At 47.5% G+C, this 125,953-nt stretch overlaps 2 protein-coding genes across 3 annotated transcripts; one reads left to right on the top strand and one right to left on the bottom strand.

Annotated features, from left to right (window-relative positions):
- Nucleotides 1-47,035: 47,035 nt before the first annotated feature.
- GAL (galanin and GMAP prepropeptide) lies at nt 47,036-52,195 on the top strand. The gene is made up of 5 exons (XM_037838060.1): nt 47,036-47,116; nt 47,827-47,881; nt 50,425-50,511; nt 50,849-50,926; nt 52,134-52,195. The coding sequence occupies exons 1-5, from the start codon at nt 47,036-47,038 to the stop codon at nt 52,193-52,195; spliced, it is 363 nt and encodes a 120-aa protein (XP_037693988.1).
- An 18,191-nt stretch (nt 52,196-70,386) lies between these two features.
- Nucleotides 70,387-121,851, bottom strand: TESMIN (testis expressed metallothionein like protein). 2 transcript variants are annotated; one of them, XM_037841362.1, is made up of 8 exons: nt 121,730-121,851; nt 119,737-120,289; nt 116,917-117,075; nt 109,699-109,790; nt 80,853-80,955; nt 74,891-75,028; nt 72,937-73,112; nt 70,387-71,390 (listed from the first exon to the last, which is right to left on the bottom strand). In XM_037841362.1, the coding sequence occupies exons 2-8, from the start codon at nt 120,211-120,213 to the stop codon at nt 71,198-71,200; spliced, it is 1,338 nt and encodes a 445-aa protein (XP_037697290.1). In that variant the 5' UTR covers nt 120,214-120,289; nt 121,730-121,851; the 3' UTR covers nt 70,387-71,197. The 2 variants fall into 2 exon arrangements, with proteins under 2 accessions (XP_037697290.1, XP_037697289.1); XM_037841361.1 differs by lacking the exon at nt 121,730-121,851 and adding an exon at nt 121,266-121,533.
- Between the last annotated feature and the right edge of the window lie 4,102 nt (nt 121,852-125,953).

Raw genomic sequence — 125,953 nt, 5'->3', positions numbered from 1 at the left:
AAATCAGAAAGATACTCAATCCATTAAAAAAAGTATACTCTAAATGGCCAATAAGTATACGAAAACATGCTCAACTAGGTAATCATTAAGGAAATGTAAATTAAAACCACAATTTTTCCTAAATTAATCTATGGATTCAATGTAACACCAATCAGAATCCCAGCAAGCCTCTCCTCCTCCTCCTCCTCCTCCTCCTCCTCCTTCTCCTTCTCCTCCTTCTCCTTTCTCTTCTAGAAGTTGACAAACTGATCCTAAAGGTATGTGGAAATGAAAAGGTCCAGAATGAATGGCCAAACAATCTTGAAACAGCACAAAACTGGAGGAGTATACTATCTGGTTTTAAGACTAACTAAGCAAGCCACTGTGGTATTGGGGTAATATTAGATAAAAAGATCAATGGGACCCAGAAATGGACCCAATGAGCAATTAGTTTTCAACAAAGCAGCGGTCTTAATTTGCTGGGCCTCTGTGACAAATACCACGGAATGGTTTGGCTCAAATGATGGGAGTTGACTGGCTCACGGTTTGGGGGCTGGCGCCAAATCAACATATCAGGAAGGTGCTCTCCGCAGGGGCCTGCAGCATTCTGGGGCTCTCTTGCAGCATTCCTTGGTCATCCTCGGCTTGCATCTCTGCTCCCCCACCCCAGCCCCACGAAGGCCTCGCTCCCTTTGACTCTGCTTTCCAGTTTCTGGCTCCTCCCTGCTGTTTTCTCTCCATTAGACTTCCAGTAATGGGGCCATATATAACCAGGATCTTAGAAGACCCTGTTCACAAATGAGTCTACACCCCAAGTCACCTTAACAAATTCAAAGACAGTATTTACAATGGGTTCACACCCACAGGACAATGGATTAGGATTATGTCCTCACTGTGATACATAATTCAATCTAATGGGGAAAGAATAGTTCTCTCGATAAATGATGCTGGAATGATGGGATATATACAGGGAAAAAATGAACCTCAACTCGTACCTCATGCCATATGCAAAAATTAACTAAAAAGGGACCAGAGATCTAAACATAAAATCTAAAACTATCAAACTGCTAAGCAAAAACGCAGGAGAAAAGTCTCCCAGTCTGTAAACATGGGATATCGCTCCATTTATTTAGGTCTTCTTTAATTTCTCTGAGCAGGGCTTTATTGTTTTCAGTGTACATGTCTTGCACATATTTTGTTATGTTAAGCCAGAAACATGAAAGTATTTTATTTTTCATATAAACAGAGTCAAACAGTTTGGACTCTTTCCTGTCTGACTTCTTTCACTCAGCATAATGTTTTTGAGGTTCATCCATGTTGTCGTACGTATCAGAACTTTATTCCTCTTCATGGCTGAGTAGTATTCCATTGCATAATTATACCACAATCTGTTTATGCATTCACCTGTTGATGTTCATTTAGGTTTTCTGTCTAGCCTGCATGTGTGGACATTTGCTGTCGTTTCTCTCTTATAATTCCCTAGGTATGGAGTAGCCAGATCTTAGGGAAGTGTATGTTTACCTTTTGAAGAAACTTTTAACTATTTTCCAAAGTGGTGCTGTCATTTTACAGTCCCACCAGCAGTGTGTGTGGGTTCCAGTTGCTTCATATCCTTGCCAAGTTGTGGATATTGCCTGTCTTTTAAACGATAGCTATTCTAGCGTCTGTGTACTCGGATCTCATTGTGGTTTTAATTTGTATTGCCCCTGACACTAAACTTGTTGAACATCTGTTCATGTGCTTAGTTGCCATTAAATATATTTTTTTAATAAAGGACTGTTTGAAATTGTCATCCACTTTTTACATTGGGTTGTTACATTGCCTTATTGAGTTGTACAAGCTCTCTATAGGTTATGCATATATGGTCTTTGTCAGTCTGTGGTTTCCCCTTTTAATTTCTCAACAGTGTCTTTGGAGAGGAGAAGTTTTCCCATTTTGATGAAGCCCAGTATATCAACTTTTCTTTTATTGTCCGTGTTTCTTGTCTCCTAAGACATTTCTGCCTTCACCAAGGTCTCAAGGATTCATCGAAACTATTGAACTGTGTACACTAAACTGTGTTAGTTTCCTGCTTCTGCTGGCATCCTTAGTGACTGAAAACAACACAAATTTATTATCGTACCACTCGGAAGGTGAGATGTTTGACCCTCGGCCTCCGGGGCTGAGATGACTCTGCTTCGGCCGCTGTGTCCCCTCCTCCCACTGACTCGCCTGCCTCCTTTGCTCATCAAAGTGATTACGTCAGGCTCACCCAGATCACCCAGGGTAACTGCCCTGTCTTGGGATTAACTCAGCCATGTCTGCACGGTCCCTTTGGCCCTGTGGGGTCACGTATCCATGGTCCTGGGGGCGAGGATGTGGGCATCTCGGGAGAGGCTGTCATTCTGCCTACCACATATGGCTTATTGTATTACATGTAAATTGCATCACAATAAATTTGATATTCTTTTTGACCAAAAATATTCATGGAAATTAAAAACCATCCCTCAATAATCCTTGCAACCAAATTGAAGCAACAGCTGTCTCAGAAGCATTAAAAAGAAACACGCTGCTTCAGGGGTGTAGCACACCCCAGAGACGGTGCCCACAGGGAACGTCTGACCTCAGAGTCCAACTTATCCAAGATTTTTTTTTTTTTATGTTCAGGTCTTCGTTTTAAGAAATTAGAAAGAGAAAACAGAATATACCAAAAGAAACTCCGAAGAAAGAAGACGAAAAGCAGAAGGCAATGAAAGATGAATGAAGAAACTGTGGGAAGGATTTTAAAGGTCACGGAGACACTGGGGCCCCGGGCGTGGCAGCCGGGGTGCGCGAGCTGTGCGGTGTTCACGGTGACGAAGGGCCCAGAGGAAGAGGCCCATCAGCTGGGGAGCATCCGGCACCGAGGAATTGTACGTAGCTTTTAGAAAGGGTGATTCGGGCTTGTAATCAAGATGACCTCAACCCATCCTCTCAAGGTCAAGGTTGACTCAGAGCGTTGGACCCAATCTGGCACGTGACACATGAGACTGAAAAAGAGAAAACCGAGAAGATGTTGCTAGACTCAAAGAAGGCGCCATCCCCAAGGACCAGAATCAGAACAGGTGCGAAGGATGGAGGGGCTGGAGCTCTGGTCTGGACACAAGGGGTGGCATTGGGAATTCGGGGGCTGTAGGGACAATAGCTGTTAACAGAACTCGGGAAGCCAGGGCTGGGCTGGGCTCACTCGCTTCTGTCTGGGGCTGCGGGTTTTACAGAGCAGCCGGCCTCTGGGGGCAGGACGTCACAGCCTCTGTGGGGACCAGAAACTGGGCCAGCCTGCCCCCCAGGATTGATAACTGAACCCAGAATATCCTCACTGTGTCCACAGAGCAGCCTCTAAGCTCCATTACAGTGTGGTTCAGAAGGGAACCACCGAGCCTGGCGGGCGAGCATAAAACCATCAGGCAGAAAGGGTGAATGGAGGAGAAAGCAAGAGGAAAATCACGCCACTCCAAAAGAGCCTGCAAATCCAAAACACCAAAGTGCATTCAGAATTCTAACATTAACAAAAAGTTACCAAGCTTGGTAGTTAGAATGCACTTCAGAAGAAATTAATTTTATAGAATAGTCTGATAAAAACCCAAGAAGTATGATTAGGATGCTAAAAAAAATAAATAAATAAATGAAGACACAAACCTCCTTCTTGCCCAAAGAAACGGAATTGTGAACAAAATAGGCAGAACTCGAACAGAACAGGGGGCTAAAAAGAAGCCATTTGAAATCTTGGAAATGAAAAATATGGTCACTGAAATTTTCAAAAAACTCGGCAAATTCTATAGACAGGATAAACCCTAGACTAGATGTGGGTCCGAAATTGATGAATTAGAGGATAGTGCTGAGAAATCCCTTGGAGCCTGACAAAAGGGGAAAAATTTCTGAGAGCTGTGGAGGGGCTGGAGGATGGGTTGAGAGACCCCCGTGTGGTCCAAGCGGAGTTTCAGAAGGTTGTGAGAGCAACATTTGAAGAAATAACGTGACTACTTGGGTGTCAGATCTCTCCCCTTCAGCAGCCCTCTTGCTTCTAGGATTTCTCCCCTAAATTTCCAGCTACTCTGCCAGCCCTGAACTCTGGACTCTGCCACCCTGAGCTGGGAAGACCGTGGTGGGATCGGGGTGGGCCACCGCAGGGCAGTGTGGGGAAAAGGGTAACTTCCCGGGGAGGCAATGTCTCCTCGGCTGGGGCACTTCTCCAGGGAGGGCACAAGGGTGAGTGGTCAACAGGGCCCCAGCAGCTGGGGGCTGGGGGCACCAATAGGAGCACCATGGTGGTGAGAAGAGGGTCCATTCCAGCTCAGCCTTGGACATGAGTCAGGACCGGACAACCTGGGTGTTAGGTTCCTCCAAAGGACCCCTGCCTTTCACCCCTCATCACCCTCCTTTCTGCTTATCTCCTGACATACTCTTTTTTAAAAATTCAGTTTTGTTGAGATATATTCATGTATCAATGGTGTACAATCAACTGTTCACAATACCATCATATAGTTGTGCATTCATCATCCCAATCTATTTTTGAGCATTTTCCTTACACCAGAAAGAATCAGAATAAGAATAAAAAATGAAAGTAAAAAAGAAAACTCAGATCATCCCCCCCATCCCACACTATTTTTTCTTTAGTTTTTGTTCCTATTTATCTACTCATCCATCCATACACTAGATAAAGAGAGTGGGATCCACAAAAGGTTTTCACAATCACACTGTCACCCCTTGTAAGCTACATTGTTATACAATCGTCTTCAAGAGTCCAGGCTACTGGGTTGGAGTTTGGTAGTTTCGGGTATTTACTTCTAGCTATTCCAATACATTAAAACCTAGAAAGGGTTATCTATATAGTGTGTAAGAATGTCCACCAGAGTGACCTCTGGATACCATTTGAAATCTCTCAGCCACTGAAGCTTTATTTTGTTTCATTTCTCATCCCCCTTTTGGTCAAGAAGATGTTCTCAATCTCATGATGCCAGGTCCAGATTCATCCTGTGTTGCCAGGGAGATTTACACCCCTGGGAGTCGGGTCCCATGTAGGGGGGAGGGCAGTGAGTTCACCTGTCGAGATGGCTCAGTTAGAGAGAGAGAGAGGGCCACATCTGAGCAACAAAGAGGCACTCGGGGAGACTCTCAGGCACGATTATAAGCAGGTCTAGCCTCTCCTTTTCTCCTGATACTCTTTTTAAACTCGCAGGGAAGCCTGTGCTTTTCCTCCTGAGAACCGTCACCCACAAATCTGGGTCTCCGGGTCTTCAGGGGCCACCGTGGAAAGTTTTATTTTAGGGAATCCTACTTGTCAGCCTCCTCAGTCCCATGAACTTGTACCGATTTCCTTTCTCAGGGGTGAAATCAAGCCCCAAGCTTTTGTTTCCCTGAATCCAGCCAGACCCTTGGCCCTGCCCCAAGGGCTGCCTCCACTCCGGAGCAGAGAATCAAGGTGCGCAGAGAGAAAACAGCTCAGCGACACATGCTGGGGGAGATCGCCTGGCTGGGGGGTTTTAAATATTTTATTTTAATAGAATTTCTGGTGGTTTTTAAAAATGTGGTTGGCTGTTTTGCTTTTTCCGTTTCTTCCGAGCACACTGGATGTTAAGGCCTCACCTTCCCTTTCATGGTATTTCCCAGGTGAACCTGCCTCTGCTCCCGGGCATCTGGTCCACCCCACATCAGCGCTGGTCCTCGCGGGTGGCTGCCCAACCCCACAATGTGTTGATGACACCGAAGCCCATTTTCTTTGTTTTAAAAACCAGCCAGTGTCGAACGTTCTCTAGCAGCACTCTCTTCACCTTTGAAGAGAGAACCTGGCTGTTGAACGCCAGGCAAAAAGTGGATCCTTTTGCATGAAACACAAGGGTCCAAATCCTGAAAGCAGACAATGGCTGAAAACAGATGTAAAATTCCCTCCATGTAGAAAATTACAGGCCCCGGTGATGCTATTAGGCACGCATGACTAATCACGGTTAATGCTCGCTGTTGACAATTAGCCTTATTAGCGCGAGCAATTGGAGCACAGGATGGCATTACTTTAATTTCCACAAGCAGCGTGTTCATTTGTTGAGAGGGGTGCATTTCCAAAAAGGTTACACTATCCGGAAATTAATCATAACCTCCTGCATTGTCAGAAATTCAGGAAAACAGGGGATGAAGACTGTAAGCGAACAGATAGAAAAAAAAAATGAAGGTAATGAAAGCTGCCCAGCCATTTTTACCATTATTTTCCTACTATTTTATTTTCTCTGCTAAAGTGGACTGAGGCCATTGTAAGCTTTTTTCCTGAAATCTGTGAGTGGGAGGCAAAATTACTCGCATTAGAGTTCAACCAAGACATTAAGCCCATTAGGGGAGGTGATGCAAAAGAGCCTCCAGAAGCTGCGCTTTTGTTCAGCTCACCTCTGGATCTCATGGGGGGATGGGGAGGGGATGGGTTGTAGCTCCTTTGATGGTCTCCAGACGAGGGGGAGGCAGGGCAGCCAAGCCCCCCTCCAAGCCTCGTACCACCACAGTCTTTCCCGAGGTGCCCATCCTTCCTGCCAGGCCCATGGCTGGTCCACAGGCTCCCACCCTACTCACACTGTTGGCTTGGGGTCCGCTTTGGCCCCAGGATCTGCAATCCTTGAGGGGAGAGAAGAGAAAGCCAGGTTCTCTCCCACCATGCCCTCAGCTCAGGGCAGAGGGGCGCTGACCCAGGCCACACAGCTGGCCGTCCCCTGGGGATGGGGCTCAGGGCAGTGCCTGGTGCCCACTGATGGACTGGCAGCAGCCTGCGTTCTGAGCCGGGAGCTGACACAGGGAGCATCACTCCACGCCTCCACTTTCCCCTCTCATCTCAGCTGGACGCCGGGCCGCTGCTGCTTCTCAGTTTAAGTTTAGAGTCCTTCAGGTGCTCAATTTTGCTCCATTTTCCCATTTCACTCCAGGGCCTATTATGGGCCATTCCAGGGCCCTGGGCCACCACCGGGCACCTGCCAACTGGGCTCACATCTGTCATCCACAGCAGACTCCAAGCAGCTGAATTCTTTACCTTCTGCCAGCCCCTTCTCTCTTGGGGGTGGCCTTGCCCAGAGCCATAGGCATCCCCTGGCCCCCCATTATCTCATCCACTCATGGTTCCATTTGGATCCTCATGGCTTCATGGCCCCCAGCCCCAGTGCTGGGACCGCCATACAAAGTACCCCAGGCTGGGGGCCTAAAACCTCAGGACCGCATCCTGTCTCAGTTCCGGAAGCCCGATGTCCTGAGTCAGGCGCCGGCAGGGCCACGCTCCCGCCTTGCCCAGCTTCTGGTGTTCCCGGCTGTCCTCAGCAGTCCTTGGCTTGTAGACGCATCACCCCAGTCTCCATCCCTCCACCATCACACGGCCGCCTTCTCCCTGTCCGCGTCTGTGGCCAAATTTCCTTCCTCTTCAAGGACACCAGTCATGTTGGCCTGGGGCCCCCCGTCAGGTATGGCCTCGTCTTAACTAATTCCATTGCAAAGTCCTGTTTCCCCGTGGGGTCACACTCACGACCGGATGGGTGTTAGGACCCAAACGTGTCTTTTGGGGGACACAGTGCAGCCCGTGACACCCCTGGCCCTTGCCTCTTCCGGTCCGCACCCCCCGAGGTGAACCGATTACGACAGATGCGTGTGCAGGGGCTGTTCCTGGGCCTCTCACGAGAGGGAGCTACGCAGGGAGCTCTTTGGGGTCCAGCGCCCCTGCATGCACTAGGGCCACCCTGACTTCCGCTCCTTGTGGAGCCCTGACATTGGTTTCCCTTCTCTGTGTAATTCTGCGGAGCCAACAACTGCCGTTCACTTTTCCCTTTGGGTGTGGATGGACGTTTGACCTGCAGAACCCCAGACGGCTGCATTTTCATCCAAACAATGAACCTCCTGGGCGCCCTGGCCTAGGCGTGGGGGAACAACAAGGACGTTGGTGGGCTGATGGCCCCGCGAAGCCCATCCTAATTTGCGAGCCCCCCGCATCACGGTCCGCGGCCCCCCTGGCCCCAGCCCGGGCTCTGTGGTCCTTTGCTCCTGGCCTCCCCAGCACCGTCTCCTCTGCTGCCGTCTGTGCTGGGCTCCCCCAGCCGGCCTCGGGCCCCTCCATGCATCTTACTGCCGGGAAGGCGGAGGGCCGGGCAGGCGTCGCTTCTGGCTTCCAGGGCCGCCCTAGGGAGGGGCGCAGAGGCTGTGGCATCTGCCCCCAGAGCCTCCGAAGGCCTGGCCTTCCCTGGCTGTCTGCCCCGCTGTGGCCGGCACATCTCCCCCACCTCCGCCCGGGCACCCCAACTCGGGAACAGCTGCTGCTGGCAGCTCCGTGGCCTGGAGGGGAGAGGACAGTGTCCCAGGCTTTCCTGAGACGGACGGAGACACGCAAAGGAAGACCCCTGCTTCCCCAAGGACACCTCTGCCCTGTGCCCGCCCCCTGCCCTGAGCCCACCGCCTGCCTGTGCCCACCGCCTGCCTGTGCCCACCCCCTGCTCTGTGCCCACCCCCTGCCCTGTGTCCACCGCCTGCCTGTGCCCACCCCCTGCCCTGTGTCCACCGCCTGCCTGTGCCCACCCCCTGCCTTGTGCCCACCCCCTGCCTGTGCCCACCCCCTGCTCTGTGCCCACCGCCTGCCTGTGCCCACCGCCTGCCTGTGCCCGCCCCCTGCTCTGTGCCCACCGCCTGCCTGTGCCCACCGCCTGCCTGTGCCCGCCCCCTGCCCTGTGTCCACCGCCTGCCTGTGCCCACCCCCTGCCCTGTGCCCACCGCCTGCCTGTGCCCGCCCCCTGCCCTGTGTCCACCGCCTGCCTGTGCCCACCCCCTGCCCTGTGCCCACCGCCTGCCTGTGCCCGCCCCCTGCCCTGTGTCCACCGCCTGCCCTGGTGGGGTCCTGGCAGAAGAGCCACCTCCCCTGGCCCAGGGCCCACAGCCGAGCCAGGGTCCCAGGAGTCTGTGAGTACCCAGCCTTGAGGACCCCACGTGCTCTGCAGCGGGTCCGTGCAGGGCCCCAGAGGAAGCCGACACCATCAGCTGCCAGGAGCCCGTTCCCAGGGGACAGCCTGACTCCTCCCTCCTCACGCATGTTTATCCTGCAGGATGACAACTGGAGACCCAGACGGGATTTTTATGGAGTGAGTGCCGGCGTGCCTGACAGGTGTTTACAGCCTCCTGCCTCCGTCCCTTCCCAGGGACACCAAGTCCCAGAACAACTTGCTTTGTCCTCTCTGCCTCCCACATTGTGGACGTCTCCTGGGGGAAGTTGGCCCTGAAAGCAGTTTGCACGCTGGCAGAAGGACTTCTGATGGCCCTCGGTGTTTCTGCTTCCCTGGAGCAGCCCAGCACCCCATCAGGGGCCAGGTCACCGAGCAGCCTCTGCTCACACCCCACTGCACCCTCGGACGTGGCCTATGGCGCGCTCCCCAAAGCAGGGGCAGGAGAAGCTGCCCCTCCAGGCAGAAGGTCCCAGGCCCGGCCCCAGGCAGCCCCAGGCTCACCGGTCACTGTCGACGGTGGGAAGCTTGGGGAGATGTGTCTGCACCCCTCCAGTCTCCATGGATGTGAGGGATCCCCAGACTTCCTCTCCATCAGAAACCCTAAACCTCATGGGGTGCAGGTGCTCGGGGCGAGGCAGGGGCTGGGGGGGCACCTCCTAGACTCACGTGAGCTGCTGAAGCCCCTCCTCGCAGCGCTGAGCACAGGGGCTCCCACTCCCCGGGCACTCCTGCCCCCAGGGGCAGGGGCAATGTCTGGGAAACATTTGGGGTTGTGACAGCCAGAGGGGTGCTACTGGTGCCCGGAGGGGACAAGCCAGGGATGGTTCCCAACGTCCAGCGTGCTCAGGGCGGCACCCCTCCCCGCCCCTAAACAACGGCTCAGCCCACATGTCAGCGGTGCTGAGGCTGAGAAGACATGTTTCTGGGCCTTGAGGCAAAGGAAAGGAAAAGGGGACAAGAGTGAGAGAGGGGATGGAGAAGGCAGCCCGGCTGGAGCCCTGGGGGCCACCCCGAAAGGCAGCCAGAGCGGGGGGCAGCAGAGATGGAGGCCGGCTTCTCCAGCAGGCAGGGGCTCCCCTCGTTCAGTCCCGGGGTCCCTGGTGGCTGGGCTAGGGGGGCTGGAGGCAGAGACTATGGGCGAGCCTGGTGGGGAGAGGCTCGGGGTGGGGCCTGGTGCCAGGGAAAGCCCTTCGGAAGGGGCCTGTGTGAGCCCTCAGAGACTCAGATTGGGGGACAGATGGGGGGTGCGAGACCCCAAGTGCCATCCAAGGCCCCAGGGGACTGATCTCAGCTCCCTGGCCAGCAGTGGTAAGGGGGATGGAGGCAGGGGGCTTCCTGGAGGTGGCATGGTGGCCTACCCCAGATAAGGACAGCACCGTGTGCAGTGGCCCGGGCTGGGGGGTCGTGCTGCTGAGCAGGAGGCAGCGAGAGCCCTTCCTCCTGGGTCCCCCGGATACGGCGGCCCCCAGGGCTCCAACCTCACTCTGACCCATGCTCCCTCCTCTTCCAGAACTCTCCGGGGTGCACTGTGGGCTGTGGCTTCCCCTTCCACGCACTCCCACCCACTGTCTGCCTTCGGACGAGTCCTTCCCTGCTTGTCACCTGCATAAAACCTTGCACGGTGGACCTGGCCCCTGTGAGGCGGCCGCCCTGTCCTCACCCTCCAGGATCCTGCTGTGGAGGCAGCTTCAGTTTCCCACTGTGGCTGTCACTCGCCTCTGGGCCTCACCCGTGCTGTTCCCCCACCTCGGACTTTCACAGTCTGTCCCCACCCCTCGTCCTCTCCTGACCCGCTGCCTGGCTGACTCTCGCTCGTCCTTGGGATCCCAGGGCAGAGGTCTGGGAAACTTTCTCTGCTTGTTCCCACTCACGCCCCGACCCCTGATCCTCCCCCCTGGGCCTAGTTAAATGCCCCTGCTGACCGTGCCTGCCACCCCCTCAGGGCCCCATCAAAGCACTTGTCACCAGGCAGCAAGATCTTGCCCAGTGCCTGTACTCCTTGCTAGTCTGTGAGCTTCTCCATCAAAGACCCCCACCCCAGGTCTCTGTCCCCTCTTGCATGCATCATTAATCTTTCCCATCAGCAAAAAAGAACTTCTAGCATTACCCATTCTAGTGTCTCAGAAGCATTGCCAGTGGATCACCATAAGTGCCTTCAGCTGCAGGTGACAAAACATCCGACCAGCAATGGCTTTGCAAGATGGCAGAAGGGGGTCTCGGGCTGACTCAGTGTCCCCTCCATGACCCAGGGTCTTTCTCTCTTTTTGCTGTCATTCTCAGGAAGTTGGCTTTTCATCCTCAGGAGTGTGGCCTCGTGGTGTTAAGATGGCTGCCCCAGCTCCAGGCATCACACCAGTGTCCCAAGCAGGGAAGAAGCAGCAGATGGAAAAGTTCTCCTCGCATGACTTTGTGGGCCAAAGGTGTGACCTAAGCCATCATTGGGTGCGGCACGTGGAGTTGGCTCCCAGTAAAACTTTGTTGAATAATGAAGGAGAAAGTAGAGTGAGGGCAAAGGCTTGTAAAGGCCTGTGAGGATTCCCATGGTTTGTCCTGAGAAGTCTGGAGCAGGTGACGGCAGACACAGCCCTGGCTCTCTGCCCCCAAAACCTGGTGGGGGAAGAGCTGCAGGCAGGAGCAGGGCCCAGGTTGGCGGGGGGCATCCAACCTCAGGGGTCGGGGCCCCCGCTGCACAGCAGGCTCCTGTGTGCTGGAAAGGGTGGAGAAGGGGGCGTCCAAATGCCACGTGGCACCTGCCAGCCCTGGGCAGCCCCCGAGGCCCTGCCTCACATCTTTGGTGGCGTGGCTGAGGGGAGGGGTGGGTGGGGACACACAAATATGGACACAGGACCATCAAGCCATGCCTCTCCTCAGAAACCCCCAGTGGCTCCCTATTGCAGCCACAGGGAATGTCCGGGACCCTCGCTGTCCCCTCCCACCCCACCCCAGCGGGCCTGACACCCACCTGTCTCTGCCTGTGTTCCCTGAGCCTGTTGCTGCTGAAAGTCCAGCTTATTATTCAGGCAAAATCAGGCCCATAGGGCCTGACGCTTATACAAAGACAAAAGTAGGTATAGAAGGAAATATTACTTAGAATGAGAAAAGAAACCACAACAAATCACAAATTTTTTAAAAACTTGATATTACCAATGCTACAAAATCTAGAAAAACAGCAGTTTTTATGAATTAACTGCCCGACTCGCCTCTGTAATACTTTATTTCTAATACATTCTCATTGTTTGCCTCTCAGGTAACGAGGATTTTGTATTATTATTTTCCATAGAGAGAATAGAAAGAGGCAGTTTTTCCTCTGGCATGGCTGATAAGGATTAATTTTTCCTTTTCCATGGGGTAGAGAAATTTCTCTAGGCCTCGACACTTGTGGTGGGTGATGCTTTGTACATTTTTAGGATTGATGTCATTTGGGAAAGTCTCAAGTTTCTTTCACAGTTTATGGATGTGTTCAAGCTCATTGCAGCGTTGCAGACTTGTACTCTACAAACGCAGGGATTCTGACAAATATGGTTTCACCCAGTCCCTATCAGAAAAGGAAAGAAGGCTCAGTGGGTTTATGATCGTTCACGCTGCATCAATGAGCATTTCCCTACGGGAAAGAACTTGTGTCCGGCTTGGCCTGTTCGAGAACTAAAGCCATGTCTATGATTCTACATGTCCACTGATGGAAGAGTGTTCCGTAGACCACTCCTGCCCACCTCCCACCTCCCTGCGTGGGGGTGGCTGCAAATCATGTGACTATACCCCATGGAAATCACACGGAACACATCCAGCTTGACTTCCCCTTAGCCAGACCCCAAAGCTGCCTCTGCTCCCCAACACTGGCAAGGTAGGGGGCCGTTGCGGTGGAGCAAGGCAGCGGTCTTACCCGATTGCAGCTAAAATAGTTTACTTTTGCAGATTTTGAAACACACGTGGCCACGGGCACACATTGCTGGGACCTCCCGGAAGTGGGGTGTACAAGGGAGGAGCTGCTCCTCCTTTCCTTGGCTCTGGGGCTTCGCTTGATTCAGGGCTTGGCTTCGGGGCGCCTCCTCCCCATGGCCGTCCTGGAGGGCCCACGGCCTCCCTGGCCCGAGCCCGTCTCCTGGGCTGTGACCTGAGCCTCCCGGAGCCTGGGACTGTCCCTTCCCACCGGGGGTCCCCAGCGAGCCAGTGCCACGATGGGCCGGGGGTGGCCGGGCAGCGAGTCTGTTACGGGGCAGGCTGCAGGGGTGGCGGCTCCCAGCTGGACACACACGGCCCTTGGGGACAGAGACCTTTCCCTTCCCCGTGTCTCCTGGAAAGGGGGCTGTCAACAGGGCTTGTCACCAGCATTTCCTGGGGAATTGTCAACGAGCCAGACCCCAGCCCCACCAGGTCTGGGGCAGGGAGAGGGGCAGGGCCCTGACCTAGGGGACCCCTTGGGCAAGGCTGGGGCAGCTCCAGGACTATTTCTGCCTGGCTGGTGGTGGTGGTGGTGGGGTTGTGAACCCCCTCCCCATATTCTGGCTGCTAGAGGATCAGCTGGGGGGGATCCCTTGGGTTCCCAGGGGAACATCACCTCTGAGTGATGGCCAGAGACTGGCTCTGGAGACCCTTGGCCTGGCCAGATTTCAGGAAGGGGGGGCGGTGGGGGCCATCCTTCCCAGTGGGCGGCTCCTGGCAAAGCCCCTCACTCAGGGGCCACTGCAAGGCTCAAAGCAAGGGGGGTGAAGAGAGGGAGCCCAGAAGATCTGCACAAGAGGGATGGATGGGGTGATGGAAGGGAGCGAGGCGGGGAGGGGGAGGGAAATGCTGGGAGGGGGAGAGGGGGGGAGGTAGTCCATCACGGCGGAACACCGAGTCAGCAGGGGGCTGCAAACTGGGACCCACTGCCTGTGTTTATCAATAAAGTTTTATTGGGATGCAGCCACTTGCGTCCGATTGTGTGCTGTCTGTGGCAGGTTTTGCACTTCACAGGCAGAGCTGAGTGGTTGTGACAGTGCCCACAAGGCGGGCAAAGCCTAGAATATTTACTGTCAGGCCCTTTACAGGAAAAAATTACTGACTTTTGATTTAGATGCAGATGATTTGATTGTAGATTTAGAGGATTTGAATTGTAGGGTTACTTATCCTTTAAGCCTTCTCGGGAGTGGAAGATTTTGTCCTTAACTAGATTTAGGTGAGGGACGGGGTGGGGGGCACCTGGCCCCAGGCAGCCCCCAGGCCCCCTAGTGCCCCGGGCACCTGACGTAGGAAATCACACCACACGTTCCGCGATGACTCTTCTGCAGCTGATCCTCACTCGGAAGGGTCATTTCTCGCCAATGTTCTCAGCTCAAGTTCTTAATTCTGGCAAACGGTCTTGAAATGTGCTTTCGATAGCTTCAAATGAAACTCAAATCTTGTTAGATGACGCCAAAGCAAATTCAAATAGATCTCTCCATTTGGTGCATTAATGGTTCCAAATATTAAAGTTTTTTGAAGATCAAAGTTTCCCTAAATATCGCATTCATTATTAACGGAGGGGCGGTAAAGTGATAACCATGCAAATGAGAAGGGAGCCAACGGCCCCCCGTGCAGAGCCACGGTCCCCTGCGGGCCTCGGGCACCCCCTGCCCTCACCCAGGCCCCCCCAGCCCCTATTACAAGTCTGGGTTGAGGAGTCGGGGATCTCAAAAGGCAGGGCCCATAGCTCAGCTAGAGACACATAAAGGGGGAAAAAAGCACCGAATTATGACCACAGAAACAGCTACTCCAAAGAGTTCGTTTTATTCTGTGTGCAGAAAAAGCAGTCATTAGCCCATGAGCTTCAATGGCCCAAATTACCAATAATTTCAGCATAAATTAGGCTATTATGTGCCCGCTGCTATGGTTCTTTCTCCTCGTTGATGAAAAGCAAGCGCTGGGGCTTCTTGCCCTCTCCGGGCTGTGCGGATCCCGCGTGTCTCCTCTGGGCTTTGCAGGGGCTGGGCCGTCGCTCTGCCCGCGGTGACCCTGGGCAGGGTCCGGGGACTCTGTCTTGCATCCCCTGCGTGGGGGGACCACGGGAGGGGGCTGCGGTGGGTAAAGCCCCCGCCACCCACGAGGCTCCTTGTGGGCCCCAGGCCGTGGATCTAGGGAGATTCCAGGGGGTCCTACCACAGCCCAGAGGAGCTCTGATCTGCCCTGACCCTTTGGCTCCAGGGGCCTCTGGTGACGGGGACACAAGGACAGGGGCAGGGAGAGAGGGAAGGCTTGTTGCTGGGGGTGCAGAGCCTGGGGCTTCCAGGACAATTGCCGGCAGCTGGAAGGGCCTTGCAGAGAGGAAACAGAATGAGCAAAGGCCTGGGGCAGGCCCGAAGAAGGAGAGGCTGGAAAGAGCACCCAAGTGGGGCTCTGGAAGGCCTTGGGTGCTGGGATAAGGGACTCTGCTTGCTTTTGTTCAGCAGGCAGTGGGGGGCCCCTGAAGGTCATACATGCTTTAGAAGAGAAATGCAAGGCTGACCCTGTGCTAACAGAGCACAGATTTGTTCTTGTCACCCCACCTTTCTGAAAGCCCGTTTCCTTTTCTGCAAAACCTGATCATGTCCGTGTTCAGACTCTACAGGGCTCTCAGGAGCAGACCTTTTCAGTGCCGCACAGTTGACATTTGGGACCCATCTTTGGGGGCCTGGGGGAGCTGTCCTCTGCATTGCAGGGTGTTTAGCAGCATCCCTGCCCAGACTTGCCCCCAAGGGGCAGATTCTCTAGACTGAGGCCTACTACTTTAGGGGGTGAAACGAGACTGGGCCTTTGGGGGCAGAGCCTTGGGGGGTTTAGAGGGTGAGTTGCGGGCCGTGGCCCCCACTCCACCAGACTCACTGGGGGCACTCACCTTTTAACCTTGGGGCAAGCTCACCATCCGATTTTCCTCCTGGTCTGGGGTTTGGGGTGTTAAAAGAAATAAAACAAAATAGAGTCACTATGGCTAAGAGATTTAAAACGGGAGTCAGGTGGCCCTTCTGGAGGTGACTGATCCGGGGCTCAGCCAGGAATCACAAACTGCCCAAGAATGCAAAGCCTCAAGCACCAACATCCCTCAAAACCCCGAGGACGGCCGGACCACAAACCAACCACAGGACAACTGGAGCCCCCCTAGTGTCCACCAACCTCAACCAACTCGTCTAATCTTTTTTTTAAGAAGCCCTTGCCTGGAAATGCTGAGACAGGACACGATTTGGATCACTGCCTGAATCTGTGCTCCCCGAATTGCAATTCTAAGACCCCCAAATAAATGCCTTTATTACTTTGCAGTGTTGTTTGTGATTTCCTGGCTGACGGGTGCCTCTTTTACTGGGAGCGAGCCCTGTCTGCTGCGTGAGCTAGTGGGGCTGGAAACACCCTTGCTGGCAGGTGAGCCTGTCACCTTCCCTGCTGGAGGCAGAGAGCACTCACAGAGGATCAGGTGAGGCCCATCTCGGCCAGCAGGGGACAGAGCCTTGAGGACCGAGACACTCACTGATGGGGACAGCTGTCCTGGAGGGTCCCACCTGGCTCCTGACACTGACAGGTCCAGGTCAGGCCCAGCATCCCGTTTCTGCACAGCCTCCAGGGCCCGGCTGCAAGAGCCAGTGGTGGGCAGCTCTGGGGACAGTGGCACCCCAGCTTTGGGGATCAGGAGTGAGCAGCATCCCTGCCTCCTGTGCTGGGTGTGGCTGGGGGGCCTTCCTGGCAGGAAACAAGCTCGTCTAAGGCGCATCACGCCCGTAGCAGGAAGCGTTTCTTGCTCTAAATTGCCCAAGTCCACAACGAGAGAAGCGGCCATCCCCCGGTGGCCAGGCTGGCTTCTGATGTGCTGGACGGTCATCCTCTCTGCTAAGGAAGGGACTTACCGGGGAAGACGCAGAAGGCAGCCAGAATTATCGCCCACTTCATAATGTTCCTAGGGGATGGTTTTTAAAGAAAAGTTCATTTGCTCTCTGTTATTCAATTAGAAGACCTGCCAGGCATGCTTTTTTTAAAGGGCAGAAACAACCTAATAAGTCAAATTGAATTTGGGAAACTGGAGTCTGTACGTTTTCAAGAGTAATTGAAATGCCGACGGGTCTCAGATCAGGGGAGAAGGAACCAAAGGGCCCGAGAAGTGAGTGGTGTGTGGGGGGCCGGGCAGAGACGGCCCAGGACCTGAGCTGGGGCTGGGGGCAGCAAGGCAGTGTGTGGGGCTTGGGGTGGGAGACATAGGACATGGGGCAGGGTGAGGTTGGAGACAGGGGGCAGAGTGGCCACCCACTGGGAGAAGGACAGAGCCGCTCAGATCCCAGGTCCCCACAGGGGCTCGGCCCCTTCCCCCCGAGTCCTGCTCCCCACCCCTCAAGTAGCTCCCTGCTCAGGAGCCCCTGGGGCTCAGGGAGCAGAGACCCCTGGCTGGAGAGACCTGATTCCTTAATGGTGACACTTTGCAGGGGCCTGTCACACCCAGAGGAAGCTGAGGGGATTCCAGGCGGGGGGAGGTGGCCGTGACCCAGGGCAAGTCACACCCAGAACCCCCCCCAGGCAGACACTCCCACGCTGCACGCACACCGCAGCACACACGCTCACACTCACACCCACACACACTACACACAAGTACACTCAGCACACACGTGCACACCAGCACGCTCATCCGCACACACCTCTGCACGTTCATGCCACCACCACACACTCTCACACACACATGTATGTTCACACACATACGCACACTCACACCATCACACACTTATACGTAGGGTTGCACACTCACAAATACACACACACAGGGCTGCACACTCACACACTCATACATATGTAAGCACACACACTCTCGCACACATACCCTGGCGCAGTGGACAGCAGGTGTGGGAGAAGTGGTGGGTGCCTCGGGGGAGCTGGGGAGCTGGGGTGCAGGCCCAGAAAGTGGGCGTCTGGGGGGTCCCTGGGAGGATTTGGGAGCAGAGGGCACAGGCTAGACCCTGGGAGGCCCTAAGTGGGTGCTGGGTGTCAGGTGCATAAGTCAGGATTTCCGAGGCCTCTGCTCCATTCGGGGATCCTTGGTCTCCCGATGGGGGCCTGGGGTGGGTTGTGGGAAACTCGCACATCCGCCCATACACGGAGGCACCCGCAGCCCAGACGCGCTGCACCACCTGCTGCTCCAGGACTGCAGGCCGGGGGTGCTTAGGGGATCCCAGCTGGCACCCAGGCGGGCGGTTCCGGAAGCCCTCCTCAGTCGCCCCAGACCCCTCCTGCCAGGCCGTCTCTCCTTCCCTGGGGGCCTGGGGCTGGTGAAAACGGGGTGGACACCAGGGTGGGGCAGGGCCTCCCAGGAACCCCCTGCTCTAACTCCCAGCCATGCCCTGTGCCCACCTGCTGCCACCCCCGGTGTTGGGCAGATGTACCTTACGATTTGGGGGCACCGTGCAGAAATGAATGAAGATGGCCCAGGTGAGGACAGGCACAGGCTGCTTATCTAGAGCTCACGCTTGGCAGAGACTCCAAGGCCAGCAGGGATGGGATGGCTTCAGCAGGGAAAAGGGTGGCTGTGGTTGTGCCTCGACGAGGCTGTTGGCTGGGAGTGGCGAGGGGAGCATGTGTGGGTCTCTCCGGGGTGGGGTGGCTGCAGAGCTCACACTGCGTGGCCGGGTCCAAAACGACCCACGAGCTGAGCCGCTGTCCCGGCCTGCCTCTGTCGGTCAGTGTGCAGTGACGCTGTGACTCCAAGCCCTCCACGTCTGTCACGGCAGTGGAGACCACCTTCCACGTTGCCCGCCTGATGGTTTCACAGGCAGGGTTGGAAGACCCCAGCCAGGGCTGGATCTAAACCCCGACTCACTCTGTATCCCAGGCCAGTATCAGGCCCAGGCCTCAGCTTCCCCATTGGCAACGCATCGTACAAGAGGCCTTGCTGGGCCCCTTCAGCAAGGAACAGTCTGAAGCTGGAGAGGAGGGGGCTCCAATGCGCAGCGTCTGCAGAACACTGGAATCAGGAGCTGGGTGTCAGGTCCGAGGAGCACGGCCTCCCCAGGCACAGGGGTGTCCATCTGGGTTGCTCGGCCCTGAGTCTCATGTTCTCTGCCCACTTGCTCCATCTCCCCTCTCTCCTCCGGGCCACCTGGAGAGCAGAAGGGGATGCCTCTAGCAGTTGATTTTCATTGTTCAGACTTAGTCCCAATCCCGGCCTGATCCTGTCACTTCTATTGGGGATGGCAGGGGTGGTGCTTCATGGCACAAAAAGGCTGCCAGGCACTGGCCCACCCTGGTGAGGAGGGAAGATGAAGGGTCACGGTGAGCTGGTGGACAGCTCAGCAACCCTCCATCTTGTCTCCTCAGGTGATGTGAGGGCAAAAGGAGCAGGTGTGAGTCAAGCATGGTCATTACCATCAGCTCCCATCAGCAGGACGCCAGGCAAGGCAGAGTAGTGGACTGGCTACGTCCTTCTCAGGGACAGCATGTCCCCTCTGGGGCCCTGGGCCCACTCCAGCTTAGTGCGGGAGTCTAAGGCCGGCAAGAGAACCCAGCTCAGCCCCTGTTAGGAAAGGCCCTGAGTGTGGGCTGACCTCCAGGCTGCAGCCAAACAAAACATTCACCCCATATAGCACCAAGGGGTGGCCTCGGTCCCCTAATCTCCACCAGCCCCCTTCAAATGAGCATTCAGTTTGCAAATACAGCTCCAGTCAGACTGTCCTCAGCCTCCAGGATATTCCAGAGCTGCTCAGCCCTGTGCCCCATGCCCCCCGGCCCAGGGACACTGCAGAATGGCTGGCTCACGGCCTTCTTGGGGTCTCAGGTGCCTTGAGGACTCAGTGAAAGGGACAGACCCTGTCCCCATAATACCATGCAGACCCTTGGTCCAGGCTAGGCCCAATTCCTCGCTCCCATCAACCATGTGACCTTGGGGAGTTACTTGACCTCCCTCAGAAACCCAGGGTGCAGTCTGTGTACTGGGGGACAGTGACACCCATGTCCTGGTGTGGTGTGAGGAGTGACAGGATGCAGGCTGCAGAGCTCCTTGCTGCATCCAGCACTCAGCAAGTCCCCAGTAAGCCGGCGCGCTGTGTGCAGTCACAGTTTCGGGGTCTGTCTGGGGCCCCCAGCCCAGCACCCCTGCTCTACAGGAAGCACGGCTGGTGGATGTTCTGGCCCCATCTCAGCTGAGCCCTCTCAATGTTGGGTCGCTGCCCTTGAGAATCAACCATTCCACTTGTGGTTCAAAGCAAGGGCAGAAGAGGTGAGCCAGCCCCCAGCTTCCTCCCCAGAGAGACTTGGGGACCCCAAAGAGCTCTTTCAGAATTGACAAAGGATAGGAAGGACTTTCATGTGATGCTTGCTCCTAGCCCTGCTGCCTTCTGCTTGTAACATGAAGGGCATTCTGGAGCATTCCCGAGACAGCAGGATTGGAGAGGGGACAGAACGAGGGGCTCAGTTTCTGGAATGGCCCCACCCTGCCCTCCCCTCCTGCCCCCACCTCGGACTCTGAGCCTGTGGGGTCTCCCGGAGAGCCGGAGCGGAAACGAAGACCCTCCTCTCTTAGAAGGGAAATGTGGAAGGCAGGTTTCCCGAGCTGACCCTGCTGCTTCCGGCTGGTCCCCACAGCTGCCCCTCGCTGGGAGCCCCAGGAGCCGGCCGGCCAGCCAGGAGCTCTGTGCCCTGCATCCTCGCACGTTCTCCTCATGGCCACACCGGACGTGGGCGTCACTGCCCCCCCATTCCCAGGGAGGTCGAGGAACCACACTGAGGCCACGTGGCTTGTAAGAGTCGGGACTTGAGCCTGAGTCTGAAGAACCCGAAAGCCTGGGCCCCTAACTCCCACCGTATTGGGTCGGGTGGGGACCGTTGGAGCGAAACCGGTAAGGAGGTGAGGGGAGAGGACGGGAGAGAGGGAGAAGCCGGGCGAGCCCCGGCGGGCCCACGGGCTGCCCTGGAGCAGAGGTGGCATCTCAGGGCCGGTGCACTTTGAGTTTTTTGGTCAGTCGTTTGGGGCTGTGCAGGGAGAGCTGCAGGGAGAGATGCAGGCCCCCAGGTCCCGAGAAAGCTCTAGAAATGGGCGCAGCCGTGAGCCGTCAGATCTGCTGCAGCTGGGGGTGGGCACCCAGGCCACAAAGGGGGTCTCGTACGACACCCTGCTCTCCCGACGTGGGGGCAGCAGATGAGTTACTGGTCGATGGACGAGCCCCCACGTACTTGCTCGGCTTAGGCCGGACGACACGACGTGTCCATCTCCACCTGGAAAGGGCCCGGGCTTCGGGCACACAACTGCCCATGTCGATGTCTGCTGCCTCTTGCTTCCTTGAGGCCCCCAACTCGACGTGGCCCCAAAACCCAGAAGGAGGGAGATGCCAGGGAACATGGCACCTCACCAACCCGATGACCCACCACCTCAAGAAAACCAACACCCAAACACCCATGATCCCCGAGCAAGCCCAAGTTCAGATCCACCTCTGACACGATGCCAAGGAGGATCCCAAAGCCGGGACGTGCGAATCTCAACTACAAAATTCATTTAGAACCTTCCATCGCAGTGACCCAGACACGAGCCTGAAGGAGCTGGGGTGATGCCTGGAAAAGGTCGCGATGCCCCGATGAGCCTCTTGACAGGCAAGAATTGATATAATAATCAGAAAGCATTTTCGACTCTAAGTGGCCGCCGATGACTGCGGCGTGATTCACGCTACCCCGTGGCCCGTGGCTTTTCGCCAATGTTTCCAATTTCACTGGTAACGCAATAGAATTGGGAAGTGAGGTTTTGAATTTTATAAAAAAGATTTTTCCAAATGACTACTTCTGGCATTCGCAAGCAATTGCTTTACTTTGAGGGCTCTTTCTCCCTGCCACCGGTCATTTTTGGCAGCGCAACTGCTGGAATGAAACGCTGGGGCGCTCCCTGCCCCTGCCCTGGTTTGGTTTCCTGCTGAGGGTGAGGGTCCCCCCAAAGATTTGCACCTCCAGGTGGGAGCTACTGCTAACAGGAAGAGGAGGGCATCTTCAAGGAGCCGTGGAACAGGTTGACTCGGGAATTTAGTCGTCTATTTTGGGAATCTTAAAGATGTTCATTGTCTCTGACCAAAAATCCCACCATTAGAAATTTACAGAGACAGAATCGGAGACCCCCCCCAAGGCTGTGGTCAAGGGTGTTTATCACAAGCGGGGTGAAGCTGGGGACCCTAGAAAATGACAAAAGAACGAAAAAAATTTGCTCTGAACCAGGCTGGGGGAGCTCGCTTTTCTACCTGCTGTACTTTTCATCACACATCCGTGTGCGATTATGAACATACAGATACAACTTGCTTCTGGCCATTGCTAAGAGAAAGGCTTTAACCAAAAATGAGAAGCCGGGAGGAGAGGGTGAAATTCATACTCCTAGGCAGGGGTTCAGAGGAGGGCAGGGAGCCCCCAGGCAGCCGGGCTGAAGGTCCCCTCCTCCCCGGGGGTCTCCCTCCACCCCCACATGGCCCAGGGGTCTGGTCTGGACTTCCTACAGCAGGCTCCACCAAGCAGCTCAAGGAAAGTTCCCTAAAAGGCCCAGCTCCACGGAGCAGCACTCCACTGCCCAGCTGCCCCCCGAAAAGTCATCCGTGATGAGGCTGAGCAAGGTGGCAAGAGGCTGGAGGTCCTACATCCACTGCCACTGGGACACACTTGGTTGACTGAGCAGTTTCTCCAAAAACTACAAATTGGCAACGCACTTTTGCAACGGGACGAGACATTTTCCATCTTTGAAGTCTGAATCAATACACATGCTTCCTCTGGGACTAGGAAAGCAGCCCCCCACTCCTGCAAGGGATCCCCAATCCCAGCGAGCTCCTGCCTCACCTGTGTGCCACGCCCCGGACCCCACATGGGACTTCTCACGTGTGTTTCTTCCGTGGCCGCTCCCTGAGGGCCTCGCCTTGTCCAGCTTCTGCTCGCAGCTTCCGCGGCCACCCGGGCCCAGCCTTGGCGGAAAGGAAGCATCGGATGAAAGCCCCTAGGACCCCCTCGTGCCCCCCAGGGAGCTCTGGAAAGGAAAACCAGGCTGAGAAAGCCACCCCAAGAAGCCAGACCTTTAGACTTCAGAGAACTGCCGGTAGCTTTCAGCTTTCTCCAAGCTTAACCACCTGTGTTTGGTCCTGCTGTCGGGGTCGGCCAAGGACGGGGGTCTGGTCCCCCAAAGAGCCACCCCCGGCCCCTCCAGGCCCCACTGGGCCTCCTTGGAGGTGACACAGTCTGTATTGAACTTTTTTTTCTGGACGTTTTATTCTTGGGGAGAATACATCTTTATGACTGTAAGCCGCTTCTTGGGAAAGGGACATTTCAAAAGAATTTTGAAGTATCCTCTTGGGTAGCACCCTATCAGGCAAACCATCATTTTCACAGCTGAAGTATTTTCAAAGGGAGGAATAAATGCTATTTTCTTTCTTCCCTTGCGACAGTTATGGCTTTTTCAGTAAGACTAAATTATGTTGGGGTTACTGCGAGACTGCCTTAGTTACAAAATCTCATCACACCGCCTTACGCGATGTCCTTTCATTTCTCAAAACTGAAGAAGCAAAATGGCACAAATATCCCAAATTACATTAATCTAGCGGCGTTCTGATGACAATGAGCCAAAAGACACAAAATAGACCATTCTGAAGGTGGCCGTGTGTGGGACCTCCAGGGCAGGCGCGGGCTGCTGCATCCTCCCCGGCTTAGCCCCCCGCCTTCGGGGTCCCTCCCCGAGAGTCCCTGGGCCCTGAGATGCCGCACCCCGGAAACCCTCACAGATGCATGAGGTTTGCGTACACTTCCCTCCTGAGCTGGCCACACGCCGAGATTGTGTCCCCTCCTGAGACTCGCAGACAGGAGACACCCCCACTCCTTCCCTTCTGAAAGTTCACTTCGGAACTAATTTTATGTTTTCTTTGGCTTCACTTTGATCCGCACATAAAGGCCATGTGGGGCTGAGGACGGACAGGGTGAGGGACCAGCCAGCAGGGAGGGCCACCCCTCACCCCCGGGCCTTCTCCCCTCTTCTGACATGGACCCCCTTCCTGCCTCCCGGATCTGAGGTGTCCGTGGCCCTGGCCCTGCCCAGCCCACGTCCTTAGGAAGCTCTCACCTCCCTGGGCCTCGGGGTCCACATCGGGACCCAGGGCGAGGAGAGAGGCTGGAGTGGGCGAGCTCCGTGGCGTGATCAGTCTCTCTCTTTCTCTGCAAGTGGGAGCAAAGGGGCGCCCTAGAGGTGGCGGCCTGGCCTGGCCTCCACGAGCTTCCCCTCTGGAGGCTCCTGGGAACCGGGAAGGGGAAGAGGCTACCCTCTGAGGAAGGCCTTCAGGTGTGCGGTACACCTTCAGGTGCAAGTTAGCAGGTGTGGGTTAAAGGGCCCCCCAAGAGTGAGAAAGAAGCACCTGGGGGCCCCTCCTGGGAATGGGGCTCAGGAGGAGGTCTGGGGTGGAAGGGTTGGCATCAGGCAGACCCTGTCACAGTTGGTGAAATGAGGCCAGACTCTCCACCAGACACGCCTCGGCCGTGCCCATCGCAGTTCTCGACTCTTCCCCCAGATGAAAGGAGAGGCGGCCGGAATTAGGCCCCAGCCCGCTGGGGAGAGAACATTAAAGCGGCTCTCCTGCGAGTCGTGCCAGGCCAGGCCGGGCCTCGGTGTTCCTTTCATCTTCGCAGATCAGCTCCTCGGGGCAGCACTGACTCACGCTGCCCTGCCTCCGCGGTGCAGGGCCCTCGAAAGATCCGCCCTGTCCGTGTGCTCTGAGTCTCGCAGGGCACGGTGGCTCCTTGGACACATCCACTGCCCAAGCTGCTGCCAGGCTTTCCCCTGGGGCAGGAGGACCCAGCTGACAGGTCCCTTCACACCCCAGCTTGCAGGGCTGCAGAACATTCTAGAACCCACGTGCTGCTCTCGTTCCTTTGCAGGCCAGTGTATCTGTGGATGGAAGGGAGGAAAAACAGACACCTCCAGGAGCAGCTGGAAGGAGGAGAAGTCCCTGGTTCTCTTGCCCAGTCCCTCTGCCCATCTCCATTCCCCTCACAAGGGGCCTCCAGCTGCACTCACCACCTGGCAACCGTCCCAGTGGTCATCTTGCCCTTTCTTCTAGAAACAGCATCCACAGATCCAGGTGTGGGCACCGGCCCAGGCCTGGCCAGTCAGCTTCCTCCAACCCTCTGGCCACAGTGATTGGCTTAGTGATGGGCATGAGGCTCAATTCAACCCAATGACATTGATTCCGGGACTGGGGCAGCCTCTGTTGGGACAGAGCAGCTCTAACCTGGCTGGGCCTGGAGCTGTGGGCCTGGAGCTCAGGGAATTCCACCTGCTGATGAAGCCCCCACAGGAGGAAGCAGAGTTGGGAGAGGGAAGGAGGGAGTTTGGAACTTGAGCCCCTGGATCCAGCCTTGCCTGAACTCCTACCATCCCTGGGCTTTTCAGTTACTTGCACCAATACCTTTCTGATGGTGCTCACACTGGTGGGTTTCTGTTACAATTGGGAGAGGCTGAATTCGACCCTCTCTCCAAGTCATATCCTTGTTCATGGCACAGTTCCATTGCTCATTACTCGGCCTGGATGACGCATGGCCCATTTGAACCTCAAGTCTGTGCCCAGTTGCCCTTTAACAGACAAGCTGACAGTATCAAATACCTTTCCATGTGAGTTACTTAGTGTCTCCTCTCCAGCTGGATGGCAAGCACCCTGAGGGTGGGGCCACAGCACCCGGCCTTGGGATTGCTTACAGCATGTAACACAAAGTCTGTCGGGGTGAGTCTACTGAATGAACACCCATGGTCAGCTCTAGCCTCAGGAGCACAAGCAGGTCTCTAACTTACGTGCCCTTGGGCATCTGTGGCTCTTTTAGTGATTGGCAGGAAAACCCCACACTCCAGCTGAAGTGCACCCTGGTCATTTCCCCAGTGCTCCCCCAGCCCCTTTCGCCCACTCTCTAAGTGCCCCAAACCATGGCAAGTGTCCCCGGGGGCTTCTGTCATCTTCCAGCAGGCATGCCTTTGTGTGGAACTAGACGCTGTCACACGTGTTCACCTGCCCATGGGGAGGGCTGTTGGCCCTTGAGGGGCTTGTGGTTGACACAAGGAAATGAAGCACAGGGGAGGTGACCAGAAGGGCCGGTCGGACCTCAGCAGAGTCCTCTGTGGCTAGTGGACACATAGGGCCACGCCCACCCCTGTGATACTGACTTAAGCTCTGAAATGGGGAGGCAAAGTGAGACCCAAACTGCTGGCGTTCAAAGCTGAGCAGGCTGTCAACAGTTACAGGGCTGGATGATAACGGCTCATTTCTGCCAGGAGATCAAGTTACCAAAACGAAGAGGTCATGTTCGGTAGCAGGGGCAGCCTCACCACACCAGGGGCTCAGTGAGGCCTGCAATGGAGAGTCCAGTGCCACCAGCCTGAGGGGTGAGGAGTTAGGAATAAGCTCGGGTCTCCTTCCCCTCCACCCACACTGTCTGTCTGACCTGCTCTGGACTTAGGGACATGTCCCTCCTGCCTTGTCTGTATGGTCTCTCAGCACCACCCAAGACCTCAGAGCCGCAGGAGGGAGGGGACTTCATTGAATGTTTGTGACACGGCAGCCCTGACCACCAAGTCTTCTGCACTCACCTGTGGATCTTGGCAGCTTGGGAGCTGGCACACAGATGGATGGACACACAGACAGCTTTGTGTGCAAGACTGAGCCACAGGAAGATGCCCAGGATGCTTCTGGGGAGTGACACATAAGACATGTGGGCCCCGGGGCAGCAGGCTGCAATAATGCTGCCTTCCCCATCCTCTTCCAACTCTGCGCGCTCTAACCTTGGTTAGGGAATGGATTTGGGGTGATGGGAATAAGGTAACTTTACAACAAAGATTTAGCTTGTTGATACATGAAACTTGTTCGCTCTATTTCTACTTTCTATTACCGAAGAACCGACCAACAAAATCAAAAGCAAGGTGGGTTGTGCTTGAGACGGCGAGCAGTTGGCCATCTCAGGACTCTATTCTCTCAGGAAGGAAAAGTGATCAAGTCCCACACAACAGTAACATTTAAGGATGTGGCTAATGAGTTTGCTGAGGAGAAATGGCAACAATTGAAACCTGCTCAGAGGATGTACAGGGATGTGGTGCTGGAGAACCATAACAACTTATTAACAGTGGGCCGTCAACCCATCAAGCCAGATGTCATTTTCAAGTCAGAGCAGGAAGAACAGACATGTGTTGTTAAAGAAGAAAGATTCAGATGAAAAAGCCTGGGAGGCTGGTGAAGAGATGGAGATAGAACAGCAAGGAATTGTCTAAAGGGTTGCAACCACACTTGAGAAAACCTTACCTAAGGAAAAAGGCAGTGAACTTTTAAAAGTTGAAATAAAAGTCTTCTCTGAACTCAGACATTAATTGTACAGGGAAGTGCCTCTATAAGTGTGACTCTTTTGGAAAGAGTAGGAAACATAATTTAGACCTATTTAATTATGATGCGGGTCAAAAGAAGAGACATCATGAATACAATAAGTCTGGGAAGTGTTGCCCTAAGTCATCCTCTATTGTAGCAACCTCCCTTAAGTGTAGTCAGTGCAAAAAAGGCTTCATTCTGGAGCTGGACCTCAGCAGACATTTGAGAATCCATACTGTAGAGAAACTTTATGAGTGCTACTACTGTGGAAAAGCCTTTATCTGAAACACATGCCTTAACTCACATGAGAAAATTCATTTGGGAAAGAGGCCTTATGAATGCAACAAATGTGGGAAAGCTTTCATTCAAATGCATAATCTCATTTGACACCATAGAACTCACACAGGAGAAAAACCCTATGTATGTAAGGAGTGTGAGAAAGCCTTCTGCCACAAATATAATCTCATTGAGCACGAGATTATTCATACTGGACAGAAACCTTATGAGTGCCCTAATTGTGAAAAAGCATACAGATACGAGAAAAACCTCATTGTGCATCTGAAAATTCATACTGGAGAGAAACCATATGAATATAAAGTATGTGGGAAAGCCTTCTCTCGTATTTCATCTGTTACAGCACACATGAGAAGTCACATAGGGGAGAAACCATACAAATGTGGTTTATGTGGAAAAGCTTTCTCTCAGTACTCAACATTTACTTCACATAGGAGAAATCAAACAGGTGAAAAACTTTATGAATGTAATGTACGTGGGAAGGCTTTTTCTCAAAAAGGGTCTCTTATTGTACATGAGAGCTATCATACAGATGAAACCCTTATGAATTTAATGATTGTGGAAAAGCTTTTATTCAGGTGTTGAGCCTTATCATACACCAAAGAGTTCATACCAGAGAAAAACCTTATACATGTAAGCATTGTGGGAAAGCCTTTAATAATAAATCGGGTCTCACAGAGTACAAAAAAAAAAAATGCATTCTGTGGAGAAAACTTATGAGTGTCCTAATTGTGAAAAAGCATTCAGATATAAGAAAACCCTGACTGAGCATCCGAAAATTCATGCTGGAGGAAAAAAACTTATGAATGTGGGAAAACCTTTTCTCAAATTTCATCACTTTCTATACATATAAGGAGACACACAGGGTAAAAACCCTATGAATGTAATGAACGTGGGAAAACCTTTCGTCAAAGCTCAGCACTTATGACACATAAAAGAAGTCTCAGAGGTGAAAAACCATTTAAGTGTAATGAATGTGAGAAGGCTTTTACCCAAAAAGCCTCTCTTACTGCACATTTGAACTGTCATGCAGATGAGAAATCATAAGTGTAATGGATGTGGAAAGTCCTCTCAAATTTCAGCCTTTACTCTACACATGAGGACATATACATATGAGGACATATACACAGGTCTCATATACAGGTGAGAAACCTGTGTAATGAATGTAGAAATTCACATCTCATACCTCATAAAAAAATTCATGACACACCAAAACACTACAGAGGTGGGAAAGCCTTAAGCAAATACTCAGAATGTGTGAAGCACAAAGAGATTCATACCAAGGGGAAACATCATTGGTACAATGAAAAGCCTGCACCACATTGTACTTAATGATGAAACTGAGAAGCATGAGTATTAATGTCAGGCACAAATGAGGCATGCCTGTTATCGCTACTATTTATTAGCAATAGTATTGGATGATCTAGTCAATGAAACAATATGAAGTAAAGAAACACATGATACATAGATCGGAAATAAAATATAAAGTTAAGATCATGAACGGGACAGGCCAACTGAAAATACAGTATTTCAACTCATAGAAAAGTAATGTAAATGGTTTTTAAGCATATAAAAATATACTTAACTCTGCTCATAAGAAAAATGGAAATAAAAACTACAGATGGCAAAAGATATGGAAAAATTGGAAACCTCATACAATCTGACAAGTATGTAAAATAGTGAGGCTACTTTGGAAAATAGTTTTGCAATCCCCCAGTTAAACACAGAGCTCAATAAGTCTGCTAAAACAAAAATGAAAGCACAGAAAGATGTGATTTCTCACCTCATGTTAGCAGATTCCTAAAACTGTGACTTCAAGTTCTGTTAGCAAGGTAGTAAGGAAATTGGTACTCCTGTATGTCGCTAGCATGAATACAAAATGATACAACCCCTATGAAAGGGAGGGTGTCAGAATTCACACATTACATATAACTTTGGGTTTGATCCAGCAATCCCACTTCTGTGCATTTATCCCCCAAATACATAGGCATAAATACCAAAAAGGTTATGCACAAGGTGTTATCAAATACAATTTTTTACATAAGAGATTAAAAACAACCAAATTTTCCATCAGTACGTGCCTGGTTGAAGTAATTTATGGTGTAGTCACATCATAGGGTACCGTGCAGTTTTAAAAAATAATGTCTACACTGAATGGAGTGCTATTAAGACTACATTGCTAAGTGTAAAATAAAGGTGGACAAAGGTATAGTTATGGTCTATTTATGTTAGGAAGGAGAGGAGATATGTATGTATAACTATTTGTTTTCATTTTTAAAAGGGCAAGAGAAAATACGTAGTTACAGGGTGGGGAAGAAATAGGTGGTGGTGGTGGTGGGGACAGCATAGAAGTCAGATTTCTTTGAAAATCATGTTTTGTAGTTTTAACTTTGGATGAATATAAATATTTTATTTAAATATTTTAGTTGTAAAAAATTAAATTATCAAAAACAGCTTTGCTTTAAAATTGAAAACAAATTTAAAGAATAAAAAAGAACCAGTATTTACAATTGGTGGCATAATCATGCAAGAGAACTATCCCAAATAATTCTCGAACACTGTACTTCAACTGTGGAATAAAGCCTACCAAAAAAAAAAAAAAAAAAAAATGCCAAAACAGCTATTTCAAACTGTTTTAAGTAATTAAGTAATTATATACATATTGATGATCTCATTTTAGAGTGTTGTTTGTATAATGTGGGATAAATTAATATGTGATAGTCTGTCATTCCCAGAGTCAATGATAATTGAGACTTTTGGCATAAGAGAAAATGGATGCATATGTAAGATTTTAAAAAAGGTTAAATAAAAGCATATAGATAAAAAAAAAAAAAAAGCAAACAACAACCAAACACAGGACAAACATAACCTGAACAATAAGAAAATTCAGCAAAGTCATGAGGTATATGTGAATGTGCAGAAAAAAACAATCCCACTTAGAACAACAAACGTAAAAGAATTAGAATAAATACAGCAAAAAATGTGTAGAAACTGCGTGAAGAACACCGAAACAGCCCCGATGCACCCATGTGGGAAGTCATGCCATGATCCGGGGAAGGAAGACCCCAGGATGTCAGCTGTCCCCAAGAGAATTTCTTCATTTAGCTTTGTCTTAACGAAAACACCAAGAAGGCTTTTCCTGGACTAGACAAGCTAATTTGAAATTTGGGGTGGAAAAATAAACCATCCAAGTCAAGGGCAGCCGTGACCACTTCAAGAAGAGACGAGCAGGGGGAAAGCCAATTATATAATTGCTAAAGCTCCAAACTGCCATTGCCCACTGGATACGATGATATTAGACATGGAAAAAAAAAACAGTCCTTGTCTTTTAGTGATATATGGAGCAGTGTTTGTGAATACAATGGCATGATATCTGGACTTTTCTTCAAGATAATCCAGTGTGGGTTGCAGGAGCAGGAGGGGGCTGTAAGTGAAACAAGATGGCCAGGAGTTGGCAATTATTTAAACTGGGTGACAGGAGCCAGGGGTCCATTGAACATGCTCTCTCCTTGTGGTTGGCTCCCGTGTATATGGGATGTGGTAAGGCAGAAGGGGCTTTGCTGGTGAAGGGAAGGGTCCTGAGACAGGGAGAGCTCCTGGATTATGTCCTAAGTGTCACCACGCCAGGCCTCAAGAGCGGAAGGCAGGAGGACCAGACCCTATAGCGGGAGACATGGTGACAGAAGAAGCTTGAGCAGAGCGAGGAGGAGCCGGGGAAGGCGGGGGGTCTCCAGGAGCAGAAAAAGGACGGAAGCCTCTGGAAAGAGCAGAGCTGCTGACACCCTGATTATAGATGGGGGCTCCAGAACTGAGAGAATAAATCTGTGTTGTTTGAAGCTGCTACATTTGTGATAATTTGTTACAGCAGCAGAAGGAAACACATACACCACTTTTTGTAATTTTTGAAACTTCCCACAATAACAAAGCTTAAAGAACATGTTACAAAGCCTCAATAATTAAAACAGTGTGGTTGCTGGTAGGCGAATAGTCAGGGAGAACAATGGGATAGGAAAGCCCAGAAATAGAGCCAAATGCCCTCCAGAAGTTAGCATGATGTAGGTGACTGGCAGTTCAGTGGGGGTAAAACTGACTCTGATAAATGGCAAGTACATGGGGTTAAACTGCAAAGACAAAACTGCAAAAGTTGTTTAGAAGAAAATGTGGAAAGATTCCTTCATAGCTTAGAGTGGGATAGCCCTTTCTAACAGATTCAAAATCCATAAGCTATAAAAAAAAAAAAAAAAAAAAAGATTGAGATATTCCATCTCACTAAAAAAAAAAGACAGACCTCTGCCTAACAAAAGAAACAGGAGGGACTCCGAGGGACAACTAAGAACAAAATATTTCAACTCATAACACAGATAGATCAAAGGCAAATCTTCCTAATATCTAAGGAATTCCTTGAAAATTGAGGGGATAATAGACCAACAGTACAATAGGGGAAAAAAAACCAGCCAAGGACGGGAGTAGAGGCTCCACACAGGCAAATACAAATAGGCTTTGAAAGTAGGAGAATATGCCCATTCTCACTTGTGATAAAGAAATGCACAAAAAACTTCCCTGAGCCGCCAGTTCTCCTCTATCAGAAAGTACCTGATGACACCTGATTGCAGGGAAACTGGCGCCCCAAGATGTGGCTGGGAAGCAAGCAAATGGTGCAACCTGACAGCAGGCAATTTGCTCAGATCTCTAAAAATGCCCAGTGCAGTTTCCCTTTGAGCCATTCCACTTCCGGGAATTTCTCCTAAAATATGTGCCCAAGTACATGGTTGTCTGGGCAGTGTCATCTTTGTAGGAAAAGAACAGGGACAAGATATATGCCAAGAACAGGGACAGGGCAGGTGAACCACTCTCCTTCAGCTGGGCCTCACCTTCACCAAAAATAGCATCTTCGAAAGGTCCTATTTGCCATGGTGCACACCTGTGGGAACGGATTAAGGTTGCAAACGTGTTTTCTTCCAGGTGCAGCATCCCACCTGCATGGTCCCCCAGCCCTGGCCGAGCCACCCCAGCTGATGCCACAGGGAACAGAAAAGAGCTATTCCTGCCAAACCCTGTCCGTATTGCAAAACTGCAAGCGAAGGATTGCTGTTGTTTTAAACCACTACGTTTCGGGGCGATTCGTTATCTGGCAGTCAATACCCAAAATGCTGGGCCTGGGGAGGCCGGGAAGGAGACGTTTGCTGGACTCTGCAGACAAGTGCTTGATGGGGCTGGAGCTGGGGCCAAGGGGAAGCTTGGGGGGGGTTGACGGCCGTTCCCACGTGCTGCTTCCTGCTAAAATCGCAGCACCCTCCTCCCCACCTCCACCCCTGCAGCCAACAGTCTGCAGGTGTCCCGGCTGTGCAGCCAGACTCGGGGGGACAGCTGTCGGGCCGGGCAGCTGGCAGGATGGACAGCTGTGCCCACGGAAAAAGATGGCCCTGGTGATGGTAATTGGTAATGTCCTTCCTTTGGAAAGTCAGCCTGACTCTTCAAATACAATAACACAGTTTGAGAATTTAATTTTTTTCCCAGTGTCATGATTTATTCCATTCTTAATTCATCACAGGGGGAAGAAAGCTCTCACCACTGGGGCTCTGTCAGCCCAATTTCCTCTTAATTAGTGTCCATGGCCATTTTTCTATCAGATCTATGCCTTCTTTTTTAAAAAAAAAAAAAAAAAAAATTGAGAGTGCACACAGTCTTTTCATTTTTTGACCCCCAAAAACTGTGCTGAGGGTATAAGGGAGCAGGTCTTCTGCATGATGGAGAGGCAGGGGTTCCGGCACCTTCCACGTAACCCCCACACAGAAGTTGGGTTACGGTACAGTCAAATTTGAATTTCGGATAAACAAGGAATATATTTTTAGTGTATGTCCCAAATGCTGCAGGGGACATACTTATACTAAAAAATTATTCATTGTTTATCTGAAATTCCCATTTAACAGTGCGTCTTGCACTTCTATTTGCTAAGGTGTGTGCCAGGCTCAGCGAGGGGCTGTCTGGGTGAAGGAGCCCCCCACAAGGTGGCAGGGACTCAGAGAAGGGGGTGGGTGGGGGCAGGAAGGACCCAGGAGGGCCCTGCAGGTAGTGTGGGTTCAGGCAGAGTCCAGGCCAGCAGAACCGGTTTCTCAGACGGGGAGAAGCAGCTACAGAAGACGTGGCAGGCAGTGGGCAACCAGCCACCCCAGTTTCAGTGCTGGAAATCCCACGTCCCTGGGAAAACCCTCAGTCTCAGCAAACCGGGATGTTTTCCGACGTGGGGAGGAGGTTCCAGACACAGGAAACGGCGAGTGTAAACGTACCGAGGTGAGAGTGCTCCTGGAAAGGGCCTGAATTCCTCAGCCCAGGGAGAGCCCAAACTCTCAGCCATCAAGATGAAATCAGAGTTTAAAGCCAGATTTAAAAATCAAAATGAATGAAAAAGGTCCATAATGAACAAAGTATTAACATTTAAAATCAAGCGATTTAAAGTCAGTAACAGCCCTCCCCCCTATGTGGGATCAGACACCCAGGGGAGTGAATCTCCCTGGCAACGTGGAATATGACTCCCGGGGAGGAATGTAGACCCGGCATCGTGGGATGGAGAACATCTTCTTGACCAAAAGGGGGATGTGAAAGGAAATGAAATAAGCTTCAGTAGCAGAGAGATTCCAAAAGGAGCCGAGAGGTCACTCTGGTGGGCACTCTTACGCACACTTTAGACAACCCTTTTTAGGTTCTAAAGAATTGGGGTAGCTGGTGGTGGATACCTGAAACTATCAAACTACAACCCAGAACCCATGAATCTCAAAGACAGTTGTATAAAAATGTAGCTTATGAGGGGTGACAATGGGATTGGGAAAGCCATAAGGACCACACTCCACTTTGTCTAGTTTATGGATGGATGTGTAGAAAAGTAGGGGAAGGAAACAAACAGACAAAGGTACCCAGTGTTCTTTTTTACTTCAATTGCTCTTTTTCACTCTAATTATTATTCTTGTTATTTTTGTGTGTGTGCTAATGAAGGTGTCAGGGATTGATTTAGGTGATGAATGTACAACTATGTAATGGTACTGTAAACAATCAAAAGTACAATTTGTTTTGTATGACTGCGTGGTATGTGAATATATCTCAATAAAATGATGATTAAAAAAAAAAAAAAAAGAAAAATAGGGGAAGGAAACAAACAGACAAAGATACCCAGTGTTCTTTTTTACTTCAATTGCTCTTTTTCACTCTAATTATTATTCTTGTTATTTTTGTGTGTGTGCTAATGAAGGTGTCAGGGATTGATTTAGGTGATGAATGTACAACTATGTAATGGTACTGTGAACAATCGAAAGTACGATTTGTTTTGTATGACTGCGTGGTATGTGAATATATCTCAATAAAATGAAGATAAAAAATAAATAAATAAATAAATAAATAAATAAATGACATTAGAAATTTAAAAAAATAAAAAATAAAGTCAGTAACAGAACCCTACTAGTGCTACAGGAACCTGAGGCAAAAGAAAAAGTCAGTACAACTGCCTCTGCTGCTAGGCGCTGTGTGAACTCACAGTGTGCTTATTGTTTAATCCTCACAACAACCAGCTGAGGCAGGTACTGTTATCATTCATATTTTACGGATGAGAAAATGGGGTACAGCACAGTGAAGTGGCCCTCCCCAGGTCACAAGCTGCTGAGTGCAACTGGGATTCAGACCCGAGTCTCTGATTCCAGAAACTGTGCTCTTACCCTCCACGTGTGCCTGGACTCACTGCCAGTGCACACCTGTATGCACCTGTGTGCACCTGTACACACCTGTATGCACCTGTACACACCTGTGTGCACCTGTACGTACCTATACATACCTGTATGCATTTTGGGATCTGCCTGGCCTCCAGGCCCTCCTTAGGGAGGGTGGAGACCCCTGACCTGCTGGGTTGAAGCTTAGCATGTGCCCGGCATACACGTGGGACGGAGGCATCCTACTGCCAAGCAAAGGGCAGTAACTGATTTGAGTAAAGACACTGGACCCAGAGCCCAAAAGGAAAAGATTTACAGATTTCCTGCACAAAAAGATTTGCACAGCAAAAGATTCCACAAATAAAGTTCAAAGATAAGATGCTGGAAATTGGAGAAATTATGTGCATCCCATTTCACCCACTAAGAGTCAATGTGACTAACATGTAAAGATCTGCTGAAAATCAATAAGGAAAAGAGATAAGGTGCAATGAAAGGAAGGGATGGGGTCTGAACAGACACTGCTCGGAAAAGACAGCAACCAAGTCCCCGGCACTCATGGCTGTATAAGTGCATTAAAATGCAACAACAAGATCCACTGTGCTCTTTGTCAGATTGGGAAAAATGGTTCATGTTCCATAGCACCCAGCCAAGGTTTGGGGAAAAGGGAACTCAGATTCTGCAAATTGGCCCAGCCTTTCCAGCGGGTACTTGGAAGTTTCTAGCAGAAGTTTCTAGCAGAAGTTTAAATGTGCACATCCTGGGGCCAGCTCCTGATTGTGGAAAGTCGTCTGCCTGAGGAGGTTTGTTACAGCATTCCGGAACACTTGAACTTGGGTACAGGCATCATTGTTTTATGGTGCTTCATTTTATGGAGCTTCATAGATATTGTGATTTTACAAATTGAAGGTTGTGGCAACCCTGTGTCAAGCAATTATATTGGTGCCATTTTCCCAACCACATGTGCTGGCCTCATGTCTCTCTGTCACATTTTGGTAAATTCTAGCATTATTTCAAACTTTTTCATTGTTATTATTATCATCTCTGTTATGGTGATCTGTGATCTGTGATCTTTGATGTTACTACTGTAATTGTTTGCAGGTGCCACAACTGTGCCCATATAAGACAGTAAGCTTAATCAATAAATGTTACGTGTTCCGACTGCTCTACTGACCTGCTATTCCCTTGTCTCTCTCCCTCTCCTTGGACCTCCCTCTTCCCTGAGACACAACAATATTGAAATTAGGCCAATAAATAACCCTACAATGGCCTCCAAGTGTTCAAGTGAAATGAAGAGTCACATTGTCTCTCACTTTAAAGCAAAAGCTAGAAATGGTTAAGCGAAGTGAGGAAGGTGTGTAAAAAGCTGAAATAAGCCAAAAGCTGGGCCTCTTGCACCGAACAGTTAGCCAAGTCGTGAATGCAAAGGAAAAGTTCTTGAAGGAAATTAAAAGTGCTACTCCAGTGAACAAAGAATTATAAGAAAGCAAAACAGCTCTATTGCTGATATGGAGAAAGTTTTAGTGGTCTGGACAGAAGATCAAACCAGTCACAACATTCCTTTAGGCCACGGCCTGATCCAGAGCAAAGCCTCAACTCTATTCAATTCTGTGAAGGTTGAGAGAGGTGAGGAAATTGAAGAAAATTTTGAAGCTAGCAGAGGTTGGTTCATAAGGTTTAAGGAAAAAAGCTATCTCCATAACATAAAAGTGCAAGGTGAAGCAGCAAGAGCTGATGTAGAAGCTGTAGCAAGTTATCCAGAAGATCTAATTAAGATAATGGATGAAGGTAGTTGCACTAAACAACAGATTTTCAATGTAGGTGAATCAGCCTTTTATTGGAAGACGCCATATAGGATTTTCATAACTAGAGAGGAGACGTCAATGCCTGGCTTCAGAGCTTCAAAAGACAGGCTGCCTCTCTCTAAGGGCTAATGCAGCTGATGACTTGAAGGTGAAGTCAGTGCTCATCTACTGTTCTGAAAAACCTAGGGCCCCTAAGAATGATGCTAGGTCTACTCTGCCTGAGCGCTATCAATGGAACAACAAAGCCTGGACTCCAGCACATATGTTTACGACATGGTTTACTGAGTATTTTAAGCCCATTGTTGAGACTCCTGCTCAGAAAAGAGATTCCTTTCAAACAGGACTCATCGACAATGCACCTGGGCACCCAGGAGCTCTGCTGGGGATGTACAATGAGATGAATGTTGTTTTCATGCCTGTGAACACAACATCCATTCTGCAGCCCATGGATCAAGGAGTCATTTTGACTTTCAAGTCTTATTTAAGAAACACATATTGTAAGGCTATAGCTGCCACAGATAGTGATTCCTCTGATGGATCTGGGGAAAGGAAATTGAAAACTTCCTGGAAATGATTCACCATTAAGAACGTTCATGATTCCTGGGAGGAAGTAAAATATCAGTGTGAACAAGAGTTCGGAAGAAGCTGATTCCAACCCTCATGGATGACTTTGAGAGATTCAAGACTTCAGCAGGGGAAGTAACTGCAGATGTGGTGGAAACAGCAAGAGAACTAGAATTAGAAGTGGAACCTGAAGATGGGACTGAACTGCTGCAATCTCATGATAAACTTGACGGATGAGGAGTTGCTTCTTACAGGTGAGCAAAGAAAGTGGTTTCTTGAGATGGAATCTATGTTTCAATCAATGCTGTGAACATTGTTGAAATGACAACAAAGGATTTAAAATATTACATCAACTTAGTTGGTAAAGCAGCGGCAGAGTTTGAGAGGATTGACTCCAATTTTGAAAGAAGCTCTACAGTGGGTAAAATGCTATCAAACAGCATCGCATGCTACAGAGAAATCTTTCGTGAAAGGAAGAGTCAATCGCAGCAAATTTCATTGTTGTCTTATTTTGAGAAATAGCCACAGCCTCCCCAACCTTCAGCCACCACCACCATGATGGTCAGCAACCATCGGCATGGAGGCAAGACCCTTCACCAGCAAAAAAATCATGATTCGCCGAAGGCTCAGATGATGGTTAGCATTTTTTTTTTTTAAATCATCATTTTATTGAGATATATTCACATACCACGCAGTCATACAAAACAAATTGTACTTTAGATTGTTTACAGTACCATTACATAGTTGTACATTCATCACCTAAATCAATCCCTGACACCTTCATTAGCACACACACAAAAATAACAAGAATAATAATTAGAGTGAAAAAGAGCAATTGAAGTAAAAAAGAACACTAGGTACCTTTGTCTGTTTGTTTGCTTCCCCTACTTTTCTACACATCCATCCATAAACTAGACAAAGTGGAGTTTGGTCCTTATGGCATTCCCAATCCCATTGTCACCCCTCATAAGCTACATTTTTATGCAACTGTCTTCGAGATTCATGGGTTCTGGGTTGTAGTTTAATAGTTTCAGGTATCCACCACCAGGTTAGCATTTTTTAGTAATAAAGTATTTTTAAATTAAGGTATGCCCGTTGTTGTTTTAGACATAGTGATATTGCACCCTTAATAGACTAAGGTATAGTGTAAACCATAACTTCTATATGCACTGGGAATCCAAAAAATTCGTGTGACTTGCTTTATTGCGATATTCGTTTATTGCAGTGATCTGGAACCGAACCCATAATATCCCCGAAGTAAGCCTGTAGATATCCACAAACGGGGGAAGGTCAGCTGGGTTCTGTGCACCCCACACAGGGGGTACTGCCTGGCCCGTAGAGAGGGCACAGCCGTCTGCACCCGGACAGATGTGTGAACTGTGCTGTTAAATGAGAGAGGCAAGCTGCAGGAAAATAAGCAGAGCAAAAATTCCATTTTGTTTCTAGAAGGTTACTTCCAGAAGCATGGGGGGCAGAACTTGCATTTCTGACATGTATATATTAATGTTGTAGGTTTACAGAAAATCCTGCAGAAAATACAGAGTTCCCATATACCTGCCTCCATCATTTGCATTAGTGTGGTAACTTTGTTTCAATTGATGAAAGAATACCATTATACTTGTACTATTAACTGTAGTCCATAGTTTGTGTTGTTCAGTACTATGCTATCATAGAGCTTTTATTCTCGGAATATATATACCACCTAAAATTTCCCCTTTGAACATCAAATATATAATTTAGCGGTGTCAATTCTGCTCACTGGGTGGTGTTACCGTTGGCACACCCGGACCCACTCCTGTGCCCCGCGGCCTCGAGAGCCCGAGTCAGCCGGGCAGACGCCGTTGCCGCCGGGCAGGCAGGGAGCTGGCGCTCGGGTCCCGCGGCTGCAGGGTCAGCAGTGGAAATGCACCGGGTGCTGGACTCCCAGCGACGTGCAGCAGTGTGGAGCAAGCACCCCACAGAGCGGTGAGAGAACAAAGCAGGCACAAGGAGGATCACGTGGTTCCATTTGTGCAAAGTGGATAACAAGACAAAATGAATCACTGCTCTGGGAAGTCAGATGTGGTTCCCCTTGGGGGGTGCAGGAGGCAGGTAGTGACCGGAAGGGGTGTGAGGGGGACGTCTGGGGAACTGGGCATGTTGCACCTTGACAGGGGCTGGTGACACAGGTGTGTTTGTGAAAATCCCGCCAGCTGAACACTTATTTGTGCACCCTTCTGTATGTAGATTAGACTTGGATAAAGGTTTTTAAAAATGCTCATGGTTCTCCAAAGCCCTTGGGGTACTTCGGGTCCATGGGGTGCAGGCAGAGCTCACACCCCAGGTGGAAAGTCCCCTTACTCATGGCACTGCCCCTTGCCTTCCTGAGCTCCAGGCACCCACATCCCATCTGCCAGACGGGTCCCCACGGCCCCAGGGAGGGTTGCCCCAGCCAGGAAACAGGTGTGGAGGAACAGCTGCTGGGATGTGCAGCTGAGTCACCAGCTCTGCCCCCTGCTCCCCACACAGGGAATCAGCTCTGGGCCCAGCCATCAGGGCCTCCCCCTCCTCCTAGCTGAGCTGTCCAGAAAACACCCACCTGGGTGAGTCACCCAGGGCACTCCCAGCAGGGAGCTGGGGTGGGGGCAGCTGGGGGGCAGGGGAGGGAGGACTGTTGGGGAGCAGGGGCGATGTCCCGGCACAGGGCCCAGGGCAGTGGAGAGCAGGCTGGGTGGGGGGCAGTCAGGGGAAGAGGGCATCTCCCGTGGGTTAGGGAGCAGAAGGATGTGACACAGAAAGGCAGGAAGAGCTCAAGCCAAGGAGCCCAGGACATGTAAGGTGACCAAAGCAGGGCCATGGAGAGCAAGGCCCTTGCCCCCTACTCACCGTAGAATGTTCTGGGAGAGTTGAGCTTACACATCCGGGGCATCCAGATGGATGGAGTGTGGAATGCAGTTTGTGTGGGGTTGAGTGTACGGGCCAGGGTCCCAGTGGCCCCCCAAGACACTAGCAGAGGTTGTCACTGGTCAAAAGGGGACGCTAAGCCCCTTTATATTTTTTAATTCATTTTTATTGAGATATATTCACATACCATGCAGTCATACAAAGCATACATTCAACTGTCTACAGTACCATTATATAGTTGTGTGTTCATCACCAAAATTAATTTTTGAACATTTTCATTACCACACACACACAAATAATAAGAATAAAAATTAAAGTGAAAAGAACAATTAAAGTAAAAAAGAACACTGGGTGCCCTTTTTTTTTTTTTGCCCCCATTTTTCTACTCATCCATCCATACACTGGACAAAGGGGAGTGTGGTCCATATGGCTTTCCCAGTCACATTGTCACCCCTCATAAGCTACATTTTTATACAATCGTCTTCAAGATTCTTGGGTTCTGGGTTGTAGTTTGGTAGTTTCAGGTATCCACCACCAGCTACCCCAATTCTTTAGAACCTAAAAAGGGTTGTCTATATTGTGCATAAGAGTGCCCACCAGAGTGATCTCTCGGCTCCTTCTGGAATCTCTCTGCCACTGAAGTTTATTTCATTTCCTTTCACATCCCCCTTTTGGTCAAGTAGATGTTCTCCGTCCCACGGTGCCAGGTCTACATTCCTCCCTGGGAGTCGTATTCCATGTTGCCAGGGAGATTCACTCCCCTGGGTGTCTGATCCCACGTAGGGGGGAGGGCAGTGATTTCACCTTTCAAGTTGGCTTAGCCAGAGAGAGAGGGCCACATCTGAGCAACAAAGAGGCATTCGGGAGGAGGCTCTTAGGCACAGTTATAGGCAGGCCTAGCCTCTCCTTTGCAGCGACAGTACTGACAAGGTAAGCCCCTTTAAAATATGCAGATCTCCATCTTCTTCTTGTGACCCCACTTTACGTCCCATCTCACAGCTTTTCAGAGGGTGCTGGGTCTGTATGGAGCGTTCATATCATCAATCTCGAGCCGGGCGAGCGGGCACTGTGGGCAGGGGCATTCCTGGACACCCTCCCTGCACCACCCAGGAGAGATGGAACTGTGCACGGGAGGGGCCGTGGACCAGATAAAAGTACCACACTGAACCCAGAGGAGATGCGTCCCCAACCTGACTGCCTCAGTGAATCCCCAAATGCTTGTGGCCTCTCCAATAGGAGTGGAACCTGGCAGGAGTGAGGGTGTCGAAGTATAAAGAGCCAGGTCTTAACTGATTGTGGTTATGGTTTATTTTTGCAAATTTGCGATGAGGAAAACATTGCTTGGGAGCCCCGGCTGAGGCAGAGCCCCCTAAATGCCACAGCAACACCCATCTTCCCCTCCTCAGGAGCCGATTTCGCAGCCTCCATCATAGCTGGATGTGACTCTGGCCACAAGATTTAGTCAGAAGTAGGATGAGGGATCTTCCAAAAGGCTGTTTAAAGTTGACGCAGTTGGGTAGGGCCCCCTTTCAGTCCTTCTTCCCTATTTCCCGCTGCCTGGAATGTAGACATGAGGGCTGGAGTTGAGCAACCATTTTGGACAAGGTGATGGCTCCAGATGGCAGACAGCGAGATCGAAGGAGCCTGGGTCCCTGATAACTGTGGACCTGCCATGTCACCCTTGGGCTGCTGCAGACCTCCAGGCATGCTCCACGGCAGGGAAATGACTTCTCTCTTAGTTAAGCCAATGTTATTCGGGGGTTCTCTGGTATATGCAGTTGAAATTACTCTTAACTGATGCAGTGTCTCGCATAAAATTTTAATGTATGAATTAATGAATAAGAAGTAAATGAAGGGATACACCACCTCTAATGTGGGTCTGGGGGAGTGTCAGCGAGGATGGGCCCTTTAAAGGCTTAAAGGCTAAAGCTTGGAAAGAAGATGATGAACAGATGTCACATCCCGGCCACATGATGGTCTTGTAACTATTGAAAAAAATGAGAATGGCTTGATGATCTAAAATGGACTTTTCTTTGTCTTTGCAAATGTTTTGGGTCCTTCATCCTCCCCTTCCAGGATTTCTAGTTGGCACCATCTGCCCAGCCCAACTCCGGTAATTCAGGGATCGTGAAAAATCACCCGAGTTGCTCTCCTAAAAAAACTGTAGCTTGAATAGGATCTGGCCACTGGGAAAATAGATATAATTCTATGAGTGGGTTTTTTAGCGTATTCAATGTAACTTTGTTAAACATATTCATACCATGTGAAGATCTGCTTGCAAATTGGTTGAATTTACAAAGGGGTTAATATAGTAGAAATTGGAATGTGGGGTGCAGGCTGAGAAGGGAGGGAAGATGGAGAAAGGTGCAGCCTAGAGATCTGGGGACATCTGAAAGAAGACTCCATCTCCCCATCCATTCTTGCCCCTCCAACTGCTCTCAGTCAGCAGCTCGGTCTAAAGCATGCATCAAACCACCATACACTAGGAAAACCCTCCAATGGTGCCCTGGAAATGCAACACAAGCCACACAAGTAACTTTAAATATTCTAGTAACTACAATAAAAAAAAAAAGGTAAAAAGAAACAGGTGAAATTAAGATTTGAATTAAAAAAAGTCATTGTGATAATGAGATTAATTTTGAGAAAACATTTTATTTGACCTGATAGATCCAAAAATGATCACTTCAACATATAATCAGTGTAGAATGTATTAACGACATATTTTACTTCCTTTTTTCATAGCAGGTCTTTGAAACCTGGGGTGTACCTTCCACTCACAGCACCTCTCAATTTGGACTGGCCGCAGCTTGAAAGCTCGAAGGCCTCCCGGGGCCATGGTGCACAGTGGACAGCGAGCTCCGGACCTGCCAGCTTTCTCAGGCGGTTCATGAATCCATCCGGGTCATTCCATCTTGGGCCTCCAGCCACGGGGCTCCTTCCCGCTGGCATGGGCCTGGCCCCACACTTTTCCTGGCCAATCCTGCTCACCCTTCACGTCAGGCTCCCCTAACCCCCTGCGCTGTGCCCCAAGCACCTCCTTTTCATGATAGCGAGGCAGTTATTGGTAGAATGGGGTGTTTCGAATCTGGGTCTCCACTGGACTGTAACCTCCAGGAGGGCAGGGCTGAGGCCGCTGATTTCCCCACAGCAGCCCCAGGGCCAGGGAAGCTGCTAAAAAATCCCTGGGAATGCCCTGATCAGCTCCCGGGCAGGGGGCCATGGTGGATGTTTCCTTACGGCATGGTTAGGTTGTTTTTTCTGGGTGATGAGGAGGGAGCAGGGCTTCTAAAGCAAGACCGGCCAGCTCACAAAGCGGGGGTGAAATGATGCTTCCTGTCTGATTTCCATTACTCTAATGGTGACCCATTTTGTCTGCCACCCACTAGGCCGTCTTCAAGATGACAAGTTGACAAGGACACCGTTGGGACACTGCTGAGAGTGTGGCTCCATTAGGAAACGACTGTGTGTTCCAGCACAGCTTGTGCCAGGAAACGGGCACCTGTCACCCCAGTTATGCTGCTCCCCCCCCACCCCCCCGTCTGAACACATCTGCTGACCTACAGGAAATAGCCACAGGCCACTGGGCCACTGCCTCGCTCTTTCCGTAACCTTCCCCTGCTCACCCAACACTTGAATGTAGGTGTCCAATTATTCGCTGTAACTGTGTTAAATGGATTCATCATCCACATGAAGATTTGCTGAAATGTGCTTTCACGTTTTTCATGAGACATGTGGAAAAGGGGCCAAGGGATAGTGGTTTTTGTTGTTTGCTTGCTTTATGTTCTTATGTTCTTGCTCCCCTATCAGCTACGGTGCCAACGCTGCCCACCCCACTCCCACCATCTTCCCTGGCTGCCCTGGGGAGTGTGTTGGGATTCTGTTTCCCAGGAAGGTTAGGGGGGCAGTACTGTGAAGAACAGCTTGGCTGCCCCACCCCAGTCCATCACTGGGCAAGGTGGGATGTGCGTCTGGTTTTCCTTCTCCCCACTTTGCGACCTGGATGCTGGCGCGATGGCCAGCTGCTGGCAGCCTCCTGGCCCACCTGCATCTGCGGGTTCTCCAGGCTTCGAGTGAGCACAGGAGAGAATCAGAGTGGCTTTGGTGAGGCACTGCCAGGCCCTGTCGCTCTTGTATATTTAAGAATGAGGACCATTTAAAGGCAAGATATTTTTTTAATAAAGAGTCTCTACCCTGAAGTTGCTTCTAAAGCAAAAAAGAAAGCCAAAAGCATGCATCGACCCAAATAAAAGCAGTGATCACTTAACCAAATTCGCCTCATTTTCCAGCCCTCAACTAAGAGGCAAGATTTGAATCTATTTTTTGAATTTATCCCAAGGACATGGGTTTAGAATTTCTCCTTTTTCTAACAGTCTAAGAGCATCCTTGACAAAGTAAATTGAGAAAATAAGGGTGCTCAAGCTCTCCTAAGATTGGCAAGTGGGACCTAACAAAGTGGAAAGGAGGCGGTTGAAATTGGCCAAGATGTTCCAAGCACAGGGATGGCTCCATGCCCAAGGGAAAAGAGTGCTCCAGAGGGAGAACGGGACATGCGTGTTAAACGGTCAGTTGTCAGAAGGCGGTGGCATTGCTCAGGTAGGCCGTGGGACCCCAGTGGCCCGGCCCCTGCCCCTGCCTGACACCATCCCATGTACGAGGGCCTGAATGGGCGTCACTCTCACTTCTCAAGGGAGTCACAGAGAGCTGCCTCTGCTCCCCCACATCTCAGTGCCCCCTGGCCCACCACTGGCCAAGGCTGTGATGGCAGTAGCCCCTCGCTGCCTCTCCCCTCCACTGGTAGGAAAGCCCCTTGGGGTCTACTGTGGGCTTCAGAAATCTGTTTGTGTCCTGGTCAGAGACTCCTACCCACCCCCCACCCCCAGCCTGCCAAAAAGTCAGAGATGGAAGTGACTGGAAGCCAAACCGGGCCCTTGAGAATATCCCACCCCTCACCCCTCACTGGGCCAGGAGTCTGTACTGAGACCCCTTGCCAAGTCAGGCCTCCCCTACCAGGCACCCCTCCTCTCCCTCCTGTAACGCAGACACCCCAGCTTTCTCCTTCCTCGTCCAGGGGAAGGCAAAAGGCCGCTTCCTGGGGCTGGCCCGGAGCTGTCTGTGGAAAGGTCCCTAACACTAAAGTGCAGGATGCAGGCAACGTGGCATCATCATCACCATCATTTCCCCATGGCCTGTTCTCTCTGGGATCCCAGATGACGTGACCCTTCTATTAGCCAGTTCAGGGATGGGGAGGGGACTGCAGCCCTTCCAGTAACTGGGGGCTCACAGCTGGCACCTTGGGCCCGGGCTGCCTCCGGCTGCCCCTGTTGAGGACTCCAGTGGCCAGGCTTGGGGGGGGTGGGGTCAGGCAAATGCCAGCCCCATGGCCTCATGCCTCTTTGGAGGCCTGGAGGGGCCAGGCCTGTGCCTCTCCTGACACCAGTGGATTCTGCAAAGGACCCCTGGCCCCGTGCCCTCTCTGTGGTGTCCTTGGGCCTTGCAACAGGACACTCAGGGGGCATCTATGGATGAAAGTGATGGGGGCCGTGTTCCTTGGTGATCTCTTCCCCCCTAGCCCAGGACAGCCTCTTCCAGCTGCTGTGGCCCCTGTCCACCCCCTGACGACCTTCTGGGAGCCAGGGCTGCTCTCAGCTCTGGGCCCCCACAGGCCCCCAGGGGCCCAACCACAGCTTGAACCTGTTCAAAACATGCTCTGCATACTCTGGGCCAAGAGGGGCACCCTGACATGCCTGAGGCCGCCAATCGGCCACGGATCCCCCCACTGCCTTTAACAACGCAGGACCCAGGCCCTGGGCTCTGGAGGAGGGGAGCTGGGCCAGGGACGCTTCCCCTGCACCCCCACCCTCCACAAGGGCCCAAGGGGTCCCAGAGCCTGGCCCTGGACCCTCACTCCAGCCAGGGCTCAGCCGGGAACTGGGCCACCGGGAACTGCGGGGCCGTCGCTGGGATCCAGGGTGGAGCAATGGGGGGGGGGGGCTCTCTCTGTCAGCGACCACCCGGGCGGCGGGGTGATGGGGTCTCTCCTCTGCGGGGAACGCAGGCCCTGCCGGCGGGCGCCGCTAATGGCCGAGTCACAGCCCCCTCCCTGCACGCGGGGCTCCGCCAGGACGCGGGAGGCGGGAACCGGCCCGTGACGCGGCGGCCGCGCGGCTCCCGGGACGCGCCCATAAATAGCGCCGCCGCCGCAGCCCCGGGCGCCGCCGACACGTCGAGGGAGCCCGGCCGTCGCTCCCCGTCCCGCCCGCGCCCCCGAGGCCGCGCCATGCGGTGAGCGCCGCCCGCGCCCGCCCGACGCCCCGGCCCCGCGACAGACAACCCGGCCCGGCCCCGACGCCCCGGCCCGCCCGGGCGCAGCCGCCGCTCAAGGTACCCGCGCCCGCCCGGCCCCGCGCGCCCCCCGCCGTCTCCTCTCCCGTCCGCTCCCCCGGGGCTCCCTTTCCCACCCACCCCCGCCCCGGCTCCGTCCTCACCGCGCCCCCACCCGCCCCGCCCCGACGGGCCCCCCGAGGCCGTCCTCGCCGACCCGCCGCCCTTCCCCGCAGATGCCCGGGGGCAGCGCGCTCCTGCTCGCCTCCCTCCTCGTCGCCGCGGCCCTCTGCGCCCCTCGGGGGCTCGCGGCTCCGGTGAGTGCGGGGTGCGGGCGGGGAGGGGACCACAGGGAACCAGGGGCGAGCGGAGTGGGGGGGGGGTCTAGTGTCTGCCGCCTGGAGGTGGGGGGGGAGGCCCTGCTGCGACGCGAGGCGGGGGGACCTCAAAGGCTGGGCTGCTTCCAGGCGTAAACGGCTCCTTGCTAAAACCGGCAAAAAACGGAAACTGCTATGATTTAGATGAGCTCCTTAAATAAGTTGGAAGCAGATCTCATCTCAGTTCTTTAGAGGATCAGTCGCGCTGGGTGGGAGCCCCGTTACCAAAACAGATTCTCACCATCATCTCAAAAGCCAGCCTGGTGACAACAGGGAGTGTGGTCTTCAGTGAATTTTGGGGGGAAGCAAATAGTCCTGTTTTCATGTCAAATATAGTTTATTTGGGGAGTAAATCTGAAATTTCTTGCAGCTTCCAAAATACGTGCATTATTCTAGTTCCTGCACCATGCCTGGAAAGGCTCTCTAGCTCCCATTTCATGTTCTCTCTGGCTGGACAGTTTGCATCCCTTAGTTTACCGCATCTGAAGGAGTAACTAGGTGTATTTGTTATTGACGTTCTGTGGTTGGCTGACATACGTAACTTTGCAGAGATATGTCATGGTAGGTGACACAAACAGAAGCTGCTTTTGGGTCTTGAGTCAAATGCCAGGCACCATCCTTCCATCTCACCCACTTTTCTCCCGTTTAAGGCCAAGGAAAAAAGAGGCTGGACCCTGAACAGCGCCGGCTACCTGCTCGGCCCACGTAAGTGACAAAGTCAAAGCCACGGCTTCCTGGATGTGCTCCTCCAAGGCTGAACGTGGCTGGGTCCGTTGACCCTGCTCTGTCTGAAAGATATGTAGCTGCCATCATTTTGAGGTGTTCATATAACAAACTGAGGCAGAGAAAGGGACACGGGGGTGGGGGTGTTTCCATGAGACCTTGAGGCAGGTTGGGTCTTGATTTAATCTGACAATTAAAATAATTGCTGCCGCCCTCGATGACACCCTCGCCCCCTTCCCTGGAAGGTGGTGCCCGACCCCTGGCGCATCTTGGACCACCTGCTCCCGTGGGGCCCTGGTGGCCACACTCCCTGCCTTGCCGGACATTAGTTGTGTCTGGCCCCCAGCCCCCACCCCAGCTGTTTGAGGACAGTGTCTTAGGCACCCTTGTGACTTTAGCCCACAAATGCAGATGCTATTGAACGACAAGGATGTCCAAGGGGAAGAAGGATAGAGTACTTAGGGCCCGTTCTCTGGCTGCTGGGGTCTGGTGAAGGTCAAGCACGTGAGGGCCCTGTGGGTGGGACTGAGCCTCCTGCGGGCTGGAGGGCAGGTGGCTCCCAGGGTCCCCACGAGGAGATGCCAGGGTGCCCATGCCCATCACCATGCCCCCACCCCCAGTAGAAATGGATCAGCTGACCCGAGTCTAACTGAGGCTTTCCAAGGAAGTTGACAATGGGCTGGGTCATTAGCACTTTCTCTGCTTTGAAAGCTCCTGTCTGGGTGAGATTTGGAATCTCAGGACACTTGCCAACTTGCAACACGGTCTGTCGCGGTTTCAGGCTGCCGTGTGCCTCAGTTTGGAAGCCGCTGTGGAGTAGACCTATTGATGTGACAGGCTAAGAAGGTGGGCTCCATGAGTCCACGGGAGAAACTTCTAGAGGGGAGCAGGAGCGTGTAAGTGACGTGGGTGCTCTGATTTGCATCCATCGATCCAGACTGAGTGTTCCGGTACATGGTGTCTGGTCTCTGCATCTGATGTTGTTTGGATGCAGCGTGAGTCATTTTTATGACCTTCGTCACGCAGAGCCTCCAGTGGATCTGGTGTTGCTGGAAACTTTAGAGACCCCCTAGTTGGATCCCTGTGTTTCCAGACCAGCACACTGGGCCCCGGGGAGGCCGAATGACTTGCTCACTGCCGAGTAATTCATAAAGGGAGGAGGCAGCGACAGAAAAATGGGACGACAGTGTGCAGAGACAGGCGGTGACCCTGGGAGACCCAAACCTAAAATGGGAACGTGTGGGTCCCCCACCCCCCACCCCGGGGCTCTTCTTTCCCCAGGACCCCCCATCTGTGCAGATTTTCATTATTCTAAGGTGCTGGGGCAGGGGAACTAGGGGGGACGTTGGCTCCCTCTTTAATTCACTTTCCCCTCCAGTCCCCCCTGCAGGGGCTTTCAAATTTGGAGGCACTGTCAGCTTTGGGACCCTAACAAATCTCCTCTATGTGCTGCCTTCAGCCACCACAAAAGGAGGCCAACGGCAGCTCCTCCAATGCCAAGCTCGCCGGAGCACATGGGAAGAGTAGTGCTTTCCTAAAAGGCCCAGGGGAAGTATCTGAGTTTTAATCCCAGAATTTAAATGCAGACTTTATCACGGTGCCGATGTTTGCTTATCTGGATCCCTTGGGGGATCCTGGAGGGCCCGGCTTTGAGAAACACAGGCAGGGAGGTGACAGAAACTAGCCGGGGACACACGAGGAGGTGCTCCGTCACCAGAAGCCACACACCTAGACAGGCTGTTGGTCAAAACACTTCACAACCTAACGTGCCCTTGACGTGTACGGTGAGCGTGGGCCACGGCAGCGTGGCGAGCTGGAGGCGGCGCGAGTGCATGCAGTAGCACATCTCCAAGGCTCAAGGCCTCTTTAAATGTAATGCTAAGAGCTCAGTCCCGGGAACGTGAGTCCATGCTCCTTTGTCTAAGCTTGTAGAGGTGACCGGGCACCCTGCACCATCCTCGCCCTCGGCCCCTCTTCTAGCCCAGCCCTGTCTCGGTGCCCACCGCCTCCTTCCCGGGCCCTGCCGTCAATTCCCAAGGGACCCCTGTGCTTGCAGGCTCAAGGACCCCACACCCACACCCCCAGCACACCCATCCCCTCCCTCCCTGGCCCCATCCACCTTCCCGAGGTCTTTGAGAAGTAAAAATCTGCTGACATCAGGACTTAAAATTCTTCAGTGGCCCCTTGTTATCAGGTCTGCTGGGGGCACCTGCTCATTCTTCAGCTCAGGTGCCTTGATGCTGGTGGGCCCTGGATGTGCCCTCCCTGCTCCCAGCACATGCTGCCCCACTCGGACTCACTCCCCAGGAGAGCCTCGTTTCCTCTCCCTCACCTCCTCCCAGCTGGGCAGGGTCTCGCTTTGCCCGTGGAGTCCTAGCACCCACTATCTGCCTTCTCTCTCTGGCTCCCACACTTGGCCTTTACTTTGTGTGATCTTGATTATAAGCTGCCATGTGTCCTTTTGGGGGGTGGGAGGGTATAGATTACAGTGATGACATTATAATGCTCCCCTCTCTGGCAAATAGATGCCATCGATAACCACAGGTCATTTCACAACAAGCACAGCCTTGCCGGCAAGCGTGAACTCCAGCTGGGAGAAGAGGTGAAGCCAGGTGAGCGGCTCATCCCGGGGCTCAGGATGAGGCTCAGGGTGAGCGTGGGGTGCCCCCGCCCACCCACACTGCGGCTTGGGTCCGGCTCGGCCACCACTGGGCAGAGACGACGCACTAGGACTGAGGCCTGCAGGATCTGAGTGCAAGGCCAAGGGGCAGCCACAAGGCCTGGTCCCCCGGGCTGGCTGCCATCCCTGTGCCTGACAGGGGTCCTTGGGCCAGGTCCCTCTGCTGTGTTACCCAAGGCCCCAGGGAGAGCCACCGTGGCCCCTGCCCTCTAGGGCCCGGGTCTGCCAGATGGTGGGTGACGGGATCACGGCCCTTCTCTGTTTCCTAGGGAGCATCGATAGGCTGCTGGCCGAGAGCAGCATCGTGCGCACAGTCATTGAGTTTCTGACTTTCTTGCATCTCAAAGGTATGCAAACAGTTTCCATTTCCAGCTGCATCTCTGGGAGCACTGGGCACGTAGAGGCCTATCAGGGGAGGACGGCAGAGAATCCCAGTGGGAAATGACTGGGCATGGCCACTGGTTAGGGCTGAGCGAGCTCAGGGGGGCTGGGAAGGCTTGGCAGACTGACGTCACTACTGGGAGGAGAATAATTCCCTCCCTGGACCCTTATTTTGTTGACACGGGAACAATCGCTGTACCTGTCAGGTCAGCCGTACACTTCAGGTTCCTTATAAACTGCGCTAAACCATGTTTTGTAAGCGCGGTGAACTGATAGGAGCCCATGCTCCAGACTGCAGTTCCTTTATGCTGCCTTCCTGCAGCACGGGCTGCCTTTCAGTCTAACTGGACAGAGTCTGGATCCTGGCAGTGTCTGACGTGGGTTCCGTAGACAGTCAGACCTCCCTGGGGGCCCATTTGTATCCTTCGTTCGGGGTGACAGGCTGGCATGGGGCATGCCCTCATCCAGTAATTGCACATAAGACTGCAGCTGTGGAAGGAGCTGAACGGGGGCTCACGGCACCCAGCCAGCCAGGGATGGGGTGGGGGGTGACGCAGCCTTTTCTCTCTGGTGGACACATTCTGTTATCAGAATTTGCATATTACAATTTTTCTTACTAGCTGTCTCATTTGGAGAAGTCGAGGCTAATTGTCGGGTTCCTTCCCAATCCGGGTGCTTTTGTTTGCAGTGCTCAGCTCCCTGGTTCCACTCCCGGGGAGGAAGGGTTTCTGGGGCTGGAGGTGACGGGGGAGAAGAGGGGGCAGAGATGCGGGGCCTGCGGCTTATCCCTCAGCGCTCTCCTGGGCAGGGAGACTGGGTGAAGGACTCAGAAACGACAGGGCTCATTGGAGAGCGCACACTGGGTGAGGCAGCTCCCTCCGTCTGAGCCACGGAGCCGGTGGAGAAATCTCCGCCAGGGAAGAGCTGCTGTCTCCTGTTGTTTTGTTTTGAAGTTTGTAACACGGAAACGCCTTCATCAGGAGATGCCAGTTGTTATTACTAACACAGGAGTTATACTTCTTTACAGCATCCGTTTACGAGGTGAGGAATACCGAGCCTGGTGCCTAACGTTGGCTCGCACCTGCGGGGTGGCTGTGGGCCGCTGCGTGTGGCTTCCTGCCACGGCTGTTGGCAAGTGGCTGTTGTTGCTCCAGGGTGGTTTCTCCCTTCCAGAAGCCGGGGCCCTCGACCACCTGCCCTCGGCCGTCTCCTCCGAGGAAGCGGAGCCGGCCTGAGGGGAGCCACGTGCGCTGCCGCTGAGCCCCGACCCTGCCCCCGGCGGAGCACCTCACGCCAGTTCACGCCGACTCAGCCGTTCCTCCTCCCCGCTTCGATGCTCTGTGGTTGTCCTTTCAGTTTTTTCCTTAGACACTTATTTTGAGTGTAAGAATAAAGAAACAGCAATGGCTTTCAATTGTCTTATTCTTCCACTATTGTACTTCTGTCTGCTCAACATGGCCATCAACGTAATTTGAAAGATAAAGCTTGATTATCATCATGGGTAGTAGATACAAATTTTAAAACCCAAATCCCAGAGGTGCCCGCCCTTGTCATTGCATGTCCAGGGGGACATCGCGTTATCTTACGTTAAGCTGAGTCAGACATAATTACGAAGTTACGTCTTTGGGCTGTGGTTTCATTTAAATTCTGCATTATTTTCATTTGTTAATGTGGAGAACTGCTGGTTGACTATCTGAGACATTTAAAAGGTAAATACAATAACACTTTTACTATTGTAGAGCTCGGGCTACGTTTGCTAACTGAACGCTGTGTGGAGCCAGCAAGAGGGAACAGCACTGTTAAAATGACGGGGTGGTGGTGGGGAGTGGATCTTTTGAGCAGAGATTAAAAGATCACATGAGATCCAAAAAGAAGACAGGGGAAGATGAAAAGCCAGACCTCCTTCTGCCCGTTCAGCAGCAGCATGCAGGGGGAGGAGGGGATGTGATGCATCTTCCGTACCTTCTCCCCGCTGCATCGCGGCACTGTCCTCGGCGGGAGCCTCTGGAAAGCCCGGGCTCCAGACTGCCCTACAGACCCCTGCCTTTGGGGGGCAGGGGGCAGTTCAGCCTGGCATTCGCTGCCTAAAGACCTGCTTTGAGGAACTAGAAACTGTGCTTAACTTTCCCAGCCTCCTTGGCTCAAAGCAAACCAGGGGACACGTGGCTGTTGTGTCTGTCTGTCCTCTTGTGGACACTGTCCTTCTCTCCCCTCTGCACACTTCCCGGCCCCATGTCTTTTTTCCTTTAACATGGCCCCAGGACTCTGGCTGGTGTGTCTCCCCTGAGCTTAACTCCCCAGAGCCTCAGACGCGAGGTGTCAACTCCCACTCAGTGTCCCCATCGCCCCCTCTTCCACTGCCTTCTGGTCCACCTCCCTTCTCTATCGCAGCTCTGTAATTCAGGGGCGCTCAGGCTGGAGCGTGCATCAGGATGCAAAGGCAGAGTGGGGAGCCTGGAAGTAATGACGCCCAGGGCCCCCTCCCCTACCAGGGTGGTATCGGAGGAGGAGGAGCAGGGAGCTGGGACTTTCCTCTGCAGTGGACACCAACACTGTCCCCTGCATGGTGTCCACGCTGGGTGGGGGGGGGGGAGGAGGCCCAGCCCCACCCCCTGCAGTAATGAGGTCACTCCTACCCCTCCCAGCCAGGGGGCATCAGCGTTGGCCCAGCAGGGAGCTGGAATGCTCACCCCCACCCAGCAGTAACGAGGCATCCAGCCTTGGGTGTCGATGGAGGCCAAGTGGGCAACCTGTCGAACCTGACCTTTTACTCCCACCTGATGGTAAGGAGGCAGTGCCCTCCTCTTCCCCTGTGGAACGGTGTCAGAGAAAGCCTGCTGAAACAGAAAGGTCTAATTAAGATCCAGAGTCTCGTAAAATAATACCCAAAATGTCCAGGTTTCAGTGAAAATCACTTATCACTCCAAGAATCAGGAAGAAAAGCAGACAATCCGTAGATGCTATCACTGAGATGACAGAGATATTAGAGTTACCTGACAAAAATTTTAAAGCATAATGATGCTTCAGTGAACAATTACTTTAACACTTTAAGCAAATGAAAAGTAGAAAGTCTCAGAATAAAGAAAGAAGATATAAAGGAGAACTGAATGGAAATTTTAGGATTGAAAAATACAATAGATGAAATTTTAAAAACCCTTTGGATGGGGTGAAGAGCAGAATGGAAAGGATAGGAAAGAATCAGTGAACTTGGTGACATCATCAACATAGTGACGTAAACAACTACCGAAAACTCTCTCCAGAGATTCAATGGAAAAAAAGGACAATTCTGAATTGTTTAAAACCCTGGAGGAGGATATAGACTGGAGAAGGACCCTGAAAGTGCTGGATTGAAGAAAGAGAAGAAATGTCAGGTAGGAATTTTCTGTCCCAGACCAGCTGGTCCTCGCCCCTCCCCCTCACTCGGTCTCCATGCAGGAAAGGCACAGAAACAGCAGACAGGACCCCTCCCACCAGGGACACAGATTTTAAATCTCACAGCAGTGAAAAATACCCTCACTGAAGACCCGATGGACAGGGGAGGAAATTTCAAGGCCCAGATCAGTGAGGGACAAAGAGACCGAGAAAACGTGGACAGAGACTGTTTCCAGCCCTGGGTCTGAAAGCCCTTCCCCTACCCCTGAGGGAAGCAGCAGCCGGTGGCCAGCTCTGAGGCAGAGCAGCCTCTCAGGATGATTAAGTTACCAAAGAACATCATCTCCTGGACAGTTTGGAAAGTGCAAGGACCCTTTCTTAGGAACACAGGAGCTGGTCTATATGCCCTGTATGGGGACCCAGCCCTGTTTTGGCTAGAAATAGGGAAGACCCAACTGTTAAAGCAGGGACCCAAAACAAACCCAGGTCTTGCTAGCTGGTGGAAAACAGATCACCACTGGAAGCCAGCAGATTTGTATTACCACACACAGTGAAGTTGCTGGGGTGCCCAGTGCCTACCTCCCATCCCTGTGGCAGGCCACGGTGGGTGCCTGATTTTCAGGGGCAGAGCCAATCTGACAACTGGCCAGTGACAGAAACAAAGAGAAGATAGAGATCAAAGTCAACCAACAAGAAAACCTTATGCAAGAGAGAGAAAACAACCTCCAGAATAAACCAATCATGAAACCACATGCCAAGACAATGGAAAATCATGAACCACATCAGGAAATGGGAAGATATGACACAGTCAAAGGAGGAAATTAACATTTCAACTGAGATTCAGGAGTTGAAACAACTAATTATAGATGTTCAAACAAATCTTTTAAATCAAATCAACTATGTGAGAGAGAATGTGACAAAAGGGACAAAGGATATAAAGAAGACACTAGGTGATTGTAAGGAAAAATTCGTAAGTTTGAAAAAACAAATGGCGGAACTTATGGGAACGAAAGGCACAAAAGAAGAGATAAACACAATGGTGACATACAACAGCAGACTTGGCAGGGCAGAAGAAATGATCAGTAAGATGGAGGACAAGACATCTAAAATCCTGCACACAAAGGAACAGATAGGGAAAAGAGCGGAAAAATATGAGCAGGGTCTCAGGGAACTGAAGGACAACATGAAGCACACTAATACAAGTGTTATAGGTGTCACAGAAGGAGAAGAGAAGGGGAAAGTGCAGAAGGGATAATAGAGGAAATAATCAATGAAAATTTCCCAACTCTTATGAAAGACATAAAATTACAGGTCCAAGAGGAACAGTGTACTCCAAACAGAATTGATCCAAATAGACCTACTCCAAGACTCTTACTAATCAGATTTTCAAATGTCAAAGACAGAGAATTCTGAAAGCAGCAAGATAAAAGCAATCCATCATGTACAAGTGAAGCTCAGTAAGACTAAATGTGGATCTCTCAGCAGAAACCATGGAGGTGAGAAGGCAGTGGTATGAAATATTCAAGATACTGAAAGAGAAAAACTGCCAACTAAGAATCCTATATCCAGCAAAACTGTCCTTCAAAAATGAGGGAGAGTTTAAGATATTTACAGATAAACAGACACTGAGAGAGTTCGTGAACAGACCTCTTCTACAGGAAATACTAAAGGGAGTGCTACAGACAGACAGGAAAAAACAGGAGAGAGAAGTTTGGAGAAGAGTGTAGAAAAGAAGATATCAGGAGATAGAGGGTAGAGATTGGACATTTGATGTTGAAGGAGTATAGAATGTTCTAGAGGATTGATTGTGTAGATCTAGAAATGAATAGCACAATACTTTGTGATGGTAGCACAATATTATAAGTACACTGAAAAAAGTTGACTGTGAATATAGTTGAAAGAGGAAGGTTAGGGGTCTGTATGACACTGGAAGGAAAGATGGAAGATAAAGATTGGGACTGTATAACTTAGTGAAACTTTGAGTTGTCAATGTGTGTGATGAAATGTACAAATATAAGAATGTTTTTACATGAAAGAATGAAGTTATGAGGTATGCAATGAAGTGAATGGACTGTGAGAACAGTAGGTTGAGTGAAATAAACCAGAAATGAAAAGGCAAACATTATAATGCCTCACTAATATAGACTATTAATAATGTGTAAACTCTGAGAATTGAATCTAGGAACATGGGCTATGAGGGGAAGACTTATACAAAGGTTCCTAGATTGTAAACTCTTAGAGCAGTCACATTTATTCATGAGTTGTAACAGTTACTTCTAAATTTTGAGATTCTGAGCTGTTTGTGTGTAATGTGGTCAGTCCCTGGAGTTTTGGGTGTCTGTGTGGCACCTGGAACTCAGAGCCAGAGTTTGGCAATTGTGAGTGTCAGTATTGCCCCATGAATCAACTGCTTAAGGGGCTGAAAAGGAGATCAGACTTTGATTGGAGATATAAATAAAATGGACTTGGTTGAGATTGGGGTAGATCCAACTAAAGGGTACAGGATGATACTGTGTTTTTTTTTTGTTTGTTTGTTTGTTTTCCACCTTCTGTGAGGCTTTAGCTTGTTTTTTTAATTTTTATTTTGAAATAATTTCAAATGTATAGGACAGTTGCAAAAACAATACAAACACCATACAGAGAACTCCAACACCCCCCACCCCCAGATATCCATATCTACCAATTTTACATTTTGTTACCTTTGCAGTACCTTTCTCTTTTCCTTCCTTCCTTCCTTCCTCCTTTCCTTCCTTCCTCCTTTCCTTCCTTCCTTCCTTCCTTCCTTCCTTCCTTCCTTCCTTCCTTCCTCTCTCCCTCCCTCCCTCCTCCTTCTTTCAACTGTATCTATTATCTTTCTATCAATTATCTACCTACCCATTTATCATCTTCTGAACATTTGCGAGCAGGTTGCATATATCATACTCCTTGAACTTGTAACACTTCCATGTACATTTCCTACAAACAAGGATATTCACTTATGTCATTAACTTAACTGCAGTTAATTCAAGAAAATTAATATGGATATAAAGCTTAAATTCTATATTCCAATTTTTCTTATGCCCCTTTGAGCTTTTTTCCTTCATTCTTAGATCCACTCCAGTATCCTATATTGCATTGATTGTCATTAACTCTTAACTTTTTTTTAAAATTAACTATATCAAAATTTTTTTTAAAAAGATATACAATAAAAAAAATTTCAAACAAACCGTAACAAGGGATTAAGAAAAAGACAACCAATCTAAAATAACTACTTTACTTTCAACATGTTCCTACTCTACCCCAAGAAAATAACCTAATATAGCAACATTTCTGTGAACTTGTTTGTACCATACCCATCAGAAATTAACAAACCATAGTCATTCCTGGGCATTCCCAGAATATTAAAATTACCCACAATAGCTTATCTGTTCTTATTCTGTTATCATCCCCCCTTCATTAATTGCCCTCTATCACTAGTTCCCCTACATTCTACATTATAAACCTTTTATTTTAGGAGTATGTTGTTTAACTTCCAGGTGTTTGTGAATTTGCTAAGTCTCTGATGGTTATTGACTTCTAAATGTATTCCATTGTGGTCAGAGAACGTGCCCTGAACAATTTCAATTTTTTAAATTTATTGAGGACTGTTTTATGTCCCAGCATATGGTCTACTCTGGAGAAAGTTCCTTGATCACTAGAGAAGAATGTGTATCCTGGTGATCCAGGATGTGATGTTCTATATATGTCTGTTAAATCAAATTCATTTATCAGATTGTTTAGGTTTTCTATTTCCTTACTGGTCTTCTGTCTGGTTGATCTATCTATAGGAGAGAGTGATGTGTTGAAGTCTCCCACAATGATTGTGGAAACATCCATTGCATCCTTTAGTTTTGCCAGTGTTTGTCTCATGCATTTTGTGGCACCATGATTAGGTGCATAAACATCTATGGTTGTTATCTCTTCTTGTTGAATTGCCCCTTTTATTGGTATGTAGTGGCCTTCTTTGTCTCTCCTAACATCCTTGCATTTAAAGTCTATTTTATCTGAGATTAATATTGCTACTCCTGCTTTCTTTTGGCTGGTAGCTTGCATGAAATATTTTTTCCATCCTTTCACTTTCAATATCTTTGTGTCCCTGTGTCTAAGATGAGTCTCTTGTATGCAACATATTGATGGTTCATATTTTTTGATCCATTCTTCCAATCTATATCCTCTAATTGGGGAGTTTAATCCATTTACATTCAATGTCATCACTGTGAAGGCATTTCTTGAATCAGCCATCCTATCCTTTGGTTTATGTTTGTCAGATATATTTTTTCCCTCTCTCTTAATGTCCTTTAATGAACCAATACTGAATCTCTTTAGTACTGAACCTCTCTCCATCCCTCTCTCTCCTTTCTTTGTTTCTCTGTCTGTAGGGCTCCCTTTAGTATCTCAAGTAGGGCAGGACTTTTATTAGCAAACTCTCTCAGCATTTGTTTGTCTGTGAAAAATTTAAGCTCTCCCTCAAATATGAAGGAGAGTTTTGCTGGATAAAGTATTCTTGCTTGGAAATTTTTCTCTCTCATAATTTTAAATATGTCATGCCACTGCCTTCTCACCTCCATGGTAGCCACTGAGTGGTCACTACTTAGTCTTATGTTGTTTCCTTTGTATGTGGTGAATTGCTTATCTCTTGCTGCTTTCAGAACTTGCTCCTTCTCTTCAGTATTTGACAGTCTGATCAGAATATGTCTTGGAGTGGGTTTATTTGGATTTATCCTATTTGGAGTTCACTGGGCATTTATGCTTTGTGTATTTATATTGTGTAGAAGGTTTGGGAAATTTTCCCCAACAATTTCTTTGAATATACTTTCTAGATCTTTACCCTTCTCTTCCCCTTCAGGGGCACCAATGAGTCTTATATTTGGACATTTTATTTTATCTATCATATTCCTGAGGTCCATTTCAAGTTTTTTGATTTTTTCCCCATTCTTTTTTTTTGTTCTTTCATTTTCCATTCTGTGGTCCTCGAGGTCACTGATTCATTGTTCATCTTCCACTAGTCTTGTACTATGAGTATCCAGAATCTTTTTAATTTGGTCAACAGTTTCTTTTATTTCCATAAGATCGTCTATTTTTTATTTAATCTTGCAATTTCTTCTTTATGCTCTTCTAGGGTCTTCTTCATGTCCTTTATATCCTGTGCCATGCTCTCATTGTTTATCTTTAGTTCTTTGATTAATTGCTCTAAGTACTATGTCTCCTCTGATCTTTTGATTTGGGTGTTTGGGTTTGGGTTCTCCATATCATCTGGTTTTATCATATGCTTTAAAATTTTCTGTTGTTTTTGGCCTCTTGGCATTTGCTTTACTTGATAGGGGTCTTTTAGGATTTGCAGGATTATTCAAAGATGAATCTCTAATTCGTCAGATCTACAGCTTGGTGGCATACACTTTCTCTAACTAACCAGCAGATGGTGTCCATGAGTTACCTATTCCCCTCAAGTCAGTTCTCCCCAACTTTGTCTTTGTGGTGTGTAGGGGTCTGATTCTTGTGGGGTCTAATTGGTGCACCAAGTTTGGGGTGGTGTTGGCTGTCTGCCCTGAATGTGAGGTGTGTGTCTGAGCAGTTAGGGAGGGAGGGCAGCTTTAATAATCAAACCTCCTGGGCATTCCTGGAGATATAAGGCTGTTGCAGGAGTCTAAACCTTCATTTCAGTCTCACCACAGATTGTCTCTGCTGCTGACCCACAAGTCCTTGGTATTGGTGTAGGGTCCCTGGGATTTCTGAGTGGGTCCCTCTTCCAGGCCGTGCCTTCTAGGACCTCTGCTGAGGGAAGGTTGTGCTACATCACAAGTGCCGCCGTCCCTCAAGGGAAGTTCTGGGCCGCCGGGCCATGTAGGTGCATTCCCAGCCTGCTGTAAGGATGGCTGTATGGGGCATGCCAATTTCCCCCTTTTCACACAGCTCCACCTTCCCAGATCCGGGACAATTAGCTGTGGGTGCGTGAAAGGCTATTGTCCACACCCGACACTGTGGCATGTGCATGTGCCGCTGGAAACACCCCCCCCCCCCCCCGTCACACTGGGTTTCTTGGTGTGGCTCTGGTCTGAGGCCCTGGTGCCGGGCAGGAGTGTTCCCAGCCCACCGGGAAGATGGCTGCAAGGGGCATGGTTTTTTTCCCCTTTTGGCTAACCTCTGCCTTCCTTGCTCCAAGACAATTAGCAGCAGGTGTGCAAAAGGCTATTTTCCATGCCAGATATTGAGGTGTTCACACAGCACATTCCTGCCATGCTTCACTGTGTGGTTCTGGCTGCTGTATCTGCAGCCACTTTTGGGTTTTTTTTTTAAAGAACTAGTCCTCCACCAAACTCCAACCCTTGGTTTCCCCACAGCGCCGCGTGGCTGCTGTATATTCAGCGGCTTACTCACTCATTGCAGAACCCAGACTCCCGGTTTCACCAAGTTCACAGTCCCCGTGGATTTAGCAGACCTTGTCCAGCTGGTGCATCGCTGGAACTGGTGTTCTGGGTCACTTTCTGGCTTTTATCTAGTATTTTTCACAGAGGTGTTTTTTTGCCCTCTCATCTAGCCACCATCTTAGGTTCTCTCCACTAACCGTGTTTTAAAACTTTGACTTCTGTGTGGGACCAAAGGAAGAGATGGCTATATGGTGCAAATCTACATTTTCTGTAGCGCACTATATAATTTAACTTGTATGGTCAGTTTACTCAAATGCCATAGTTACATGGAATCTTGACTAGGGAGTGAGAGCTTGTTGTTTGTACAGGTTAGCATGAAGCCATAATACAACCCAGAGTAACTGGGCAGAGAATAAAAAGTACTTGCAAAGCCCCTTGAGGGAATGGGGAAAAATGTGGAAATATTAAACTTCCCTAGCTGGGGAATTCCTGATACTCTCACAAGCATTGGGGACCACCAGCTTAGTAGGCTGAGATCTCTATCTTGGGGCTTACCCTTACAAAGCTTGATACTGCAAAGGAGTATCATAATTGTGCCTAAGAGTCACCCCCAGACAGCCTCTTTTGTTGCTAATATGTGGCCTCTCTAAGCCAACCAGGCAGGTAAACTCACCGCCTTCCCCCCTACATGGGACATGACACCCAGGGGTATAAATCTCCCAGAGACATTTTGGAGAATGCCATTTTGAAACCAGAACCCTGGAGCCAAAGACCAGCAGACACTAGCCACATGCCCTCCCAGCTGACAGAGGTGTTCTAGATGCTATTAGCCTTTCTTCAGTGAAGGTATTCTAGTTTTGATGCCTTCGCTTGGACACTTTTATGGCCTTAGAACTATAAATTTTTAACCTAATAAATCTCCTTTATAAAAGCCAATCCATTTCTGGTATTTTGCCTAACAGCAGCTCTAGCAAACTGGAACACCAGAAAAACAAAAACCATGGGAGTTCATTATCACTAGACCTGCCCGGCAAGAAATGTTAACGGGAGCTCTTCATGTTGGAAGGAAGGGACCCTAGACAATAACTCAAGCTGTATGAAGAAGTAAAGATCTTTGGTAAAGGAAACTACAAGGGTTAATATAAATGCCAGCATTATAGTATTTTGGGTTTTTAATTCCACTTTTTATTTCCTACATGATTTCCAATATAAATGCATAAAAAATAATAAATCTATGTTTGGGGGCACACACGGTATAAAGATGTAATTTGTGACAAGAACAACATAAAGTGGAAGTGGCATGGTACAAAGACATATAGGACATAGTTTGTGTGTGCTATTGAAATTAAGTTGGTATCAAGTCAATAGAGATTGTTATAGATTTAGGGTGTTAAAGATAAGCTCCAAGGTAACCACAAAGAAAATATCTTAAAAATATACACAAAAGGAAATGAGAAGGGATTCAAAATGGTTTACTACAAAAGATCAACTAAATGCAAAAGTATGCAGTAAGTGAAAAAATGAGAAACAAAAATGGTATAATACATTCAAAAACAAATAGCAAAATGACAGAAGCCAGTCCTGTCTTGTTAGCAATTACTTTAAATGTAGATGGGTTAAACTCTCCAATCACAAATCAGAGACTCACAGAATGGATTAAAAATCATGATCCAAATATACATATTTACAAGAGACTCCCCTGAACTTCAAAGACACTAACAGGTGAAAGTGAAAGGATAAAAATTCCATGCAGACAGTAACCAAAAAAGAGCTGAGGTGGCTATCCTAATATCAGACAAAATACACTTTAAAGTTAAAAGCTGTTACTAGAGACAAAGCAGGACATTACATATTGATAAAAGGGTCAATTCATCAGGAATATTTAACAATTGCAACGATATGTACACCTAACAACAGAGCATCAAAATTATACGAAGCAATCAGTCGCTGAGAGATTTCAAATGGAGTTGAGAGGTCACTCTGGTGGACATTCTTACGCACTATATAGATAACACTTTTATATATAGATAACACTTTTTAGGTTTTAATGTATTGGAATAGCTAGAAGTAAATATCTGAAACTACTGAACTCTGACCCAGAAGCCTTGACTCTTGAAGACGATTGTATAACAATGTAGCTTACAAGGGGTGACAGTGTGATTGTGAAAACCTTGTGGATCACACTCCCTTTATCCAGTGTGGATGGATGAGTAGAAAAATGGGGACAAAAACTAAATGAAAAATAGGGTGGGACGGGGGGGATGGTTTGGGTGTTCTTTTTTACTTTCATTTTTTATTCTTATTCTGATTCTTTCTGGTATAAGGAAAATGTTCAAAAATAGATTTGGGTGATGAATGCACAACTATATGATGGTACTATGAACAGTTGATTGTACACCATGGATGACTGTATGGTATGTGAATATATCTCAATAAAACTGAATTAAAAAATATATATGAAGCAAACATTTACAAAATTGAAAGGAAAATAGACAGTTCTACAGTAATAGCAGGAGAACTCAGCACAACACTTTCAGTAATGGACAGAACATCAAGATAGAAGATCAATAAGGAAATAGAAGAATACCGTAAACCAACTAGACCCGACAGGCATATATGAACACGCCACCTAACAACAGCAGAATACACATTCTTCTCAAGTGCACCTAGATAATATTCCAGGATAGACTGTAAGTCTGGTCACAAAACAAGTCTCAATAAATTTTAAAGACTGAAATCATACAAAGTATCTTCTCTGACCACAGTGGGAGGAAGCTAGCAATCAATAACAGAAGAAAATGTAGAAATTAAACACACACTTAAAAAACCAGTGGGTCAAAGAAGAAATCACAAGGAAAATTAGAAAATACATACAGATGGATGAAAATGATAACACAACATACCAACACTTACGGGATGCAGCACAGGCAGCAATCAGAGGGAAGTTTATAGCTATAAATGACTATATTTAAGAAGAAGAAAGACCTCAAATCAATAATCTAACTTCATACCTTGAGGTCCTATAAAAAGAAGAGCAACCATCCCCCAAGTTAGCAGAAGAAAGGAAATAATAAATATTAAAGTGAATTAGGTAAGAGAAAGAAATAAAAGGCACCCAGATTGGAAAGGAAGAAGTAAAACTATCTCTATTTGCAGATGACACAATCCCTTATATAGGAACTCTCAAAGAATCCAAAAGAAAGCTACTAAAACTACTAAATGAATTCAGCAACATTTCTGGGTACAAAATCAACACATGAAAATCAGTTGTTTTTCTAAACACCAGCAATGAATGATCCAAAGAGAAAATCAAGAAAACAATTCCATTTACAACAGCATCTAAAAGAATAAAATATGTAGGAAATAAATTCACTTTTATGCTGAAAACTACAAAACATTACTGAAGGAAATTCAAGAAGGCCTAAAGAAATGGAAAGACACCCCATAGTCATGGACTGGAAGACTTAATGTTGTTAAGAAGTCAATACCCAAAGCAGCCTACGGAGTCAACTCAACGTCTATCAAAATTCCAGTGGCTATTTCCACCAATATAGAAACCTATCCTTAAAGCCATCTGGAATTGCAAGGGCACCCAAATAGGCAAAATAATTTTGAGAAAGAACAAAGTTGGAGCTCTCACACTTCCCAATATTAAAATTTACTACAAAAGTATAGTAGTCAAAACAGTGTGATACTTACACAAGGACAGACAAAGAGACCAATGAAAAAGAATTGAGAGTCCAAAATAAACCACACATCCATGACCAACTGATTTTTGACAAGGGTGCCCAGAATATTCAATGGGAAAGAATAGTTTCTTCAACAAACAGTGCTGGAAAACTGGATACCAATGTGCAGAGGAATGAAATTGGACTCCTACTTCACACTATATACAAAAGTTAACTCAAAATAGATCAAAGACCTAAATATAAGAGCTAAAACAATAAGAAGAAATACTCCTGTAAGAAATCATAGTAGAAAATCTTCATGACCTTGTATTTGGCAATGGATTCTTGGATATGTCACCCAAAGCACAAGCAATAAAAGAAAAAATATAGATAAAATGGATTTCATCATAATGAAAAACTTTTATGCAAAGAACATTATCAAGAGAGTAAAATGACAGCTCACAAAATGGGAGTAAATAGTTGCAAATCATATGTGTTGTAAGGGTTTACTATCCAGAATGTATAAAGAACTCCTACAACTCTGCAACAGAAAGAAAACCCAATTTAAAAATTGGCAAAGGGCTTGTGAATAGACATTTTTCCAGAGAAGCACATGAAAAGATGCCTAAACATCACCAGCAATTAGGGAAATGCAAATCAAAACCACAATGAGATATCACTTCAGCCCCACTAGGATGGCTTTTATTTTAAAAATGGAAAAGAACCAGTGTCGTCAAGGATGTGGAGAAATTGGAAACCTCACGCATCATTACTGGGAATGTAAAATGGTGCAGATGCTGTGGAAAACAGTTGGGCAGTTCCTCAAAAAGTGTTATCATATGATTTATTAATTCCACTCCTAGGTATATACCCAAAAGAATTGAAAGGAGGTTCTCAGATACTTGTATAATGTTCATAAGAGCATTATTTACAATAGCCAAGAGACGGAAACAACCCAAATGTCCATCTGTAGACAAATAAATGGATAAATAAAATGTGGTACAGCATACAGTAGAATACTATTCAGCCATGAAAAGAAGGAAGTTCTGAAACGTGTTACAACATGGTTGAACATTAAAAACATTATGCAAAGTGAAATCAGCCAGACACAAAGGACAAGTATTGTATGATACCACTTATATGAAATACCTAGAAAAGGAAAGTTCATAGAAACAGGAAGTAAATTAGAGATTACCCGGGGCTGGGAGGGGTGGGTGGTAATGGGAGTTACTGCTTAATGGGGACAGAGTTTTCATTTTGGATGACGAAAAAGTTTTGGTAATGGATGGTGGTGATGGTAGCACAATATTGTAAATGTAATTAATGCCACTGAATTGTACACTTTACAAATAGTTAAAATGGCTAATTTTATGGATATGGATAGTTAAAATGGCTAATTTTATGGATATGGATATATATATATATACATCTGCACACAAAAAATTAAATACTGGCAGCCCTAATTTTCTCTCATAATAAATAAAACAATAAAACTATGTGGCTCAAAGTACACCTTCCTTCTGGGTGTGAAAGCTCCTCCCACTCAAATGGAAAGTTCCGGGGCTTCCCCCTAGGCAGGAGTCACATGATCTGAAAGATAAGGGTGTGAGCATACGTGGCCCCTTTTACACTCACATCTAATGAAAGCAATGAGCCCATCAAAGAAATGAAGATGAAAGTCCAGTTGGAGACCAGGGACCCAACGCCTTCCAAATGTGGGATAAGGGAGACGACCTGGGGTTCAACCCTCCGCAGCTGGACAGCCTGCACTGACGGGGCGCACGCGTGACGGGACAGTCGGATAAGGGACCAGCTTCGACTATTTTTTTCTGTAGCAAAAGAAAACCTCAGGTCTCCCGAAAAGGAACGACTGTTTTTCCCACCCCAAACGAGCCCGGGCGTGGCGGGGCTGGGGGGGCACCGCTGCTGGGACTCCCCCCGGCTCGTCCTCGGCGCGCCGAGCCCCGCCCTCCGCGTGCCCACGTGATCAGACCCGCGCGCCGCGGCGAGCGCCGCCTGCAGGCCAGCCTGCGCCCTGCACCCCGCCGTCCCCATGTTCTGCAACCTCTCCTGCAAATTCCACCTTTCAATTCCCTGAATCAGTATTTTAACGTACTTTACACAGTAACTTGCTCACTCTGGTTTTAAAGGGCACTCCCCTGAAATCAGACCCGCACCGGCAGAGTCGCAGGTAGCGGTGCAGGGTTTTGTACAGGGAGAGAGAGCACAGGGCAGGCGGGGCTGCCAGCGGGCTGGAGCTGACATTTCACAGTCTTTGAAAGTTTCTCCTTGAGGGATGGTTTGCTTCCATGTTTTCTGCACTCTGTACAACCTTGTGTTTAGCTGATAGGAAAGAAATATTCAGCATGTGTCATTTTTTTAGAACGATTTCTTCTCTGATGCTTGAGAAGGACAAGGTTTAGGCTAATCTGCATTTCTGGGAAGAAAAAACCTCCACATAACCTAACCTTCATCACAAAGATGGTCCAATTTATTTAGGAGAGACGGTAAGAAGATGTGAGTTGGTTAAATTTTACACAGCTACACCCTGAAATAACGACATGGCATTTCAATTTCTTTATAGTTTTAAAATAGCATTGGCTCTCTACTGGAAAAAAAATGTGATTTTATATGTCTTTACTCATCCCATGTAATTATGGATTCACACATGTACACTGAATTTTCTAGAAGCTGTACTGACTTAGTAAGTTCTATTATTCTTAATGCCAGATTCTTCCGTGTTGCGAAACCTGGAAGGGGTCATGCCCTTTCCCATCTTTCAGGCCAGTGTGTCAGGGACCCACATCCCGAGGAGCCCCTGCTGACCCCAGCGCTTACACATGCTTCCTGCTTGCTGCGGGGCTTCCACCAGGCTCCACAGGTGGGCTACACCTGGATTCAGGGCCTTGCTGACAGGTCTGTACCTCCACTCAGGGTCCTTTCCACCCCCACACCAGGCCCAGGGCTGTGCTATCTGGGTGGCTCCTGAGCACTTGAGATGTGGCTGATGCAAACTGAGATGGGCTGTGAGGGTAACATACACCAAGGATTTCAAAGATTTAATTAAGTACGAAAGAACGGAAATTTTCTTAGTAATTTTTATTTTGATGATGTGTTAAAACAATAATATTTTGGATATATTGAGTAAAATAAAAGATTAGCAAAATTAATTTCATGTTTCTTTTTAATTTTTGTTAATGTGGCTACTTAAAAACTTAAAATCACCATGTGGCTGGTAGATATCACTGCTGACCAGTGCTGTGAGGGGCGGGCTGAATGGGAAGGCAGCTCTGTAGTGGGGAGTTGAGAAGTCCCCTCTCTCTAGGGTGAGGGGAGCAGGGTAGGCCCCTCCAGCAGGTCCCCTCCCTACCTTGTCCTGGACATCGATGGGACAGAGCATACATAGAGCAACAAAGGCTGCCTGGTGTTCCAGGGATTGGAAGAGCTAACTTGGTTCATGTCATTTTACCCAAAGCAGTATACAAATTCAATGCAGTCCCTATCAAAATTCCAGTGGCCTTTTTGTAGAAATCGAAAAACAGATCCTCAAATTCATATGGAACTGCAAGGGTCCCCAAATACACAAAATAATCTTGGAAAATAAGGACAGGATGGGAGGACTCACCCTTCCCAATTTCAAATTTTTGTACTATGAAGTGACCATAATCAAAATGGTGTAATACTGGCATAAAGACAGACAAGTAGATCAATGAAACAGAATTCGAAGTTCAGAAATAGACCCACACATCTATGGACAATTCATTTTGACAGGGGCTAAGTACATGCAGTGGGGAAAGAATGGTCTCTTCAACAAATGATGATGGGAAAACTGACTATGTGTAGAAGAAAGAAGTTAGACCCCTACCTCATACCATATATAAAAATCAACTCAAAATTGATCAAGGACCTGAATATTGAGCTAAAACTATAAAACTTAAAAGATAGCATAGAAGCAAATCTCCACAACCTGGGGTTTGGCAATGGAGTCTTAGAAGACATGATGCCAAAAGCATGAGTGACAAAAGAAACAATAGCTAAATTTGACTTCATCAAAATTAAAAACTTGTGTGTGTTGAAGGAGATTATCGAGAAAATGAAAATACAGCCTACAGATTGGGAGAAAATAGTTTCAAACCATATCCAGATTAATAAAGAACTCCTACAACTCAACAACAAAAAGACAACCCTACTTAAAATGGGCCAAGGACTTAGACATTTTGCCAAAGAAGATACACAAACAGCCAATAAACACATGAAAAGATGCTCAACATAATTAGCCATTAGGAAAATAAAAATCAAAACACAATGAGATACTCACTTTACCCCCACTAGGATAGCTATTACCTAACAAAACAAAACAAAACAAAACACCAGAAAAAAAGGATGTGGAAAGATTGGAACACTCACTCATTGTTGGTGGGAATGTAGAATGGTGCAGCCATTGTGGAAAGCAATAGGGCAGTTCCTGAAAAAGTTAAATTTCACTTCTGGATATACACCCAAAAAGAGTGAAAACAGGGTCCCAGATAGACACTTGTACACCAGCTTTCATCGCAGCAATATTCACAATAGCCGAAAGGTGGCAAGAACCCACATGTCCATCAACCAAAAATGGATAAACAAAACGTGGTCCATACACGCAATGGAAGAGCACTCGGCCCTAAGAAGGAATGAAATGTGAGCTCTGCTGCAACACGGAAGAACCTGGAAAACATGCCCAGTGAGATAGGCAAAACACGTAAGGAAAAAAATTCTATGCTATTACTTACAAGAGATGATTGGAAATAGCAAATTCACTGAGATACGAAGATTAGCGGCTACTGGGGTGGGGGAAGGTGGGGGAGGGTGGTGAGAGGGGAAAGGGGGGTATTGTTAAAATTTTTTAAAAAGCGAAAGAAAAAAAATCTGAAGGTCACGGGAAGCTAATAGGGAGTTTAAAGCAGAACAATGATGAGTTGAGTAATGCAATGAAGTAAAGTGAGACCAGAGGCAGAAAAGCCTAGAAAGGAGGCATCTGTAGCAACTCCCGTGAGAAGTGCTGGCGGCTGGAACTGAAGTGGCGGCGGCAGGGGCGGCAGCAGGGGCGGCAGGCGGTGTGAGCGCTGCTCTGTCTGCGGGGCGCAGAGAAGGCCTGAGGACAAGTGTTCCCCGCAGGCGAGTCGAGCTGCCCTAGAACTGTGCGGGGTTGAGCTGGGAGTTGTTGCCCCTCGGCCATTCTCCCTGTACCCGAGCACATTACAATTGGGACAGAGATCTTTCCCCATGGACGGCTAATGCCTGCCGTAGGTGACAAACCCTTTTTTATTTGATATGTAGAGATCTTCCAGCTGTTCTCAGAATTCCAATTTTTATTTAGAATGGCCAAGTAATTGATTGTGATCACCCTTTCAAGTAGATTATACACTGGATAAGCCGAAGTGATCTTCTGGGCAGAGTGAAGAATTTCATCATTTATCATTTATCATTGTGGTTTAGAGTAAAGGGCATTCCACATTGCAAACTGAGGACTTAGCAAAAAGAGACAGAGAGAGAAATGAATGGATGGATGGATGGATGGGGGTGAGGGGCAGTGGATGGGGGGTGAGTGAAGGATTGAAAACACCCAATGCAATAAAAACAGTCACTACTACAAAGGGGAGGTGCATGCAGCTCGCGAGACCTCCGGGATCTATCCCAGGTGTGTCCAGTGGGGACCGAAACAGAGAAGAATTAAGCACGGCTCCCCCTTTGGTTCCCTGTCGGAACTAAGCCCTTCCAAAGGCAGCTGTGTGAAGTGCTGGCTGCCCCCCGGCTGCCCCCCGGCTCCTCCAGCCCGATGTGCCCAGTGGCAGGCTGACAGCCAGGCTTCTCACCGGGCCCCTGTGAGTTTTATAAACATTCTCTCAGTGGCCAAGACCTTTAGTGACCACAGGAACATGAAAGCACACGATTTCAACATATTTCTGTACGGGTATTTGTTCGATGAATACATTTTCAGTTACTAAGTTAATTACAACAAATGAAGACATTTGAAATTTTTATTCATCTTTGCTTTTGCAATAGAACCAAAAGAGAGTCAACTTCATAATGAATCTTGCCTCACAGTTGCGGCAAGCTTATTATTTTAAACATATTTTACAAACAATAATGACATATAACAGTAACTATAGAGAAGTTAATTGGATAATAGAGCTTTTCCACAATTCAAATAGAAACACCTAAGAAACTAGAGTTTTATGTCCCACAACCCGAGATGCTACTGATGCAAGTCTGGCTGTTCTCGTCTCCAGGAGGCTGGGGGTAGAGACTGGTAATTTACGTGTCTCTGCGGAAATGTCTACACTACAGAAATTCTTTGGGGTATTTAGCAATTCTTTAGAAATTTTAAATTGTATCATAATGGCCCATCTGGAGAATTTATTTCTAAATAATTTGGGAAAACATCAACAACAACAAAAAACCATTAGGATTTTAATGCAGAGCAGCCTGCGGAGGAAAATTCCCTGGGGAGCCTGACAGCAGCAGGAATGAGCTTGTTTTCTGCCCATGGCCTGACTTTCCCTTCCCTCCCTCAGCATCGCTGCAGGCAACTCTCCCAGGAGTAGCTGTGTTACAGGAGCCCCAGACAGACAACTGGGACACAAGAACCGCCACCCCCAGACCCTGCACTGGGCTCTGCGTGGATTCTCTGGGCCCCAGGGCAGAGGGGAAGCTCCTCCTGTGCACCCGGGGGGCTGAGGCAGAGCCCCCAGGGCCTGGCTGCACCTTTTAAACTGTAGGTTTTACTCCGAGTGTTGGGACCAAACTTACACACGTCCCTGGTTCACTTCATGCACTACTCGACTCCCAACCCTTTGGATTTAAACTCGATGTGCAGGATTTGCGATAAGCACCTTCCGAATTCCTCGAGGACCCTCTGCTCGGCCAGGCACTGCGAGCAGCTCTCCTTCTCGGCCTCCTCGCCCTGGGCCAGCAGGCAGGCGCACGTGGCTTCCACCACCTCCCAGGAGATGCACGAGGGGGCCGGCCTGTCGGAGACACGGGCCGGGGAACGCTTGTCATGACACTGGCAAGTGCCATCAGGTAAAACCTGACACTGTCTCCCTAATACAGGACACTACCGCTGCAACACGATGGAGAACAACTTTTAGAAGAGTAATGCAGAGGACAGGTGACTCTGCCAGCTCCTTGACCTCCTGCGCAAGAAGGTACAAAATCCGCTGACAAGCCCGGAGGGTTGCTCCTGGGGCCTCTTGCAGCAGCAAACCCACGTCCTGCTGTCATCCAAGTCCCGGGCGGGGGCCGCGCTAAGGGATGTCTGTACCCACGGCCATGCTTGGCAAGCCCCCCTCCAGGGGCATTTAGGGCTACAAAATGTGGGGGCTGCCTGGGCAATGGGTGCCCTGGGGACTCGCCAAGGCTCCTGTGGGCACCGTCAGGACGGTCTCCCCCAAACTCCCCCAGGAGCCTCAACCGCCCGAGGTTCCGGAAGACAGATGACACACGGTCACGCAGGACCAGCTATTTCCCCCCCGTGAGCTCCAGGGAAAACTATGGATTAGCCATATGGCTATCCAAATAGGGCTTAAACAGGAATATTTCAGGAAAAGGTTATAAAATATTCAAAATACAGGATTGTGAAAACAGAGATGAAGGTTGGGATGGGTTAAGGTCCCCTTCTGGGGACAGGCCATGGATGGTGAAACCAATTTTGGTGAATATGGAAGGGCAGAGTTCTGACACAGCTAGACCAGAGGACACCTCTCCAGGGAATGAGTGACATTCCAAGTTTAAGGGGGTAACTTCTTCACACATAATCTAGACCGTGTAGCCACGTTTGGGTAAGTTTTACTGATCAGGACCAATGCAGGCCACAATGACAAAAATTTCAGATGTCTCTCTAACGAAATAACTTTGGCTTTGCACAATGATGTGTGTTAATTATGATGATTTGACTCAACACTGAACTCAAAGAAATTTTGTTTGAATAAATAGATCTGATCTATGGTAAAATTACTACTAAACATTTGAGACCCCAAGGAATTATAATATGGCCTCAAAATAATTCCTGGGAAGATATCCAATCGATCTGGAATCCATCAGCACGTCGGTAAGGAGTACAGAGTGCGTGGAGAACATCTCTTGGCTGTTGCCTCCTATGATGAGAACGGCCTTGAGCATCTGCTGTCTGCGGACCTCTCCCCACGGTGGAAGGGCAGTGCTACTCCTGATTAATTCCGAGGCAGGGTCAGAACACTGCTGCCCCTTGGGGCGACCCGAGGGGCCCCTCTGCCCCCATACAAAGCCCGGGTAACTCCGAGTGAGGTCGGGATGCAGGCGCAGAAGAGAGAGGGGATGGCGCGGTTTCTGCAGGGAGGTGGGGAGGTGGGGCTGGGGTCTCAGGCAGCCTGGGGTTCATCCAAGTCGGGGGCTGAGTGGCTCCCCCTTCCTCCCCCACCCCTTGCTCTCGCCCCGTGGGCACATGCCCATTCTTCCCAGCTGACGAGTTGTTTTAACTCTCCTCTCAAACTGGCCTCTATTTCCCTTATCAGGAGGGATTACTCAGAGACCCACCTGTCCGTCCTGAATTTGGGTGGTCCTGAGAATCTTGTTGGTGACACATGATGACTACCTTCGAAACCTCCAGTTTCCACATAGTTTGGCAGGTTCATTAGTGTTTTTCTTTCTGGGCTTTCTTCATAATTTTTGCAACCGATGCATTTGCAAATAGAAGAGCACATAATTTTGGCCTGGTAATATAAAATGCTTCAATAAAATTAGGTTGCCCTACAGACCATCAGAAACCAACAAATTCCATTTTGGACCTTAAATAATTCTGTGTGTGTGTGTGTGTGTGTGTGTGTGTGTGTGTGTGTTCTGCCTATTTTTGTGTTTAAAAAAAAAAAAAAAAGGCCAGAGCCACAGAGGCCTGTGATGTGCACTGTCGGGGTGTATCCTTGGCCATCGTCCTTGCGGGGGGCGGGGGCCTTGGGGGGCTTCTGTGGGTGTGGGCCCTGAGCAGGGGCAGGAAGGGGGCTGTTCCCTGTTCTCCACTGGGAATACCAGTGGACAGCTTTGTTTGACCCTTGTTTTGAATTACAACTGCTTTAGCTTGACAGTTCTCCTTTTCTGGCACATTAAGGGTGCTTGATGCCATCTTCTCTGGGTGCAGGGGATTTGCAGGAGGGTGGAATCTGAAACCCGCCCGCTCAGGGGAGGCTCCTGCTTCCTTGTCTTGCCCTGTCCAGCTCCTTAGATGCAGGCTCGAGGCCTGTCCCTAGTCCCTGAGGGTAATCAAAGCCTTGCTATCGGGTTTACAAAAGCCCCCCGGGGCAGTCTGAAAGCCGGCACTGCCGACCACCCTGCTTTCGGCCCCTCTTTGTCTCAGCCCCTGGGGGCATCCCTCACTTTCCTTCCAGCTCAGAGGTGCATCGAAAGGGGGCACCTGTTGATTTTTATCCCGAGCCTCCGGGTGTTTTGAAGCAGGAGGCTTTCCTGGATTTCTAGTCTGCTCTATTGCCAGAAACTGAAGGACAGTCATGTCTCTTTCTCTCTGCCCGCTCCTGGGCTGGGGCCTGGCACAAGCTCGGCTGTTGGGAACGGGGCCAGGGAGGGCACCGTGTGGAGCAGAGGAGGCTGGGGCGACTCCCCGGACTCCCCTGTCTCCGCGGCACCCCTCTACTCTCAGGATGCCAGGCAGGGGAGTGCCAGTCTGCACTTAGACCTTCCAACGTGTCTCAAGAATCGGAGGCTTCTCCTTATGCCTGACTTTCTATTACAGTCTTTTAAAATTGAATTCACAGGTGTCCCAAAGACCTCAAGTGAGGAAAAGGAGAGCCTCGTAAGGAAGGGTTTCTCAGCTGCTTCATCGAGCGGCTGAAATCCCTCCCTTTCTCTGCCTTCCCTCCTTGCCTTCTATGCAGAGAAAACAGAGATCAGAAAGGGAGGAGGACGAGGGAAGAGATTAAAGGCGCATCTACTGCCACTGAGTCTCTGAGAAGAAGAAAAAGCTCAGACCACCCGGCTTCCCGGCTGCCGTCCAGTCTGGTCGCGACAGGGCTTCTGGCCGGGGAGGAGCCGGCCCGGGTCAAAGCCCCACGGTGGAGGGGCGCCCGCCGCACCCCCCGCCCCACCCCGGGCCTCTGCACCCGCCTGGGGAGGGAGGGGCCCGGCCCACCCCCAGGAGCCTCCAAACTGCTGACCCCTGGGTGCGGGACCCCCACGAGATCAGCAGCCACGGGACACACAGCGGGAGCTCCAGCTACACCCCAGGCTCCCAAAGGACACCCGCGGTGAGGTCGCTTGTGAACTGAAGGCCGTTTGTATGTGAGGCATTACTACAGGTTAATTTGGGTGTTCTTTTAGAAGCTCTGGAAGGAATAAAATTATAATTATATTTCTCTTTTTAAATTACAGTAAAATTGTGTGTGTGTGTTTTTAAGGTTTTAACCCCAAAAGTTACTTAGTATCCCCCCCCTTTTTTTTAATTTATTTTTTTGTTACAAATGCTAGGAAATTGGTGACCCACCTCATAGCACTCGCAGTAGTTCTTAAGGCAGCCCGACCTCTTACAGTTGCATCCTTTGGTATGTCGAGGCTTAATGTCTCCCAATTTTCCTTTCCCAATTTTTGGTTGGAAAGCTTCTGGATTCCTATCAAGACATGCCTAGGATAGAAAATGCAAAACTCTATCAACACGTATTCTATTATTCAGAAGTGGTGTGGACTGAAAGGTGTCTCATTTACCTGCCACCTCGACATGATTACGTTTAAAAAGCTACAGTAAGCAGCGAATCTCCTGACACAATTAAGAAGATGCAGTCTCCTCTCTCTCTCTAACTGAGCCATCTCGACAGGTGAACTCGCTGCCCTCCCCTCTACGTGGGACCCGACTCCCAGAGGTGTAAATCTCCCTGGCAACGCAGAGTATGACTCCCGGGGATGAATGTGGACCCGGCATCGTGGGACTGAGAGTATCTTCTTGACCAAGAGGGGGATGCAAAATGAGACAAAATAGTTTCAGTGGCTGAGAGATTCCAAATGGAGTCGAGAGGTCACTCTGGTGGACATTCTTATGCACTATATAGATAACACCTCTTAGGCTTTAATGTATTGGAATAGCTAGAAGTAAATACCCAAAACTACCGAACTCCAACCCAGCAGTCTGGACTCCTGAAGACAATTGTATAATAATGTAGATTACAAGAGGTGACAGTGTGATTGTGAAGACCTTGTGGATCACACCCCCTTTATCTAGTGTATGGATGAGTGGAGGAATGGGGATAAAAACTAAAGGACAAATGGGGCGGGATGGGGGGATGATTTGGGTGTTCTTTTTTCACTTTTATTTTTTATTCTTGTTCTGGTTCTTTCTGATGTAAGGAAAATGTTCAGAGATAGATTGTGGTGATGAACGCATAACTATGTTATCATACTGTGGACAGTGGATTGTATATCATGGATGATTGTATGGTGTGTGAATGTATTTCAATAAAACTGAATTTAATAAAAAAAAATCAACTGACAAAAAAAAAAAAAAAGAAGAAGATGCAGTCCCCCTTCTTGTTTTATTTTAATTCATTTCCATAAATAAAGGTATTCTGTAGCCATAGTTTCTTCAGGCTTTGCTTTTTCCAGAGTTTCAAAGTCCTGTGTATTGATTGTAGAAAATTAATAGAAGGTAAAGATGCAAAGAAAATCACTGTTTCCGTGTGGGCATATTTCTTTCTGGTACCTCTTGCAGTTTTTTGTACGACACTTGAAGTGGCAGTGCTGTAAGAACTCTTAAGAGCTCACCTTCATGGAATGTTCACCAAGCACCAGGCATTTGTCACATGATTCAAGAGTGTTCTCCCTTAATCCTCGCAGCCACCTGGTGAAGTCAGTCTGTCCCCGCTGCACAGATGCAGAGACCGAGCCCAGGAGAGGTGATCGGCCAAGACCCACGGACGCAAAGGCAGACCTGGCTCTGTCCAGAGGCCGCTCTGGGGCCCAGACCCTGCCTGGCCGCACCGCCTCGGCCCGCACACATGGCTCTGATCCCTGCCTGGTTTGTTTCTTTCTGTGTTTTGACCCATGTGCACACACATATACAGACCCATTTTTAATTCCAAGGTGACTGTTCCAGTTTGCTAAGGCTGCCGGAATGCAAAACACCAGAGATGGATTGGCTTTTATAAAAGGACGTTTATTTGGTTACACAGTTACAGTCTTAAGGCCATAAAGTGTCCATCAGCAATCGGGTACCTTCACCGGAGGATGGCCAATGGTGTCTGGAAAACCTCTGTTAGCTGGGAAGTCACGTGGCTGGTGTCTGCTCCAAAGTTCTGGTTTCAAAATGGCTTTCTCCCAGGATGTTCCTCTCTAGGCTTCAGCTCCTCAAAAATGTCACTCTTAGTTGCTCTTGGGGCAAGAGTCTGCTTTCAACAGCTGTCTTCAAACTGTCACTCATCTGCAGCTACTCTCTCATCTTCTGTGCATTCTTCCAAGTGTCCCTCTTGATGTAACAAGCTCGCTCCTTCTGTCTGAGCTTATACAGTGCTCCAGTAAACTAATCAAGGCCCACACTGAATGGGTGGGGCCACGCCTCCATGGAAATTATCCAATAGAAGATCTCACCCACAGTTGAGTGATCACATCTCCATGGAAATGTCCAATCAAAAGTCTCCAACCCAATCAACACCAATGCATTTCCTGCCCACACAAGACTGCATCAAAGATAATGGCATTTTGGGGATATAATACATCCAAACTGGCACATTCCACCCCCTGGACCCCAAAATGACATGATATTTCCATATACAAATACATTCATCCATCACAATATCACAAAAAGTTAAGCCATTTCAGTAACAACAGGTAAGTAAAAGATTCCATCAAAATCAGTTACAGGCATGGTTTATCCTAAGGCATAATTCCCCTCTGTTTGTGGACCCGTGAAACTTAGAACAAGTTATGTACTGCCAATATACAAAGGAGGGACAATCATAGGGTAAACATTCCCATTGCCATAAGGAGAAACTGAAAGGAAAACAGGGTTCACAGGACCAAAACAGTTCCTAAAACCCACAGGGCAAACTCCATTAGATTTCAAAGTCTGAGAGTCGTTTACAGAATGACATTGCATCCTTGGGGCTTGAGAGAGCAGGAGTCTAACCCTTCCTAAGAGACTTGGCAGCAGCCCTTTCCCCTCCAAATGCTGGGGTGAGTGCTCCAACATAGCCACACATTGGGGAGACCACCTTCTCGGCCCCACCCTCCTCAAACGTTGGGGCAGCACCCAGATTCTCTTCCATTTCCAGGGCATACGCTCAACTCCTTCAGAACAGTGGGGTGGCAGCCAGGCTCTCCCCAGTCTCCTGGGACTGTGCTCCACCCTCTTTGGGGCCTGGGGTGGTAGAACTCTTCCTGAGCATCGAGGCGGAAGGCCCACCCTTGACCTCTGAGGCAAACTCACCCTTTCCACGTGTGTGGGCCACTCTGTTCTCCCAGCCCAAGGCCTCTTGACTCCAGACCTCAACCTCCATGGCTCTGTCTTTAAAGAAGTTTTTCCTTCAATATGTTCCTTGTCTGTCTCCTCCAGTCCAGACCATCAGCGGCTCTGTCTATAAAGATCTCACAAAAATTCTGTTGGCTTCGCATGAAGCACACAGGGGTCAAAGCCATCAGACAACAGGACTTTCCACAAATCCTTTCTGGATAACTCCATCTCCAATTTTGGCTTGTACTGAAATGGCGTCTGGGTTCCATGTTTGGCTAAATCCTCATGTTGGGCTGTAGCTTCTGGTGTTCCACCCCCTGGAAGCCCGGAATTTTCCAAACCATCAGTTTCTGGTATCTTTGAAACCAAGAGTTCAGTTCTAAGTTTCTCTCTCTCCACTTGCATTTTACTATAAGCTGCAAGGAGAAGCCAGGCTATATCTACAACTTCTAGTTTCAAAATCTCATCAGCCAAGTATCCCAGCTAGTCATTTTCAAATTCTTTCATCTGACACCAGGATACAATTTTGCCAAATTTTCTGCCACTTTAAAACAAGGATCACCTTCCTTCCAGTTGGCAGTGACACATTCATCATTTCTGCTCAAGGCCTCATCAGAAGTCTCTTCAAAGCAGTTTAGGCCTTTTCTATCAAGCTCCTCACAATTCTTCCAGAATCTTCCCCTTATCAATTTAAAAAGCTGTTCTAACATGTTTAGTATTTGCAAATGCAGCAGCAACAGCACCCCACTTCTCTGGTACCAAAATCTGTTCTGGTTTGCTAATGCTGCCAGAATGCAAAACATCAGAGATGGATTGGCTTTTATAAAGGGGGTTTATTTGGTTACACAGTTACAGTCTTAAGGCCATAAAGTGTCCAAGGTAAGGCATCAGCAATCGGGTACCTTCACTGGAGGATGGCCAATGGTGTCCGGAAAACCTCTGTTAGCTGGGCAGGCACTTGGCTGGTGTCTGCTCTGGAGTTCTGGTTTCAAAATGGCTTTCTCCTAGGATGTTCCTCTCTAGGCTTCAGCTCCTAAAAAATGTCACTCCCAGTTGCTGTTGGGGCATTTGTCCTCTCTTAGCTTCTCCAGAGCAAAAGTCTGCTTTCAAAAGCCGTCTCCAAAATGTCTCTGTAAACTACAGTTTCTCTCTCAGCTCCTATGGGTTCTTCAAAGTGTCCCTCTTGGCTGTAGCAAGCTCGCTCCTTCTGTCTGAGCTTATATAGTGCTCCAGTGAACTAATCAAGGCCCACGCTGAATGGGCAGGGCCACACCTCCATGGAAATTATCCAATGAAAGATCTCACCCACAGTTGAGTGGTCACATCTCCATGGAAATGTCCAATTAAAAGCCTCCAACCCAATCAACACCAATGCGTTTCCTGCCCACACAAGACGGCATCAAAGATAATGGCGTTTTGGGGGACATAATACACCCAAACTGGCACAGCGACCCTGCGCTCTCTGGACGCTTGGAGGTCCCTGCCCTGCGCCCCTGGCCAGCGTCACTTGGGGCTGTGCAGAACATCCTGCAGACAGCGCTGGTCACAAGCGGCTGCTTCTGCGGGCGCGTTTCTCCTTTTATGGAGCGGGAAGGACACACGGTGCCCGAGCACCCCAGCAGCTGCCCCCAGGCCAGGCGGAGGAGCTTCCGGCCGCCCAGGAGCCCCCCATGGCTCCCCGTCAGTACAGGCCCGTGGGCACCACTGCTCTGACTTCTATTTTTTCATGTTGCCAGGTTTGGAACTTCAGGTAGGGGAACCACTCAGCGTCTTGCTTCTGCCTCCAGCAGAATGCCTGGAGATTGCTCCGCTGCGCCGGCCGCGGCTGAGGTCCTTCTTGCTCACCGAGGTTCCAGTACGTGATATGCCATGATGGGTTTATCCTTTCACCGCCGATGGACATCCGAGCTCTTTCCAGTTTGGAGCTATTATGAATAAAGTTGCTGTAAATATTCTTGTACACCTCTTTGGGTAGATTTATACTCATTTCTGTTGGTTGTATGTTTAAGGACCGGAATTGTCTGGTCAGGACAAGTACAAAGGTTTCCAAAGGGGTTGTACCAATTCACATTCCCACTAGCAATGTGTGAGAATTCCAATATCTTTTAAATAAATATTTTTTACATTTTGCTTATAGTACTTTTAATCCCTAAAGAAAATGCTACTATACTGAAGTTCAGATCATCATAATTTTCTTCTGCCCTATATATCTGCTGTATCAGATATTTTCAAGTGATTTACTGATTTATCTATAATTCAAGAGAGGAATCAAAAGATTTTATGAAAAACAGGCACAGTATGATCATTTTGTTCTATTTGCATAATCAATGGCCCTTGATGCTCCCAGTATATCCTAGAGGGCATTAGGGTGCCTCCCTGGGGAAGGTGGGTGTCCCCGAGCCTAATGCCCCACACTTCTCCCTGATTATCTTTTGTGCCTACAGAAAGATATAAAAACTGCTGCCTCCTGCAATTTAGCCCTCATCAAGTGACCTCCAGGACAATCCGAGGTGATGTTTTGCCCCTTTAGGAGAGCCTGGATTAGACCTTCCCCTTCACTTGGAAGCCAGGGGCTATGAAAACAGGAAAGAGGCAACAGCAGAGCCTTTCGCTCAGCGTCTTACGGTGGATTATCTGCACCTTTTAAGACTTCATGGTTTGAACTCAACCTTATCTGCCACATACCCCAAATTTCTAAACCCCAAATCAAGACAAATTGTTCATTTGCATGTCCTTAAATCAGAACTTCCCTGACTGCCCCACCTCTGAACACCCCCCCCATACACACATACACACAATGTAGAATAAAGATCTTTTTTGGGCCTCTGCTCTCATCATAGGCCAAACCCCCACATTCAGGAATAGAGATGTAGTCAATGTATGTTCTTCAGAACTTAGAATTTTTCCAATATTGAATTTAGGAATCTCTAATCTCTAGACACAATATTATGATCAGCTCAAGCACTTTTAAGTGCTTTTTCAAACCATGTGTTTAATGGGATTTTATTACCTTAATGGCCTTAAACCGCTGAATTTCATGCCGTAAATTGTTGCAACAATTGTTACAATTGCAGTTGTTGCAAAAGTCACCATTGGCAAAGCAATCACAGTACCTGTGAAGACAAAAACACAGCCTGTCAAAGGCACAGGTGGTAAACCAAGTGAAAACAGCAAAGAGATACAGGGCAAGAGCCGCCCCACATGCTGTAGTCAACAGAACTTTTGTTTAGGAGATTCCGACTCCTTTTTATATGAAAATGAGATTGACGGGGTGTTGTCCAGTAAGACAGAAGAAAAGAAATTAGTCCAAACCATTGCTTTTGTAATGTAGGAGTTTGCAAAGTAAAACAACTTCCTGGAAAATGCCCGTTGGCGCCCACCGTCTCCTGTCCCGAGGTGCCCACTGGAGCTTTCCCAGGAGCACTCCAGTTTGGTGGGCAGGGACATCAGTAACAGACAGCCATTTCCCCACCGACCCACCCGACTGAAGGTGAGTGCACTCCTTGGCTGTACCTTGGCTCTGAGTGAAAACCGCATGGAACCTGGAGGTCAGGTGGAGCCCAGGCTTCACCTGATTAACTTGCATTCCACGTCATGCTTGGAGGCGAGGCATGTGAATGGTGAAAGAAATACATGGACATATTTCCCCGTTCTAAGCAGCTGATTACTGCCCCTTTACCACTGGGGCAAAAGATTGTAAATTACTTTCTGGGGTAAAATAACTGAAGTTTGGGGGCAGGAGACTTGGAAAAACCTTCTTGGAGGACTCTAAGCAGTCCAAGAGAAAGCAGAGTCTGACACTGAGGTTTCTCAGTAAAACGGTCCTAGTCGTATCACCCTACAATGAAGCCACAGTGAGAAAGCCCCACCCATGAACCAAGAGTGAAGTTTATGGCTCATTCTTAATTATGAGCAGAAAGACAGCCAAAGATCAGCAGATGGTTCAGGAAATCTTCTACTATGAAAAACAGAGGCCCCCAAAACAAACAAACATAAAAGCAGCTTGGAAGAAAGACTATGCAGGGCAAAGAAAATAGGGAGGAAAAAGCATCAATATCCTTAGAGAGAAAAGCTATTGCATCCATGAAGCAAGAGGATGATGCTTAAAAAAAACAACAACAAAAAAAAAACACTTAGAGTATAAAAAAGATATTCTGGAAAATAAAAATGTGATCACAGAGATGAAAAACTAACAGAAGGTGAGACTTCTAGGAAGATGGCAGAGTGGGTGACACGGAATGGGCTTATCCTCCATGAAAGAAACTAGAGAAGGGCCAGAAGAACCCTGGGACTACGGTTTTGGGGTGTGGCCAGCCATAGAGGGACCCCTATAGTACATGGTGTGGATGTAGACAAAATGCAGAGAGACGGTGCCTCGAGGGACAGGGTGAGTTTGTTTGGCTGGGTCTGCCTCCTGGGGCAACAGCAGCAAGAGGGCTGCCGGGCAAGGGAGTGAGCAGCGGCTCTCCACTCCTGTGCACCCACCCTGGCAGTTAGCTGGGGGGTGATCCTGCACAGCCATATGGCCGGGAGCTGCCATGAGGGAACCCAGGAGGCAGCATTTACTCTCCCCCCATGGAAGTCTGGCATGTGCACCAGCGGGAAGCGGGGATAGGAGAGGGAACCACACAGAGCCGTCAGGAGCCCCCCCACCCCCACCCCAGAGGATCGCAGGCCCAGGGCAGGCAGGGAGCGGGGCAGGTTTGAGCTGGAGGGTGCCCTTGAGCAGACTCCCTGCCTACCTGCTCAGGGCCCACATCGCACTCCCAGGGCAGGCAGTCCTCAGTGGGCACGGAGAACTGGTGCACTGACTGGATCCCCACCCAGTCTGGACCCCACCCACGCACAGCAGAAGTTCAGGGAAGACTGGCTTAAGAGTAAAAGGCAGCTCAAGAGTGCCATGTGCTGGTAGGATAGGGAAACTGCATCCCAGCAAGCTGTAGCTCCGCCAAATTATATACAAATGCTCAACTAATCCTGCATTTCCCAAAATAACCTTATCAAGACAAGCAAATGCCCCAAAGCGAACAGAAAATCAAGAAGATTCTTCTTGAAGAATCTAGAAGACATGGACAAACCAAACAAACAAATTAAAAAGCTGCTCAGGTATGGCCCTCTCTCTCTAGCTAAGCCAACTCAGCAGGTGAACTCAATGCCCGAACCCCAACTGGAACTTGACTCCTAGGAGTGTAAATCTCCCTGACAACACAGGTCATGACTCCCGGGGATGAGCCTGGACCTGGTGTTGTGGGATTGAGAACATCTTGACCAAAAGGGGGACGTGAAATGAAACAAAGTTTCAGTGGCTGAGAGATTTCAAATGGAGTTGAGAGGTCACTCTGGTGGGCACTCTTACACACTACATACATAACCTTGTTTAGATTTTAATGCATCGGAATAGCTAGAAGTAAATACCTGAAACTGTCAAACTGCAACACAATAGCCTTGATTCTTGAAGACGATTGTGTAACAATGTAGATTGCAAGGGGCGATAGTGTGATTGTGGAAGCCTTGTGGATCACACTCCCTTTATCCAGTGTACGGATGGATGAGTAGAAAAATGGGGACAAAAACTAAATGAAAAATAGGGTGGGATGGGGAAAATGATTTGGGTGTTCTTTTTTACTTTTATGTTTTATTCTTATTTTTATTTTTTCTGGTATAAGGAAAATGTTCAAAAATAGATTGGGGTGATGAATGCACAACTATATGATGGTACTGTGAACAGTTGATTGTACACCATGAATGACTGTATGGTATGTGAATGTATCTCAATAAAACTGAATTTTAAAAAGGCCGGAAGACTCACAAAATTTGGAGCAATTAATTAAAGAAGTACAAACAAATTTCCAAAGGGCTTCAACAAGATGGCTAAAGACATAAAGCACATCAAGAAGAGCATAAAGAAGAATTTGAAAGAGTAAATAAAAAATAGCAGATCTTTTGGGAATCAAAGATACTGTCGATCAAATTAAAAATATACTAGAGATGCAATAGCAGATTGGAAGAGGCAGAAGAAAGGATAAGTGAACTTGAGAACAAGGCAATTGAATGCGAGCACACAAAAGAACAAATAGTGAAAAAAATAAAAAAAAATATGAAATAGATCTCAGGGAAATGATGGACAACATGAAGTAATAAAATATAAGAATCACTGGTGTCCCAGAAGGAGAAGAGAAGAGTAAAGGGCTAGGAAGAGTGTTTCAAGACATAGTTGGGGAAAACTTCCCACCCCTTATAAATGACATAAATACACAAATTAAAGATTCCCAATGAACTCCAAATAAAATAAATCCAAATAAACCCACTCAAAGACATATACTAATCAGACTGTCAAATGCTGAAGAGGAGCAAGTTCTGAAAGCAGCAAGAGAGAAGTGATTCACCACATACAAGAGAAACAACATAAGGCTAAGTACAGACTACTCAGTGGACACCGTGGAGAAGAGAAGGCAGTGGTATGACATACTTAAGATTCTGAAAGAGAAAAATTGCCAGGCAAAATTCTTTATCCAGCAAAGCTCTCTTTCAAAATTAAGGGAGAGTTTAAAATTTTCACAGACCAACAAACGCTGAGAGAATTTGTTAACAAGAGACCTGCCCTGCAAGCAATACTAAAGAGAGCTCTATTAGCTGAGAAAAAAAGAAAGGAGAGAGAGGTCTAGAGAAGGGCACAGAACTGGTGAGTATTGGTAAGGATAACTCAAAGGAAAAAAAAGAGAGAGGGAAAAAAATAGATCCAATAACTAAAACCAAAGGATAAGATGGCTGGTTCAGGGACTCCCTTCACAGTAATAACTTTGAATGTGAATGGATTAAACTCTCCAATTAAAAGATACAGACTGGTAGAATGGATTAAAAATTATGGATCATCACTTTGAAGTTTACAAGAGACTCATCTTAGATCTTGCAATACAAAGAGACTGAAAGTGAAAAGATGGAAAAAAATAGTCTATGCAAATTACAACCAAAAGAAAGCTGGGATAGCTATACTAATATCAGAAAAAATAGACTTTAAATGCAAAGATGTCATAAGAGACCAAGAAGGACACTATATATTAATAAAAGGGACAATTCACCAAGAAGAAATAACTATCATAAATGCTTTTGCACCCAATCAAGGAGCACCAAAATGCATGAGACAAACATGAGCTAAATTGAAGGTAGAATACACAAATCTACAATAATAGTGGGAGACTTCAATATACCACTCACTTCCATAGATAAAACAACTAGACAGAGGACCAACAAGGAAATTGAGAACCTAAACAATATGATAAATGAATTAGACTTCATAGACATATATAGATTGTTACATCCCAAAGTACCAAATACACATTCTTCTCTAATGCCCATGGAACACATTCCAGGTTAGAACATCTGCTGAGGCACAAAACAAACGTCAATAAATTTAAAAAGATTGAAATTATTGAAAGCACATTCTCTGACCACAATGGAATGCAAATAGAATTCAACAACCACCAAAGAACCAGATTTTTCACAAATATATGGAGGTTAAACAACACACTACTCAACAACCAGTGGGCCAAAAATAAAATTGCAAGAGAAATGGGTAAATACCTGGAAATGAATGAAAATGAGAATACAACATATCAAAAACTAACAGAAGGTATGAAAACTTGAACAACTACAACAAAAAGAAGTAAAAAAAAAAAAAAAAGCTGGGAGAAGAGCTGTAGAGGACTGGACCACAAGGTTCAAAAGTTATGTAATAGGAGTTACAGAAAGATAATTCAAGAAAATTTCCCAGAACTAAAGGATATAGGTCTATAAATTAAGAGTCTGCCAAGTGCCCAGCATGAGAGGTGAATGAGATCCAAACCAAAACAAATCATTATAAACTTTCAGAACAATGGGAACAAAGAGAATATCCTATAAGGCTCCAGAAGTAATAAATAGGTTTCATATAAAGGATCAAGAAAATGAATGATGTCAGAATTTCAAGAGCAATACTGGAAACTAGAAGAAAATACAGCAAAGTCTTCAAATTTTTGAAGGAAAATTATTTCCAACCTGAAGTTCTATTCTCAATCCAAACTATCATCTAAGGGTGGAGACAGAGGACAGACTAAGACAGTTTTAGACATGTAAGGTCTAAACCATTTACTTCCCATGCACTCTTTCCCAGGAAGCTATTGGAGGATGAGCTCCACCAAAACAAGGCATTAAATCGAATGAGGAAGATATGGGACCCAGGAGCCAGAGAATCAAACACAAGAAAAAACTCAGAGGAAAGCCGTAGGATGGTGGTGGAGGGAGCGTCCAAGATGACGAGTGGGCAGCAGGCCTGAGAGCAGCCACTCCAGAGTGCAACAGGTTGAGCGGCTCTGGGAAGGACGATTTCAGGACAAAACTGGCTGTACAACTAACACGTGGAGCATGTTGAGAAGAGATTTACACAACCAGAGGACAGTTCAGGGCTAACTCAGTGTTTTGTACATAGAAAGCTAACTCCAGGGAGAAGGTTTTAGTAAGTGCAGGAGAGGAAAAGCAGCCATGCCTCAGCCCACCCGGGGCCTGTGAGCACGTCCTGCTGACCTGAGCAAGCGCCTCTGAAGTCTGGTTTGGGCAAAGCGCGTCCTGGGAGAGCGATTATGTGAGGGTGAGAGAGGAGGTAAAGAGAGCTAAATCCACACCTTCCACGGTTCTCAAACAATAGATCATCTCAAAACTGAAGTCTCTCTGCAAGATTTTTCTGTAAACCTACAACTTCTCTAATAAAAAAAGAAAATCCGAAAAATCAAGAGGTATCAATTCAGGCACAGCATTTAGATTTATGGGGGCAAATAATAAGAGATTCCATTAAAAGAGTTGGAAGTTTCTGGAGAGCAGAAAATAAGGAAATATTTTTTGGTCACAAGCCCTATGGAGTTATTTGCCTCTTTAAACTATGTATAAACACAACTAAACTAGAAGAGCAACAAAGAATAAACTGAAATATAAAGAAATTAGGCCCAGAATGTAGCACATGAAGAGACAAAGAAAGAGAGGTTAAGAGAAACGGCTGCTAGCTAAGAGGAGCTAACATGTCAGAGTGGCATTACAGAAGTGGAGGAGAGAGAGAACGGGGGAGAGTCATATTTGAAGTGAGGGTATCTATGAATTTTCCAAAACTGAAGCAGGTGTGTACCCTTTGATTTAAGAAACCTAGTGAATCCCAAGAGAGATAAAAGAAAAATAAATAAATAAAAACCAAAGACAAAAAATAAAATCTTATAAGCAGCCAGAAGGAAAAGACAGATTATCTAGACTGATGGCTGATTTGTTAGAAATATCGGAAACCAGCAGAATAACATCCTCAAGCACTGAGAGAAAAACTGACAATACAGAGTTTTATACCTATCACCAAGGTCCAGTCTGGGCCTGTTTCTTTTCTAGCTCTATACACTTTTACTGTTATTTCACTAACTCTCACCTCTCAGCTTTTAACTTTATGCTGAAGATTTTTAAAGCTGTATAATAAACCTGCTTTCTCTCCCATGCTCCAGACCCTAAAGTCCTCATTTTCTTTTTCCCCAAACTCCACGAAAGGGTTGTCCACATTCGCAGCTCATGCTTATACTTCCCATTCATTCTTTAACCTGCTGCCCTCTGATTACACACTTACATACACACACACACACACACACACACACATCGATGCTCAAGTCAACCAGCAACCTCCTCAGTGAAAAACCTGAGGACCACGTCGCTGTGTTTTATCTCTCGGTGGTTCTTGACACTGTAATGTCCAGAGCCACATTCCCAACTTCATATCAGACATCTCTGCCTCCCACCCAGCGTGTCACGACCTTCACCACTTCCCACGCTGGGCCCGCGGCCCCTCTCTTGGTTCACGCTTTCACCATCCACCAGTCACAAGGCCCCTGAATTGGTTCTAACAATCACCTTTCTCTCTTTCCCCACACCCAGAGGTCACTGAGTCTACTGGTTCTGGCTCAGAAATGTCTTTTATTTTCATTTTATATTTTGGCACAAGTAAATCATAGTTATTATAGAAATTTGTTTAAATACAAATAAGCAAAAAGAAAAACTACAATCACTCAAAATCCCACTCCCTAGAGATGATTATTTGGCAAATACATTTCATACTTTTTCTGTAAAATATATACACTGAAATAAATATCTACTTGTTTAAATATTATATATAAATAAAAATAAGATCATACTCTATACAGTTTCATAGCATGCTTTTATTACTTATCAATATATTATGAATATTCCCCATGTAAATAAGTAGAGTTACCTGTCATTTTAATGGCTGCAGAGTACCCCACTGTATAGTAACATCATAATTTATTTAATAATTCCCGATATTGAACTTTAGATTGTGTTTAAATATTCTGGAATTAAAAACACCACCACACCAGTTGCACTGGTCTCCTTCCTGTCCCTAGAGCACCGTATGCTCTCCTTCTTCCACAGGGACTTTGCACCTGTTATTTCTCCACTTTAAATCCACGCCACCTGATTAACTCCCCCCACCCCACCCCACCCCACCTCCTCCTCCGGGAAGCCCACCTTGGCTGCCACACTCGGCAACCCCTCCCCACCCCGCCCATCACTGCTCCCTGGCCACCTTCACCCTTCCACTCTGACCTTTACTGGTGTGGTTATTTGATTCATGTTTCTCTCCCCGACTAGTCTGAGTGCTGGGATGCACAGGGACCGTGACTACGTTGTTGACTGCTGTTTCCCCTATCCCTAAAATCATGGGCATTTAAAAATGTTTGTGAAATGAATAAATAAATAGAATAAACACATGAGTTAAAAGAACTACAAAGAATATGTTTGCAATGTCTTTTAAATTTGTGCTCTTTTCTCCACTGCTAACCCTCTGGTCTTCGTCTCTCATCTCGTCTGTGGCAACAGCCTCCCTAACTCATTTCACTTTCAAGTGACTGACTCCACTTTGCCATTACTGCTAATTTCCTAAAACATATATCAGGTAAAAAGAAGTAAAGAAAAAATTGCAATCAGAAAACACAAAATAAGGTGGCACAAACAAGTCCAAATATATCAATAATCAGACAAAGAATGCAAATGGATTAAAGAAATGTATTTTAAACATAGATAATTAGATTTGCTTTTAAAAAATCCACCTATAGTTTACAAGAGACACACCTAAAACAAAACTACCACCCAGAAGGTGTGAAAATAAAAAGATATTATAAAGTATAACTTGAAAATAACCAAAGAAAACATGATGCAGCAATATTAATATCAGGCAGAATTTAAGGCAAAAAGCATAAGGATACAGAGATATAATATTTAACAGTTAGTGGAAGAATCCATCAAAAGACATAACAATCCTGAGTTTGTATATCCTTCACACTATTGACTCAAAATATATAAACCAAAATGGAATTGTAAGGAAATAGACAAATTTGCAATTACAAAAAGAAGTCTTAACATATTTTCATCAAAAACAGATAAATCACACAAAATTAAATAAACATACAGCAGATTTCAATAACAAAATTAACAAACTTGAGTTAGTGGGTAGATAGCTACACCCAAAAAATAGAGAATATACATTCTTTGAAAGCTAATATATTACATTTTTAAAATTGACCAAGTCTAGGTCATGAGGCAGTTTTCATTAATTTCAAATTATTGATATAATACTTATCACATCTGACCACAGTGTAATTAAATTTTAAAATTAATAAAAAAGTAGCTTAAAATACATATAGATAAATTTGCATATATACACACATACATATTCAGACACTATGAAATGCACTCCTAAACAACTACTGAGGTAAAGAGAACTCTACAGTGAAAATTACAAGATATTCTGAGTGAATGACAGTGAAAGTACCTCCTATCAACTCTTGTAGGATGCAGTAAAGCAGTATATAGGATAATATCTAGCTCTAAATGCACTTCTAAAAAATAAAAGACTGAAAATAAATTAAGCATTTAACACACAAAAAATCTAGGAAAACAAGAGTGAAATAATAAAAGTAGGAGGAGAAAGTAGTAAAAGGTTAAAATTAATGTACTTCATGAACTAGGAAACAGAAAGACAATTGAGAAAATCAATCCAACCAAAAGCTGGTTCCCTGAAAAGACTGACAAAATATATAATTAAATCGTATTAGGAAGCAAAAAGAATATAATTACAGACACAAAAGTGATATTAAAAATAATATATGAGAGGAACTAAGTTGGCGGCTAGCTGAGACAGGGCGAAAAAAACGCCTCCGTGAAAAACACTAGCTAAAAACCAGAAAGTGACCTAGAATACCGGTTACAGCGATGCACCAGCTGGACAAGGGCTCGTAGCTCCAGAGGGGCCATATACTTGGTGAAACCGGGAGTCAGCATTCTGAAACGAGTGAGTAAGCTGGCTGGAAGACCTGCAGCCGCGCGGTGGGCTGGGGAAGCCAGGGTTCAGCGTATGGAGACCAGCTGGCTGTTTAAAAAAAAAAAAAAAAAAAAAAGGAGTGGCTCCAGTAGCAATTGTGGGAACCATGCAGTAAAACACAGCAAGAGGGGGCTGGGCTGGCCTCTAGCTGTCTGGCCCGGAAGATAGCCCACAGCAGATACCCTTGGGTTTGGGGAAACGGAGGGGAGAGCCGGAAGCAGAAAGAAACCCCGCGGCTAGCAGCTAGCCCCCGGAGGGCTGGATAAACTCCTGCCCGGGGCAGTGCCCATAGCCCAAAGCCCCACCCGTTGTCCCAGAGCTGGGAAGGAGGAATGGTGCGAGGAGGAGGGGGCTGAGACGCCCCGCTCGGCCATTTTTGCTTCGGGCTGGGAGTGCGCCGCCGCACGGCCCGGCGGCCCGAGGCTTCCCTTGTGGGACGGTGCGCACTGATGACGTAGCACAGCCTTCCCTTGGCTGAGCTACTGGAGGAGCACGGCTGGAAGGGGGGATCCACTCGGAGAACCCAGGGACGCTACGCCAAGTCTGGTGGTTTATGGATCAGCGAGAAAGAGAGGCTGGGGCTGAACTGAAATGAAGGCTTAGACTGGTGTGGCGGCCTTGAATCTCCGGGATCCTGGGGGATTTGAACATTAGAACTGCCCTTCCTCCCTGGCTACCCGTACATACCCCCCACATTCAGGGCGGACGACTCCAGCAACACACCCAAACTGAGTTCTCCAACTGAACCCACAAGAATCATTTCCCCACACAAAGCGGAAAAAAGGTTGAGAACTGACTCGAGGGATATAGGTGACTCACAGACGCCATCTGCTGGTTAGTCAGAGAAAGTGTACATCACCAAACTGTGTTCCTAAAAAATTAGATGGATATCCCTTTTTCTTTACAGCTTGAAAGAGCCCTATCAAGCAAAACAAATGCCAAGAGGCCAAAAACAACAGAAAATCTTAAAACATATGATAAAACCAGAATCCAACTCCAAACACACAAACCAAAATATCGGAAGATACAGTATACCTTGCAAAATTAATCAAAGATCTACAATCGAATAAAAACATGGCAAAGGATTTAAAGGACATCAAGAAGACCATGGCCCAGGATATAAGCTACATAAAGAAGACCCTAGAAGAGCGTAAAGAAGACATTGCAAGAGTAAATAAAAAAATAGAAGATCTTATGGAAATAAAAGAAACTGTTGGCCAAATTAAAAAGACTCTGGATATTCACAATACAAGATTAGAGGAAGCCGAACAACATCTCAGTGTCCTAGAAGCCCACAGAACAGAAAATGAAAGAACAAAAGAAAGAATGGAGAAAAAAATCAAAAAAATCGAAATGGATCTCAGGGATATGATAGATAAAATAAAACGTCCAAACTTAAGATTCATTGGTGTCCCAGAAAGGGAAGAGAAGGGTAAAGGTCTAGAAAGAGTGTTCAAAGAAATTGTTGGGGAAAACTTCCCCAACCTTCCACACAATATAAATACACAAAGCATAAATGCCCAGCGAACTCCAAATAGAATAAATCTAAATAAACCCACTCCAAGGCATATTCTGATCAGACAAATACTGAAGAGAAGGAGCAAGTTCTGAAAGCAGCAAGAGAAAAGCAATTCACCACATACAAAGGAAACAACATAAGACTAAGTAGTGACCACTCAGCGGCCACTATGGAGGCGAGAAGGCAGTGGCATGACATGTTTAAAATTCTGAGAGAGAAAAATTTCCAACCAAGAATACTTTATCCAGCAAAACTCTCCTTCAAATTTGAGGGAGAGCTTAAATTTTTCACAGACAAACAAATGCTGAGAGACTTTGCTGATGAAAGACCTGCCCTACTTCAGATTCTGAGGGGAGCCCTGCTGGAGGAGAGACAGGGAAAGGAGAAAGAGATATAGAGAATTTTAACAGACATATATAGTACCTTACATCCCAAATCACCAGGACACTCACTTTTCTCTGGTGATCACAAATCTTTCTCGAAAAGGGACCATAAGCTGGGACATAAAACAAGCCTCAATAAATTAAAAAAAAAAAACACTGAATATACTCAAAGCACATTCTCCAACCACAATGGAATACAAATAGAAGTCAATAATTTTTGAACTGTAATTCCACTAGTTACTTCCTACATGATATAAAGTACACAAACTCTAATGACAAATCAGTGGTTTTGAATTCAATGTAAAATATGTAATTTTTCACAAGAACTGTATAAAGGTGGGGGAATGGAGGAGTATAGGAACATACTTTATGTGTCCTATTGAAGTGAAGCTGGTATCAAAGAAAAACAAGAGTGTTATGGATTAAAGAAGTTAATTTTAAGCCCATAGTAAACACAAAGAAATTATCAGAGAATATGACCATAGAGATGAAAAGTAGAGTATGGGTTAAGAGAAGTGGGGGAAGGGGCAATGGGGAGTTAAGAAATGAGTGTAGGGTTGCTGTTTGAGGTGAAGGGAAATTTCTAGTAATGGATGGTGGGAAAGAGCATTACAACATTCTAAACGTGATTAACCCCACTAATGAAAGGCTAGGGAGGGAATGGAATGGGAAGATTTAGGCTGTATATATGTTTCTACAACTGAAAAAAAAAAAAAAAAGTCAGTCTAACTAGATGACAATTGAATGCCAAGGATGAGCCTGGATGGGATTGGAGGATAGAGGACAGGTGGCTCAAAGGGACGCAGTTGAGACATAAGGAAAAGGAAATATAGAATGTAAGCTTTGTATCATTGTTGAATCTATTGTACTTCTTAGCTGCGCTTAATGGGATTGCATGAAAGAATGTTCTTGTTCATGGGACGTGTATACGTGAATTATAGTGAATGCTCAAGGATGTGTGCAGCTAACTCTCATATGTTCAGACGACAGAGCAATAGATGATGGATGATGGGGGGGAGGGAAAGAAATAGCGATGTGACAGCAAGTTAAAGTTGGTGGATTGAGCTATCGGGGGAGGGGGGTCAGAGTATGATGGAATTCTGTGTATGGGGCTAGTATTGTTCTTGCAACTGTCCATATAACTTTGAATTTATTTCTATATATATATATATATGAATACATGAGCATGAGAAAGCTGCCAAGGGGTGTGGCTGCCCATGGGTGCTGGGGAGCGGGCATATCAGTGGGGCTTCATTAGCCCGCCCCCCAAAAAAAAGAATGTATGAGCAGATTTCAAAATAGATTTCAAAATAGATTTGAAAATTTAGAAAAATCAACAATATTCTAGAAAAATGTAAAAATCAACACAGACTCAAAAAGAAATATAAAACTTCATAAGAGAAAACAGTAACTGCTAAAGGAAATGAATACCTACCCTAACCAAAGACACCAGGCCCAGACTATTTTACAGGCAGATTTTATCAAACCTTCAATGAACAAATAAATCCAGTCTTATCCAAACTTTTTCAGAGACAAGAGAAAAAGAGAAAGGCAGGATATGTGTGTATGTGTGAGTGAGGGTGTTTTACCTAATGCATTTTATTAAAAGGTCCACATAACAGTCATACCAAAACCAAACAAACTATGAGAAAGGAAAAATCACAGGCTACCTTGCTCATGAACACATATGCAAAAATCCTCGGCAAAATATTAGAAATCTTGCAGCACATACAAAAGATATTATTGGTACATGACAATGAAATTGGGTTTAATCTCCTCAATATAAGGGTGGATTAACAAAAATTGCTGTTACAGATCATACTATAAGATTAAAAGAGGAAAATAATCTGATCATTTCAATAAATGCAGGAAGAGAATATGATAAAACTCATTTATAATGAAAAACCACAATAAACACCTTAGGTCTAGGAATCTAAGGAAAGTTCCCTTGCCTCATAAAAGCCAGTGGTAGAGGAGCCAGTCAAGCTGCCAATATCCACCCTTCCCCTATTCCGGAGTGGCAGGAATTTCCGTGGTGCAGCTGGTGGGCCCAGCCCAAGGCTACACTTGCCAGCCTCCTAAGATCTGGCCGGTGGGATGAATGGAATGGATTATGGTGATGTCTGGTTGTGCCTTGAAAGGTAAGGAGTGTACACTCCTCCTCCTCTTTCCTCTTTCCCAATGGCCAGGATGTGATGTGAGGGTGGGAGGTGGAGCAGCCTTCCTGGGCCACAGAAAGGAAGCTCTCCATTGAGGTGGCAGAGCAGCAGATAAAGAAGTCTGAGACACTAACAGGTATTAGCTGCCATGTTAGCTCTGAAATGGTTGTCATTTAGAGCCTCTGCTATAGCAGCTGAGGATATTTTCTGGTCGAAATGGGCAAATACCATGTTTAAGGCACAGCAGGGGGAATTTACATGTATTTCTACTAAAATTGGAAGGAGCCAGCAACACCCACTACCAGCACTTTCATTCATCAGGGAGGCCAAGGCCCCAGCTAAAATGATACGGCAAGGAAAGAGGGAGAGACGCATCAGGACGGGAAGAGATGTCACGGTCCTCACTGCAGACAGGCTGACTGCTTAGACAGAAACACGGGGGAAATCCACAGACAAGTCATCACAGCTGAAAAGTGGGTTCAGGAAGCTGCTGGATACAGCACCAATGTTGGAAAGTCAACAGGACCCTACTCAGTAGTAACACTAATTAGAAAATGCAACAGGAATAAAAGATTCCATTATGAATGAAAATGAAGTCTTTAGGTATTTAGAAATAAGTCTAACAAAAAATGTGCAAGACTTTTAGGGAGGAAATTATAAAATGTTATTGAGGGATATGAAAGGTATTAATAAGTGGGCCAGCACGACATGCTTATGGATAGAAAGATTCAATACTATGAAGCTGTTTCCCCAATTTAAATTTTAAATTAAATGTAACTCTAATCAAAACTTGGATGGAGATTTTGGGCATGTATTACTTGTCAACATGACCCTAAAACTCAAATGGAGAAGGATCAAGAACAGTAAAAATAGTTTTGCATATCAAGAATAGGGAGCTTGTCCTATCACATTTCAAATCTTACAACACAAGAGAAATTAAAAACGGTGTGCTATTGGCACAGATAGACAAACAGACCACTGGAAGAGAACATGGTGCCTATAACCAGACCTATGGCAAAACTGGCACTGCAAAAAAAAAAAAAAAAAAAAAAAAAGGATTCCAACTCAACCAATTCCAGGTAAAGTCCTAAATTGCAAGCTGTATGGCAAACCAGGAGCTTGGCACGACATAACATACTACGGAACATATTTCGTTTGTATTTCTGGGATCCCAACAAGCAGAGGGGTCTTCCAGGGGTGACCTGGGGCTGGAGCTGGAAGCAGTCAGATGAGGGCAGATGGTGGGGTGGGGGTGCACTGATCTGAGGGAGGGTCCCTGCAGCAGCACAGCAAACAGGATACTTGGCCTTGAGCCAAAAGCAAAGTTGGGGAGCAGTGAGCTGTGCCCCCAAAAGAGCACTGGGCCCCAAGCTAAAGATGTAAATACCTAAAAAGTGATGAGAGAAAAAAAACTGTCAACCTGAAATTATCAAGATATCAAAACTGTTATTCAAGAAAGAGGATTCAAAATTGATTTTTCAAAAAAAAAAAAAAAAGAAAAAGGGTTTACCAAGAACCTTCTGCATTAAAGAAACTTTTGCAGGATATATTTCACAAAGGAAGAAAATGACACCAGAAGTCAGTATGTATAAGGGGCAAGAAAAATGGTACTCAAATAAAAATGAATAAAATAATGATAATGATAAATTTATAGGATTAATAAAAGGACAGAACTAAAAACATGGACAATAATTAGTCCATTTCAGGGGTGGTGAAGGTTAAAGTCTATTGTTGTAAATGGGATTAAGATAGCAAGTTAGTCATGAATAAAAATATTTAAAGGTAATCCACTAAAAACAAAAAACACATGCTATAAATTCCAAACTGATATTGGGAAAAAACAGAATAAGGAAAACGAGCAAGAATAACCAAATCTCAATTAACTCCCCTCTCCAAATGCGCTAAGAAAAAAAAGAAAAGTTTCAGGCAAAACAGGAATTTAAAAAAATGACAAAAACAATCCCAAATATGTCAGTAATTACCATAAATATAAATGACTAAGCACAACAGCTAAAACAGACACACACACACAAACCACAACAGTTATTAGTACTTTACAAGCGATTTGTCTAAAACAAAAGCATACAGTAGGTTTAAAAGTTAATGGATGGAAAAGCTATTCCTGGAAAATACAAAAACAAGCTAGGGCACCACATGTTCAGATGTTGAGACTATCCCTGTGTACTGACAGGTCTGGTAGAATGTTAGTGAAAGCATGGAATCTCTGCACGGTGCACTTATCACACTTGATTTAAGGGAATTCTGAACACAATGACTAAGAGAATACATTCTTTTCAGGTGCACATGAAACATATATAAAAATTGACCCATATATTGTAAGCCACAAAGCAAAACTAAACACATTTCAAAGACATTGTATCAAATCATCTCACATTCTCTGACCTCAGAATCATTAAGTTAGAATTTGGTAACAAAAAGATAAATGTTTAAATACCATATGTTTAGAAATTTAAAAGGATGCTTCTAAGCAACACATAGATCAAAGAAGAAATCATAATGTGAATTTTAGAGTACTTTGAACTGAATAATGAAAAAACTATATATCAAAACTCATGGAATTGAATAAATATAACTTCAAGGGAAAAGTATATCCCTAAGTGCTTATCTTAGAAAAGAAGAAAGATTGAAAAATAATGAGCTATGCTTCCAGTTGAAGAAGTTAGGAAAAACAGCAACTGAATAAAGGAGAACAGAAATTAATGAAACAGAAAATAAAGATAAACTAGAAAGGATGAACAAATCCAAAGTTGGTTCTTTGAAAAATCAAATAAAATATACCTCTGGTGATACTGAACAAGAATAAAAGATAGAAGGCACAAAAAAACAATTTTAGGAATGAAAGAGGGGACATGAGAATCAACACAGCAGAAATTTTAAAAAGACAGTAATAGAATACTATAAACAGCTTATGTGAATAAATTTGAAAACTTAGATGAAATAGAAAAATTCTTAGCAAATAGGAACACAACAAAGCAGAGTTAAGAAGAAATGGAAGGTCTAAATAGTTTTAAAACTATTAAAGAATTTGAGGCAGTTGTTTAAGAAATCTTCCAACAGAGAAAACGTCAGGTCCAGATGGTTTCATAGGTGAATTTTACCAAACTTTCAAGGAGCATATCATTTCAATCTTATCCAAATATTTGCAGAGGCCTAGAAAATAAGACAGAGGCATAATGACAGTGGATTATAGCTGAATGAACTGCAAAGCTCACACTCTATTTAAGAAGGAGTGTCTAGGGAAACCCAAAGACAACAGGGAAGACAAAACAAGGACACCTACAGCTACAGCAAACAGTAAACACAGCCTAACTCCTAACCAGATAAACATAAAACCTTGCACCAAAAACCTATCTACCTCAGTTCCTATTATCCAATAATGTCCAGCTCTGAACAAAAAATTACAAGCAAAAGGCAAGATAAAACACAAGCTGAAGAGACAAAGCAAGCTGCACAGCCAGACACAGGTATGACAAAGTTTGGAATTACTAGACTAGAAATTTACAATAACTGTGATAATGTGCTAACAGCCCTAACGGGAAAAGCAGACAACTTTCAAGAACAGACAGGCAATGTAAGCAGAGATATGGAAATTCTAAAAAGAATCAAAAGGAAATGTTAGAAATCAAAATCACTATGCAAATGAAGAATGTCTTTGATATCCTCATCAGTAGGATCAGTGAGCCTGAAGAAAATTTGCAAATAGAAATGCAAAGAGAAAAAAGAAGGGAAAGAGGGGAAAAGAATATACATGCACTGTGGAACAATAATGAAGGTGTAACGTGCACATACTGGGCATACTAGAAGAGAAAAAAGCAAGAAGGGAGCAGAAGAAACACTGAAGTGATCATAACTGAGAATTTTCCAAAATGACAGAAACCAAACCACAGATCCTAGTAGCTCACGGATCCTAGAAGCTCACAGAACACTAAGCATGATAAATACAAAAAAAAAAAAAAAAAAAAAAAGACACCTAGACATATCATATTCACACTGTTGAAAACCCAAGACAAAGAAAATCTTGAAAGAAGTCAGAAGAAAACACTTTACCTATAAAGGAACAGGGATGAAAGTGATTTTGGCCTTCCCATCAGAAACCAGGCAAGCAGGAAGAGAGTAGAATGAAATATTTAAAGTCTTGAAAGAAAAATACCATCAACCTAGAATTCTGTATCCAGAAAAATTTGTCTTCAAAGTGAAGGAGAAGACTTTCCTAGACAACCAAAAACTAGGGAAATTTCTCTGCAATGCAAGAAGTGTTAAAAGAAGTTCCTTAGAGAGAAGAAACTCAGGTCTACATAAAGAAGGAAGAGGCCTTGTCGTGATCAAGATGCCAAATTGAGATGCTTTGGGGCTCCGTTCCCCACAGAAGCTTTGAACAACCAGCAAGAAGTGGTAGAACCATATTTCTCAATGCTCCAGAAAACATTTAAAGGGTTGCAGTAACAGGGTGAGTGCTGAATCAAGAAAAAGACCACTTAAAAGTAGTAGGATCTCGTGGCACCCTGGCTGGCCCCTCTCCCAGCCCTCAAGGGCTTACCCAGTGTGCAGATTCCTGGCCCCAGTTCTGGAGGGAGCAGAGTAACCCTCGTGCATGTACCCGTAGCGTGCATGCCTGGACCAGTCTGTCTGGTGGTGGCCTGAGGCACTCACTAACCCAGAATTTGCCCTGCATGTAGAAGTCAGCTCACCGAGCTCTCCTACAGAAAGCTGTGGGAGAGTGGACAAGTCCTGCTTCCTGGGACAAGGGATTGCTGGGTGTAGGACATATGGTGCAGTGCCCAGGACCATGAGGAAACTGTTTCCTAGGGAAGAGGGGACATTCGTATGCAAGGGAAGGAATCCCTAGGGCCACATGTACATGTGCGGGGACTGAGCTTGTGCCTCGACTTACCAGGCCTGGGCCAGGGGACCTGATCACCCCCTGGGGAGGGTAGTAGGTACGGGCGTGAGTGCCCTCTGCAGCCCCCCCGAGCCTGAGGAGCGAGGTCAAGGCAGCTCCCTTTTCCTCACCCAAAATGCCACTGGCAGGGGAGGCTTGCCGGAGGAAACCGCCTTTCTCCCAACTGCCCTTTCCCCACTTCCTTATCTTACCCACTCGCTCCCTGGTGCCAAGGCCACTCCTGCCACCGCCAGTGCGCATGCACCGTGGCCAGAACAACCCCCGCCCGCTGCAACGGCTCCTGAATCCTCTCAGAACCAATCCTAGCCCCTCTCCCTTCAATATTGCCATTTTAGGCTACTTCACCTCCTTTCCAGCCCTGCCCCTCTTACCAGCCTATATAACCTGTAATCACCCCTGAATAAATCTTTTTGGCGCATACCCCTACTGGATGAAGAGTATTTTTGTCCTTATCGCCGCCCTCCTTGCACGCCTCTCGCCGAGGACTCTGGCCACGTCCTCCGCCTCGCCCTCGCCTCCGGGAAAGAGCCCCCGCCGCCGGTAACCTTTAAGCAGCCCCGAGAGCTGAGGGCTCGGCTACCGGCCGCCACTCCCCCTAGAAGCAGTAACCCCGACCGCATACATGCCCTGGACAAGACTCATGTACAAAAAGACTGAAGAGTATACTATACTTTGGCCTGGAGCTAACTTCCAAATTCATTGTATGGATAAGCTCTGAGGAAGACTCTCACAGGTCAATCTGCAAAGACTGGGAACACTTTTCTTTTTCTCCTCTTTCCCCTCCTCCACCATCACCATCACCATCACCACCACCACCTTCATCATCATCACCACCACCATCATCATCACCACCTTCATCATCATCACCACCATCATCATCACCACCATCGGCATCATCACCACTACCACCACCACCACCACTACCACCATCATCATCATCTCCTCTCTCTTTATTTGTTAGCTCCTAGCCATCAAGGAAAGCTTGGTCATGATACTAGCTGGACACAAGCTTAAGGAACAGAAGCCTCAGAGTCTAAATTCCAGTTATAACACAGTAAAATATCAAAATGTCCATGTTTCAAGAAAAGATTATAATACATAGAAACAGGAAGTGATGTCCCAGACAAACGAGAAAATTAAAGTGTTAGAAACCATCAGTGAGAAGGACCAGATATGGGACATACCAAAGACTTTTTTAAAAATAGTCCTAAATATGCTCAAATAGCTAAAGGAAAACATGGACAAAGAACTAAAGAAAATCAGGAAAACAACACACGAACACCAAGAGAATATCAATATAGAGATGGAAATTATGAAATGGAACCAAACAGAGTTGTAGACCACAGTAACAGAAATTAAAAATTCTTTAGAGGGGTTCAACAGCAGGTTGGAGCTGTAGAATAAAGAATCAGAGAACTTGAAGGTAAGACAACTGAAATCATTCCATCTAAAGAGAAGGAAGAAAGGAAAAAAAAGTAAACAGAGCCTGAGGAGCCTGTGGGACTCCATCAGGCACCAATACACACACTGTGGGAGTCCCAGAAGGAGAAGAGAGAAAAGACACAGAGAGAACTCAAAGAAATGATAGTTGAAAACTTCCGAAATTTAATGAAAGACATGAACATACACATCCAAGTTAAGCGCCATAGTAACCACCAGGAAAATATCAGAAAACATATAAACTCATAGGGACAGAAAGTAGAATGCAGGTTATGGGGGTGGGGTGGGATGGGGAATTAATGCAAAATGAGCACTGAGTCTCTGTTTGGGGTGAAGGGAAGTTCTGGTCATGGATGGTGGTGAGGGCACTGCAATGTTGTGAATGTGACTGATCACACTGAATGGTGTGCTTGGGAGGGGTTGGGGATGGGTAGATTTATGTTATATGTGTCTCCACAATTAAAAAGGAAAGAGAGAAAGAGAAACTAAAGAGACAATGACAATTAAATGCAATACACGATACTGGATTGAATCTAAGCACAGAAGAGAAAAGGCTCAAAAGTATGTGTTGGCATATAAGAAAAAAATGGAATGTAGACTGTAAGCTTTATAGCAACGTTAAATTTCTTGAAGTTAGTAACTACACTTAAGGTGATTACATAAGTGAATACCTTTGCTCACAGGAAATGTATATGGAAGTACCATGTGTTCAAGGGATATGATGTGTGCAGCTGCTCTCAAATTTCCAGAAAATATGTGTATGTATGTGTGCATGTGTATCTATAGATAGAAAAGTACAGATGATTGATAGATTGAGATTGATAGATAACAGACAGAGTGATATGGCAAAAGTGGCAAAATGTTACAACTGATGGATCTGGGCAGGGGAGGGATATGTTGGAGCTCTTCACATGAAATTTGTATTATTTTAGCAATTGTTCTGGAAGTTTGAAATTATCTCAAAATAAAAAGTGAAAAGAAAAAGGAAGGAAGGAAGGAGGTGCGCCCATCCTAAGGCTCTTGGGCCTGGCTCCCTGCAGCAACCACCAGCCCTGGCAGGGGACCGGGTTTCCTGTTGTCTCCAACCCGTGCTGTAAAGCAGCACGAACCTCTAGAACACAGGGGAGCACTGTTCTCAGGCTTTGGCTGTTAATTTTCCTTCCAAGTTTAAAGTAAAGAGAAAAAATCTAGGCTAATATATGGAATTTAAAATAGAATGCTCCAAATTAAAAAAAAAAAAAAAATGGGGAGAGATTCTTCCCTGTTCTGCTTTTGACTGTGGGTGTGCAAGCAATAGCTGAAGTCTGCAGCAGCCTCGGGGCATCTGCTGATCCCCCAAACCAAAGGCTTTGGTTTAACTGCTACACGGAGGAAGAAAAGAGGAAAACAATAGTAGCAAATGCTTATAAGAACATTTACAATGTGCCAGGCAAAGCTCTAAGTGTCTTCTATGTATTAATCCAAAGCCTAGGGCATTCTCAAAGTCGAGAGTCAGCTCTAAGACCTATGTATAAAGCTAGACCATCGGCAGCTTTGATTAGATATTATAATTGCTCCCCCAAAACCCCACATATCTCAGCAAAAAATGACCTGGAATGGAAGATGCTTAAAAAGCTGAGTTTGTATTTGTTTAAAGTCTATATATGAGAGGGCTAAATAAAACTGTTCTGAAAAAAACTTACATACCTAATATAGAGTCAATTCCTACTTTCCAGAGCTCATGAAGGAGGATGAGCTCTCTCTCCACTCTGCTGGAGAAAGCTGCTTTTCCCTCTAGGAATTACTGCCCAAAGCAGAATTTAACACTTATGTTGCTTTTATATTTTAAAAATCCTGTTATAAAAGGTTTTGCAATCAATGCTTTATTAAGCTAATTATCAAGCAATTGACATTTAAATATACAAAAAAGTTAAGAAAGTGATATGCAAATATATAAAAGTAGGTTTTCCAACCAATGTTTTATTAAACTAATTATCAAGCAATTGATATTTAAATATACATAAGTGTTAAGAAAGTATATGCAAATGATAGAAAAGTATAAGTGAATGACATAAAAAATCTTGAAGTCATTTTTAATAATCAATACATTTTCAATAAAATAATCACAAAAAATTAATTTTTATTAAATTTACATTAATGGCAATTTAACTAAATAAATTGTATTTATCGTTTAAAAATAATCCTCAACTTTCCATGGCTAATGGAACAACAACAACAAAAAGTTGAAGCATCTTATTTAAGGTTTCAAGGTAACCAAAAGAGGAACTCGAAAGCGCAGCTCTAACTCTATCTGAAGGAGGAGGGCGAAGGGGGACACGCGTGGAGAGTGACATCCTTGCATACCACAGCGAGAATCAGCAGATTATCTCTACAGACACAGAAGTAATCCCCAGAAAGCCTGAAAACAGAAGGCAGGGTCAGCGGTGGCTTCTAGAAAGAGACCAAGGAATGGGGGGGTGGAGCGAAATACTATTACTTTTCTTCCTAAGCCCGACTCGAGTAATCTCATTTTTACCCATGTGCATGTATTAGTTTCATATTTACAAACGAAATACTTTGTTTTCCCCTTTACTGAAGGTTGTTAATAGTAGCCCGTCTTGACTCCCATTAAAGTGGCACAAACACACCTCGAGCAGATTACAGTCCGCTTCCCCACGTGCACGGCTGACGTGGTTGCGGGGACTGAGAGGTGACGATGACTACACTCTGAGGAGTGATGATGCCTCTCTGGCTAGTGAAGCAAGCAGTGGCGAACCCAGTCCTCGCATCCGCTCCCCGGCACCAGAGAGGCGGGGCGGGGCTGCAGCCAGGCAAGGCCACGTGTCTGCCCCAGAAGCCTCGCAGGGGGCTCTGTTTGGTAAAATTTCACATTCCTTAGCCTTTCCAGGAACAGCAAATGAACTTTATTAGTAGTTCCAGGGATAATTGGTTTTGCCTTGATGGACTAATCAGAGAGCCACGTGATAATTTATGATGGAAATATCATCCCCTTCTTGTCCCCAAAATGTTCACATCCTCCATCCCAGGCACCCTGTTCCTATGGAGGAAACTAACCATTGGTCAGACAGCGGCCTTCTGAGTGTGGGATCCGAGGAACCCAGTGCACTGGGGCAGTCGGTCTCCTGCCCACCACAGGGCACGGCTCTCGTGAGGGCAATGCCCACGTCCCCCTGGACAGCACTGGACACACCCTGAACCTACTTTTCCTCTGTCCCAATGCTGACCAAACCCCCTTGGGGAGCAAATTCTTTCCCTAGTATGTTAGTCACCAGTTAATCTGGGATGCTGTATCTAAGCAAGAAGCTATTTCTTTGGACTTGCATTGTGAGGTAATTCAGTAAGTTAAACCCTTCTCAGAGGGTCATTTTATTTCCAAGTCCTTAGGGGTTACTTCAGTTGGTTCCCAATTACAATCTCTATTTTGCTCTAGGATTTATGGGTTTGGGGATCTCCCCAACCCCCAAACCCAGTGGCTTAGCAGCTCTTGTCCATGGGTGCCCCACTGCTCTGTGTGGCCTCTGTCCACTCTGGACACTACCACCTCGTCCTCCAACGCATCAGAAGTTTCCATCTGGGCAGGCCACTCTGGCCGGACAACGTCACATGGTCCAGGCTTTCCCTCTCTTCTCCTTCCTCCTCACCTAGAGCTGCATTTAAAAATTTCCTCATCAGTCGTTTCATGGTGATTCCATTGTTCTGAGGGGTATATGACTTGTATTCACAGAGTATACCAATGGGAGCTCAAATATTCTCATCTATCAACCCTAGACTTTAGCATTACTTTTTTTAAAAGTCAATTTTTTTCCTGTTTTGTTTTGTGAACCAAGTTCCACGGCCTTCTGGATTTTCACCCGCGTGTGCACCCCCACCTCACTATTCCACCAGTGGAGCCCTCAGTACTTCAGAAGCTCTGCGATGGAAAATCACGTGGAGATGTGGTTAGGGCAGTAGACATCTCTCCCTTCCAACACGCAACGTAATGCTAGCCAGGCACGAGGTCAGAAAATGAGCGTCCTGTGGCAAGAGCTAAGAGCAGAGCGGACAGCGGGTGGGAAGGGGGGGCTGAGGTCTGCAGGGCTGTCACCCGGGGGGGTGAGGGCCACCCTCGCTTTCACCCCACAATCACTTGACAATTTGCCCTTCCACCCTCTGGACTGGGCCTTCTGGGCACTTGCATCCCTGGGGGGAGAATTTGTCTGAGAAAAATTCAAGAGTAGGGTAAATTAATTCATCAAACTTTTCAAAATTAGGATGTGGAAATGTTACAGTTAACGCTCAGCAGTGATGCCAACCTAGCCATCGTCTGAGCCAACACCAAGGAAATCGCAACCCTGGACTGCAGGCTGCGCCATCGGCTCAGCTGGTTGGCAAGATAACACCAAGAGATCCAAACCGCATTTCTCCTGCACGTGGGGTGCCTTACTGCTCTGGTCTATACCCCACATCAGGACGCAACTGCTGGGCGTTGACTGCAGCATGCATGTGGCTAGCCATTTAGGTTTGTCTGGACTCTGTTCCAGTTACTGACTTCTAAACAACCTTATTTCATATTTAATAATGAAGGATTTGTGATTACTTACAATTTCAGACACTGGGATTTGGTACAGTTACATGGCTTTTTAGACTTTGTGTCCCATGAACTAAGAGTTACTCTATAAAGATTAAAAAAGAAAATGTATTCAGATGGTTACTCTTTAAAAAGAGAATCAGCTAAGCAGCTGATGTTTTTGAACAACTACTGAAAATCTCAACACCAGCTAGGTACAGGTGTTACCTGCAGGTGCCTGGTCATGAAATGGGGTGGACTGCACATTGCACAAGGTGAGGGAGCCTTTCCAAATCCAGCCTGTGCGTCAGCTGTGGGTGGGAGCAGGGGCCCCTTGCGGTTCACCCTCCCTGAGAGGTTGTACCAGTTTCTTCCCCACCCCTGCCAAATCACCTTTTTGGTATTTTCCAAAATCTGGACAATAATGGAAAGTAAGAATTGAAGACAGACCACACTAAAGCTGTCCACGCTCCAGCAATCCCAATATTCCCAACAATACTGAAGGACATTTAGAGGTCATTACATGGTCACTGGGACCTCCCGCATCTTAGGAAAGGGTTATTGCAACTCCCAGAAGTCAACCTTAGGAGCATGAGAGGAGGGAAGGTAAACATGTCCCTGAATGTTGCTAAACATGAGGGGCAGTTGCAGGTTAAAAAACTGGGAAAGTTCCCAAGCATTGCTTAGAAACACTGCTCACCTCATGGGGAACTCAGAATATTAGTGACGTGAGACATTTACTAGACGATGGTGAAAGGAGGGGCACGTGTGCAAAAGCACCAGTTGTGGTCAGGGCTCTCCCTGGGCCTGGTGTGCCATCTGTGTGTGTCACATTCTGTAAATGTGCTCCTGGGGAGGTGGCGATGCTGCTTCATCTCTGCAATGCACTAGCTACTTCCAGGCAAGGACCATGTCTGGGTCTTGGATTCCCCACAGCAGCTGAAACAGTCCTCAGTGCACAATTAATGCTTGCTGGCAGTCTTTTGTTGGCACCCAGAGCATGGGAATTACTTTACATGTGTGCTATACGGTTATACTCAACACCAATATCCTGAAGAGAGTGTTGGAATAAACCCTTTTGCCCTGCCCTCTGTGCCCTCAGCTATCTCAACTGGCTGGGTTGATGCCAGCCCACGACCCGCCTCACCTAACCTCCTTTCTGCTCTGGTGTGGGCTCTATCTCGGCTTCTCAGTCCTCGGCACTTACAACACCATTTGAGCCCCTGTTTAGGGACCCGTCTCTGCTCCCTCCCCTCTCCCCCCTTGGAAACAGGTACCTGACAAACAGACAAGATGCTAATTGTTACTTCTTTTGGAGATGCCTCCCATTTTCAAGATAATATCCCCAAACTCTGTGGCTGAATGCTGCAGTTATTATTCATTGAGCTTACTCCCCCTTTTAAGACAGGGGAGCTGTAGCTCCATGCCCTTGTGAGTGCCCAGAAGGGGCTGGTCTGGCTGTACCTACTCTGCCCCCGGCCCATCCTCGTGGGTCAGGGAAGGGGCCTGATGCCAGCTGCACTGCCTTCCCTTGCCCTTCTTGGCCCTGCCCCTGAGCCAGGGCACGGAGGGGCCGGGCATTCTCTGTCCTGAAGGGGGGGGACTGGAGACACTCCATAGGGGACCTGACCACAACTGTGGGTGGAGAGGAGAGTTCTGTGAGCATCAAGGGTGTCAGGAAGGTGCCACCAGGCACTGAGCAAGGGTTCACTCGTAGCCAAGACCGACAAGTGCTTCAGGGGACATCAAACAATATTGTTTTTGAAATTATGGTGTCTTCCCTGGAGAAGTCCACCAAATAATCAGGGATGTGAGATACATACAATTGAAAACGTAGAGAACATAAGATAGTATATAATCAACTGTCAATTTTTGCTACTGATTATAAATGATTCAAAAATTCAGAGACAGTAAAGTTTCATACAGATGGGAGAAGCTGAAACAAAACAGAACACTCTTGAAGGAGCAGAAACTGGAATTAACCTTTAAGCCGTGTGGTTTTGCTTTGGGTCAGAAGATGTTCCAGTTGAAGGAGCAGCGTGAGTCAGGACAGCATGTTATCAAGGAGCACAGACTGCTGGAGGGGACGGTCAGGGGGCCAGGTGATGATAACAGAGACTAACATGGGTCTGATAATACCTGACCACTCTCCTAGTGCTAATCTGAAAATTACAGAGTTAGAAGAGCTCTGGACAGCTGGACTGGCAGAGCCCTCTGCCTTGGAAAAGTGTTGTAACCGAGCCACACCACAATGAGATGTGACCTCATCTGTAAGAAAAAATTCCCAGAGAAGGGGACCCTTCAGTGTCCTTTATTATGATATTCACCAGGTTTCCAAACACCACGTCACATCAAAGATGCCAGAATTCACATTCCCTAATTGATAATCAGATTCTTAAAGCTATAGAGGGTGACAAGATGTGGATTTTTATTAACATGATAAGCTAGTTAACAAGGTAGCTAAGTCACCACGCAATGTGAAAGAATAACGACTGGGTGAATTCAGGAGCATGGACGGCCTCCCTTTCACCCACTCGGACAGATCCATTCGAACCACCTTGGGCTGGCAGTTTCTTTCCTGATGTCTTCAGACCTAATTTGGCCTTGTTATCTTGCAGAAGTCAAAAAAGAAGACTAATGAAGCATATGAAGAAGTGAAGAAGTATAGTAAATTAGTCGTGGTTGGAAACGCATACAGAAAGAAACACCCAGGGAACGCTTGTCTCTGTCCCTCACTGCAAACGATAAACTGACCACCGTCCCCGAACACCATCATCTCCGTGGATGGTGAGACAAAGACCACCAAGGCTGACTCAGCGGACTGACATCAAACTGAGTAATTATCTGCAGCCAAAAATCTAAACAGAAACTTATGTTGTTCCTTGCACTTCAGTTACAACAGATAAATCCTTCACAACCTGCATAGTGACTTCAAAATAAAGAAAACAATGTGGCCACAGTGCTCTTTATTTTGGCTTGAAGAGCGAGGACGGGGAAGAGGAGGAGGTGGAGGAGGAAGAGGAGTGGGGGAAGAAGTCTGCTGTGATGGAAACCTCCTCAGTGGCAACACACATCAGCTGCACACTGTGAACCCTCACATGGCACTGCCATCGAGACAGCACGCCCTTGAAAGAAAGCATGAGGGGCATCAAGTTCCCTTGGGTGTCATAGACACGGGAAAGCACACGGTGAAGCCAGGCTGTGGCCCACATGCTCCTGCGTACAACAGAGAGAACCTGGGAGGCTCCAGGAGCTCGGCCTCCGAGACAGCGTCGTGTAACCCAAGACGTCATGCCAGCAGCAGAATCTGGTCATTGCTTAAGTCATTTTTGTTTGCTCCAGAACTTTTAACCCCCACAATGACATGAGCAGTGTGGCAACACTAGCCATGTCCTCACTGGCCCATCATGCCAAGGGACTGAAGCAAGGGGAGTGGCTCCACACAGCCTCATTCCATCTAAACTATTGTGAGGCACCAGCTCATTTGGCACAGAGTTACAACCAGAAGAAAGGCAACTGGTAAAACTGAATCTGCAAATCACGTGAGCAACCAAACCTCTTTAGTGGCGACTTGGGGGTAAAAGCGTTGATTGAATTCCATTATCTCTCCAGAACCCTATCAAGTGGTTCACTTAGCCTTTTGTACATGCCCGCAAACAGCTCTCCTTACACTTACCAACACCATAATGAAGAGCTGCCCGATGGCAGAGCACTGCAGGAGCCTGGAAGGCATTAGAAGCCTGACCTGATGTCTTCCAGGCCCCGGGCTGCAGGCCCATGATAGCGTGGACCATTTCATTAGCTCGTGTGCCAAACCTCCCGAACGCAGGAGTGGATATAACCAACTAAGAGCTCAAGGAACAGAAGGGGCTGCTCAAACCATGGTTAGTGCATGGGTGTTGACTTGGCAAAGAGTTTCAATCAGCTTGATTAGTTTAATTAGTCACAGTTATAAACATGACTTTAATGTGTTAAGACAAGGTCCCCAGTGAATGCAGCCCACGTCCCCTGGACAGCGCGTCCTCAGCAAAGCCATCGAGCATGAGCAGACGCAGCCCATGAGGCAGTGGACAGAGATGGCCGAGAAAGGCCACCACCAGCCCCGGGGCTGGTGTTAAGTGATGGCCACTTCATTCTGACGTTGATGACAACTCAAAAGAGATGGACCCGAACTCATTTGAACCAATGTGAAATCAAGGGAGAGATATAAATGGCAACCAACTTTTGAAACATTGACACAGGGACACCAGACAGTTACAGTAGAAATAAAGAGGTTACAGATCATACAGATCAGCCTTTCCAGCCACAACAAAACCACACATGGAGCAGAAACACTGATGATGGTATTGATAAATGTAAAAAAAAAAAAAAAAAAATTCAAGTCATGTAGGTAAAGCTAATTTTATAACACAGAGGAAAATCACAGATGTACGCCAAAGTATCTTAATCTCTTACATTAAAATTAAGTGACAATGTATTGCTCTTAATCCTTACCCAGCCAAAGTTATTTTGGGTGGTCCCAGGAGAGTGGCTGCTGAGGGGAAGGTAGATCCACTCACTATCGATGATAAGGATCCGTTATCAAGCTGCACAAAGTCAAAGGCAGGAGAACTGGGTTTAGAATGTTTTTAAGAAAGGCCCTTCCAGGCAGCCCCCAGTACAGATAAAATGGGTTCTTTTTCTTCTCGAGGTTTACAGTACAGTCCCTTCCAACAGTTCCTACTGCAAACACGAGTCTCCTAAGCCATGAGCCGGCTCTGGCGCAGAGACCCACGGTGGGAGGCAGCCCCTGGGGTCCCTCCATCTCACAACCTGACTCTTTAGACAAAGAGGTAACTGCGTTGCAGGTGTAAGGTCTGGCCATGGACAAGCTGGCAAGCAGGACTGCACAGCTGTCAGTTGGCTATCAAGGGATCCCATAATAGAAATATTTCTCATTTTGATGAATTACAAATTGTGAAATAAATTCAATTATAAATTTCTTTTAAAACATTTTTTAAAATATGGTATATTCTTTGCATAACATAAGAGATCTTGACATTTGAAGCCTTGGGCAAGCATTAATTTTTCCTGTATTCAAAATATTTTGCAGCTAATTTCTACAAATTCAGAAGCATGTTGCAGTCTGCATTGTCCATGTCCCTGGCCATCCTGGCTCTCATTTTTTTCATGTTACTCATCAGTGTGGTGCACAGACAGCATTGCCAGGGGAGGGGAAGGTGACACAACTAACACTGATGTCAGAAGAGGAAGAAATGACAAGCACTGGATAAAATCAGGTTTTGAGATTATTTGTATATATCACAGTTAAGCATTCTATCCTTGTCTCCTCCTCCCCAAAACTGAAATTTAAAAAGAAGCTTTATTTAGGAACGTGATCATGGAAAAACACACTTTATTCATCTTCTTGGTTTTCTCCCTTGGACCCTCTTAAAATTGTGTGTAATCACTGACTGTCAGGGCTGGAAGACATTGAGAAACCACCCTGGGTCTGACTCCCTAGTGTAAAAGTAAGAATCTGAGTCTGCCAAGGGGTGTCTCTGCCCAGGGCCTCCCTCTCTCAGGTTGGCCCAGAGCCCAGTGGATGTGCCACCTTCTCACTGGCCTGACCAGAACCTACTGAAACTGGGGTGCCTTTTACAGTCCTCCAGCCCCCCGGCTATCCAGGTGGTGTCTCCAAATGATACCGGCTGAAGTCTGTGTTCTTTTGGAGAAGGAGTTCCACGGTTCTCAGGGTTGAGACCATGCTCTACACAGATCAGATCAAACTACTTGCCTGCCCCAGTCCCTTGCTTTCTCAGCCCCAGAATAAAGCAGAGAAAAAGAGATCTTTTAAATACTATGTAGGTAGTAAATTTAAGGCAACTTTATGCTAGATTCCATGACTTTCTTCAGCAATGCGTGGTCACCGAGGAGGGAATAAAGTAAATGCTCAGGCTATGATGTTCACACAAATCACCTGAGATCTTGTTAGAATGCAGACGCTGATTCAGTGGGTCCACAGTGGGACCCAAGAGTCTGCATTTCTAACAAGCCCCCACATGATGCCAAAGTCCGTGGTCCATGGGCCACACTTTGAAGAGCAAAGCTCTAAAAAAATACCCAGAATTGGGGGGGGTTGGCAAGGAAGCAAGGGACCTAGAGAGGTAGAAGTGTATTGCTAAAATAATTGACTCTGAGGCCCAAGCTGGATAAGAAGTCAGGGGGAGCCAAAGTGGGGATAACAGTAAACCTGGCCAAGGGAAGATGGGGAGGAGGTAGAAGCACAGGACCTGTGGCCCACAGGGGCCTTTCACGGGGCAGGGTCTTAGAGGTGGAAGAGCTCCACATGAGAAGCAAGTCCAACGGTGGACTTTCTGATGGGCTCCAGATGTGCAGCCACATCTGTCAGTTTGCTCAACCCTAAAACTTGGAGTCATCCTTGACTCCTCTTTCTTTCGGGTTCCGCATACACTCTATCAGCAAAGCCTATGGCTCAGCCTTCAAAATGCCCCTAGAAGCTTCACTTCTCCCCACCTCCCCTGCCACCACCTGGTCTGAGCCACTGCCACCCTCACTGAGAGGACTGCAGGGTGGGTTACCTGCTCTCACCTTGCCCACCCCCCACAGCACTGCCCCTTTCATCTTTTCTCTACAAACTGCCTGGGAGATCCTTTTAATCAAATCACATCATACCTCTGTTCAAAACTGTAAGGCCCCCCTTCTCGAGCTGGGTGAAAGCCACAGTGCTCCTCTGCCTGAGCTCACTTGGAGCCTGCTCTAAGGAGCCTGCTCTCTCTGCCTGGAAGGTTCTTCCATATAACACTCACACGGCTCACCTCTCATCTCTTCCAAATCTTTGCTCAAATGTCACCTTCTCAGGGAAACCAGCTGGGACCACCCTGCCTCCCACCCACCACGCCCCCATCCTCTGCTCTCCTAACCCACTGTGTCATTTCTTGTTTAGCTGCCTGTCCCCCCACACCACCGTGCATCGCTCAGCTCGCCGATGCCACCCAGGGCTCAGCCCCGCGCTGCCGCTGCCCCTGCCCCAGCTGCAGGGCGAGGGGATGCCCTGCCTGTGCCAGGCTTTGTCCTGGTTCCCAGTTTACATGGGTTGGCAAAATCCACAGTGTCTCTGCTCCCGTGTGTGCTCCTATCCCGTGGGTGGATACAGACAAACCCACCAACCCCAAACAAGACCGTGACGGTGCTGTGCAGGGAGGAAACAGGAGGCGACATTTCACATCAAGACCAAGGAAAAGAGCTTTATGGTTATGTTTCACATATGTATGTTATGGTGTAATCATAAACGCAAACTTTGAAAAGCATTTCCATGACACCGGGGAAGGTGAGGGACGTTCCGACCCGCACGGCTCGTGGAGCAGGAGGAGGGTCTGGAGGCCGTGGGGAAGGGGGAAGGGGGAAAGGGCCCCGCAGAGCCAGCAGGGGGCTGTGCCTTCGGCTGCCTCCACCCCCACGGTGGCTGGTACAGTGCTGAAGGTGCTGAGCAACTGGTACATTTCACTAAAGATTTTTAAGTAGAGGATAAATTATACTTCCTGAATAATTCCAACTGCAACAATTGAAATTTCAAGACATTAATGCCCAATTGTATTTTTTTTATTAAAACAGTGACTCACTTGTGTAATGAGACTTAATTTTGCTGGTACTGGCAAAAATCTTCCTACTAAAGTAGTCATTGGTTTAGGGACATCTGTAAGGAAGACAATTATAATTAATTGATAGCATATATTGTCCCACTTCCACTTCACATGGAAGAAAGTAAAAAATTATAATGTGTTATAGATTTATCAGGTACAAAGCTAATCAACTTATCTTGATCCTATTTATGTTTCCTATTCTGTAGAACCTTTGGGTCAATGTAGGTTTTTTTGTTGTTGTTGTTTTTGTTTTTTTACTTACTACCACTCATTTTTTTCGTTATAATGCTACTTGATTCAATCTCCCAGGAATAGTCCACTACACTAAGAAAATGGTGTGAGTGCCCAAACTGGGTGCATGGCACCCTGGGGTGCCACGGCTAACTCACAGGGGTACCACTGCTCAGCTCACATTTTCGAAGGAAACACAGTGACATCTGTTGGACACTATGTGAACTACTTTCAATTTATAAGAATCCTTTTCTCAAATGGTTACCAAGCTGTTTGGAACAAACTACTTCATAACTGGCACTGATAGGATGCTGTGAAAAATATTCATGAGAATAATAATTCCGTGCACCTCCATATTAGTGAGCCCAGGAGCAAGGAGAAGTGTGGCACCCTCCGCTATCACTTGCGGGCTGAACACATTTCCTTCTGCAGACTTCAGCACCCCTGAGTGATCTCAGCTTGTGCTTTAAGGAACAGGTTGCATTTATTTTATGGTGATATTTCATATGGATGCAAAAGGAGACTGAGGAGTTTTATGATTATATGACAAGGAAACTGATTTGCAGAGCATTATATAAACCCTATCCTTCTGTGAACCGTAAAGCATTAGGATTTTGTTGTATCCAAGAAGAAGGGAACAAAGAACCCCTCCCTGCCTGTGTTGAGGATCATGGAACCTGAAACCACAGTCAGTGTGCAACAAAGAGCTCCTTGAGGCTTTAAGATCCCAACCCCAGCTTCTTCACTGAAAAAGTAAATGGCTTGAAGGTGTTTCACCTTTTCTGAGTATAAAGAATATCAGGATGGAATGGGAAGACAAGGAGTCACACTCTCTTCTTGCCCTGGACTCCGAAGGCCATGTGAGACCACATCTGGATTTACAAAGGATTTTAAATTACTGGCAAGGTCAGCGAATCATCTGATGATGAAATATCCCGGCTAACTCAGGCTCTAGAGTAATGACAGCATGTATAGACCACACAGAGATGCCCAATTTTCAAGAATCAGTGTGTGTTAAGCACATTCTGGAAGCTATGCATTTCATCTTTCCTTAATCATTCATAAGGCATTTTAGGATAATCAAGGACTTACAGGTTATTTATTATTATGGTACTAATTGAAAAAAGTTTCTGAGTGAACGAATATCAGATAAATCAGCATTTGATAGTTATTTCAGAATTCATAGTAATTTAAGCAGAATGATAATTCTCATTAATTACATCCAAATGTATATATATGTTTATGTCTAAATATATATGTGTGTGTGTGTGTGTGCGCGCGCGTGTATGTAATAAATGAATAACCACACCTGAATGGTCAACCCGCTCTTTCAAAGGTTGATGTTTCAACCCAGGCACACCTACTTGTGAAAGTGATAATGAGTAAGTGTTGTTATGAGTTGTCACCTGTTAGGGCTGCAAAGCTCTCTGCAGCTAGCTCAACTGGAGGACAGCTATCTGAGAATTTGAGACAGTCGATACAAGGTATATAAATTAGCCTATAAAGACATACATTTTTTCTGTTCTTAATTCACTAATATGAGCTATGAAGTTTGCCAAATTCCCTATTCCATGACCTAACTGCCTATTTCACTTTCACTTTAAATAAAAAGCCAAGCATATTCACTTACCAACTTATATATATGACATAATTTTTTACTCATTTACTTTGTACCTGACTGTAGATAATTATTTTGGTCTTGATACTGAGGAACCAAATGAAGTGCTTTTAGTTCTCTTGTGCCAGAATTGTCTATACACAGCATTTGTGTACCCCCTTTCAACTGACATATCACCTAAAATGAAAAATAACGATCAGGTTTCATTTTTAAAAGATAAATCCAGTAATATGAACCTAAATAAACTTAAGTCTGAGAAAACAGCTTTAATCCAGAATTTAAGTTTTTTAAAAAAAGGGAAACTATAGATCTGTTCTCTATTTCTTACTCTAGAATAACATGTTCCCTGGAGGTACCACAGGACAAAACATCTCCCAGGACTATTTCCCCAGATGCATCCGTGACGTGAACAGTGGTCTTGCTCGGGCAACAGACCTGGGTGAAGGGTTGGGGGCTGAGCCCTGGAGCTTCCTCCTCGGTCCCTGCACCCCAGGGCCTGCACCCCACAGTCTGCGTCACTGGGAGAGAGCGATTATGGCAAACCTCGGCCTCATTTGGACCAGGCTGACTCCGAGAGATACCGTGCCCCCCGATTCCATCACTGTAGCTGGGCACATACTTACAATACCCTCTAATTTTACCACAGTTGTTTTTTCCTGCCACACAAACACGTTGCTATTTAACACATGGGTTTTTTTATGCCTATTATTTTATTTCCTACAAGCACAGCTTAGAAAGGTTAGTCTGGGACCCGGGAAATCCTCAGAAGCTGGGTTGGTCTTCCTGGACCTGACCAGCTTTCTCAGATAACATAGTAGGAAAGCTGACCATAAATAAATCCCATACCATGGTTCTCCACAACCTCAACAGGGTATGGCCTCAACCAAAGCATCAATGGAGCCCTAACTGTGTGCTCAGCCCTGGACCAGGCAACGTGGCCTGAATCTAAAGGCAGGAGAAGCTGGGGTTTCTGCCTCTGAGTTGCTTATCACCTAGACAGGAAACCCCAAATAAGCATGAAGTCACAATGTGAGCACCCATACAGAGAACATGCACCAAGCCTCTGCTGGAGGTGCAGAACCCCGAGTCGAAACTTCAGATCCTCCTGACGTTTGATCAGAGGCTGGCATTCTGTTCAGTTGGAATTGTAATTGTATTTGGAGGATGGAGTTACAGCCACTTGCTCACTCACACCACACATAACTGGGAGAAAGGCTCTGATGGACTCTCCTGGGCTGAACCGCGACAGGTGCCTCTGCCCTGCCCCTCCTGGGCAAGTGCACCAACGTTACTGCGTAGTCTGGTACAGCTGGAGTTCTCGTTCTGATGACCTGCTCCGAGTGTTGGGGGAAAGTTCTGCTCCCAGAACCCAGGGCCCTGGGTAGTACCGCAGACAGACAGGGATACGGGAGCGTGCCATAGATAACCAACACGGGGAGCTCATTTTTGAGTATTTTCATGCCTTACAGCTAGGGCCTCCTTTCTGACAGTAAAGAACTGCTGTGGGGAAGGCAATTGTTAGTTCCTTGGACCCTAAGCAATCTGTTGAAGGAATTTTTGGGAAAGGGTTCCTTGGCTCCCCTCCTCTTACCCCACCACAGTGAGAGCTAGAGTTCCAGATGCACCACTTACAAGCCAAGAAGACATAAGCAAATTATACAGCACCTGTTTCCCTGTCTATAAACCGAGGATAAAAAATAATGCCTAACCCACAGAGATGTTATAGGGTTGAAATAATGAATGTGCAAAAGCGTGACATAAATCACAAATGCTACTGATCACAAATGCTACTTGTCCCGTGCAAGTGTTTGTAGATATCCTTAGGTTTGGAGGCATAACGAACAAAGGAAGCAGCCTCTGCCCAAAGCCACAGAACTGCAGCTCCCCCTCCCACCGATGCTTCAAGCCCCCACCCCGGGGCCTAATCATGGCTCTGCACTGACGATGTGAATTGGGGTCAGTAATTAAAGAATTTAGCAATATCCTAATCATTGTTAAATTTGCTGAGATCGAGTAAAAACGAGAATCTGAGGGATGAAAAGAACATGAGAAAGACCCTAGTTGATGCCCCTCTTTTTAGAGATAAGACAAACAAAAATGCTGATTCAACAAGAAAACAGAATGAAAAATAATAACTGAAATAACCTATTGACTTGGTAACGGTATGAGCCAAACATTTCACATAACGTTAGCCGTGCGCATTTTCTTTGACATAATTACCATTGGATTAGAGTCTTTCTTAAGAGAACAGCCCGGGGCGTCCTCCGGTTCTTGGGATGACGGAAACTTGCAACAGGATTCTTGTGTATGAGGGTTCTGGAAAGCTGCTTCCTCTGAATTGTTACTCGTCAGAGTATCACCTGCTTCCTTTATATCAACCTGAAAAAGCACCGCTTTTTTAGAAGGCATGGTATGGACACTGGCTTTTGCAGTTACAGCATATAGAAAATTGGAATTCGAGTTTTAGGTAAAAGTTACATTTCAAAAGTACAGAGAAGGATCCTTTTTAATGTCTCTGGTTCCTCCCCGGTGAATCTAGAACTCTTATTTCTCCCTATGGGGGCCAAGGCCCACAGGTGATGGCCCCGGGAGGACGCTGAGGCCCCCACCAGCCACCACCAGGTGTGGTGTGCGATGTGGCGCCGACGTGGCACCTGTGCTGTTCCAGAGAAAGGGGCTAAGCAAATGCGGGTTCCTTCCTGAGCTGCTCTGCAGCCCCACACTCTACCGGACCTGGAAGCCTCATCTGCCCTTTCTTCAAATCAGGATGCCGATTCGTTTTATTCAACTTTCTAGTCAATGGTTTTACCAGGTTTGTTTTTTTCTTTTTTTTTTTTCCCTCTCAAGAAGCCCCAGATCCTTGTTGATATTTTGGTAATCCTTATAACAGCCTAAAAAAAAAAAAAAAAAAAGAACTTTCCTGACTAAATAGTAGGACAAATTATCAACATGTGGGGGTAGGTGATAGCTGCCAACTTTGTTTGTAAGCTCTCCTCTGCCACAAGGCTCACCTCAATGACACACCAGTAAAATTACCCAAAATATGGAGAAATACCAATGATACTACTGAAAATCAATGGAATTTAAAAAAAAAACTAAAAAAATCCTAATAGTAAATAAATATATATTTATATACACACATATAAAATACCGTCAGAATTTTGTGTTTCAAAATTAGGATGCTTCATTTCAAAATGTTAAGAATGCAACAAGGATTGGGAAGCAGCAGCCAACCCAGGCTTTCATCCCCATCCTTCCCTGCTCAACCTCCACCTGCCTGGGCTGCCCATCATGGATTCAGGTGAGTCTCCCCAAAAGCCCAGGAGGCAGGTCATAAAATCCTTAAGAAAGATGTGCAGTGATTTGAAGGTAAAATCTCAAAAACCTCACAGAAAATCACTGTTTTTCGAAGTGTGATTGTTGACTCAAACTTGGAGAGATTTTTCGACCTAATAAAATAATGACAATTATCATGTACTGGCAAATTACATGGCCCAGCAGGCTAGCATCTAGGCATAAATCTTGAAAGAGGGGAAGTTTAGCTACATTTCTAGTAATAGCTTTATTGAGATATTTCAAATTTTATAGAAATATCAAAAATTTCAAATTTTCTTCTGTTTTCTGCTTTGGGGAACTTGCCATGCACATGTCATCAAAGTTTAATTTATCTCTCTGTAATTAACAAAAATTTATACAATAAACATTATCATTTCTGCAGCCCCATGCAACTAATATCTGGATTACTTCTTCAGTAAAATCTCTTTTTTACAGAATTTATATAAACCAAGGTCAAAATGTGAGAATGAATTTCTAGAAAAAAGGAAATTAGCAATTTACCCTGAATATTTACCAGAAAATAATTTTGTTATGTAACTGATAAATATTTTTCATTGTATTAATGATTGTTTTAATGAATTAGGAAATAGTTAATAAAAATTCAAAAAATAAAAGAAACATCCTTCAGTCTCTCCTTTGCTTTGCCTAACCAGCATTCTGTTAAAACTGGATAACATTACTATCCCTTTCCTGTTCTGGTTAATTCCCACTGACTCCACTCTGAGCAGGAACAGACAGGCAGAATGGGCTGTCACCAGGTTTGGGTTGGGTGGCTAAACGGAATCTGAGACGGAAACAAGTTGCCTCATAAGGGCCCAAGTTAACAGCCCCCAGGAAGACCCCTGCACTGGGTGACTTGGTGGGGGGTGACACTCCCTGGGGTCCTCTTTCCGCCTCGCTGGAGGACGGAGGGGGCACCAGCCTCGGCCCCATCGTTTCCTTTCCACCCGGGAGCCGAGATGACGCCCCCACTCCATGGGTCAGGCAAGAAGGCAACCCAGGAGCCTGCTGCCACCGCCTATGACACGCGAAGTCAGGCTCAAAACGTTCCACAAAAGTTTAATCTCTAACCTACCAAAATGATTTAACAGATGATTAAGCTAGTTTTCCAAACTAGATCTTTTGAGGGAACCAGCATACATTGGGGGGGGGAGGGGGCATTTTTTTCTTTAAAAACTGGTTTGTTCCATTCAGCAAGAAAAAAACAGAAAATCCATAGCAAAGGAGGACAATTAGCTGAGAATTAGTAGGAATTTGTTTAGCCTCTGCTCTATATTATATGTGCTTGAATAACGATCATCCATTAGCAGGAGGAAGATCAACAGCTTGATTCCAAGGCTCAGCAAACTCGAGTATTAACTCCAATTCCTTGTGCATTACAAACCTCACTTTTTAACATAGTCAGACATAAACAGGGCTTCTTTCCTAAAGCCAATGAGCTTTAGCAAAGGGGTCCTAGCTAAACCCTCTCACTTGTCCCTACTCTCTGCCTCAAGAGGCCTTTGCAACTGTTCCCCAGGACACGTTCCCCGCAGGCTGGTGGCTCAGCCGGGCAGACCCCCTGGGGCTTCCAGGGGCATTGGTCAGTCGGGGTGTTGCTGACCCAGGGAAAATGCTTCTAGAGGGAAATCTTGATATCTACCCCTGCAGTCTCACAGATTTGGAAAGGGGTGAAAGGGTGCCCGTTTCCAGGGGCGTTCTTACTGGAAACACCCGGACACCCGCCTGGGCGTCTCCTTCCCTGGCCCAGGCGCCGAGGGGCAAGACAGCCGGACTCCGGTGCGGGGCCAGCAGGGAGGACAGGAAGTGGACGTTGTAGGCCGGCGGCGGCGGGGCCGAAGGAAGAGCGGCCTCCTCCAGGGGACTGAGCTCGGGGAGCCCTGGGTACTCCCCGAGCATCTCCTCCGCGTCGTTCTGGTCCCCCAGGAGCTCCACTTTGACCTTATTCTTACAGTCCACGCCCAGCGGGGGGCTGAACGCGCGCAGGAGCGGCTCCTTGGGGTCTGCCGAGCTCAGGTACGCGTCTTTGAAGACCGGGAACCTGTCTTCCTCGTGCTTCACCGCCACGGGGGTTTTCAGGGTCACATTCTCCGACACGAACCGGTTCTCCGGACTGAAGAGGTCTGTCACGATCTCATCCTCGGGACCGCACATCCCGCCAAGCAGAGGGGCCTCCTCCATGTGTGCAGAGGGGGCCTCGGCCCGGGCATCGCCCCAGCACCCTGCTCCAGGCCGGACCTCGCAAGGAGCCGCGCACCTGCAAGGACGCGGCCAGGTGAGGGGGCGGAGCCGCGCACCTGCAAGGACGCGGCCAGGGGAGGGGGCGGGGCGGGGGCTGCCCAGGGGTCCCACCGCCCGGGGGTGGGGGGCTGACCAGGGGGTTCCCCCGTCCTGAGCGACTAGTGGGGTCCCACCGCCCAGGGGGTCCTGACCAGGGCGGTCCCACCACCTGGGGGAGGGCTGACGGGGGTAGGGGTCTCACTGCCCACGGGGCTGACTGGGGTTCCCACCATCCTGGGTGACTAGCCAGGGGAGTCCCACCGCCCAGGGAGTCTAATCAGAGGGTCCCACCGCCCGGGGAGGGGGGCTGCCCAGGGGTCCCACTGCCCGGGGAGGGGGCTGACCAGGGGTCCCATAGTCCGAGGAGGGGGGCTGCCCAGGGGTCCCACCGCCCGGGGAGGGGGCTGACCAGGGGTCCCATAGTCCGAGGAGGGGGCTGCCCAGGGGTCCCACCGCCCGGGGAGGGGGCTGACCAGGGGTCCCATAGTCCGAGGAGGGCACTGACCAGGGGTCCCACCGCCCGGGGAGGGGGCTGACCAGGGGTCCCATAGTCCAAGGAGGGGGACTGACCAGGGGTCCCATAGTCCAAGGAGGGGGGCTGACCAGGGGTCCCACCGCCCGGGGATGGGGCTGACCAGGGGTCCCATAGTCCGAGAAGGGCACTGACCAGGGGTCCCACTGCCCGGGGAGGGGGCTGACCAGGGGTCCCATAGTCCAAGGAGGGGGGCTGACCAGGGGTCCCACCGCCCGGGGAGGGGGCTGACCAGGGGTCCCATAGTCCAAGGAGGGGGGCTGACCAGGGATCCCACAGTCCAAGGAGGGGGGCTGACCAGGGGTCCCACTGCCCGGGGAGGGGGCTGACCAGGGGTCCCATAGTCCGAGGAGGGGGCTGACCAGGGGTCCCACTGCCCGGGGAGGCCGACTAGGGGGCTCCCAACGCCCGCGGGGCCGACCTTGGGTGCCACCTGCAGACCTCGAGGCCGCGCTCGGGGCTGCGGGGAGAACTGGCGGGGCCGGGGGCTCGGGCGCCGGCAAGACTCCTCGTCCGGCCTCCTCAGAGCCAAGCAGCGCGGACGCCACCCCGGCTCCTCGCGCACCTGCGCCCGTTGGCGGTTGGGCGAGGAGGCGGGGCGTGGCCGCGAGCAGGGTGGGCGTGGCCAGGGCAGGGGCGGGGCGCGCCGGGAGCGGGGCGTGGTCGTGAGCAGCATGGGCGTGGCCAGGGCGGGGCCGAACAGCGACCGGGTCAGGGCGGGGAGCGGGCGTGGCCTGAGTGGGACCCCGCCGGGCGCGAGGCGGAAGCGGGGCCAGGGGAGTGGGAGGGACCGAGGCGGGAGGCCGAGTGAGGCCTTCGGGAACTCGGGGAGCCCAGGCTGGCGTGTGGCACCTCTGGGTAGGTCTCCCAAGCTCAACTTCTGACCTCAGTAAACCCTGGAGCCCCTGAGGCCAGGGCAGGGATGAGCCCGCACGGCCCGGGCTCGGCGCCCCCAACACCGCGTCCCGGTGCAGGCTGCGTAGGAGCCGCGGGACAGGGAGCGCCGCGGGCTGACCATCAGCAAACCGAAGCACCTGCGCAGAGGGGCTTGCATCCGTGCAGAGAAGCTTGCACCTGCGCAGAGGGGCTTACATCCGCGCAGAGAAGTTAGCACCTGCGCAGAGGGGCGTGCATCCGTGCAGAGAAGCTTGCACCTGCGCAGAGGGGCGTGCATCCGTACAGAGAAGCTTGCACCTGCGCAGAGGGGCTTACATCCGCGCAGAGAAGTTTGCACCTGCGCAGAGGGGCGTGCATCTGCGCAGAGAAGCTTGCACCTGCGCAGAGGGGCTTGCATCTGCGCAGAGAAGTTTGCACCTGCGCAGAGGGGCTTGCATCTGCGCAGAGAAGTTTGCACCTGCGCGTTCCCCACCTCGCATGCACTGCAGCTGTTAGGTGCCTGACCTTGAAATTTGTAACTGAAAAGTGGGCGGCCCTAATTGTATATAAACAATCTTAACAGTGTTGCTGGGAAGAAGATTGATAAGAAATAAAAGTAACATACAACTAACATTAATAAAACTCTCAAACTTTGAGTGGGGAGTGAGCTAAATCTGTCTTTCACAGAGGCAGAAGTCAGGAAGTATTATGATCAAGAAGAGGCAAACACATATTTGGAGTTTAATCTGCAACCTGCTAATCTAACCAGGCAGTGTTCAAAGAGAGCTCTGGGCAATGGGAGTGGGACTTTGTGGGTAAGGGGAGGTTCCCTTAGCTCTTAGGTATTTTGTTTCCATCTACAAGTAATGTTTTGATAAAATAAAAATTTTAAACATCAGCTTTCTAATTAGTTTTTTAAATTACCTTTCTAAGTCAAACAGTAGTAACCAAGACACAGCCATGTACTATATCATTCAAAAAAAAAAAAAAAAAAAAATCCCATGGAAAATTTTGCTCAGTTGACAATTCCGAAGTTTGGGCTGGCAGATTTAAGGCATTCAAAAAGAATGTGGGTAGGATTTTCTCATCTGAAAAATTATTCCTAAATATTAGAGTTGACATCCATTAAGTTCTTACTAGGTAATGACCTAAAATAGATTCCAGGCAACTAACTACTAATCAAATCCCCAACATACTTGACATACACTTCTTGGTAGCTTAACTCCACAACATGGAGCTGAATTCAGTAGAGCAAATACATTCATTTCCCTAGCATCACAACTGCCTGTGTGTCCTAGGGGGTTTATTCCATAGAAAGAAATATCTAGTGGCTTCTTCAGATTAAAATTGAGATAGCTTCTTTCCTTAATTATATATTATATAAATTCTCCTACTAAAATGTTTAATTACAGATAAAACAAGTTGCCTTGAGCACCACCCCTATCACACCACCTTTCAAAGAAGGGAACCACTGTCAAGTTTGTTCTGTGTCTTTTTAACCCCTCTTCCATGTCCTTATACATGCATATACACATGTAGGTCGTTTAACTTTATGGCTGGAATAATGCAATCACAAGGAACTCACTGGAGTTCACGGGCAGGATGAAGAAACCAACTTGGGCTCCCCAAATCTTATGGCTCTAGTTGGCAGCTTAAATACACTGAAGAGCCCAAATGACAAATAGTGAATAACCTAAGGGGTGCCACGAGGACACCAACCCACAAGGGTCCACCGTTGGTTCATCTCACACCTGACATCCACTAGAAGCTTCCACACATCAGGCACCCCTCCCCATGTGTGGCTGCCCATGTGAGCCACACGCTGCTCAGCATCAAAGGCCCAAACTCTGCACTTATCCCCAGATGTTCTTTCAGCCCTGCTGAGTTCACATAAAATGTGAATGTGAGAGAGAGGAGAAGATGGCGGCATAGAGAGGAGTGGAAGTTAGTAAGTCCCCCCCAGAACAACTAATGAAAAACGAGGAACAACTTGTAAAAGATCTGGAATAACTGCTGGGAGATGACCGCTACTGCCCACACATTGTGCAACAATCTGAAATGGGAGAAATGCCTGAGATTGCAGCATAAAATCTGTAAGCAAAACTACAGACCCAAGCTGAGAGCCCCCTCCCTCACAGCAGCCTGAACTGCAAAACCTCGTGGTGCTTCTCAGACACTTTTGCTTTTTTTGGTCCTTCTCTAGGCCTGCTCTTGGGCCTTTTTGTGAAATCTTAATTGGAAAAAAAATAATGGCTTGGGGAAAAATCATTGATGTCACAAACATTTATAGATATTCTTCTCCTTCTCAGGAGAAGATGGAAGTTGGAGTTGGACACAGTTAATAAAAGCCAGAAAAAAAAAAAAAAAGCCTCATGGTGTTAGAGAGCAGCACTCTCTGAACAAGGGAACAAACCTCACCTGAGCTCCATCTGGGGTTTTAATGTTAACCGCTCAATAAGACTGCGAATCCCCAACAAGCAGACAGAGGCTTTTGGTGACGACTGACCTTGGAGAGTCAGGGGATGTATCTGTCTTGGGACAGGGAGCCCAAAGGATCGGGTGCTATCTCTGGCTGACGGGTGAACCTGGGGGCTGTAGACTGACCCTGAAAGGGGACTTTTTGTCCCTTTCTCTCCCTCTCAAACTGGGTGGCTCAGTGGAGAAAGCATCAACCATTTTCACCTCATGGTGCTCTGCAGTAGAGAAAGCCTCAGCCATTTTAAACTCGCAGTGCTCTGACCCAGACAAGGGTGGAGACAGCAGAGTCAGAGAGACAAAGAACCTATTTAAATGCAAATGAAAACTCCATAGGGGGTGTATCTTCCTTAAGAGGAAAAGAGGTGGGGCCCAGCTCTGCTACCTGCATTCCATTCAGAACCAGACCCCAGAGCCTAGGGGAAAACAGCCACAGGACACACCTCCTTATACCAGTCTGGAGTGACAGGCTAACAGGTGCCACCTGCTGGGCAGAAAAGCACCGGGTGTGTCAATCCTCTAAGACACACATTCAGGGAACCTGGATACTGAATATTTTCTCCTTCTGTGACCTGAGCCTGTTCTCATCTGGGAAAACCTGACTGGTGTGGCCAAGGAGGTCAGATGCCAGACAATAGGAAACTACAACCTACACTAAGAAAAATGAAGTTATGGTCCAATCAAAGGAACAAACTGACACTTCAACTGAGACACAGGAATTTAAACAACTAATGCTAAATCAATTCAAAAAGTTTAGGGAAGATATGGCAAAAGAGATAAAGGCTATAAAGAAAACAATGGCTGTATACAAGGCAGAAATTGAAAGTTCAAAAAAACGACTGGCAGAATCTATGGAAATGAAAGGCACAACACAAGAGATGAAAGACACAATGGAAACATACAACAGCAGATCTCAAGAGGCAGAAGAAAACACTCAGGAACTGGAGAACAAGGCACCTGAAAGCCTACACACAAAAGAACAGATAGAGAAAAGAATGGAAAAATGTGAGCAATGTCTCCAGGAACTTAAGGACAAAACGAAATATATGTATCATTGGTGTCCCAGAAGGAGAAGAAAAGGGAAAATGGGCAGAAGCAATAATAGAGGAAATAATCAATGAAAATTTCCCATCTCTTATGAAAGACATAAAATTACAGATCCAGAAGTGCAGCTGTGCCAGTTTGAATGTATTGTGTCCCCCAAACACCATTATCTTGTGGGGCAGACGTTTCGGTGCTGATTAGATTTGCTTGGAATGTGCCCCACCCAGCTGTGGGTGATGACTCTGATGAGATGTTCCCATGGAGGTGTGGCCCCGTCCATTCAGGGTGGGCCTTGATCAGTGGAGCCATATAAATGAGCTGACTCAAAGAGAAGGAACTCAGTGCAGCTGTGAGTGACGTTTTGAAGAGGAGCAAGCTTGCTAGAGAGGAACGTCCTGGGAGAAAGCCATTTTGAAACCAGAACTTTGGAGCAGACACCAGCCACGTGCCTTCCCAGCTAACAGAGGTTTTCCAGATCCATTGGCCATCTTCTAGTGAAGGTACCCAATTACTGATGTGTTACCTTGGACACTTTATGGCCTTAAGACTGTAACTGTGTAACCAAATAAACCCCCTTTTATAAAAGCCAATCTGTCTCTGGTGTTTTGCATTCTGCAGCATTAGCAAACTGGAACAGCGGCATACTCCAAACAAAATAGATCTGAATAGACCTGTGCCAAGACACTTAATAATCAGATTATCAAATGTCAAAGA

This window comes from Choloepus didactylus, chromosome 6 (genome assembly GCF_015220235.1).
Source record: "Choloepus didactylus isolate mChoDid1 chromosome 6, mChoDid1.pri, whole genome shotgun sequence".
NCBI lineage: Eukaryota > Metazoa > Chordata > Mammalia > Pilosa > Megalonychidae > Choloepus > Choloepus didactylus.
The sequence above is the reverse complement of the archived record's forward strand: the minus strand, read 5'-3'. Positions and strand labels throughout refer to the sequence as shown.

What these genes read in the sequence shown, in the direction of transcription:
- GAL (XM_037838060.1), top strand. Translation starts at nt 47,036, where the DNA reads ATGCCCGGGGGCAGCGCGCTCCTGCTCGCCTCCCTCCTCGTCGCCGCG. An exon ending in CGGCTACCTGCTCGGCCCAC is followed by an intron (nt 47,882 to 50,424) that starts GTAAGTGACAAA and finishes TCTGGCAAATAG; the next exon opens with ATGCCATCGATAACCACAGG. An exon ending in GACTTTCTTGCATCTCAAAG is followed by an intron (nt 50,927 to 52,133) that starts GTATGCAAACAG and finishes TCTCCCTTCCAG; the next exon opens with AAGCCGGGGCCCTCGACCAC.
- TESMIN (XM_037841362.1), bottom strand. Translation starts at nt 120,213, where the DNA reads ATGGAGGAGGCCCCTCTGCTTGGCGGGATGTGCGGTCCCGAGGATGAG. An exon ending in AGAAAGACTCTAATCCAATG is followed by an intron (nt 109,791 to 116,916) that starts GTAATTATGTCA and finishes GACTTTGTGCAG; the next exon opens with CTTGATAACGGATCCTTATC. An exon ending in CCCAAAATAACTTTGGCTGG is followed by an intron (nt 80,956 to 109,698) that starts GTAAGGATTAAG and finishes TTGTCTTCACAG; the next exon opens with GTACTGTGATTGCTTTGCCA.